Source organism: Haliotis asinina, chromosome 6 (genome assembly GCF_037392515.1).
Source record: "Haliotis asinina isolate JCU_RB_2024 chromosome 6, JCU_Hal_asi_v2, whole genome shotgun sequence".
NCBI lineage: Eukaryota > Metazoa > Mollusca > Gastropoda > Lepetellida > Haliotidae > Haliotis > Haliotis asinina.
The window spans coordinates 61,324,273-61,456,715 of record NC_090285.1 but is presented as its reverse complement, the minus strand read 5'-3'; the positions used below and the strand labels follow the sequence as shown (position 1 = coordinate 61,456,715).

Here is a 132,443-nt window from a genome sequence, read left to right as displayed (position 1 = left end):
TTAACTGTTTTTGTGTTGAATTTTCAAGCGAGCCTGAATCAGAACCAGCCCAAGGTAATCGTACTTCTCCCACATACAAAACACAATATTACACACACAAGGCTGAGAAAAGAGGTTTGTCATTTCAGTTCAAATGTTTAGGTGAATGTTTACGTGGTAGTAATTGCAAACATTCATATAAATTCTATTGGAATATGAATTCTTTAAAACAAAGAGGCATGTTACGTGGAGACATAAATACATGTAGTGTATACACTGGTTGATTTCAATTCGATGGCAAATGGAAACTGGATTTACAATATCAAGACCATATAAAAATCTGGGAGTTCGAGTACTGGATTGAAGAACTAGTATCTTAACCATTCACTTTTAGTGAATAAGACATTTAAAAAGACAGTGTGTTTCAAACGACAGTGTGTTTCATTTCCTCTGTTTGTGTCTCTCTATGTCTATGTACAAGTACCAAGCCAGTGATACTGCTAGAGGTGGTCATTTTGAGTTCAGTATAAACGTAGTTTGTTGTATTTCAGTACGATGTTTGGGTACTTTAATAGTGGTTACACACTTGATATCTAATAGCGATCTTTACACAATTACGAAACACATGTCTCAAAGGTCGGAGTGCAAATCTCCAAAACCCATGGGTTAACAAGCAATCTCCCATGTGCTACTTCTCAGCAGTTTAGGTGTAGGGCATTGTTTCGAGAACGTGCTTGTGAACAAAATCACCTACAATTACGTAAACGAGTATTATGACGTGTTTTTTAAAAATTTGTCAGGGGAGAAGGTTACAGTCTTCCTAAAATATGAAATCCTGACTGAAAGTTTTAACCAACTCACAGGGTTGTTTCTATGGAAACGCACCTCCGCTGGCCCCCTGGCTGATACACTGGGGAATTTAAATCTGGGTATGAAAAAGAGAAATATATTTTCAAAATGTATGTTTTGTTGGCTGTCTGCATACATACTTTTCACAGAGAACCTTCATAACATGCGTCTTTACACTATGGCTTAAGCATGGCTTATCATGAACCGTCAAGTCAATTTTGTGATACGCCATAGAATGTACTTGAATAAAGCATTGCTTTACGCCGAAGACCCGTGAAGGTCCGGGGTAGGATAGGCCTTTAGCAACCCATGCTTGCCATAAAAGGCGACTATGATTGTCGTAAGAGGCGACCAATGGAAATCGGGTGGTCAGACTCGCTGATTGGTTGACACATGTCATCGGTTCCCAAGTGCGCAGGTCGATGCTCACGTTGTTGATCACTGGATTGTCTGGTCCAGATTCGATTATTTACAGACCGCCGCCATCTAGCTGGATATTGCTGAGTGCGATGTAAAACTAAATCCACTCACTCACTCACTTAAGATCGAAAGACAAGGCAAGGGGGCCAGACCCCATCTATTTATAAGTTTGAATCCTGGCCTTAAAAGGTAGTGAACCAACATACATAAATAGTTTGAAGCATGCAGAGAAAGAGAGCTAGGACGATCCTTCACACATAATGGCTTTATACTCGTGAGATGAAGCATGCCACAGTCCGTTATGTCAGTGACCAGTGAACGAATGTCAACAGATATTTACGCATGAAGACACGTTAGACATCAGTATGTGTAACTCACATCACACAATGGGTACAATGTGTGAAGCCCATTTCTGGTGTCCCCCGCCTTGATTTTTGTTGGAATATTTGCAAAGAACGGCGTAAGCCCAAACTCACTCACCCACTCACAACGTAATCTGTACTTTTTGAAATATATAACTAAAGTGAAAGTACATGTTTTCTACAACGTGGATACTATTTAAGGCTCTTTCAACGAGTACCAGTGTGTTGATTAGATTACGGCTTCGTTGTTGTCTGACTCTTCTGAAGTGATGGGAATATTTACTGCGACAAGTGGAATTACACGTTCTAAGGCAGAGGCTTAGAAGAAACTATTCCCATTACTATGGGTTAATACATGCGTGAATATAGTGATTGAGTAAAACTGTAGATATTTCTATCATGCGGTGACATAGAAACAATAAATTGTAGCCCTTGTAGGGTGCAGTGGGAGCATTTTATGTTTGTTAGTTTTCGAGCTAGACGGTCCGCTTTTGAGCCAAAAGGACTATAGCAGGAGTACAAAGTCGACGCAGTGGCAGTTCGCTTGCAGTTCCTTTGAGCACATGCATCATACGTCATTGAGACGTCGAATTATTGTCCCCATGCGAGGGTTTGTGAGCAACATTTCAAACAACATATTTTATATCTACCGTCGACCTGAATAGATATTCTTTTAATGTGTAGATAATTAATAGTGAATAACCCGCAACACTTGAAGGATGGTGTAAATCTAGCTAGGGTCCTTGTAGGCTACACAAGTACTGTGAGTTCCCATGGTCTATCTTCAGTTGCTAGCCTGCTTTCATACTTTATGGTGTTCCGTATTGATTACAGTTTACTCGTACTCAGTTTAGATAGTCGCAGTATAATATGGCCACCATAGACAAGGAAAAATCTGTAAAAGTTTCCGCTCAGTTATTGACAACACCTACAAGTAAACTGACTGATTATCTGTGTATGCTCTCCAAATAGGGCATTTGAATAAACCAGGTATCAACAACAAAACGTCTGTAGGAGCAAGTGAACATTCCTGCAAGAGTAAACAGTTGAGAATTTTATTTCTATCAGTTAGTTACCGACTGCATATAACATGGTATTATGACGGGTTCTGTTTGTTTAGACAGTTAGACAGACACATGAGACGGGTTGCCTCTGAGTGTTATGCTTTCATGTTGCTACTAGAGACCAATTCGAACACGGTCTTCACGGCTGTATGCTCTTTGAAATCTGATAGATCAGTCGTCTTTTAAACACGCAAGCAGGTGAAATTCTAGTCTTGGTGTTCGTCCAATCATTGCTTCAAGGAAGTTCAGTGTGACGTGGACATCTAGGACATTATTATTAGATATTATTGTCCACACAAACGCTTCATGGTTGTCAAGAAAAACAAATCTGTTTCATGAAATTACTCTTCCTAGTGTAACGGTTGATAAATGACTGCTACAAAACGTATAAGAGTCCCATTTGAACCAGCCAAACACAACGCAGTCTAAAATATTCAACAATATATTGTTGTTTGTTAACAAATCGGGTCTGAAGCAGACAATCCAGTCAATGCCACCATACAATACAATGACAGAGCATGCGTTTATGAGTCACTATGGAATAGTGATGACACCCGGTGTTCGCGTAAAGTGGCACCCGTCATTAACATATGCTAAGTCTAGTCATTTGTTCACCTGAGATATTTCGGGAACACATACTATAAGTCAAAATATTTCCATCGGACATCATTTTGTCCCTAACTGTTGAGAAATTTAAGAATATGCCTGAGTGAGTTAATATTTAACGTCACATCGGCAATATTTCAGCCATATGGTGACGAGAACATTCAACAATGAAAACGACCATATGTACATTATAAAACCTGTCAATGAAGGACAGCAAAAGAACTAGAACATCAGATTATACATCAAGACTAGCGTCGAAAGCCAAAACCGATATCACTATCCGGACAAAACAACATAAAAACAGGCTACAGATCTCCAACAACCGAAGGTAGATCACCATACTAGGGACCATGGGGCCTTACAGTACCTTTGCTGCGTGCATGGACCCTAGTTGGATTTACATCATCCGTTCAGCTGCTGGAGAGTGTATGAAATGCTAGCCACAATCAAACCAACATGAATGCTGCGATTAAGAACCTGGTAGACTTAAATTTGACCCCCGGCTGACATTGTGTGCTGGCGATTAGGAGCCTGACTCTGAGGGTGTGGGTTCGAATCCGGATGGGACTCAACCAAAAAAAAGTACTAGAATTTTTACTTTACTAAGAAAGTGAAATCCCAAATATGACATGTGTTTCATTTGACCACTTTCTAAATGGCATTGTGTAATCATGCTTAGAAAACAACTGTCATCGTCTGTGTGGATTGGTATTTATTTTAGACATTAAAACAGCTAAACATCACATCTTTTGTTCACGAATTTGGAGCAAAATTGAAATTATTCTGTTACTTCAAAACGCAGAGCTTTCGGAGTTCTACCTACTGTACTGCAGGTAATGTTTCAGATGAAATTGTTTGACGTGTGTGCATATTTGTAAAAAAAATCATGTCATGTCACTCAGTGCTTGGCGTCATACAGCTTTTAGATATCGCACTAGTGCAACCTGAACTTCAAAATGTAACCTCATATTTATGGCCATACTTTTACCTACTTGCACACTGTCTATGTTAATATTTTACTGTTGAAACACACTTCGACTTGGAAACAGACTGATGATGAACTCTTGGAGCAATGATTACGCTGACAATGATTGAAAGAGAGACTCATTTTTTTCATATGATGAAATGTTATGAAGTAATATGAAATTATCATACCAGAAACAGAATAATTTTGTTGTAGTGATGATGATGTGAATATGGAATATCAGAACTACAAGTGACAGATAATTAATTCTTGAGTAGTCTGTGGCATCAAGGTAATCATGTAAAGTGGCACCAGGGACAAATAGATTTCTTTTTCCTAACACTGAGCTCTGCAGTGAGTGGCTTTTGTTGTCCAGTTTGGGGCTATTTCATTAAGATTTCAATTTGGAATTTTTCATTGCCATATGTATGTAGCAAAGACATAGATCAAATGCTTCCAGATCCTAAACGAAAGACTGCTCAGTCCTTGGCATTTTCTTATTCAGAGAAGACTGTTCTTGGCATTTCTTGTTTTATGATGGTTTAGGCTATTGAACACTAAATAACTGGAGTATATCATTATCAGACACTTCAGTAAACAGAAACAATCCTTGAAAGTTCAATAGATTCATTTCATATTGGATAGGATAATTGGTAGGATAATTTCTATTTACAGAATATGAGGTCTACTTTCACCAGAGACAATGTAACTTGTTACATGTATATAGTTTCTTTTTTTCATCAACTGATACCTTTTTGTGATAAATATACTGTTACTGCAACAACATAAATGACATTAGTCATGTGTGATTAAAAATAATTCACCAAACAAAAAGGTATTGTTGAAAACAAAAATAGTCCATCACCCATTTGTATTTTATGTACATTTTAGCAAGATAATATAAAGAAATAAAATACAGTAAATAATATAAAACGTCTATCCATATATTGTGTGGTATAAATGTAGTTTTGTTAAAGAATTGTGCAAAATTGTCACTTTTCCACATCACTGAAAGACATCAATTACAATATGGTTATTTACACTTTGCTAATTGACAGATTCTGAGTGTCTTTGTCCATGACTACTTGGGAGAGAAAAATACCTGTCATATTATTAATATCAATTAACATATGAAAATGTATGAAAAGATCTAAAGTTGTAACCAGCTATGAAACGTAAAGCATTGACAAATCTATCATAATTATTCAGCAAGAACTTTAATTTATTGTATAAAATTATGAATGTAATTCAACTTGTTCTGAAGTGAGACGTATATTTATTTGCATACATGTAATAAGAACGCAATATTTTAATAAATCATCCCCGATTTCATGAGAAACTATATCTGAAAATATATTTAGTTTATAAAACATGTATCGTGCAGTTACTACTACACTACATCGTCACAAAAAGAAAAACACGAATGTTATTTTGAAACACAAATGCCACGCCCATATCCGAGCACCTCTTGTTGAGGCTGATGTTTGAAACGTTTTTGTGTCTGGCCAAGTGAAAACATAAACCAAGCTAGGATCAACATGCATCACAATTATATCTTTGCTGTCTTTATATTCAGTGGACACTAAAGTAATATGCCTAATATGAAGAAACATTCAAATAAAAGATACTGAAAAACTTAATGTAGTGTTGATCGAGTACTGTTTCCGGGTCACGGGAGCATACCAAGTCAAACTAGTTCGGCTATGTGCGAATTATAGTAAAAAATACACCAAGAAATTGCTATGAGCTCTGATTAATCATTTTAAACAGTTACGTGTGCTAAATATGGGTTTGCCAGACGAAATACCCTTTGTGTTAATAATCAATGACGAATGATTTTTCTTCAGGCAATCCCTGCCTGTGACATCACATCAGGTGACCTTTGCACTTACAAGAAAACAAGTTATATTTCACGATCTTAATTTTCGTGTGTCTGTCGCCATACTAAACGGAAAATGGTAAATGAAACATTTGTAGAATTAGAAATTCTCCCTTTTTCGCCAGGTCTTCTGTAAACTTTCTTCGTGTAGCACGATCTAACACCGGCTTTTTGCGGGTTTGTGCAATAAGTGATGAGCCATAACACTTGACATTGGCACCCATGAATGTTTATAAATCATGTATTTTATGCTGCTATTTTCATGACATGACACGTTAAATAAACGTAATAGTGCCATTTCAGTAAGACCTGTGATGACATCAAAAATATGATTTGTTTACGACGAACGTTTTCGATTATTTATTTTTTTCAGAATTATTTTTTAATTTGTCGTCGCGCGGATATTTGCCGATACAAATATACGAAATTAAAGATAAATACTTATGAAATATCAGTAATAAGAATACTGAAATCAATTTGCGCTAATTGGACAATATATTCGGTTCCTAATATAAAACGCATCCGGCTGTCAATCTGACCACATCTGACACATCATATTGTATATAGCACAACACCCGGCATATCATGTAGTATATACAGTCACGTCCAACCAGCCGTGTTATACATAGTGTATTATCTGACAAATACTATATACAGGTGAAAACATTTGAAAATGTAAACGATTACAAATGTGCATGCCCCCATCGCATATTCACATTTCCAACCCTCGTTAACTCACAGAGGATTCGGGTTAAAATATTTCAGTTGAAGGGAATGAATCGGAAATACTCTGTGATCAAGCATTTCCTAAGGGTTCAGCTTTTTAGACCTGTGAAGATCTGTGGTAAAATAGGCAACCCATGCATAAAAGGCGACTGTTCTTCACGTACGAGGCGACTAATGGGATCGGGTGGTCAGACTCGCTGACTTGGTTGACACATGTCATCGGTTCCCAATTGCGCAGTTCGATCACTGGATTGTCTGGTCTAGTGAGTGAGTGAGTGAGTGAGTGAGTGAGTGAGTGAGTGAGTGAGTGAGTTAATATTTAACGTCACATCGGCAATATCTCAGCCATATCGTTACGAGAACATTTAATACTGAAATGAAATATATGTATAGTATAAAAACCTGTTAGCGAAGGACAGTAAAAGAACTAGAATATCACAAATGGGATTAAAACTAGCGTGGAAAGTTAAAACTAATATCACTATTCGGACAATACAATATAAAATCAGGCTATAGATTGCCAACAACTGAAGGTTGATCACCATACTAGGGACCATGGGGACTTACAGTGCCATTGCTACCTGCATGGACCCTAGTTGGATTTACATCATCCCCTCAGCGGTTAGCAATTGAGACATATCTAGCCAAAAATTAAAAAATACACATATACTACGACTAAGAACAGTGGAAAGTTTAAATTTACTGTGAATGTTTTTGGACTTACGTACCCTCTCAGGAGGACAATAATTGTACAATACTTCAACCCCCTTTGAGGGTACAGCCACCAACAATTCAAGTTACAATCCAATAATTAAAATACATCTATTTACGCAACATATTTTCAAAATTCATCCAAAAAGTCAATTTCTTTTAAAAAACTAATAATTAAATGAGAATTAACATTTGTTAAAAGATCCTTGACAGTTTTGACATTGAAATATTTATCCCTTGTGATGGAGAATTCAACACAGTCAAGCAGGATATGCTTGACTGTGACTCTCTCATCACGAGGGATACAAAATGGAGGATCCTCACCGTTTAAAAGGTATGAATGAGTATATCTAGTATGGCCAATACGACATCGTCTTAAAATAACCCCTTCAAATCTGGACTGACAGCCCAAGTAGGTGTAACCAATATACGGTTTTATTTCATGTAATTTATTTATACCTACTTGGGTGTCCCACTTCTTCTGCATCAGATCACGGATGTAAGTTCTAATGCTAGCTTTGTAATCAGTGTGTGGAATGAGAAGTGGTGTCACAGATTTGTTGAGTGCTGCCTTGGTAGCAAGATGCCTTCTCAAGATCACAAAAGATAGACACAGCAAGTTGTTTATTAATCAGCGCATTTTTCACAAATGATTCTAAACGCACTAAGTGATCGACTGTACTTCTGTTTTTACGGAAACCACATTGTATATCTGTGATAAGGTTATTAGTTTCCAAGTCGATTATTTATCATGCGTTTCATGGTCTTGCAAACACAGCTAGTTAGTGAAATAGGTCGATAATTGGAAGGATCCGTATGATCACGCCCAGGTTTAGGTATTGGTGGTTTAGGTATTTACCTTTAATTTTCTTGACCACGTTCCATACCTTGGACATGGGTGTCCGAGAATTTGTTTTAGATACATAATTTTGCCAAGATTGGCGTTTGTTCTGTTTAAAAGTACGCCGTGCTTTATCATTTAAAAATTTAAATTTATTTAAATTATGCACCATCAGTTGGCGACGGAAATAATGTTCTGCTTTTTTCCTTGCCTTCCTAGCGTTGAACCATGGTTTTCGAATGTGTGGAACTGCAGAATTTGGTATACTGAGATGATGATGATTTGTGGTCAGAAGAAGACTTTGATGTACTAGGAAGTGATTTTTCAGCCTGAGATGATATGGCAGGGTACAAAAGCTCAGGAGAATCGGAAGGTAGACTGGCAGCCTTTAGATGATTTTGTTATTTTAGAGGTAGACTCCGATGGTTTCCTACTGTAGCATACCTTTCTGGAAGATCAGATCTCTTTACCAGTTTTTTTGGCCTCAGAAAAGGAGATATTTTGAGTAAACTTTATTCTGTTTATCTCCATTTGCTCTTTCCAAATAGGACACTGTTTAGAAAATGAGGAATGGTTGCCTGAGCAGTTGGTGCATTTTTTGACATTACTGTCACAATCTTCTGTTGTGTGCGTCTTTTCACTGCAGTGAACACACACAACAGACAATGTGCAAGTATTGACACCGTGGCCCGAAGGGGATTCGGACTGTACTTTTCCACACTGATATTACAGTATCCAGCTTTAAGTGATGTTGGAGCAGTAGGTGATGAGAAAGAAAACAGATAGGTATTAGTTTGAATAGTTGTGTTGTTTTTTCGGGTTGTGAAACGTTTGACATATAATACACCTTGATCTTTCATTACGGAAGCGATATCAAGTTCAGATATGTCTGCCAGCAAGCGACCTCGATCACGTATGATTCCCTTAGTCGTGTTCAGTGTTTTGTGGGCCGTGACGGTAACCGGAGCGCCAACGAAAGTGTCAGTGTTCAAAAGGTTCGTTGACTGTTGCCTTTTGGCGCACTCGATCAACAGTCGACCAGAACGTATTTTTCTAATGTTCTTTACATCACCGGCAATGCCTTGGATACCTTTTGACACCGCAAAAGGGTTCAACGTTAAAGGTGCATTATCTTTGGTCTCGATGACGATAAAACGTGGCCAGTAGTCAATGTGTTTAGACGGTCTGAGGTCATCAACAGGGTCATTTTCAAGAGGACGTTTGCTCTTTTTAGTGGGGTTTTCGTAAGCCATGCTGAGTTATTTAGGTTTCATCATTCGAGCTCCCCACTCACCATGGAGTATCACGAGGACAACGCTAAAGCAAGCGGGCTTCCAGCCTGCAGCACCAAGGATACCCGGATGATATACTCCAGTAGAAGAATTATGAATAATTGATCCACCAGATTGGCCCATGAGCCATGGTCTTCTTCGGCATAAGACTCTAGGCAAAGTTCTAAACGTCATAATTCAAATCAAACATGTTTATAAAAATGAAGCCAAGACCAAAATTACATCAATTTCAAATTATACTTATGCAATGATAAATATATATAACACGTCACAATTTAATTCTGGACTCACAAAAGTCCAGAAACTCTCAGCACTGTGGCCACTCTCGCACAAGCGATTTCGCAAAATTAAACAGGCAGCTGTTATGTATGTGTGCTAAGGATGAAAAAATGAAAAAAAATTTTTTCGAAAACTCAAAATTTAAACTCGTTCGCCCATGGGCACGCCCATGGGCGAACAGTGGCCAATGGGTAGGCCCATGGGCAGGCCCATGGGCGAAAGTGTTTCATTTCATCCAGAATGAATGTTTTGGAGGTTGTAAATGAATGAAAAAATGTTAATAAGTATCATGACACAAATTTCAGCTTGTTGTGACTTGACTCTGCTAACTGACAGCGATTTTGAAAAATCTCGCCCATGGGTGAAAAACATATTGGCCCATGGACGAGAATAATTAATTTCATTGAAACTACATGTTGTTTTTTTTCCAGGCTGTGCAGTTTTTCAATAAATGAACGTGTATTTATTATTGTCTTGACACGAAATTAAGCTTATTTTGACTTAATTCGGCTAATTAAGAGTGATTTTTCAAAAAGACTCGCCCATGGGCGAAAACCATTTGGCCTATGGGTGAGAATATTTACTTTTACTCAAAATACACCTTTTCCCATGTTTTGGAGGTTGTGAATGGATGAAAGTATGTTCATAAGTATCATGTCACAAAATTCAACTCATTTTGAATTAATTCCGTTAATTTAGAGCTATTTAACAAAATCTCAGCCATGGGTGAAAAACATTTTGGCCCATGGGCGAAAAACATTTTGGCCCATGGGCGAGAATATTTCCTTTTACCCCAAACACATCTTTTCCAATATTTGGAGGATGTAAATGAATAAAAGTACATTTATGAGTATCATGACAGAAATTTCAACTCACTTTGACTTAATTCCTCTAAATGAGAGCAATTTTGAAAACTCTCGCCCATGGGAGAAAGACATTTTGGCCCATGGACGAGAATATTTGCCTTCACTCAAAATACATCGTTTCCTGTGGTTTGGAGGTGTAAATGAATGAGGATATATATATGAGTATCATGGCACAAAATCCAACTCATTATGACTTAATTCTGCTTATTGAGACCGATTTTCAAAAACATCTCGCCCATGGGCGAAAAACATTGGGCCCATGAGCGAAAATCTTTCCTTTTCACTCCAAATACATCTTTCCTAATGTTTTGGAGGATGTAAATGTATGAAAGTGCCATTATGAGTATCATGACACAAAATTCAACTGATTTTGACTTAATTTTGCGAATTCAGGAAGATTTTTAAAAATATGCCAGAATAATCACTTTTACTCAAAATACATCTTTTCCCGTGTTTTGGATTTTGTAAATGAATGAGGATATATTTATATGTATCATGGCACAAAATCCAACTCATTTTGACTTAATTCTGCTAATTTGTAACAAGTACAAGAATCTGGACTTCCACTTAAATTTTCATAGCTTTTTTTATTGTCTTGGAGGTTGTAAATATATGAATGAAAGTGTGTTTATAAGTATCACGACAAAAAAAAATGAAATCATTCCGGTCTTAATTCGACTAATCTCTCTCGTGGACGAAAATATATTCGTTTGCTCGTTTTCTTTATTTTGCAAACATATGGTTTAAAAATAGATGAAATTCTAATGACAATTCAGTTTAATTTCGTGAGTTTAGTTTTATGTTGCACTCAGTAATATCCCAGCAATATGGCGGCAGTTTGTAGATAATCGAGTTTGGATCAGACAATCCAGTGATCAACAGCATGAGCATCGACCTGCACAATTGGGAACTGATGACATGTGTCAACCAAGTCAGCGAGCCTGACCACCCGATCCCGTTAGTCACCTCTTACGACAAGCATAGTCGCCTTTTATGGCAAGCATGGGTTGTTGAGGCCCTCTTCTACTCCAGATCTTCACGGGTCCCGAACACAGAGCTTTACTTCCAGCAACATATACAATACACTTAGAATACTAAGCCTTGAGATTCTTTTGAATTTAGGTATTCTATAAATATACCAAAATTCAACCTATATCTATGAAGTTGAAGTTGTTTGTGAAAGCCCTAATCAAGAGTGACCAAACTCCAGTGACTATGCTGGGACACAATAATAAATGGTGCTGTGAGATCTTTAACCTGTATTGAAACATGTCTTGCCAATTCCGCTGACATTCACCAAATGTACCTACCTAGTAGTTTTAAGTGTACCTACCCAGTTTAGCATGTTTCGTTTTAATAGTGTGGTCTCCATTTTTAGTAATTCCCGTTTGCCCGTGCCGGTTTTTCCTCGTCCGAGGTTTTATGGGGTATTCTCCTATTTGTCAGACCAGAAATTATCTACAACAGGGGTAGGTCACTCGCTTGTTTCCTTTACCATTTGTACTAATTAGTATGCGCCTCCTCATGCTCCAATGCACACAGTGACCTGATTCGTCTCCATCGCAACTTAGGCTGCGTTTAACAGTACTTCAGCCAGTTTATTGTATCAGTCGAAATCTTACAATGAATGAATGAATGAATGAATAGCAAGAAGTATATCTGAATGAATGAAAGAAATGATAAAAGAAAGAAGTGCATATGTGAATGAATGAAAGAATAAATGATACATCACGGCCATCCCTTCCAAAACATGCTAAAGAACGCAAAACTATCGTTAGATCACATGTGTTAACATCAGCTTGTTATTGTCTCCCTGGTCAGGCGTAACAATTGTCAGACAGGTTAAAACAACAAACTATCTGGTTGACTGCACAGCTACCTGTTGACGTAGTATACCCACAACACCTACTTTTCCTGCGTAACCTTCATCTACATCACCACCCTTAATATATTGAGCAGAGAGCAAGGAAGGCCCTACAGCTGTAACCACTGAACCGTGGCGTCTCTCTGCTCCCAAGTTCCCAAGTGGGGGTGTCCTTCTCTACCTCTTCCATTAATCTTAAAACATCTAACACGCTCAACGCATGCATCTTTTTATTAAAATGTGATGTTATACATAATCATAAGAGTATTTTTATGTATTATTCAGTTGATAAATTATTATTCTATGATATATATATATATATATGTATGACACGCTGGACAGGTCTAGGGCATTTTGTGTTAATTTACCATTCCCATTTTCATAATGCTTAAAAAAGACACTCATTAATCTATCGCAGAGTTTTGTCATTCCTTCACTCCAACATGGTTGCTAAATCCCCTATGATCATAGTATATCGACTCTGCCATACCCAGTTCACCTAATCCTGAGAAATCAACCAGTCATGACATACCCACATCGCCTAATTAATTTTCCGTACCTATCGAGTAAAAAATACATAAAATGGGAGGACGCCTTGTTAACTAATGGGAGTGAGCCTTGCAGGGAGTACCCTCACTCTCACAAACCCACGTATTGAGGAGAAGCGGCCGTGTTTGTCGGGGATTTTTCTGGCTTTGCTAAATAAATCGTACATAAACATGTAAAATATTTTGCTTTGATTCTGTAACTACCCACATTATGACATTGAGACCATTTTGATTTATCTAGTAAAATACGATTGAAGAGTTTTGAGTTTGAATCTTGCCACTTTAGCGCTCTATCTTTTTTAATGGGGCGTGCATACTAATATTTAGGTTGTTTTTAGTAGTCCATCTATTTGTTTAAATTAACTGATTTACCTGTTTTTGCTTTGTTTGGGTTTTTTATTGCAAGTGGCCCAGCGAGTGAGTCTGCTTTGATACCTGTAAATTTATTCTGACGTTTGACGAGCGGGACGTAAACAAGAACATATATGGAGCCCCTGCATCAATACGTATTAAAGTGTTTGAAACATTATGCTAGACCATTATTTGTACACAAGTGATGAAATGTACCTGAAAGATCAAGGTTCATAAGAACGTACAAGGCACATTTCTCCTACCTCATTTAAGAATGTCCATTTCTGATTGGTTCACGTGGCCTTGCGAGGGAGAATAGATAATTTTTACCCCGCCACGTGGGAAAAGCCTGCATCCAGTCAGTGAACTGTAAAGCAGTGGTTCGAATCGACTATAGTTAGTACCATGTTAATATAATACATGAAGTCTTTGAATGTCATTTAGAAGTGAAAATACATAAGAATGAAGATTATTATGGATATCAACTTCTTTATGACAGAACACAACACCTGATGAAGGAGTAAGCATTAACTCCGAAACGTTGTGTTCTCTCATAAAGAAGTTGATATCCATAATAATCTTCATTCTTAAATATAATACATGGTTTCAGCTTGTTTTGATGCTCTTTTTACATAAAGTGATATTTAAACATTCGTTATGGTAAATACGGTGTAGCAATGTGATGAAGAGTATGCGGGTTTCTTCATCCCATTTCATCCACCGATGAGAATGGTGGTATCCTCTTTTGGTTCACACCCGGATTGTCGATTGTTTTATCAAATACACAACAGGACTGTCGAAAAGCAGTGGAGTGTGACAGTGCTCAACACTGTTCTAATGACACCCGGAGCGTCGACTACCTTGGAGAACTTGTGCCCGAGAATGCCCGTGAATAGCAGAAGACTCGTCTCTACGCTAATTAACGAGCTAAAACACATACACACAGACTTCGGTGAAAGAATGAGCTGCGGAACCAATTCCTGAATGATAGTCGTCGCACGAACAGTAGTCGAGAAAGTTGGCGTCATCGTGAATCGAGGGTCTGTGAGCAATGTAAACTGCATATTGTGAGACAGTGGCCACAATAAAGAATAAAGAAGAACTTGACAGAAGGCTTCAGCGTCTTAACGAGCAGCTCCAAAGACAAGAGATTTCCGTAATGAGCTGTGCTCATCAGACTGTCTGCCTCGCTCATAGTGACCACATTACTGTACTTTATAACGTATTTGGTTTTCCTTCATGTCCGGAGCGTCGAACGCCATAGTGTTGACACCTGATTACCTCCTTACGTATTACCCGAGACCTCGAATTTACAAAAATTTCAATTCAATTTTAGACAGCCCAGGCAAGTCGTTTGTTTAAGGAGTAAGAGGATTAGGAGGCATGGTCGACTAGATTTCTTTGTTTAACTAATCCCACACGGCCTTCACCAATAGAGGGAATGATTTCTGTTCAGTTATGACATTGCTGTTCTCCATATGTCTCTATTTTCTCCACACATCTCCATGTTGTATTTTTGTATGTTTTGTAACTCTGATAGGGACTGGTGAACAAGCTTTACAGTACCTCACCCATACAGCATTTAATACAAAATATAAATGAAGCATGTGTCGTCATCCATATGAACTATCATATAATAACATATGCATACATATCATTACATCAAATACATCTTTCATATAAGTAAACATGAAAAATAGAATTATGGTTTGTTGTGTCTGACTAGCTCTTTGTAGAAACACTGAACATTTGTGAGAAGGTTTTTGACAAGTTAATTAGTTTCCTGTTAAAAAATTTAAAAAATCAAGCTTTGTGTTTTATGATAAAATCGTGGACGGATCAACTATTTTCTGGTTTTCACAGTGAATAAGTTCTTTTCCGTTCACCGAAGTCATCATAGACCACAGTGAGAAAAGGTCGATCTTCAAGCAGTAAGGAAGACCATGATAGCGTATGGAGTACGTGTGTCTTGGTCATCTCCTCCGCTATCCCCTCCCCGAATCCACACCCCACCAGGGCGTGTAGGACTTGTCTCGGTGAATAAAAAGGGACTCCTATAACCCCATATACCCCTAATCACAATGCTATAATTTGTCGTTTTTGTGTATCCGGTTTTGTGTATTCTGTAATATTGTATAGTACTGGTGAAGTGTTAATCAAAGCAATATTTTGCTTGCTAAACGAACCACATTTTTTGAGAATCAAAATATGTTTTAAGCACATTTCCAAAATTGAAATGCAGCATGCACACAATAACTAAATTGGAAGGAATATCGTGCCGGACAAGGTTTTCCAGAGCACCTGCACATAAATGTCAATGTCTTTCAAAGACTAATATGTGCAGGTCTTGCAAAAGGACAAAGCAGGTATGCTTGACAAAGTTCTTGCAAAGGAGGTTTATACACAACACCAAAACCAACCGGTCAGCTCGACGCCTTATAGAACAATCAATTCGAGATTTCCTTTGAATGTGAGATATTTGGCTGCGCGTCTTGCGCAATCAGTCTTTTTCATCCATATACACTCACGAACACCTGTTCATTTCAAAGCTGGTGTCTCCTAATGACCTAATGTGATCCATGGATGAATTTTGTAAATGACAAGTAAAATACACATGAAAGCGGCAGCTGTTATTCTCCAATAAACAAGACCAGCGGACGAGACATGACTTTTTCGGTGCAAATTGTCGTAGGCGCTTTGCGGAAATTACGTAAGTGAACGCGGAAGAAACAGAAAGCGTCATCGTTCCGCTCAGTTTCCATTGTCTTTGCGAGTTATGCTGAGATACTCAACAAACTGAGATAAAAGTCAAAATGATGAAAAAGTGGAAATCAGTGTGTGGATTAGAACTTGAAAATCACTCATGAAGTCTCTGACAAAGTAATATCTGTTCAGGTCATGATCATTTGGAAAAAAATACGAAAGTTCTATGGATATACAACTTCTTATAAGGTAAGCAGCATTTCGGCGTAGCTGTTAAACTCGTTATCAAGAAAGGAATATCTTACAGGTAGTCCTGTAAGTTAAACCTTTGTTTTGGGTCGAGGTCAAAATCGTTTGGTGTAGTGACAACGGTGTTGATTTATGGGATTAGACACGGCTTTTCTATAAAAAAGTAAAATGTGTGTCCTCAGGAAACGAAATAAGACACGTGTACCAGAATGTAAGTGAATCGATGTTAGCGAGTTCAATCAGTGACTTCAGTTAAAATGGGCTTTCAGTTCACTCCTTCCAGTAGTAATGAGTTATTTAGTTTCTTGGTAAAATTGCTTGCAAGGTGAATGTTGAAAATGACAGTTTTCAGGATCATTTTAACAACTTCAGTTATGGCAAATGCGCTGCTATGCTTCACGTTTCTTCCTACTTATTTTACGGGAAGATACCTTTGTGTAAACAGCTATATGTTCATTCTGAGAACTGGTAAAAAGGGAGAATATATCTCGTGAAAATGAATTTTGAAAGACTGCAGATCAACTGTTCCAGTTGTCTCAACAACATAATTTCTAAAATACTTAGAGACAACAATCACGGAAGCCAAAGTAAATCTGTGTAGCAAAAATAGTGAAAATTTATTTAAAAAAATAGAAAAGTAAACGCAAAGTCAATCTTGATTACATTACGTATTCCTCATAGCCCGATATAATGATTACACATTAATAGTATGGATACGTTAATGTATAGTTTAAACTAATCTCCTCAAGTAATCGGGACTGGATTGTCAATGCCGCTCCATACCAATAATATAATTACATAACATACATGATAACAACACTTCATGTTCCGCTCGTCAAACGTCAGAATAAATTTACAGTTATCAAAGCAGACTAACAGGCCCACTAGCTGTAAAAAACAAAACAAAAACAAATAAATTAATAAATCCAAATGAATAGATGGAATACTAAAAACCACCAAAATATGCACGCCCCCTTTAAATAGGTAGAGTGCAAAAGTGGCAAACCGGTAAAATATGCCAAGATTCAAACTCAAAACTATACAATCGTATTTTACTAGATAAATCAGAATGGTCTCAATGTCATAATGTGGGTAGTTACAGAATCGAAGCAAAATATTGTACATATATGTATCATGAAATAATAATTTATCAACTGACTAACACATAAAAAATACTCTTATGATATGTATAACATCACATTTGAGTAAAAAAATGCATGCGTTGAGCGTGTTAGATGTTTTAAAGATCAATGGAATAGGTAGAAAAGGACACCCCCACTTGGGAACTTGGGAGCAGAGAGACGCCACGGTTCAGTGGTTACAGCTATAGGGCCTTCTGTGCTCTCTGCTCAATATATTAAGGGTGGTGATGTAGATGAAGGTTACGCAGGAAAAGTAGGTGTTGTGGGTATACTACGTCAACAGGTAGCTGTGCAGTCAACCAGATAGTTTGTTGTTTTAACCTGTCTGACAATTGTTACGCCTGACCAGGGAGACAATAACAAGCTGATGTTAACACATGTGATCTAACGATAGTTTTGCGTTCTGTAGCATGTTTTGGAAGGGATGGCCGTGATGTATCATTTATTCTTTCATTCATTCACATATGTACTTCTTTCTTTTATTATATCTTTCTCATTCATTCACATATACTTCTTGCTCTTCATTCATTCATTCATTCATTCATTCATTGTAAGATTTCGACTGATACAGTAAACTGGCTGAAGTACTGTTAAACGCAGCCTAAGTTGCGATGGAGACGAATCAGGTCACTGTGTGCATTGGAGCATGAGGAGGCGCATACTAATTAGTACAAATGGTAAAGAAAACAAGCGAGTGACCTACCAAGGTAGGTACACTTAAAACTACTAGGTAGATACATTTGGCGAATGTCAGTGGAATTGACAAGACATATTTCAATACAGTTTAAAGATCTCACAACACCGTTTATTAATGTGTCCCAGCATAGTCACTGGAGTTTGGTCACTCTTGATTAGGGCTTTCACAAATAACTTCAGCTTCATAGATATAGGTTGAATTTTGGTATATTTATAGAATACCTAAATTCAAAAGAATCTCAAGGCTTAGTATTCTAAGTGTATTGTATATGTTGCTGGAAGTAAAGCTCTGTGTTCGGGACCCGTGAAGATCTGGAGTAGAAGAGGGCCTCAACAACCCATGCTTGCCATAAAAGGCGACTATGCTTGTCGTAAGAGGTGACTAACGGGATCGGGTGGTCAGGCTCGCTGACTTTTGCTGACACATGTCATCAGTTCCCAATTGTGCAGGTAGATGCTCACACTGTTGATCACTGGATTGCCGCCGCCATATTGCTGGGATATTGCTGAGTGCGACATAAAACTAAACTCACGAAATTAAACTGAATTTTCATTAGAATTTCATCTATTTTTAAACCATATGTTTGCAAAATAAAGAAAACGAGCAAACGAAAATATTTTCGTCCACGAGAGAGATTAGTCGAATTAAGACCGGAATGATTTCATTTTTTTGTCGTGATACTTATAAACACACTTTCATTCATAAATTTACAACCCCCAAGACAATAAAAAAAAAACTATGAAAATTTAAGTGGAAATCCAGATCCTATACTTGTTACAAATTAGCAGAATTAAGTCAAAATGAGTTGAATTTTGTGCCATGATACTTACAAATATATCCTCATTCATTTACAAAATCCAAAACACGGGAAAAGATGTATTTTGAGTAAAAGTGATTATTCTGGCATGTTTTAAAAAAATCTTCCTAAAGTCGCAAAATTAAGTCAAAATCAGTTGAATTTTGTGTCATGATACTCACAACGGCACTTTCATACATTTACATCCTCCAAAACATTAGGAAAGATGTATTTTGAGTGAAGGCAAATATTCTCGCCCATGGGCCAAAATGTCTTTCTCCCATGGGCGAGAGTTTTCAAAATTGCTCTCATTTAGAGGAATTAAGTCAAAGTGAGTTGAAATTCCTGTCATGATACTCATAAATGTACTTTTATTCATTTACATCCTCCAAATATTGGAAAAGATGTGTTTGGGGTAAAAGGAAATATTCTCGCCCATGGGCCAAAATGTTTTTCACCCATGGCTGAGATTTTGTTAAATAGCTCTAAATTAACGGAATTAATTCAAAATGAGTTGAATTTTGTGACATGATACTTATGAACATACTTTCATCCATTCACAACCTCCAAAACATGGGAAAAGGTGTATTTTGAGTAAAAGTAAATATTCTCACCCATGGGCCAAATGGTTTTCGCCCATGGGCGAGTCTTTTTGAAAAATCACTCTTAATTAGCCGAATTAAGTCAAAATAAGCTTAATCTCGTGTCAAGACAATAATAAATACACGTTCATTTATTGAAAAACTGCACAGCCTGGAAAAAAAACATATAGATTCAATGAAATTAATTATTCTCGTCCATGGGCCAATATGTTTTTCACCCATGGGCGAGATTTTTCAAAATCGCTGTCAGTTAGCAGAGTCAAGTCACAACAAGCTGAAATTTGTGTCATGATACTTATTAACATTTTTTCATTCATTTACAACCTCCAAAACATTCATTCTGGATGAAATGAAACACTTTCGCCCATGGGCCTGCCCATGGGCCTACCCATTGGCCACTGTTCGCCCATGGGCGTGCCCATGGGCGAGCGAGTTTAAATTTTGAGTTTTCGAAAAATTTTTTTTTCATTTTTTCATCCTTAGCACACATACATAACAGCTGCCTGTTTAATTTTGCGAAATCCCTTGTGAGAGAGTGGCCACAGTGCTGAGAGTTTCTGGACTATTGTGAGTCCAGAATTAAATTGTGACGTGTTATATAGATTCCGTGCACAGGGCTTGGCATGACCAGCCAATTGGTTGAACCGGGCCCATTCAACCTCCCGTCTAGGTGAACTAGGGCTCGAAAGGGTGTTTTGAGCAAAGGGAACGCGTTCACAGGCCCCCAGTGCCCTAACCCCCAGACTCCCGTCCTCCACACAGGGCCGCAACTCACGGCAAACGGGTTGGTGGACCAAATATCCACCCGGGTCCACAACCGGGGTGTCGGCGAGCTCTTCGCGTTACCCAGCACCCACCACGAGGAGGTGGCTCGCCACGGGTGCCTTGTCTGGTCTAGACTCGATTATTTACAGACCGTCGCCATATAGCTGGAATATTGCTGAGTGCGGCGTAAAACCTCACTCAGTCACTCACTCAACTTTATAGTTCATACTTATAACTGTCTCAGTCTATATCATACAGGAAAACATGGCAGTCTGACAAGTGGTAGTCAAAGGATTTCTCCTGTGTACCCCTCTGCAAATTCCATGCCGGAAAGATAAGAATACATGTACATTATATATTTTTCTTCTAGGATTCTTGTATCGTTGCTTATCTGACTCCCCAACTCCTAAAAACTGCCACTCACACAGGTTACCATGTACATTGTTTGAAATGCAGTCTTACGCCATAATTGATGCGATGTCCAATTTCTATTTTGTTCAGCTTAAATGTGTTCATGCAGCAAACAGTTATACCCTATATAGCTGGTGCTCCAACCGTTGCGACAATCGGAACTACTCAATATGATAGCGGGTAACCTTCGCCATGGAGACGACACGGAACAACACATTACGCAGTGTTTTCGTTGTGTCACATTAGTGAATGCCGATGATTGGTTAATGCGTCTACCTCGTGCTCTGTTCCTTGCGTGGGGTACTGATCAATGTAATCGGGGATCAATACGCGGAGACAGTCTCAAGATCTTTGTGACGAATTCAACTGTGCTGGTCAGTACAGCGTTTTCAAGACGCCTAAATAGAAGAACCCCGTTACACTGTAATACGGGCAATCTATGCTCCACTCCATACTGGGTAAGTACATTTTTATACAATAGTTTCACTCCACATTAAACAAACTCTGAATGCGTTAGACGTCATTCTATAATCAAAAGTGTAGGACATGTGACCTTTAAATTAACCTGAGTGGGTCAATTTTGTTTTTAGATATATCCCAGCAATGTCATGGCCCGAACACCAGAAATTTGCTTCCCATGTGTGGAATCGAATCAGGGTCTTCGGCGTGAAAAGCGTGTAACGTCACACAAAGATGGCGCACGAATCAGGTTACGTAATCTCCACAACATATTTGAGGTTGCATCCTCCACTAGCAGATAATGTTTTAGAGGTAGAGTGTCAGCACAGACCATCACAGACCTGACCTGTCCTGACTCACTCTCATCGTGATCAACGTCCAGGAGGGCCACTGGAACTGAATTGGTCGTTGTTTGCACTGCACCTAGCCAATAGCCGATATAACCGGTGCTGATGTCATGGACTGACTTAACCGTTTCCCAGATTTGAACCAGTCGAGCACATTTAGGATGAGCTGGAAGACGAATGAAACCCAGACTTTCCGAGAACTTGGACAAGCACGACTTCCACTTAGAATATTTTGATAGGTTTTCCTGTTAACAAGGAGACATCGCGTTGATTTCACGGCCGCGATAGGAGGTCACGCTCGTTATCCTGTTCCACATGTTTGATCAGCGTGAAGTTTTGTGGGCATAGTATGCCATGTATTATGTTTTCTTATTATTTTATTTTCAAGGAAACCAAAGTCTTCCATAATGCCGATCATTACAAAATGACGTATACAAATACATGAATATAATCAGAAATCCAAGATACCATGAAGTATATAGCATCATAACAGACACAGCATATTGTATATTGGGTCATATCCGAAGTATGTTATATATATCGCAACATCCGACATAAGTTGTATACAGAGTCATATCTGACATATCTAACTGCATGTACCATAGCATGTAGTATGTAGCACAATATCTGACATATATATATTGTATATATGCCCACATCTTACCGTTCTTGCTGTATATTGCATGGCACTGCACATACCATATTGTATATTGTACCACATTCGACATATCATGCTGTATTTAGCATAACAACCACGTGCGCTGTTGTATATATCGGACTTATCATGTTGTATAAAATGGTACATGGTGTTGCATCCGACGTATGTTATACATAGTCACCACATCCATAATATCACGCTATATACAGTGTTATACCTGATATATCATAAAGTACACGTCTTAACATCATAGCATTAACATCGGATGAGTCATGTTGTATATAACATCGTGTACGACATACCATATTGTTTATATCACTGCATCTGACATACCATGCTGTATATTGCATCACATCCAAAATATCACATTGATTATTGCATTACATCTGATCTATCATATTCTATAACGCATCACATCCAACATATATTGCATATTACAAACACATCCGACATATTGCGTTGTGAATAGTGCCAGCTATAACATGTCATGTTGTATGTTGCAAAAACATTTGACATATCGCGTCGAATACTGCACAATATCCGACATACCATGTTTACATAGCACCACATCTGACATATCATGTTGTATACTGCACAACACCCGACATATCATATAGCATATACTGTCACGTACAACCATCCGTGTTATACATAGTGTGTTATCTGACATATACTGTATATAGGTCTTATCAAACATATGGTATATAGCATATGTTATATATGGTGCCAAATCTGATAAATCATGCACAGTCTAGTGTCACATTGAATGTGTATTGTATATTGCGCCCTATCCGACTTCTGTGTTATATATTGTATCATATAGCCCCTCCATGCAGTATCTTTCCTATAAACGTATGCTCCAATCCACTTTTCATTGTCTGTGTTGCTACCTGGTTGATAGCAATAACCATTTTCATAATGATGAACACTCTACTTCTAATGTGGGCTTCAAACTAGCAAGTTCTAAGTTGTGTTGAGTATGATATAGATAACCTTTCTTATATTGATCATTTCAGTCACAAACATTGTAAAGATGGAGAGAATGTATGTTAAGAGTAGACTTAACTAACACGTACATGATTTACATATGCACTCTCTAGTGGACAGCGCATCAGACATAACGTGTTCGTCTTTCATGATCCTAAAGAAGAAACAAAAGGCACGCAGCAGTAAATTTTGTTTGACGTGTAATCGTTTCTATGGTGTTTTATTTGGTATGCATGCAATTGCACACACTTGTAGCCAAACCTCGAGTTATTGTTTGTTAAACTCTTATGAGTGTGTGCGTGTGAGCCACTGATGGTACAAGTTAGTAAAGTTTACAATAGCTTCAAGTTGGTTGAACCGACAAGGTACGGGGTAGAATAGGCCTTCAGCACCCTATGCTTGCCATACAAAATCGACCATGCTTGTCGTAAGAGGCGACTAATTGGATTGGGTGGTCAGACTCGCTGACCTGCTTGACACATATCATAGGTTCCCAGTTGCACAGATCGATGCTCATGCTGTTGATGCTCATCACTGGATTGTCTGGTCCAGACATTAATATTTAGAGACTAAATTATATAGCTGGAATATTGCCGACTTCGGCGTAATACTAAACTCACTCACTCACTCACAATAGCTTGGTTCCTTACGCCTTAAGTATCGAGTACAAGATTGAACAAATGAAACAATACATCTGTGACAAAATCATATGTTGGAAATTCAGACCTTAATAAAATTGTCATACCCAGAATATACTATCATTCCATTACATAACCATACTATACAAGTATTTCACGTGTCTGTGCCATACCTGTACCGATTCCTGTGACAGTTACAGATTGTTCGTAGCCATAATGATAATGATCTAACTTTACTTCCTTAAATCTTTTTCAGATTTTTCAACTGTGACTGTGCAGGATACACGATGTGTTCTTTCAATAAAGGCTTCGAGGCTGTGTCTGGCTTTTTCCAGAGGATTTTCAGAAAGATCGGAGTTTTCATTGGTACCTACCCAGTAGTCCTGATAATTATGTCACTCGCCCTAACCATTGGTCTCAGCTGTGGTATGATAACACTGACCAGCGAGTCTGACACAGAAACGCTGTACACGCCCATTAACAGCCGAGCATCACAAGACAGAGTTCAGTACCAGGCCACGTTTCCCGATGCCACGGGAAGCAACTACCGCGGATATGCACTGTCAGATCTATCCATGTTTGGCCGACTCCTTGTGAGCAGTGCTACAGGTGGGAACATACTGTCCAATGCATCGTTAGAAGAAATACGGAACCACGTCAGAACAATAAAACATGTCAATATTACATATAATGGCGTGGTGGTCAAATATGACGATATTTGTGCTCGACAAAATGGAACTTGTTTTGCATCAGGAGAGTTCCTCACGACAGATGCTGTATATCAAGTCTATCTTTCTGGTGGAATCACCTACCCAAACTGGAATAACATAGACCTTTCAGCATTACTTGGCCAGGTTGACTCCACAGGAGGGAAACTGGTGTCTGCTAAGTACCTGAGCATTACGTTTAATTTACGAATGGATTCAGTTGATAACAAGGCAAAAGCAAGAGCATGGGAAGAGGAGTTCCTGAAGAGAGCAGCCGCGTTAGACACAACATCTACCAGGATAAATTATGCCGCCTCACATTCGTTGGACACAGAACTGAACAAAAACACAAACGGAGACATTGTCTTTTTCTCTATAACCTTTACGTTGATGATCACGTATGCCACTGTCGTTGTCGGCGGTGATGTGGTGTCATCGAGGACGTGGGCATCTTGGGCTGGCGTGATGGCGGCTGGATTTGGCATCATCTCATCGTTTGGACTTGTCAGTTTTTGTGGAGTGAAATTTGTAAATATCGTCGGCGTAACGCCATTTCTTATCATAGGTACGTTAGCTTTGTTTATAGCTACGGGTTACAAATCTTAGCCATGTAGTCAGATGTAGTATATATAGCTCACTTGAACAAACATGCTGTCTTCCGGTATGTAATTCATTTCATCCTCTTGTCGTTAAAGGTATCGGTGTGGACGACATGTTCTTGTTGATGTCGAGCTGGGCAGAAACTTACCCTCTCAAAGACGAGAGTGTACCAACCAGAATGGGGGTGACCTTTGCCTCAGCGGGTATCGGTATCACCATCACATCCCTCACGGATCTCCTGGCCTTCGTTATCGGCGTGTCATCTGTGTTTCTCAGTGTCAGGAATTTCTGCCTCTATACAGGTTTGTGGTTATAGTCGTATCTTTCTAAAACATTCTTAATATTGATTTGATCTGATTTGGTTTGATCTACATTGTTAACGCAGTCTCACCAAAAGCCAATCTTCTCGTCGGTCATGTCTATATAGTCCTTGCCTGTCCCCCTTATTTGTAAAATGGTGTTCATATCAGATATAGATTCTTTGGTTTGAAATTTATAAGATAACGTTACGTTCTGGCCTGTTGTCCTGGTTGGTAGTTCAAATGATAATATTATTACAATACATGCCTGTGTTGAGAGCAGAATGCCAGTTGTTTGACCCTCTTGCCAAACCATACAACAATGGTCAAAGTTGGTACTTGTTATCCTACCTGACGTCTTTGAGCCAACATTCTATATCTGCGTGTCATGTCCATGTTTAGCAGTGACATGAAATGAAACCCTGAACGTTACGTTTAAGCATTGCACCTCACCAAACGGTACATTTCGTGTTCCTCCCATAGCTGTCATTGTGTTTATATTCATTGTGCCTATATTGTACTTCTAAGCAGGTGTGGCCGTCATCTTCTGCTATTTATACCAGTGCTTCTTCTTCTCCCCTTGCCTTGCCCTCCATGGCCGTCGTGTTGACAGTAACAGACACTGCATGACCTGCCTCAAAACCAAATCCAGAGAGGAATTCAGGAACGATGGCGCCTCCACCTGTAAAGTGTTCTGCTGTGGGGGGTCACCACCAGCAAAGAGGGGAGAGGACGAACGACTCTTTGAGACCCTGCCAAGAAAGTACCTGCCACGAATGCTGCTGAGTATGTGGGGCAAGACTGTTGTTATTCTCATATATTGTGTATACCTTAGTGTGTCCATATGGGGAACAGTAAACTTCAAACAAGGTTTGATTCTAAAGAATCTCGTCTCCAAAGATTCATACTATCATACCTACAGCGAGACATATGACGCATACTTCTCCAGCTCTTTTCCTATCCCGTTTATATTTGGCCCAACCACAAATTACACAGATAAGAATACAGTATATCATATCGAGTCTCTGATCGATAGTGCAAAAGCAGACTCTGGTGTAGACGAGAATTCACTCATTTGTTGGTACGATTCCTACAAAGCAACAGCTGTTTATGATAACAGCAGCAATATCGCTTTTGTATCAGGGCTGAAAGCATTTCTTACAACAACCGCTGTATTTGATAATGATGTTGTGTTTGACTCATCCGATACTGCTATCAAAGCTTCCCGATGTTATATTCTATCAACAAATATTAAAGAATCCAATGCCCAGGCCGATGTGATGGTTCGAATGAGGGCTTTGACAGACAACTCACCTCTCTCTGTCTACACCTTTTACCCATCCTATATCTTCTTTGAGCAGTACGTTGCTATCCTACCCAGTACATTACAAACTGTGGGCGTGGCACTCGCCGTTATGACTGTCGTGACCTGCGTCTTCCTTCCTCATCCTCTCCTGGTTTTCCTTGTGGTCATTAACATTGTCTCTATCCTCGTTGGCATCTTCGGGTTCCTTCATGTCTGGGGACTGAGTCTCAGTTCCGTGACAATGATCCACCTCATCATGTCTGTCGGCTTCTCGGTAGACTTCAGTGTGCACGTGTGTTCTGCCTATATGATAGGGGAAGGAAGGAACAGGAGAGAGAAAGTCGAATCTGCCATTGCCCACGCAGCTGGTCCCATATTAAATGGTGGAATGTCATCCTTTCTGGGCATACTTGTCCTGGTGTTCTCAAAGTCCTACATCTTCAACTCGTTCTTCAAAATCATGTTTACTGTCATCCTGTTTGGTATGTTGCATGCTGTGTTTCTTCTCCCATTGATACTCTCGATTCTTGGACCAGTAACTAAATCTGCTGTAGGACCTCAGACTAAACCTGCTGATCATACCTCTTCTGCCAAGTCTACCTATGTAAAATGAAGACTGAGGAACGTTTCATTTGTCGATTTGATACATGCCAGTCTTATTGGAAATGGGCTGGGCAAGGAACATTTGTTTGGGCTTTCACTGTATATGTAGGGGATAACTGGACTGTTTTTGACGAATTTGGTATGTATACCGGTGGTTATATAGCCGGATATTTAGTTATATCGGAGACGCGCACCATTCACAGCTCTATTTGCAAGAGGTTCTTAGACATTCATCCTTAACAGGGGTTGTGCTGAGGATCTGTGTTGACCTCAAAATTCTGTAATGATTGACAGACCTCGTACTTCCCACGTATACCGTCATTCCATTCGGTATGCTGCATGTCATGTTTCTTCTCCATTTGACACATTCTTTTGAAGCATTCCTTGACTACCCTCTTTGTGAAACCCTTTAAGACTATGAGACGCAATTCAGTGACAGAGATCCACCTCATCATGTCTGTCCGCTGTCGACATATAGCATGTAATTATAATGAAACAGGTTCTGTGTAACAGAGGAACACAGAACAGAGGAAATTACAGAACACTGGTTATATAAAATACATATATGAACGTATATCTTAGGAAACAAGCACATATTGTCTTTTTAAGCTAGTGTCGTAAGAGGCGACTAAATTGGGCAACCTGTTTGCCGTGGGTTGCGGCCCGTGTCGGCAGGAGACGGGATCCTGGTGGTTGAGGGCAGTTGGGCTTTTAACTGCGTTCCATTTGCCCAACACACCACTTCGGCCCTTACTTCACCTAGACGGGTGGTTGAATTGGTCCGATTCAACCAATCGGCTGGTCATGCCAAGCCCTGTGCATGAACTATATATATATGTCATTGCACAATTTTGATTTGGATATTTAATTTCGGTCTTGGCCAAATTAATCATCGACTTTCCTGGTTTTGAAATGTATCTTTATGTTCTGAATTTTGCCCAGAGTCTTATGCCCAGAAGGCGGTGGCTCATGGGCCAATCTGGTGGATTAATTATTTATAATTCTTCTACTGGAGTATATCATCCGGGTATCCTTGCTGCTGTAAGCTGGAGGCCCGCTTGCTCTAGCATTGTCCTTGTGATACTCCGTGGTGGGTGGGGAGCTCGGATGATGAACCATATTATACTAACTATGGCGTATGAAACCCCAACCAAAAAACAAAACGTCCACTTGATATTGACCCTGTTGATACTGACCATAGACCGTCTGTATCGATTGAGTATTGGTCGCGTTTCGTTGTCATTGAGACTCCTGACAAGACACCGTTAAAGTTGAACCCCTTTGCAGTATCGAAGGGTATTCAAGGTATTGCTGGGGATGTGAAAAATATAAGACGTTTACGTTCGGGTGCTTTGCTAGTTGAGCGCGGGAAAAGCAACCAACTTGATGAACATGAAATCTTTCGTGGGCATGCCGGTCACGGTCTCTGCTCACAAGACCTTAAACACTAGTAAAGGTATCATCAGAGATCGAGATCGATTGTTGGCTGATATGTCCGAAATTGACATAGGATCGGAAATGAAAGATCAAGGTATGCTGTATGTCAAGCGCTTTTCAACTCGAAGAAACAATGAAACGTTCCAAACAAATACATATATGTTTACTTTCTCATGCCCAAATGCTCCAAAATCAGTGAAGGCAGGCTATTGTAACATACAAGGTGACACCTACATCCCCAACCCGCTCAGGTGTTTTAAATGCCAGAAATATGGACACGGTGTAAATACGTGCACATTGTCTGTTGTGTGTGCTCACTGTGGTGAGAAGACACACACAACGGAAGATTGTGACAGTGATTATAACAAATGCACCAATTGCTCAGGCGGCCATTCTTCATTTTCTAAACAGTGTCCAATTTGGAAAGAGCAAATGGACATCAATAAAATAAAATTTACACAAAATGTCCCCTTTTCTGAGGCCAAAAAACTGGTAAAAAGATCTGAACTTACAGAAAGTTATGCTACAGTAGCAAAAACATCATCGAGGTCTAGTTCTAAAACATCAACCACAGGCTGTCAAACTACCTTGACTTGGGTAAATTGCGACTCTCCACAGCATTTGTGCACTGCTGTATCATCACAGACTGAGGAATCACTTCCTAATACCTCAAAGTCTTCTTCTGATCACAAATCAGCATCTCGGTCACACTCAAAGTCTCAATCTACAGCTGATAGTCAACAAACAGTGAAAAGTAAACCGAAGCCAAAGTCTGATGCTTCAAAACAACAAAGTGGCAGAGCTCCTAAAGGGTCACAGAACAAAATTGTTCACAATTGTTCAATAAATATGGGTCTCTTGAAGACATGGACGTTTCTGAAAACGTCCATTCTAGGGCACATAGCTTGTCGCCCTCTAAAAGAGTGCGGGGTAGATCCCCAATAAATCCCCCCAAAAGATAGTTTATTCCAATAATATTGTACAGTGGAACTGCAGAGGATTGAGGACTAATTTACATGAATTACAGCTATTAGTCCAAGATTGTACACCTTCAGCGATATGTCTCCAAGAGACATATTTAAAACAAACAGATACATTTGACCTTCGTCATTTTAATGCATATCATTGTTTTGCACCTCCGGGTGATAGGGCCACTGGTGGCTCATCCATTCTAATCAGACAAAACGTTATTCAAAGCCCTGTTTCACTTAATACTAATATGCAGGCTGTTGCTGTGAGAATTACTTTACGTGTAGCGTTTACGCTATGCTCTCTTTATATTTCGCCGTCTTTGACGTATGCCAAAACTGATCTTCAAGCCCTGTATGACCAATTCCCGAAGCCCTGTATTATAATGGGAGATTTAAATGGCCACAACCCACTCTGGGGTAGTGTAACTACAAACACTAAAGGTAAATTGTTGGAGGACTTTTGTTCTGACAACGATTTATGTATTTATAATGATGGTTCCAGCACATATTTACACCCTGGTACAGGGACTTATTCTGCTCTCGACTTGTCATTGACAAATTCAGACCTACTTAATGAATTCGAATGGTCAGTCCACGATGACCTCCGTGGAAGTGACCATTTTCCTACTGTATTAAAAGCTGTAACGCCATCTGATGTTCCTCCATCATCAAGGCGGAATTTTAAAAAGGCTAACTGGGCTTTATATGAGACACTGTGTGCTGAAAAGCTTAAACCTGAACGTTTTATTGACGTTCCTGATGCTATTAAATGTTTTTCGGATGAATTGAACTCCATAGCTGATGAGTGTATACCAAAGTCCTCTGCAGTTCCACACATTCGAAAACCATGGTTCAACGATGAATGCAAACAAGCTAGGAAGGCAAGGAAAAAAGCAGAACATTATTTCCGTCGCCATCCTATGATGCATAATTTAAATAAAATTTAAAATTTTCAATGCTAAAGCGCGACGTACTTTTAAACAGAACAAACGCCAATCTTGGCAAAATTATGTATCCAAAATAAATTCTCGGACACCCAAGGTATGGAACATGGTCCAGAAAATCAAAGGTAAATACCTAAACCACCAAATCTAAATCTACTGTCCATCATCTTAAACATGGATATCAGTTACTTACGGATAAATCAGATATCGCAAATAAACTGGGCGCAACCCTCTCTAAACACTCTTCCTCTTCTAACTATGTACCTAAATTCCAGCAGTATCAAAAGCAACAAGAAAAGAAAACTATTAATTTCAATTCTGATACTGGGGAAGATTATAATGAAACGTTTTCTATTCATGAACTCCATACTGCTCTTGACCAAGCTCATGACACTGCTACAGGAGCTGATAACATACATTATCAACTCCTGAAGTGTTTACCAGAATCCTGTTTAGAGACGCTCTTATCAATATTTGATGATATTTGGACATCCGGGAAATTTCCTACTTCATGGCGTGATGCTATAGTGGTACCAATACCTAAACGTGGACGTGATCATACTGATCCATCCAATTATCGTCCGATTTCATTAACTAGCTGTGTTTGCAAGACCATGGAACGCATGATAAATAATCGACTTGTTTGGTACTTGGAAACAAATAACCTTATCACAGATATACAATGTGGTTTCCGTAAAAACAGAAGTACTGTCGATCACTTAGTGCGTATAGAATCATTTGTGAAAAACGCGCTGATTAATAAACAACATGGTGTGTCTATCTTTTTGATCTAGAAAAAGCATATGACACAACCTGGAAATATGGTATTTTAAGAGACTTACATGACTTCGGCTTGCTTCGGCTTGCTTTACCTCAATTTATAGCCAACTTTTTAAATGACAGACAGTTTCAAGTTCGAGTGGGTTCTACCCTCTCTGATCATTACAATCGTTATCAGGGTGTTCCACAAGGCAGTATTTTGTCTGTCACACTTTTTAGCATAAAGATAAATAGTTTATCAAAAGTTTTAAATGATTCAATTGATGGATCGTTATTTGTGGATGATTTTAATATTGCTTGTCGTGTGAAAAATATGCATACTATTGAACGACAATTGCAGTTGTGTTTAAACAAAATAAATAAATGGTGTCTTGAAAACGGCTTTAAATTTTCTAAATCGAAAACTAATTGCATACATTTTTGTCGTAAGTACAAACCACATAAAGACCCTGAACTATCTCTAGATGGCACTCCCATTAAAGTTGCCAAGGAAGCCAAATTCTTGGGACTTATTTTCGATTCACATTTTGACCTTTTTGCCCCATATTAAATCCCTAAAAGCCTAAATGCTTGAAGGCACTCGATTTATTAAAGGTTGTTTCTATTTCAAAGTGGGGAGGGGATCAGACTACCCTCCTTCACTTGTATAGATCACTCATCCGCTCAAAACTTGATTATGGCTCCATCGTATATGGTGGAGCCTGCAAAAGCAACCTTAAACTATTAGATTCTGTCCATCACCAAGGTCTAAGATTTTGTCTTGGTTCCTTCAGAACTTCACCTATAGACAGTCTCTACGTTGAGGCCGATGAACCATCTCTTACACAACGTCGTATTAAATTATCCTTACAATACATTACTAAATTACACGCTAATGAATCTAACCCTGCATATAACTGTGTTTTCAATCCCCTTTATGAGGATTTGTACGACAAGAAGTCTTCTCTTGTTCCACCTCTTGGGCACCGAATTAAACCCTTTCATTCTTCGGCCGGCATTGAGCTGGAAAACATAGCTCCCTCCCGTCTTCTTTCTTCTACATTTAAAAAATCAGAAACGAATGAATTACAATATAAACACGAATATAATCAACTAAAACATAAATATGGCAATTATAAATCCTTATTTACAGATGGGTCCAAGGACGGTGGCGCAGTGGCTTGTGTCATTGGATCCAGAACAATATGTTCTAGATTACCAGATAATAGCTCTATTTTTACAGCTGAAGCTAACGCCATATTAAGAGCTCTTAAATATACTCAAAGACACCCTAAATGTAAACAATATATAATCTATTCAGACTCTCTTTCTTGCCTTCAGGCTATTAAAAATGTATCATGGAAACATCCACTTTTAATTGACATTATTGAATTGTATAATAATCTTGCTACTGGCCAATACGACATCGTCTTCTGTTGGTTACCCAGCCATGTAGGCATTTCAGGTAACAAACTGGCCGATCTTGCTGCCAAGGCAGCACTCAACAAATCTGTGACACCACTTCTTATCCCATACTCTGATTATAAAGCTAACATTAGATCTTTTATCCGTGATCTGATGCAGAAGAAGTGGGACACCCAGGTAGGCATCAATACATTACGTGGAATAAAACCTTACATTGGTTATTCCTTCTTGGGTTGTCAGTCCAGATTTGAAGAGGTAATCATGCGGCGATGTCGCATTGGCCATACTAGATATACTCATTCATACCTACTGAAAGGTGAGGATCCTCCGTTTTGCATCCCTTGTGATGAGAGAACCACGGTCAAGCATATCCTGCTTGACTGTGTTGAATTCTCCATCACAAGGGATAAATATTTCAATGTCAAAACAATTAAGGACCCTTTTAACACCGTAAGTTTTCATTTAATTCTTGGATTTTTTAAAAGAAATTGATTTCATCATTGAATTTTGATTATTATGTTCTGTAGATAGCTGCATTTTAATTCATGGTAGTTTAGAATAGTAACTTGAACTGTTAGTGGCTGTACCCTCGAAGGGGGTTGAAGTACCGTAAAATTATTGTCCTCCTGAGAGGGTATGTAAGTCCCAAAACATTTCATGTACGTTATACTTCCACTGTTTTTAATCGTAGTATATGTGTATTTTTAATTTTTGACTAGATGTGACTAAATTGCTAACAGCTGATGATGTAAATCCAATTAGGGTCCATGCAGGTAGCAAAAGTAATGTAAGTCCCCATGGCCCCTAGTATGGTGATCTACCTTCAGTTGTTGGCAATCTATAGCCTGTTTTTATGTTGTATTGTTCGAACAGTGATATTAGTTTTAACTTTCCACACTAGTTTTAATCCCAATTGTGATATTCTAGTTGTTTTACTGTGCCTCGTTGACAGGTTTTAATAGTATCCATATATTTCATTTCAGTATTTAACGTTCTCGTCACAATATGGCTGAGATATTGCCGATGTGACGTTAAGTATTAACTCACTCACACACTCACTAACTCACTCTTTTTAAGCTAGAGGAGTCAATTTCATCAGGTTTCTTATAATTTCTTGATTTGCAGTGACGTGTCAAATTTAGGAATGTACACTATGCATCTTAGAAAAACAGTAACTGTATTGTTGACCGATTTTGTCACAGTCTGTCTGTATGCATATTTCTAATATGATTAACTCGTTTTATATTGTGCTATATCAACAGCTACAACATGCTCATGACGCAGGATTATTATTACCAAGGAAAACCTATACCGCCTGAGAGAGGCTAGAGGTTTAATAGTCACATGATTTATCCCACAGGTCACCTGCTTTCTGAACAGAGGCAATTTTGAACGAATTTTGACAACAATTTTGAGCATCCATCCATCCACACACACACACACACACACACACACACACACATACATACATACATACATACATGCACACATACATACATAGTTTAAACTTATGTGAAGACTTTCTGAATTCACACAAACATCAGCTACTTATGATGTTTCAAAAATAGATGAAGGCAGATGGTTGGAATGTTGATTATTGTCAACGATTACGTCCTCTTTGTGTCCTTTAGACGTGGAAAATTAGCATCATTTTCCACTCGTGAGTGAACATTGTAATGCCTTAAGAAAACTATATTTTCTATTGTATTTTTGTACTATATCTTTAAGTGTCTCACGGTGAGAGAGTAAAGTTTTATGCCGCACTCAGCAGTATTCCAACTGTATGGCGGAGATATGTAAAAAATCGAGTCTGGACTAGACTATCCAGTGGACGACAACATAAGCATCGATGTTCCCAATTGGGATACGATGACATGTGTCAACCAAGTCAGCGAGCTTGACCACCTGATCGCGTTAGTCGCTTCTTGCGACAAGCATGGGTTACTGAAGATCAGTTCTAGCACGGATCTTCACGGGTGGCTCATGATGAGAGACAATGGTACACCGACGCCCAAAGTATTTAAATATATGTTTCATAGCCTGTAAAGAAAGCAAACATCATTGAAAATGTAACTATTGGAGATATTATGCAGGAATGATGTATTGAAATATATATGGGCCAACGGCTTAAACACATGAATAAACAGTGAGTGAGTGAGTTAGTATTTAACGTCACATCGGCAGTATTGCAGCCATATCGTGACGAGAACGATTAATTATAAAAATACAAATGAATTACTAGCACGGACATTGTAAAACCCTGTCAACGAAGGACAGTAAAACTGACTAGAATATCACAGAATACAATATAAAACTAGTGAATAGATCTAAAACAATGTATCTATAGAGGACAGTACAATATAAAAATGAGCTATAGGTTGCCAACAACTGAAGGTAGATCACCATACTAAGGACCATGGGGACTTACAGTACATTTGCTTCCTTCATGCACCTTAGCTGGATTTACATCATCCCTTCAGCTGTTAGCAATTTAGACAAATCTAGCCATAAATTAAAAACACACTTATTCTACGATTAAAAAGCTGGAAAACTGAAATTTACGTCAAATGTTTTTGGACTTACGTACCCTCTCAGGAGGACAATTATTTTACGGTTCTTCAACCCCCTTTGAGGGTACAGCCACTAACGATTTGAGTTACTAATTTAATCTTCCAATTTTAAAATATTTATCCATTTACAGTTCGGTTAACAAATTTAATTCCTTTAAAAATGCAATAATTAAATGAGGACTAACACTGTTAAAAAGATCCTTCATAGTATGTGAATTAAAATACTGATCCCTTGTGATGGAATATTCAACACAGTCAAGCAAGATATGCCTGACTGTGATTCTTTCATCACAAGGGATGCAGAACGGAGGATCCTCACCTTTCAAAAGGTATTCATGTGTATATCTGGTGTGGCCAATACGACATCGCCGCATGATGACCTCTTCAAATCTGGACTGACAACCCAAGTAGGTGTAACCAATATAGGGTTTTATTGCATGTAATTTATTTATGCCCACTTGGGTGTCCCACTTCTTCTGCATCAGATCACGGATGTAAGTTCTAATGCTGGCTTTATAATCTGAGTATGGAATAAGAAGTGGTGTCACAGATTTGTTGAGTGCTGCCTTGGCAGCAAGATCGGCCATTGCGTTACCGGAAATACCTACGTGGCTGGGTAACCAACAAAAGACGATGTCGTATTGGCCAGTGGCAAGATTATTATACAATTCAATAATTTCTATTAAAAGTGGATGTTTACAAGAGATATTTTTAATAGCCTGAAGGCAAGAAAGAGAGTCGGAATAGATTATATATTGTTTACGTTTAGGGTGTCTTTGAATATATTTGAGAGATGTTAATATGGCGTTAGCTTCTGCTGTAAAAATAGAACTATTATCTGGTAATCGAGAAGATATTGTTCTGGATCCAATGACAGTGGCACAAGCAACTGCGCCACCGTCCTTGGACCCATCTGTAAATAAGGATTTATAATTCCTATATTTATGTTTTAATTGATGATATTCTTGTTTATACTGTAATTCATTAGTTTCTGACTTTTTAAAAGAAGTTAATGTGAGGTCGACTTGTGGCCTAACCAATTGCCAAGGAGGAGAAGAAATAAGACGGGAGGGAGCTATGTTTTCCAGTTCAATGCCCGCAGCAGAAAGAAAGGGTTTAATTCTGTGTCCTAGAGGCGGGACAAGAGAAGACTTTTTGTTGTATAAATCCTCATGAAGGGGATTGAAAACACAGTTATATGCAGGGTTAGATTGATTTGAGTATAACTTAGTAATGTACTGTAAAGCTAACTTTATACGTCGCTGCTCAAGAGATGGTTCATCAGCCTCGACGTACAGACTGTCAATAGGTGAAGTTCTGAAGGACCCAAGACAAAGTCTTAGGCCTTGGTGGTGGACAGAATCGAGAAGTTTAAGGTTGCTTTTGCAGGCTCCGCCATATACGATGGATCCATAATCAAGTTTTGAACGGACCAGTGATCGATATAGGTGTAAGAGGGTCGCTTGATCCCCTCCCCACTTTGAGTTGGAAACAACTTTCAACAAGTCAAGAGCCTTAAGACATTTAGTTTTAAGGAACTTAATATGAGGCAGAAATGTTAAGTGGGAATCAAAGATTAGGCCCAAGAACTTGGCCTCCTTAACAACTCTGATGGGAGTGCCATCTAGAGATAGTTCAGGGTCCTTATGTGGCTTATAATTTCTGCAAAAATGTATACAATTAGTTTTGGATTTAGAAAACTTAAAGCCGTTTTCAAGACACCATTTATTTATTTTGTTTAAACACAACTGCAGCTGCCGTTCAATAGTATGCATAGTTTTCCCACGACAAGAAATATTAAAATCATCCACAAATAGCGATCCATCAATTGAATCATTTAAAACTTTTGATAAACTATTTATCTTTATACTAAAAAGAGTGACAGACAAAATACTGCCTTGTGGAACACCCTGATCCTGATTGTAATGATCAGACAGGGTAGAACCCACTCGGACCTGGAATTGTCTGTCATTTAAAAACTTGGCAATAAATTCAGGCAAACGACCTCGCAAGCCGAAGTCATGTAAATCTCGTAAAATGCCATATTTCCAGGTAGTGTCATATGCCTTCTCAAGGTCAAAAAAGATAGAGACAGCGTGTTGTTTTTTGATTAGTGCGTTTTTAACAAATGATTCTAAACGCACTAAGTGATCGACAGTACTTCTATTTTTACGGAAACCACATTGTATATCTGTGATAAGGTTATTTGTTTCCAAGTACCAAACAAGTCGATTATTTATCATGCGTTCCATGGTTTTGCAAACACAGCTAGTTAGTGAAATTGGTCGATAATTGGACGGATCAGTATGATCACGTCCAGGTTTAGGTATTGGTACTACTATGGCGTCACGCCATGAGTGAGGAAACTTACCCGATGTCCAAATATCATCAAAAATATTGAGAAGAGTTTCTAGGCAGGATTCTGGTAAATGCTTTAGGAGTTGATAATGTATGTTATCAGCTCCTGCAGCAGTATCCACATGGGTGTCAAGATCACAGATGATTTCGTTTATATAATTAGTTTATGGTACTGTAAATAGATGTAGTATGGTATTGTTAGAGTGTGTTATATATTGTTGGGAGTTGTTGTTAGATTATGTTCGGTAATACTATGGGAACAGGGTTATGTTCAGGGAAGCGTGACCAGGTATGGCCAGAGAGCTGGGGTGTTAATTTGTAAACAATAGAGAGGTGTTGAGTAGCTTGGGTATGGGAGGTCAATATAAATAGTGAGGAAGGGTAGTAATCTGCACAGTCAGCCAGAATCACCCCTGTGTTCACCTGTATGGGTTCAACTTTTGTATGGGATTGCATCTCACGCTGGCTGGCGTAAGTTTTTATTATCATTATTACTTTTGTATTTATTGATTGAGTAGATGTAGCAAGAAATTGTTTTACTGATGTAGTATTTCTAGATATATGTGCATATTGTAACACTATATAGCCACAAAGCCATTCAAAATTTGAATGTTATCGTTCCCCAAAAACTGTTCCACTTTCAAATATGTAAATCGGAGTAAAGTACATGCATAAAGTATAAGACATTGACACATGTCTTACTGAGTAACTGTAGTTACTTATATTGTATTGTAGTGTCCCGGAACTGGCCGGTTATCCTTAAAGTAAGGAGAGGGGTATTATCTCCGCCTGTAAGGAGACAGACAAGAGTCTTCCCTGTTGTACAAGGAGCATGTATCTCCTAGTAATGTGAGATGTGGATGGCACAGCCATCAACCATTACACAGGCCCCTTAAACTCCGTGAGGGAAACCATCGCCTGGGTGTGAGGGATACCACACAAATACCATGACGTCACCAAGTGGAACCAAAGTGCACTGACATTCTGATTACATTGTAAAGAGAAAGTGTTCTCTCTGAGTGGCTAATTCCTTTATTGTTATTTAGTTCAATTGTTTAGTTTCTGATTGGGATTATATGTAATCATTATCTATATTAGTGAGGGTATTAGGATTTTAGTGTAGTTAGTAGTAGTAGTAGTATTATTAGAACTTTAGCAATATAAGTGGTAGACAGAACTGTATATGTAGCTAGGTTAGGTAATTAGATTAGTTAGTTGTATTTGCACCTGTAGAATTAGTTTAGTATAGGTATTGGGGTTACTTATATCTTAAGGGGAGGAATAAAGTTTTGCAAAACAAACTATTCTTCTGTTGTGGTTACTTTGGTATGTGACATTTTGGTGGCAGCGGTGGGATAATTAGATTATTTGTCACTATCAAAGGGAACCCTAATTGTGTTCTGTAGCGCATTTGATGTAGCGTTGTTGATTGTATATCGCTGCAGAATCTTTGTGTCCATAAAGAAGGGTTAGAACATACGGCACCACTTCTGCGTCCTTGAGTGTATGATTTGGAATTCAAGGGTGGAGGGTGTATTGTGGTTATTGGTCAGTTAAGGCCATTGGTTCGTCGTGAACATTTTGAACATTGGGATATATGGGAAATCACCTCCGGTTTTATTCTTGGTAGGATCCCTATTTATTCCAGACAGTTTGACTTTTTGTGTACCCTGCTTTGCCCTCATACAGACAATTATGGACATTGACAAACTTATCAAACTGGGTCAGAGTTTAGGGTATGAGAAAGATGATTTGAGAGTGTTTGTGAAAGAGCAAATGGAGTTGGAGAATGAGAAAGAAAAGGACAGGCTCGAACGGGAGGAAAGAGCTAGGGAGCGGGAGATTAAAAAGTTAGAACTGGAGGAAAGAAAGGAGAAAGAAAGGTTAGAATGGGAACGAGAGAGAGAACGATTAGAATTGGAGAAAGAAAAGTGTAAAATACAGTCAAATGAAAGAATAGAACTAGCCAAGTTAGAAAAGAGTGCGGCAGGAAATCAAGAAGGGCAGGTAGGAGAGAATAGATCGGCAGCCATTCCCAAGATGCCTAAAATGCCTCCATTTGACGACCACAATGACAATATTGATGCATATCTGCAAAGGTTTGAACGTGTAGCTACAGCGCAAGGCTGGGACCCGTCCCATTGGGCAGCTTACCTGTGTACTCTGCTGAAAGGTAAGGCTTTAGAAGTATACTCCCGGTTAAATGCCTTTGAGGCTGAAAATTACAATGCAGTTAAAACTGCATTACTTAAACGCTATGAAATGACTGAGGATGGATTCCATCAGAAATTTAGGACTGCTAAAACTGAAACAGGTGAGATTTTCACACAATTTGTAGTTAGAATTGAGAACTATTTCAACAGATGGATTGAACTAAGTGGTACACAAAAGACGTTCGAAGGTGTGAGAGATTTGCTGCTGCGTGAACAGATTTTGAATGTGACTGGAAGGGATCTGGGTATATTCTTGAGAGAGAGAAAGCCAAAAGACGCGATGGAAATGGCTAGACTAGCAGAGCAATTTATAGAAGCTAGAGGTACGAGTCATGGAAGATACAATAGACCAGTTATTCCAGGTCAAACTGACAAGCAGGTTTCCAAAGGGAAAATAGTCGAGGGTAGCGCATCAGGTAAACATGGTACTTGTTCCAAACAATTTGTTCCTATTAAGGAAAGGACATGTTACAACTGCAATCAAACTGGGCATTTGGCAGCACAGTGCAAGAAACCCAAGTTTAAAGTGGCAAGTATCCAGGTGAGTGAAGACAACACAAACATGTCTCTAATACATCCAGATAACACAAAAGTAGAGCCCTGCATACATGAAGTTCTAGATGGTGATGCAGCAACTTCAGAGGAGGTTACTAAAGCAGATGTAGCCTCAGGGAGTGTGCTTACCAAAGATCACCGCATGCCATTTTATCAGGGAAAGGTAAACGACACTCCAGTAGATGTGCTTAGAGACACGGGATGTAACGGTGTAATAGTGAGGAGGTCAATGGTAAAAGATGCATGTTTGACTTCAGAAACACAATCTTGTAAATTAGCAGATAGCAGGATCTTGACACTTCCGGTAGCATGGATTACTGTAAATACGCCCTTTTACACGGGTATGGTGAGAGCAGCATGTATGGACACACCAATCTGTGACTTAATATTAGGCAATATTCCCGGAGTTAGAGAGCCAGGAGATCCAGACTTGATGTGGGATAAGCAGGACATTAAAACAGTAGGTGCTGTAGAGACAAGGAGCCAGAGAAGAGTACGCCAAGTAGGCATGGAACCCTTGAAGACATTGGAACCTGTTGGGTTGACACTGAGTCGAGGTGAGTTCGTATCCCTACAACATCAGGATTCAAGTCTGAACAAAATAAGAAAATTAGTGGAAGAAGGTAAGATTAGGGAGACCCGACATAGTACTTCCTCTTACTTTGTGGAGAATGATATGCTGTATAGGAAGCATACTTCCAATAAAATGGACAATGGTAAACAAGTTGTACAGGCAGTAGTACCGGTTGGATTGCGCACACAGGTAATGAAGGTATGTCATGAAGCACTGATGGGTGGACATCTTGGAATCAAGAAGACTCTAGATAGGGTAATCTCACAGTTTTATTGTCCAGGAGTAATTGGTGATGTCAGAAGACATGTTCAGTCTTGTGATATTTGTCAACGTACCATGCCGAAGGGAAAGGTAAGGAAAATACCACTGGGACAAATGCCATTAATTGAAGTGCCATTTGAGAGGGTAGCTGTTGATTTGATTGGTCCATTGTATCCTGTCACAGACAAGGGTAATAGGTATATACTGACGGTGGTTGATTATGCAACACGATACCCAGAAGCAGTAGCTTTACCCAGAGTAGAGACGGAATATGTTGCCGAAGCTCTGTTCGAGATATTCAGTAGGGTTGGTATCCCCAAGGAGATATTAACAGACATGGGAGCCCAGTTCACGTCAGGCGTGATGAAGGAGGTAAGTAGACTATTGTCCATACATCAGCTTACTACTTCCCCTTATCATCCAATGTGCAATGGCCTAGTGGAGAAGTTCAATGGAACCTTGAAGACGATGCTGAAACGGATGTGTGCAGAACGACCAAATGACTGGGACAGGTATGTACCTGCTTTGTTATTTGCTTACCGAGAGGTACCTCAAGAGAGTTTGGGTTTTGCCCCATTTGAACTCTTATATGGACGCACTGTGAGAGGACCAGTACAGATTCTGAGGGAAATCTGGACAAGAGATATACCAAATCCAGAGGTAAGAACCACATATGAGTATGTGCTAGATCTTCAAAACCGTCTTGAGGAGACTATTCACGTAGCACAGCAAGAACTTCAAAAGAAAGCATGTAAATACAAAAAGTTCTTTGATGTGAAGTCCAAGCCAAGAAAAATGAAGGTTGGTGATAAAGTATTAATTCTGTTGCCCACTGATTCAAACAAACTGTTGCTGCAGTGGAAAGGGCCATATGAAATACTGGATACCTTTGGCATTGGCAATTACAGAATACAGGTTGGTAACAAGATTAAAACCTATCATGCCAATCTACTGAAAAGGTACATTGAGAGAGAGGAGGTCAAGGACACAGCTGCATGTGACGTCAGCATAGCTCAACTTGTGCATGTCAGTGCTGGTCTGGTGGATGTCAAGGCTGAAGAGGTGAGTATGTTAGACATAGCTTCACCTTCTTTAGTTTCTAAGGAAACGTATCAGGATGTAGACATTTCTGAAGATTTGACAGAGGAGCAACAAAATGAGGTGAAGGAGCTCATAAGTGAATTCAAAGATGTACTGAGTGATTTACCAGGGAAGGTAGATTGTATGGAATATAAGATCAAGCTGACATGTAATGAGCCTATACGATCCAAGCCCTATCCACTTCCTCATCATATGAGAGATGTTGTAGCTAAGGAGATACAGCTAATGTTAGACATGGGGGTGATAGAACCTTCTCAGTCACCATATGCATCCCCCATTGTACTTGTGAAGAAGCCTGACTCGACTTACAGATTTTGTACCGATTTTCGCAAACTGAATCAGGTGACCGTATTTGATGCCGAACCAATTCCATTAGCTGATTCCATCTTTGCAGGGTTACGGAACTGTAAATATCTTACCAAAATTGATGTAAGCAAAGCATATTGGCAGATTCCAATGGAAGAGAGTAGCAAAGAACTGACAGCATTTATAACTCCTGATGGATTATACCAATGGAAGGTGATGCCATTTGGAGTAGTTAATGCACCTGCAGTATTTTCCCGACTGATGAGACAAGTATTGCACAACATACCAAATACAGACAACTTCATAGACGACATCATAGAAGGAACTGAGAACTGGTCACACCACATGGTAAGTCTGAGAGCAATATTTACGAAGTTAAGACAATTCCATCTTACAGCTCGACCTTCAAAGGTAAAAGTGGGATATAAACATCTGGACTTTTTAGGGCACAAGGTGGGTAGTGGTCTAATTCGACCAGAAGGTAAGAATGTAGAAAAGATCCTAAATGTGGAGCGACCTCAAACCAAGAAACAAGTGAGAGCGTTGTTGGGACTGACCGGGTACTACCGGAAATTTATCCCAAACTATGCAGCCATAGCAGTTCCGCTAACTGATCTCACAAAGAAAGGAAAGCCAAACAAGGTAATATGGACAGAAAGCCAGGAATTAGCTTTCACTACGTTAAGAACCCATATGTCAAGTTTTCCTATCTTGAAACTACCCGACTTGAAGAAACCATTCTTGGTAAGAACAGACGCTTCTGACGTTGGAATCGGAGCTGTACTGCTACAAGAACAGGAAGGTGAGCGATTTCCAATATTGTTTGTGAGTCGGAAGTTAGTAGATCGTGAGAGAGCGTATTCTACAATAGAAAAAGAGTGTTTGGCTATTGTGTGGGCAATACAGAAGTTAGAAAGATATCTGTATGGGAGAGAATTTATTTTGGAGACTGACCATCAGCCCTTAATATGGATGACCAAGGCAAAAATGACCAATGGACGAGTGATGAGGTGGGCCCTGACTTTGCAACCCTACAGATTTCTAATTCGTGCAATCAAAGGAAGTGAGAATGTTGGGGCTGATCTCTTGAGCCGGTGTTCACCCTAGTCATACTATGTGTATGGCAGTGTGTAAATAATGTACTCTCTGCATATCCAGATTATTTGTCAGCAGTTATTTCTTATGTATTACTGTGCTATTGTACATTTAGACAATTGTGTTTTATGATATTTATGCATTAAAACAAACTTAAATGTGATCTTGAGTGTAATATATAATTGTACTTGTGTACAATTACTTGAAGAGGGGAGTGATGTCAAGATCACAGATGATTTCGTTTATATAATTAGTTTATGGTACTGTAAATAGATGTAGTATGGTATTGTTAGAGTGTGTTATATATTGTTGGGAGTTGTTGTTAGATTATGTTCGGTAATACTATGGGAACAGGGTTATGTTCAGGGAAGCGTGACCAGGTATGGCCAGAGAGCTGGGGTGTTAATTTGTAAACAATAGAGAGGTGTTGAGTAGCTTGGGTATGGGAGGTCAATATAAATAGTGAGGAAGGGTAGTAATCTGCACAGTCAGCCAGAATCACCACTGTGTTCACCTGTATGGGTTCAACTTTTGTATGGGATTGCATCTCACGCTGGCTGGCGTAAGTTTTTATTATCATTATTACTTTTGTATTTATTGATTGAGTAGATGTAGCAAGAAATTGTTTTACTGATGTAGTATTTCTAGATATATGTGCATATTGTAACACTATATAGCCACAAAGCCATTCAAAATTTGAATGTTATCGTTCCCCAAAAACTGTTCCACTTTCAAATATGTAAATCGGAGTAAAGTACATGCATAAAGTATAAGACATTGACACATGTCTTACTGAGTAACTGTAGTTACTTATATTGTATTGTAGTGTCCCGGAACTGGCCGGTTATCCTTAAAGTAAGGAGAGGGGTATTATCTCCGCCTGTAAGGAGACAGACAAGAGTCTTCCCTGTTGTACAAGGAGCATGTATCTCCTAGTAATGTGAGATGTGGATGGCACAGCCATCAACCATTACACAGGCCCCTTAAACTCCGTGAGGGAAACCATCGCCTGGGTGTGAGGGATACCACACAAATACCATGACGTCACCAAGTGGAACCAAAGTGCACTGACATTCTGATTACATTGTAAAGAGAAAGTGTTCTCTCTGAGTGGCTAATTCCTTTATTGTTATTTAGTTCAATTGTTTAGTTTCTGATTGGGATTATATGTAATCATTATCTATATTAGTGAGGGTATTAGGATTTTAGTGTAGTTAGTAGTAGTAGTATTATTATTAGAACTTTAGCAATATAAGTGGTAGACAGAACTGTATATGTAGCTAGGTTAGGTAATTAGATTAGTTAGTTGTATTTGCACCTGTAGAATTAGTTTAGTATAGGTATTGGGGTTACTTATATCTTAAGGGGAGGAATAAAGTTTTGCAAAACAAACTATTCTTCTGTTGTGGTTACTTTGGTATGTGACAATGGGCTTGATCAAGAGCAGTATGGAGTTCATGAAGAGAAAAAGCTTCATTATAATCCTCCCCATTATCTGAATGGAAGTTAATAGTTTTCTTTTCTTGTTGTTTTTTATACTGCTGGAATTTAGGTACATAATTAGAAGAGGAAGAATGTTTAGCAAGGGTTTCACCCAGTTTATTTGCAATATCTGATTTATCCGTTAGTAATCGATCTCCATGTTTAAGATGATGGACAGTAGATTTAGTACCTTTACCTTTAATTTTCTGGACCATGTTCCATACCTTGGACATGGGTGTCCGAGAATTTATTTTGGATACATAATTTTGCCAAGATTGGCGTTTGTTCTGTTTAAAAGTACGCCGTGCTTTAGCATTTAAAATTTTAAATTTATTTAAGTTATGCACCATAGGATGGCGACGGAAATAATGTTCTGCTTTTTTCCTTGCCTTCCTAGCTTGTTTGCAGTCATCGTTGAACCATGGTTTTCTTATATGTGGAACAGCAGAGGACTTTGGAATACACTCATCAGCAATGTTATTTAGTTCATCAGAAAAGCACTTGATAGCATCAGGAACGTCAATAAAATGTTCAGGTTTGAGTTTGTCAGCACATTGTATGGTATATAAGAGCCAGTTAGCCTTTTTAAAATTCCATCTGGATAATGGAAGAGTATCAGATGGGGTCACACGTTTAAGTATAGTAGGAAAATGGTCACTTCCACAAAGGTCATCGTGGACTGACCACTCAAATTCATTAAGTAAGCTGGAGTCAGTTATTGACAGGTCAAGGGCTGAATATGTTCCTGTTCCAGGATGTAAATATGTATCTGCACCATCATTGTAGATACATAAATTATTATTTGAAATAAAATCTTCAATAATTTTACCTTTAGTGTTTGTGGTCGCACTCCCCCAGAGCGGGTTGTGGCCATTCAGATCGCCCATGAGTACACATGGTTTGGGAAGTTCATCATAGAGAGACTGAAGATCAGCCAGAATAAGAGTTGATGATGGCGGAATGTACAATGAACACAGAGTAAGTGTAATGTTCAACGTAAGTCGTACTGCAACTGCCTGAAGGTTTGTTGTGAGTTTCACATGACTGTGGATAACGCCATTTCTGACAAGAATGGATGATCCTCCAGTGGCCCTATTTTCAGCAGGAGAATAATAATTATATGCGCTGAACTGACGAACGTTTAAAGAATCTGTCTGCTTCAGATGCGTTTCTTGTAAGCAGATTGCTGACGGTTGAAAGTCTTGGTCTAATAGATGTAGCTCATGCAAATTATTTTTAAGGCCTCTGCAGTTCCACTGTAAAATGTTCGAAGAAACTATTTCTTTGGGGGGTTTATTGGGGATCTACCCCTTGACTTTCGAGAGGGTGACAGACTATGTGCCCTGTGCTGGATGTTTTCGGACACGTCCATGGCTTCAAGGGATCCAAACCTATTGTATATCTGGATCTTATCTTCTGCACCTTTAGAGGCTCTGCCACTCTGATTTTTCTTACAAGTATCATTGTTTGGTTTCACTTTGGTTTTTGAAACCTGTTTTCCATAATTTCCAAGAGAGAGTGTTGGGGTAGACTGTGATGATGATTTATCCTTTGACACTGACCGAGATTGAACTTCAACTGTGACTGGTGTTTTTGATTGTGATTCAATCGTTTGTGTTGACTGGTGAGGTGAGTATACCTCAGGTGTATCAGTGTCAACCCATGTCAAATCAGTTTGGCATGATGTGGAAAAGGTGGACATAGGTGCAGTTGCTTTTTGACTCGTTCCAGCGGATACTCGAGTAACTGAGGCATATGACTGATTTGGTTCTGGGGTCTGAAGAGCAAGCTTTTTGGCATCAGCAAAACTAATATTTCTGGTGAATTTAATTTTGTTTATTTCCATCTGTTGTTTCCATAATGGACAGTCTTTAGAAAAAGATGAATGAGTGCCAGTGCAGTTTGTACATTTTTTAAAGTTACTATCACAATCTTCAGTCACGTGAGTTTTTTCACCGCAGTGAGCGCATGTTATGGAATTTGTGCAGCTATTGACACCATGTCCATACTTTTGACATTTAAAACACCTCAGAGGGTTTGGTATATAAATGTCAACGTTGATATTGCAATATCCTGCTTTAATTGATGATGGAGCAGTTGGCGAAGAAAAATGGAATAAGTAGGTATTTGTTGGTCTATTTTCAGAGTTTTTCCGGGTCATAAATCGTTTCACAAAAGTTACTCCTTGGTCCTTTATTTCCGAGGCAATGTCCAGTTCATTCATATCGGCAAACAGTTGGTCCCGGTCTCGCACAATGCCTTTACTTGAGTTCAAAGTTCTATGCGGAGTAACTGATACCGGTATTCCAACGAATAACTCAGTGGACATCAAATTTGTTGCCTGCTGTTTTCTACTACATTCTATGAGCAGAGAACCTGTACGTAACCTTTTTATGTTAGAAACTTCACCAGCAATACCATACACACCTTTTGATACCGCAAAAGGATTGAGTTTTAGAGGTGATTTGTCAAGTGTCTCGATCACGAGAAATCGTGGCCAATATTCATTTGAGTTTGAAGGTCGTCGATCATCATCATCACTGTCCAGTTGACGCTTGTTTCGTTTTAGGGGGGTTTTGTATTCCATAGTAAGTGTATAAGTTTCATCATCCGAGCTCCCCACCCACCACGGAGTATCACAAGGACAATGCTAAAAACAAGCGGGTCTCCAGCTTGCAGCACCAAGGATACCCGGATGATATACTCCAGTAGAAAAATTAAAAGATTAATGATTCCACCAGATTGGCCCATGAGCCACCGCCTTCTGGCATACAACTCTAGGCAAAAACAGACATTAACTTGGGTATTGAAATTCGGAGTCCAAAAGTTCGCCAAGACTTTAAAACATATCAAAGTATAATTTTCAAACTTTGGTGCAACAGTACAATATGTAGCACAGGGCTTGGCGTGACCAGCCGATTGATTGAATTGGGCCTATTCAACCACCCGTCTAGGTGAAGTTAGGGCCGAAGTGGCGTGTTGGGCAACAGGATCACCTAGTCCTTGTTCCAGTGCCCTCAACCACCAGGATCCCCTCCTCCACCGACACAGGGGCGCAACCCACGGCCAACAGGTTGCCCAATTTGGTCGCCTCTTACGACCAGCAATGGGGTGCTGTGGACACATTCTGTCCCGGGTCCACACGGGAGAAGAGCACTTAGCGTTACCCAGCACCCACCACGAGGAGGTGGCTGTTCACGGGTGCCTGAATAAACAGATTTGACTGACTGTATGGGTGCGTTATATACAGTTCACCATGAAGAGGAACTTTATTGACACTGCAATGTTGAAAAAATTTCGATTTCTGTATATCTGAATGTCAGTTTTGAAGTTTTCAGACACCAAATAACAATTACATTTTCCACTTTCATCCAGCGAGTTTAACATTCTACAAAATTGGCGGGACATATTCATAAGAACTCATTTTTAACAATTTAATCCAATTCGAAAAACTCTTACGACGACCAACTTAAACCCAAATAGCTCTGTGTAATACAAATTTGCCAGCACATAGAAAACGTTCGAAAAATGAAGCACTGACCATTTCAACAACATTGTAATGCGTAGTCCCCCAATATTCCAATACCACATAATACCATCGGAGTAAGTATGCAAGCAAATATGGTGAAAGCTGACTTGAGTGAACAAACTGTATAATTTTATTGAAAAATTGAAATATTGGAAAGAGAGTTTTTGCTAGCTTGATTTGCAAGTCCACCACAGGGTGTTGACCAAATTAGCACTGGTGGAAATAGTATGCCTAAATATTCATAATATGTAGCAGGTTTTAGTTCTGTACCGTCAGTTTTCCAGTATCTGCTATAGTTACCCGTTACACCGTAATATTACTTTCTTACTTACATGGAACTTGTATTAACCTAGCGCTGAGGAAGGTCTCTTTGATACATGTATTTGTTTTCAAAAATCGATTTTCCACGATTTAACTGAAACGGAGGTTGGTGTAGCTTCTAAAACTAAACAAAACTTTGCAGATATAACAAACAGATCCAGAAAGGATGCTTTTTGTTATTAGCGGGTTTGGGACATTTATGAATTTCTCAATATCGATGGAAACGATTTGACTTCAAAATGCGGTGGACAGGGTGGGGATAGATTTCTCTCACCAAAAAACCCCTCAAAACAATAACGGTTATAGGTATTAATCAAGGGCAAAGTGATACCTTTTGCTATTGAGGGATTTTGCTTCCTGTTTTTAGTCCAACAAGATGACTGTTCATAGTGGTGTGTTTCTCGACACCATAAAAACTAATTTCATGAAACTGTACACCGGTAAAGACCACGTTGTAAAATGTCGCTTTGCACTATTTGGAGTGTTAAGAACTTTTTAAGCCTGATAGTGTGTTTGTTTGGACCTTATCTTGAAAAAGTACTAAGTATTCTTTTTTGGAAGTGTGCACAAAAACAGCCTGGTTGTCAACTACTGCATTGTGTTACTATGGATTTATAAAATTTGTAATATTTCCTTTGACTTTGATATAGGTGAGTACCTGACATGGAAGTGATACTTCACAATGTTCTGTAGACAATCGAATCTTGGATAGATAATGAATGCAGTTACGATGTATGACGTGATATGATTGTGAAGGTTAAAAATGATTGTGAAGTTTAAAAAATGTTTAGACAAGTCTGTCCTTCCTGTACATCAACAGAATAGATTAGAAATCATAACCACAAGGAATGACACTTCGGCCTATTCCATGAGTCCATAATCTGCTGTTGTAACACCACAAATTCAGTGGCCTTTTCCTTTAGGTTGGCAGATTCCCATTAAGACAGTGTGTAATGAAGTGATGCAGTGTATACTGAAGTGGAATAAACAGGGAAACAGAATGGATCAGTATTAAAAGATTGACGTAAACGGTTGCAGGGAACATTTGTCCACTAACGTAACTGTAGTGGATTTTATTGTGTAACTATGGTTTTGAATGGGAAGTTAAAAATGCCTATATCACAAATGTTGGCGTTGAGAATGGACATATTGCACTGATTGTTCGTGTTAGGAGATGTGGCTGTCACCGCACTGTGGTTTCAGTAAATTTGAAATAATTCATTACACGCTTAAACACTTTACTGAAATACTATGTTCATATCAACGTCCATATATTTCATATATTTATAGATTTGCAACAGTGCTCATTTTGGGCGTATCCGGTGTTCGTGGATTTCACCGTCGTGGTCAACATGTGAACCACGTGCCTCATGAAACAGGCCATGGTAAAACTGATATTGTGAAAACAACTTCAAGCAAAATTTACAACTGGTGTATGTCATATGCCATTGAAGTTTCGACTTTTCTTCACCCTTGATCAATGACTTTAGCGTACGTAACGTTCCTATTTTTGTATACAGACAAGCGCTGTTGATGCAATTGAAGATGCAGTTACAATACGTCCATGACAGCAATATCTTTCTGAGATAAAGATTAATTCTCTTTCACAAACAAATGTGTGATGGATGACAAATTATCCTCATCTAAGCAACAAAAAAGTAATCAATGCTGAATCTCAAAAGATATGTGTACTTATTAAAACTGAAATAGAAAGGAAATGTTATTATGCTGTGAAAAAATGATAACACTGTAAATTACTCTGAACAAAGAGTGATTGGTTTATCAGCATTTCAGTGTGAAATCAGTTGCAAACAATGTTACGAGTATTGAAGCATCAATGGCACGACTGTCAACTCATTTCATATCTTTATCAATAAATACAACTGTACGTACCTAAAGCAATTTCCTAAGAATCGCAATCTCTATTGAAACTGTCATGAAATCGGAATTTTGATTGTTTAAATCAGATATTCATTAGGCTTTTCTGGACTGTTCCAGTATGGTTCATGCAAACACACATTCTGTATAAATATAAATTGGTTCACAAGTATTCACAGTATGTAAAATATTCTAGAAATTCCCTTTATTTGTATTCTTCAGTTATGCCTAAAGGGTAACTGATCTTTGGCATCCACCAATCGGTCAAACACTGGCATCCAGAGCCCCGTTTCACAATACTCTCGTAAGCCTAAGATGTCGTAACTTTTCTCGCAGCATTCCTACTTCCTGTGTTACAGTATAGGAGGTACGAATGCTACGAGAAAAGATACGAGGTCTTAGGCTTACGATAGTTTTGTAAAACGAGTTCATCAGCTGCCGTTTGACTACTTGCCAGCAGACACAACTGAGATTAAGGACAGAAGTTATAACCATTGGGACGTGTCAGTTATAGTTTTCTTCTAAATAAGGCAAATGGAGAGGTATATACCAATCTGTTGCCGTTATTTGCAAGTTCTTGATTTGGAAGCATTTTGAAGTTCCTCAGAGGATTAGGAGTTTCAGGCATCTAAACTGTATACATTAGAAAACTACTCCCTTTCTGCCAGTTATGTTTGTTTGTACAAACGTACATCTGTTTGTTACCGTAAACATCTGACAAAACTTGGCATCGTCTCTGAAGGAAAAGACAACAACAACAACAACAACAGCAAAAACTCCCACTAATTGTGTGTATTTCCCTCTGACATTTTGACCCTGAAATCTGAGATCCTGTATAACGCCAAAACTCCCGTCAGATCTGATGACGATACAGATATTTTTAGTATGCTGTTCCAGGAAACACAATGCCTGCCCGCCTTCTCAGAAACGTGGCTATGGTAATGTCATACTCTGGTTCTTCCTGGTGCGTGTTGATGCTATCAGATATTGCCTGAATACACTGTAAGAGTCCGTTCTATAAGGAGAAAAGAAAAACTATAAGCACAACCAAGTCTACTGTTCATGAATTCATGTGGGCAAAATCTGACACATGGTCTCAGCGAACATTGATTGTGCAGTCAAGTACACTTGGAACGTTTTAGTAGATTTAATATGGTAGTTACATTACAGAATGGCGAAAACGTTACTTCCAGTGTCAATATGTGAACTTACATAATTACTGGTCCCTGTTACTAGTTCAGCTGAGAGCCGTCTCCCTTGAATAGGAAACAGCTCATGTTGGAAAGGCTTTTAAAGAACCTCAAAATATACAATCATGACAGCGTAATAGTTATCTGAGTACAGTTGTTAAAACTTTATCTTGTTTTAAAATAAGAAATGCTCACTCACAAAACTCCTCTTCCATGGTAACTGTGAACTCCATGCTTGTGGGTGTCAAATAAAAGGACCAGTCACTGGATCACATTTCTCTTTTTCACAGATGCATAGACATTTACACAATAACTGACAACAGATTAAATTGTCAGATTTAAAGGAGGAATAATCAGTTCACTTAACAGTTTTGTGCCTCGAGGCAAGTAATTCAGCTTCATTCTATGAAAAATATGTTTTGTTATCTGTTTATATGTTTTCTTTAACCAAAATAATTTCTGCCAACTTTAATTTTGTCTTCTATTAAATTTAAATGCAGACATTGCTTCACATATAGGGTTAAACAAATTTGGCTGATGTCTGCAAATTGCAAAATACTTTAAAATATATTTTAATGGTAGTAAAGAATTAATAGCACAAAACCATACAAATTGATATTATAACAATCTGAATTTAGTGGCTTGCACGTTTCATCAAACAAATATTGTGTGAAATTTTAAATTCTATTTATATATGATTGATGACATTTGGAAACGCAATGAAAATTATGGCGGCCATCTTGAAACTAGCTGCCAAAGTGACCTTTAGCTGGACATGTGAGATGCCCATCACATGATTTCATATAGTAGAGACATTCGGCTATTTGAAAATCACAATGGAAAAAATCACAAACCTCTCAGTTTGGTAGTCAAACGTGAAATTCAGGGGTCTGGCTCATGAACTACTACATGCACGTGCTGTTTATAAGAAACAGAAATTATTTGGTAAATAACAGTCGGAAATGCAAAAATAAAAACTCCATAAGTATTCACACATTCACACCGCGTCCGCGGTTAAATAGGATTAAATAACTTGTCATTACGAGATCCACGGTCTTCCTTGAAACTATTACGAACAGCTGATAGAAGGGATGGAATGGGACAATCGGCTGAAAATGACGAAATTCTTAACACACCTAATGATAGGTGCGAGAGAGACAAAGCGATTTCCAGACTGAAAAAAACCCCGCAAAATACGTGGAATTGACAATGTATTACTGAATATTTCAAACATGCAACTGATGATGTCTTACACATGCTTGTTAGCCGTTTCAGTCTCATTTTAGATACAGTGTATTTCCCACGAATCGGGTTTGAAGGAATCATATTCCTTATTTGGAAGGGCAAAGAAAACCCGAACATCCTTATAACTACCGTGGTTTCACTTTACTCCATTTTTACTAAACTGTAAAAAGACATCGACGGGAAAAGATTGCCCTTAGTCATTATTTTAGCCTCCTCTAGCTTCATTCCCATAGGGGTTTAAAGTATTGTAAAATGATTGAAATACTGCCGGTGTGACATAAAACCAATCTTCAAACTTTGTGTCATTCAATCATTTTTAGATGTAACCGATAATGTGAATGTCGTTGTAATGGGAGTTGTTTTGCATCAGGAGAGTTCCTTGGAACAGATGCTGTATACCAAGTCTATCTTTCTGGTGGAAATACCTACCCAAACTGGAATAACATAGACCTTTCAGCATTACTTGGCCAGGTTGACTCCACAGGAGGGAAACTGGTGTCTGCTAAGTACCTGAGCATTACGTTTAATTTGACCCGTGAAGGTCCCGGTGTAGAATAGGCCTTCAGCAACCCATGCTTGCCATAAAAGGCGACTCAGCTTGTCGTAAGAGGCGACTAACGGGATCGGGTGGTCAGGCTCGCTGACTTGGTTGACGCATGTCATCGGTTCCCAATTGCGCAGATCGATGCTCATGTTGTTGATCACTGGATTGTCTGGTCCAGACTCGATTATTTACAGACCGCCGCCATATAGCTGTAATATTGCCGAGTGCGGCGTAAAACTAAACTCACTCACTCACGTTTAATTTGCGAATGGATTCAGCTAACATGAAGGCAAAAGCAAGGTCATGGGAAGAGGAGTTCCTGAAGAGAGCAGCCGCTTTAGACACAACGTCTACCAGGATAAACCATGCCGCCTCACAGTCGTTGGACAAAGAAGTGCACAAAAACACGAACGGAGATATTTTGTTCTTCTCTATAACCTTTACGTTAATGGTCAGGTATGCCACTGTCGTTCCCGGTGGTGATATGGTGTCATCGAGGACGTGGGCATCTTGGGCTGGCGTGATGGCGGCTGGATTTTGCAATCATCTCATCGTTTGGACTTGCCAGTATTTGTGGAGTGAACTTTGTCAACATCGTCCGTGTAACACCATTTCTTATTATAGGTACGTTAAATTTGTTTGGAGCTAAAAATATCCGATGTGTTGTCAGATGCATTATACATGTATCTACCTCACCACACCACACATGTTTCTTATCAAATAGAATTTGTTTAAATCAGGGTACTGAAGAGGACACAGGCTTATAATACAATACAGTTGTGTGCACGTACATATTATCCAAAACAGAGTTCCTGTTTTTAAACCCATGGTAGATGCATGTTGATAGATTTTCAACAATTTGTGGACTCTTTGCTTTCAACGTTAACTCTAATTCATATTCACATGGAAGGATACGGAGAGATAAATAAGATTCTTAAATTATGAAAATACGGACAAACTGAGATAAAATGATGCTTATCTTCTACCACATCCAAATCACATAACATACACAGTTTATTTTCTCATGGAACATTATGGTATCTACCTTTTTCCATATTTTTCCATATTTAATTCACGAGATGTACATCGTAATCGTGCAATTGCTATCCTACTATTTTAATGTTAACATCAAAGAGATAATGCTCTGCATTTAGGATCTGTTTTAACAGTGCTATATTTTGAGGTTGTGGGTGATAGAGTTAACGCGGCAGTCCAGAGTTGCAAGTACATATCTTTTAACCTTTGTGTTACAGATGTAATAAATACAACAACCGCTGTATTTGATAATGATGTTGTGTTTGACTCATCCGATACTGCTAATGTTATGTATCACGGTGTTATTTACTATCCACAAATATTAAAGACTCCAACGCTCACGCCGATGTGATGGTTCGAATGAGGGCTTTGGCACACAAGTAACCCCTCTCTGTCTACACCTTCTACCCATCCTATATCTTCTATGAGCAGTATGTTGCTATCCTACCCAGTACATTACAAACTGTGGGCGTGGCACTCGCCGTTATGACTGTCGTGACCTGCATCTTCCTTCCTCATCCTCTCCTGGTTTTCCTTGTGGTCATTAACATTGTCTCTATCCTCGTTGGCATCTTCGGGTTCCTCCATGTCTGGGGACTGAGTCTCAGTTCAATGACAATGATCCACCTCATCATGTCTGTCGGCTTCTCGGTAGACTTCAGTGTGCACGTGTGTTCTGCCTATATGATTGGGGAAGGAAGAAACAGGAGAGAGAAAGTCGAATCTGCCATTGTCCACGCAGCTGGTCCCATATTAAATGGTGGAATGTCATCCTTTCTGGGCATACTTGTCCTGGTGTTCTCAAGGTCCTACATCTTCAACTCGTTCTTCAAGATCATGTTTACTGTCATCCTGTTTGGTATGTTGCATGCTGTGTTTCTTCTCCCGTCGATACTCTCGCTTCTTGGACCAGTAACTAAATCTGTCGTAACACCAACATGTTCACGTTCTAACAGCCGTCACCTCCCACTGACTACCCTCTTGATGATTAGCATGCAACAACTCGTTAAAGCACACGATGATCAGTAAACGAATATCAAGAGATCTTTTTGCACGGTGATACCGAAAATATCAATGTGTGTAGTAACTCACATCACACTATGGGTACAATGTGTAAAGTACAAATCTGGGAACTGATTGTGAGTACTGTTCAACTTATCTTTTGGTTGGTTTGTCAGTTCATTATTAAAGACAGAACACAAAAATGGAGCATCAAATATTGACTATTTAAATATTTTTGTACAATGCAAACTAAATATGTCATCTATAGGTGTGTAATATTCCGTAAAAAACGGACTTTCGATTCTGATATCGTGTCGACGGTTTCCTTCCAGAAGATTATACTTTCACTTGTTATTAATGTAAATATCGTAATATAAATATGTAAAAATGTTATGTCTCTAAAACTGTTTCATGACCATAATTATGTGACACCAACTCACCACGAAGTGCCAATATTTGAGGATTAAACACATTTAACAAACAGTTCTAACTGAGGAGGTAAAATATCAGACAAATGTTTTATTCAGAGATAATATACTGTAATCCATGTGATTTGTTGACGTTTTTATCCCAAAAATTCTTGTTAAGATTTCTCACCGTGTTGTCGGGGTGTAAAGTGTATCAGTTGCATAGCATCGCTTTTGTCAGGGCTGTGTCTTTGGTGCACATGTTATCTAAAACACTGTCAGCATCAGTGAATAAATCTTTAAACTTAGAATACCACTCATCGATTTTATATTGTAGCTTTGAAATTATTTTCCATTTAACTGCTATTTCATAGACAAAGTTGCTAAGAGTCGTTAATGCTATTTGCAACATATTGTTTCATATATTACAATGCTCGTTTCGGGCTTGGCTGTTTCTTTCTCTTTTTTCGCTGTTGATTTTTTTGTTTGTGACTTCAAATTGTCAAATGTAATGTGTATGAGGTGACGATCCTACTGTAAAGTGATGCGTTGTTCCATTCCAGTTTCACGAAACTGTTACAAAAGTTTCCCGTCACTGTTTCAAAACTTCCTACATAGCCATGAATTCGGTTTTTAGATCTCACCCAACCAATCATGTATATCATGTGTTCTGGAACCTTTTTAACAATCAAGCGTGTGGGTTGACTGACAAAATATCCTTCTCTAGCAAACAACAAAACACCCACCAGAAAAGAGTTGCAATACAATGTGTACTTTCTAAAACTAAAATAGATAGAACATAGAGATTTATCTGGATTACATTTTCCTCTTATTCTGTAAAAATAACCTATGGATGTAACCCAGAAAAATCTCTATGTTCATCAAAGTGTCTGTCCACTAAATATTGGGCCACTCCAGTCGCCATCATACCAACGTGACGAAATCAATGTTTACAAATTGGTTGCAATTAACGTGTTTTCCACAACATTCCTATGTCCCCTAGAATGGTGATGTACCTTCTGTTGTTGGTGATCTATAGCCCGTTGCATTCGGTATTGTCTGAAGTGATATATTTTTACGATAGTGTACTAGTTTTAGTACATTGGCTGTGACTGTGGGGGTTCAAGTATCTAAACGTATTGTGCCCCTGAGATGGTAATGGTACATTTCATTGAACGCATTGTTACATCTGCCATCGTTTTAATAGTAGGTCATTGGTTTGTTTTCAATGTCCGGTTAAATTTGTCAGTAATCAGCAATACCTGAAGGATGGTTGTAAATCCATTTGTTCTGTCCTTCGACCACGGGACTTTATTTGGTACAGACTTATGGTATGGATTGTTCTCGTCAATATGGCTGATATATTACCGATGTGACGATAAATATTAACTCCCTCACTCGCGTATTTACAGTTGATGTTATTCAACCACAACTGGATGTTTCGGAGTGTGATTTGAAGCAAAATGAATTCATTAGATGGGCAAATGCTCACTATAGATAGTCGCAGTGTCATAAAAGGCCGCCAAAGACAAGGGAACATTCGTCATACTGTAAAAATTCAATTCAGTCACAGGTTCTCGGGCTTATGATCTTTGAAATATGATACATCCAATGTTTTGTAAACACAGAAGCAGGTGACATCCTGGTCTCTGCATTCGTCCAATCAAATCATCAAGAAAGGTCAACGTGACCTCAAAATATAGGTCAGTTCGCGTCGACAGCTTTTAGGGGTATTATTAGCCACACAAAGGTTTCCTGAACGGTAAGAACTGCAAATGCGTATTATGACGTAACTCTTCCGAGAAAGGCACAAAACACTCAGCCGGAGACATGAGATATATTTTCGTTAACCCGTAAAAATTACGAATTCAGCACAACAGGAGCTAATTTAGCAATAGCAGTGTAGGTTGCATGCAGGGTAATGGCATGTAATACATTCCAAGCAGCTGGGATAATAAATGGTTTAATTTGAACTTGTTCATTGTTGAATGACGTCAGTATTGTGCAGCGATTTGCGCTTATAGCTCTCCTTGAAGGAACACCCAGCACCCTCGTACTCTTTCCCTACATGTTCACGCAGGCACATCGTTCCTCACTCCTCAAATATACTCACATACATTCATGTCAACACTCACATCAACTCTCGCATTACCACAACACTACAAATACACAACAGGTCATATAACTATATTATTTACATTGAAGATGGAATAAACAATAAAAAATCATTGAAAGGACAAATCAGTAACTATTAGTGTACACTGTTCAAATCACAGTCGATGTTGTTGTCACCATATGTGGGGTTTCAGACAGTTCATTATTTCTGTGGTATATTAGGGGTCCTTCCTCTGCATGTAATTCTTCAAACACTTTGGAGGCATGTCACTGTGATCCCTGATGATGAGCTAGTACAGCCTTACTGGCGGGGCACGGCACGCTCCCCAGACACACAGGTCAGTTCAAATACACGGAGGGCATGTCAGGGTCGATCCCTTACGATTGGCGGGACAGCCTTTCGGGGTGTAACACCCATCCCGGACACTGAAAAAAACCAAAAAAACCCAAACAAACAAACAAAAACAAACACCCTGTACATACAATAGTCTTTTATACTGCACACCTCAGACACAAAAAGTAGCTCAACGCTTGCATCACTGCCGTTGCTCACAAGTCCTCACTCCAAACCTGTCACCCTGTAAATTTAACATTCAACATACATTATAATAATTGTGATCCACTTATACTGTCTTGTCCTAAGTTGAAATCGAATGTTAAAGAGAGATGCTAGTTTTCAGTATTGAATCTGCGTTCTTCTAGTTGCTTTTACTGCCCTTAACTAACAGGGTTTTATAATTTATGTTTATTTTTGGTGCATGTACAACTTGTTTTCATCACGATATGGGTGAAATATTGCCGATGGGACTGTAAATCTGAACTCTCTCACCAGCTATATCTCTCATTGTGATACTGGTTCTATAGTTTAGAGAGGAAAAATTACGATCGTTGTTCAGCTGTCTCTCAAACTATTCCCTTTAATGGTGAAATGTCACACAAATACATCCTACCCGTGTTTACTCATGGTTATATTTCTGTACTGTTTGTTCGGTAGCTGATCAACATGTTTATATGATATCGAATAAATGCTTTATTTTATGAAATGTTCTAAATAATCCTGGCAATTTTTTTGATATATTTCAGAAATATAATTTCAGAAAAATATATGCTTACGCCACAGTTGTATTCCCCTGATTAACGGGTGCACGTGTAAACACATCCGGGTATAAACTATTGAGTGGGCCATATTTTACACATCCGTGTTAATATCAGCGGGAGTCAACCGATAATTAATATAGGCAACGGAAATGGATGAGTGAGAGAATTCAATTTTGTGCTGATTTCAGCAATATTTTTCCAAAAACGGCGGGATATATAGTAAGGAATTGGTAAGGAATTGGTAAGGAATATAGTAATAATAGTAAGGAATTGAACCTGGATATTCAGCAAGACGAGATATGCTTCAAAGGGAAAAGTGAAGCATTAATAAATACTACATTAAGAATGCTGTGACTATGAAGACATGTTTCGTTTCCGACACATTCCGTTCACTACTTTTAGTTTACATTTACACATTGAAATAAACTCTTTAAAAAATTGTCATTGGAGAAAATAGAATTGTCGAAAAACATTTGACACGAACCAATCCATCCTGAATCCCAACATGTGGGGAGTGATTGCCGACAACAAAATGTTTGAATGTTTGAAAAAAGAATCATTGAACAAAAACGTAACTCACGTTTATAGTGAATTGCTAAAACGCGCCTTATATGAAATGCACGTGAACCATGAAATTGCGCATAACGCTGAACCGAAGCCTATGCCTGTAGATATGTAAAGGTGATGGTGGAATCTCTTACATTTTTACAGTACTGACATCTCATTGACTGGACGATTGTGCTCAAGAAATATCATGTTCAGAATGTCATTATTGAATATATTAAGGCGCGTGGAAGCTTTGAACCATTGACTGGATTGTTGTGCCCAAAATATATCACTCGCAATGATGTTTAGAATGTCAGATTTGAATATTATCAGAAAGTAATTATGTGAGTTTCAAATTTCAAGCAGATAAGAAGCTTAATCCACTTTCATTTCTTGACACTTTGATAATTACATACACCCGCCACAAGCAACTGCTCTCGTTTGCTCTTGCAATTATTTTATATAACCACGTGCTATCCGTGTTTTTCATAGCGTGAGAGCAAACTTTGCCAGTTGCCTTGATTAGCAAATGTTGCGGGAATGCCTGTGTTGAAGACTGAATGCCAGTAAACGTACAAGAACACTTGGTGACTTCGTTTTCTTTTCAAATATACTCTCCAAAAAGTAGGGGAACCTGAACTTTCAGTTTCGATAGGAAGTGTAAACGTTAACAAACGTTTCAAGGACAGACAACTTAAGAACACACCGCCTTTCCCCTCTATCGCCACCCCTAATCTCAACGCATGATATGGACGTGGACAACGCAGTAGCCCCATACCCGTGCATTGTGTCCCCATTCTTGATATTGACGTTTTTTCAAGAAGGTCGAGAAATCAACATTGACTGACTCCGATAAATGTCCTAAATATTTGTAATCGTAAATAATAATATGAAGTTCCACTACTTCTTAAAGCTTTACTACATTATAGCAAAACTGTATGATGTTCAAAGTATAAATGGGCCCTGCTGCCCGTGTGTGTGTGTGTGTGTGTGCGTGCGTGCGTGCGTGCGTGTGTGTGTGTGTGCATGTATCAAATGTTTTAAGTTTTAATGGTAGAATGTATGGTTTTTCAATGTCCGGTCAAATTTGCCAATAAACAGCAACACCTGAAGAATGGTTGTAAATCAAAATGTACAGTCCTTCGATGACAGGTTTTTGTTTGGTTTAGATTTATTCAAGTTGAAAGCATGGATTGATATCGTTATTGTGACTGAAATATTGCCGATATGACGACAAATATTAAGTCCGTCGCTCATGTATTTACAGTTGATGTAATTCAACCACAACTGGGTATTTCGGAATGTGATCTGAAGCAAAATGAATTCATCAGCTGTGCAAATGTTCAGTTTTTGATTGTCACAGTTTAATATATGTCCGCCAAAGAGAAGGGAACATTCATCATACTGTAAAAATTCCATTCAATCACAGGTTCTCGGGGTTATGAAATGTGATACATCCAACGTTTTGAAAAGACAGAAGCAGGTGACATCCTGGTCTCTGCATTCGTCCAATCAAATCATCAAGAAAGTTCAATCTCAAAATCTAGGTCAGTACGAGCAGACAGCGTTTAGGGGTATTATTAGCCACACAAAGGCCTCCTGAACTTCAAGAAATACGAGTTCGTTTTGAGAAAAATATTCTTCCATGAAAGGTACACAACAGAAAACCACTCAGACGGAGACAAGAGATATATGTTCGGTGACTGGTAGAGATTCCGGTCAGACGAGTTCTTCAGCAAACTGTGTTATCACTGGTTTATGATTCATTCTTGGTTAACAACATGCAGTCTTGCAGATATATTCCATGAACATACAGAACATTAGAGCTATTGTCACTATAATTATAGTCATAAGACACCAACATCATGTCAGGGTTTCATTGCCACCATCTTCAGCCAACAATGTAGCATAAGCAATGTTTATGATATTTTTTGGTGCACGGCATTCCAGGTACAAAATCCCTTTTCGATTGAGGCGAATCTGCACAGTCTAGCGAGCTCACGATCAATTTAGAAATTGTGATCACACCTCCAACCAAGACGTTTGTGGCAGTCCTTTCCATTACGGTTCAGTCTCACCATAGCAAACATCGCTCTAGATTTTATGCAGCAATCCTACGCTCGGGCAGTCTGTGAAAATAAATGAAAGCTGCGGTTGTTTCTTGGCTACAAAATATAAAACACGCATGAAAACGACTCATTGTTAAACACACTGACAACGTGGCAAATAATAAATGTACCTTGGCACCCTCAAGAAACAAGATCTTGATAAAGTAAAACAAATTCATACCAGTGCACCACGGTGAGTCTATATAATGGTTGCTCTTATAATGTTAGGCATCACTGTCAAATATAATTTGTGTTACGTTTGGCTAATTTCTAAACGGAATTGTGTATTCATTCACAAAGTCTTTAGACTACCAATTGTTCAACTTCCATTTCTGAGGAATTCCCTTACAAAACGCTTAGACTAAACCTACTCCTTGTCCACTAGCAATTAGATATCCATCAAAAGTGTAAGGGGCATTCTTTGTGAATTCGTTGACACAGCCCGCCGTTGAATGATAAGGTAAATGTCCTTATACTCCCCAAAATTGTCGCATTGTTTGTTAGAGCATTGACGTCTGCATATGATCATGAAAGGAAATCAAATTATACGCAATACATTGCATTGACTTGTATCAGTGAGTCTAAACCTGTACGATGCTCCGACTGCGGTCCCTTTCATATCAGCTGTAGTGTTTTGTACAGGTATACAAAGGTATTGAACTGCCCTCTACAACATCTCTCTGGTTCTTTGCAATTTTAGCCACGTCTACTTTTGAGAAACAGAACTGTCTGTCTCAAATGGATGTCAACATTTGATATACTCTTTTAATGAAAATAATGACGGATTTGACGGAAACGCGGTGACAAGTACACCATTAAGCTTAGGATCAGTCACGAACTTAATAATTATTGAAAATACAGTTCTGGTAAATGTAACACATTCGCCCGATTCCGACACTGATAACTGGGCCAATCCCTCTAACACGGTAGATTTAGTTCCCAATATATCGACAGCTGTGAGAGAGGGATGTCATCGATTGAATCATCCCAGGATTCAGCATCTTCAATATCGACAACAATTTGTGAGAGTGTAATGTATTCTATAGTCCCAATTAGTGAGTGAGTTAATATTTAACGTCATATTGGCAATATTTCAGCCATATAGTGGCGAGAAGAATTAACACTGAATAAATACTCTTCAAAAAAGTATTACCACCCCTAAACACAACGCATGATATGCACGTGCACAACGCAATAGCCCCGTACACGTGCATGGGGTCCCATTCTCGATGACGTTTTTTCAAGTGGTGCATTCTCAACAACAGAAGGTAGATCACCATGGGGACTTACGGTACCTTTGCTACCTGCATGGACCCTAGTTGGATTTACATCATCCCTTCAGCTGCTGGCGAGTGTACAAAATGCTAAACAACACGAATACTGCGATTAAAAACCTGGTAGATTTAAATTTACATCGAATATTGGACTTACGTACCCTCTCAGGAGGACAATAATTTTACAATACTTCAACCCCCTTTGAGGGTACAGCCACTAATTCTAGCTACTAATATAAACTACCAATCATTAAAATACATCTATTTACAACACATACTATTCACAATTCAACCAAGAAATCATTTTCCTTTAAAAAATCAATGATTAAATGAGAAATAACAGTGTTAAAAAGATCCTTGACAGTTTTGACATTGAAATATGTATCCCTTGTGATGGAGAATTCAACACAGTCAAGCAGGATATGCTTGACCGTGACTCACTCATCAGAAGGGATGCAAAACGGAGGATCCTCACGTTTTAACAAGTATACATGAGTATATCGTGTATGGCCAATACGACATCGTCGTAAGATAACCTCTTCAAATCTGGACTGACAGCCCAAGCAGGTGTAACCAATATACGGTTTTATTTCATGTAATTTATTTATACCTACCTGGGTGTCCCACTTCTTCTGCATCAGATCACGGATATAAGTTCTAATGCTAGCTTTATAATCTGAGTATGGAATAGGAAGTGGAGTCACAGATTTGTTGAGTGCTGCCTTGGCAGCAAGATCGGCCATTGTGTTACCAGAAATGCCAACGTGACTAGGTAACCAACAAAGGACGATGTCGCACTGTCCAGTAGCAAGATTATTGTACAATTCAATAATTTCAATTAAAAGTGGATGTTTACAAGAAATATTTTTAATCGACTGAATGCAAGAAAGAGAGTCTGAATAGATTATATACTGTTTATGTTTAGGGTGTCTTTGTATGTATTTAAGAGCCGTTAGTATGGCGTTAGCTTCTGCTGTAAAAATAGAACTATTATCTGGTAATTTAGAAGATATTGTTCTGGATCCAGTGACAGTGGCACAAGCCACTGCGCCTCCGTCCTTGGACCCATCTGTAAATATGGATTTATAATTGCTATATTTATGCTTCAATTGATTATATTCTTGTTTATACTGTAATTCATTCGTTTTCGATTTTTTAAATGTAGTTAATGTTAGGTCAACATGTGGACTAGCCAAGGAGGAGAAGAAAGAAGACGGGAGGGAGCTATGTTTTCCAGCTCAATACCGGCCGAAGAAAGAAAGGGTTTAATTTCATGTCCTAGAGGTGGGACAAGAGAAGACCTTTTGTTGTATAAATCCACATAAAGGGGATTGAAAACACAGTTATAGGCAGGGTTAGATTCATTAGAGTAAAATTTAGTAATGTACCGTAAAACTAACTTTTATCCGTATGATCACGTCCACGTTTAGGTATTGGTACTACTATAGCGTCACGCCATGAAGTGGGAAATTTCATGAAGTCCAAATATCATGAAATATATACAAGAGCGTCTCTAAACAGGATTCTGGTAAGTACTTCAGGAGTTGATAATGTATGTTATCAGCTCTTGTAGCAGTGTCATGAGCTTGATCAAGAGCAGTATGAAGTTCATGAATAGAAAACGTTTCATTATAATCTTCACCATTATCAGAATTGAAATTAATAGTTTTCTTTTCTTGTTGTTTTTGATATTGCTGAAATTTAGGTATATAATTAGGAGAGGAAGAATGTTTAGCTAGAGTTTCGCCCAGTTTATTCGCAATATCTGATTTATCAGTAAGTAATTGATCTCCATGTTTAAGATGATGGACTGTAGATTTACTACCCTTACCTTTAATTTTCTGGACCATGTTCCATACCTTGGACATGAGTGTCCGAGAATTTATTTTGGATACATAATTTTGCCAAATTGGCGTTTGATGTGTTTAAAAGTAGCATTTAAAATTTTAAATTTATTTGAATTATGCTCCATAGGAGAGCGACGGAAATAATGTTCTGCTTTTTTCCTTGCCTTCATAGCTTGTTTGCAGTCATGGCTGAACCATGGTTTTCGGTATACACTCATCAGCTATGGAATTCAGTTCATCAGAAAAACATTTAATAGCATCAGGAACGTTCGGGTTTAAGTTTTTCAGCACACAGTGTTTCATATAAAGCCCAGTTAGCCTTTTTAAAATTCAACAGATTTTAATATAGTAGGAAAATGGTCACTTCCACAGAGGTCATCGTGGACTGACCATTCGAATTCATTAAGTAGTTCTGAATTTGTCAGTGACAAGTCGAGAGCAGAATAAGTCCCTGTACCAGGGTGTAAATATGCGTTGGAACCATCATTATAAATACATAAATCATTGTCGAAACAAAATTCCTCCAACAATTTACCTTTAGCGTTTGCAGTTACACTACTCCTGAGTGGGTTGTGCCCATTTAAATCTCCCATTATAATACAGGGCTTCGGGAGTTGGTCATATAGAGCTTGTAGATCAGTTTTGGCAAACGTCAAAGACGGCGATAAATAATAAAAACATAGCGTAAACGCTACATGTAAAGTAATTCTACTGCATATTAGTATTAAGTGAAACAGGGCTTTGATTAGCGTTTTGTCTGACTAGAATGTATTATCCGCCAGTGGCTCTATCACCCGGAGGTGAAAAACAATGATAGGCATTAAAATGACGAAGGTCAAATGTATCTGTTTGTTTTAAATATGTCCCTTGGAGACATATCGCTGAATGTGTAAAATCTTGGACTAATAGCTGTAATTCATGTAAATTAGCCCTTAATCCCCTGCAGTTCCACTGTACAATATTATTGGAATAAACTATCTTTTGTTGGGATTTATTGGGGATCTACCCCGCACTCTTTTGTAGGGCTACAGGCTATGTGCCCTAGAATGGGCGTTTTCAGAAACGTCCATGTCTTCAAGAGACCCATATTTGTTATTTTGTGACCCTTTAAGAGCTCTGCCACTTTGTTGTTTTGAAGCATCAGGCTTAGGCTTCGGTTTACTTTTAACAGTTTGTTGACTACCAGCTGTCGATTGAGACTTTGAGTGTGACTGAGATGATGATGATTTGTGACCAGAAGAAGACTTTGATGTACTAGGAAGTGATTCCTCAGTCTGAGATGATATGGCAGGGTACAAAAGCTGTGGAGAATTGCAATTTACCCAAGTCAAGGTAGTCTGGCAGCCTGTGGATGATTTTGTTATTTTAGAGGTAGACTCCGGTGATGTTTTTGCTACTGTAGCATAACTTTCGGGAGGATCAGACCTCTTTACCATTTTTTGCCTCAGAAAAGGAGATATTTTGAGTAAACTTTATTCTGTTTATCTTGATTTGCTCTTTCCAAATATGACACTGTTTAGAAAACGAGGAATGGTCGCCTGAGCAGTTGGTGCATTTTTTGACATTACTGTCTTCTGTTACTGTTACATCTTCTGTTGTGTGTGTCGTTTCACTGAAGTGAGCACACACAACAGACAATGTGCAAGTATTGACACCGTGGCCGAACTTTTGGCATTTGAAACACCGAAGGGGATTCGGAATGTACTTTTCCACACTGATATTACAGTATCCAGCTTTAAGTGATGTTTGAGCAGTAGGTGATGAGAAAGATAGGTATTAGTTTGAATAGTTGTGTTGTTTTTACGGGTTGTGAAACGTTTGACATAATACACCCTGATCTTTCATTTCGGAAGCGATATCAAGTTCAGACATGTCTGCCAGCAAGCGATCTCGATCACGTACGATTCCCTTACTCGAGTGCCAACGAAAGTGTCAGTGTTTAAAAGGTTCGTTGACTGTTGCCTTTTGGCGCACTCGATCAACAGTGCGCCAGAACGTAATTTTCTAATGTTCTTTACATCACAGGCAATGCCTTGGACACCCTTAGACACCCTTAGACACCGCAAAAGGGTTTTACTTTAAAGGTGCATTATCTTTGGTCTCGATGACGATAAAACGTGGCCAGTAGTCAATGTGTTTAGACGGTCTGAGGTCATCAACAGGGTCATTTTCAAGAGGACGTTTGCTCTTTTTAGTGGGGGTTTCATTAGCCATGGTGAGTTATTTAGGTTTCATCATCCGAGCTCCCCACCCACCACGGAGTATCACAGGGACAATGCTAAAGCAAGCGGGCCTCCAGCTTGCAGCACCAAGGATACCCGGATGATAATATTCCAGTAGAAGAATTATAAATAATTAATCTACCAGATTGGCCAATGGGCCATCGCCTTCTGGCACAAGACGCTAGGCAAAGTTCATATGATCATAATTTGGATAATTCACAATCGGAAAAGTTACAGATCAACAGTAGTGCCAAGACCGAAATTCACAAGAATTCCAAATGATATTTGTGCAATGAGACATACATAGTCCATGCACAGGGCTTGGCATGACCAGCCGATTGGTTGAATCGGGCCAATTCAACCACCCGTCTACGTGAAGGAAGGGCCGAAGTGGTGTGTTGGGCAAATGGAACGCCGTTAAAAGCCCAACTGCCCTCAACCACCAGGATCCCGTCCTCCACCGACACGGAACGCAACCCACGGCAAACAGGTTGCCCAATTTAGTCGCCTCTTACGACAAGCAATGGGGTGCTGTGGACACACGGGAGAAGAGCATTTAGCGTTACCCAGTACCCACCACGAGGAGGTGGCTCTTCATGGGTGCCCACCATACTAGGGTCCATGGGGACTTTTGCTACCTGCATGGACCCTAGCTGGATTTACACCATCCCTTCAGCTGTTGGCGATTCTGCTCAATTTAAGTCAATGTTAAAATAACACATATACTACGATTAAAAGTATGGTAGAACTAAACTGATTTTGAATTGTAGGGACTTACGTACCCTCTCAGGAGGACAATAATTTTACAATACTTTAACCCACTTTGAGGATACAACCACTAACAATCTAAGTTAATGATCTAACCTACCACGCATTATATACATCAGTCTGCAGTACATAATATTCAGAATTCATTAATGAAATCAATTTCTTAAAAAAGACCAATAATTAAATAAGAATTAACAGTGGTAAAAAGATCTTTAAGTGTCTTAGCAGTGAAATATTTATCCCTTATGATGGAGAATTCGCCACAGTCAAGCAGGACATGTTTGACTGTGACTCTCGCATCACAAGGGATACAAAACGGAGGATCTTCATCTTTGATCAGATATTTGTAAGTGTAACGCGTATTGTCAGTATGACATCGGCGCATAATGACCTCCTCAGATCTGGACTGACTACACAAGTAGGTGTAACCAATATAAGGTTTTATTTCGTGTAGTTCATTGATACCTACTTGAGTGTACCACTTCGTCTGCATCAGATCACGAATATATGTTCTAATGCTAGCTTTATAATCAGTGTATGGAATACGAAGTGGTGTCACAGGTTTGTTGAGTGCTGCCTTAGCAGCAGAATCAGCCAATCAGCTCGAAGGTATGAAAGAGAATCGGAAAAGATTATGTATTGTTTATACTTTCGGTGTTTATGAATATAATTAAGAGCTGTCAATATGGCGTTAGCCTCTGCTGTAAAAATAGAGCTGTTGTTTGGCAATCGAGAAGATATTGTTTTGGATCCAGTGACAGTGGCACAAGTAACTGCACCACTATCCTTGGACCCATCTGTAAATGAGGATCTGTATTTACTATATTAACTTTTTCATTGATTATATTCTTGTTTATTCTGTAAGTCATGTGTTTCCGATTATTAAATTTTGTTAGTGTTATGTCCACTTCTGGTATAACTAACTGCCAAGGAGGAGAAGAAAGAAGTCGGGAAGGAGCCATATTTTCCAGCTCAATGCCGGCACCAGAAATAAGTGGTTAATTCTTACACCAAGAGGCGAAACAAGGGATTTCATATTGTATAAATCCTTATACAGGGGATTGACGACACAGTTATATGCAGGGTTAGATTTGTTTGAGTATAGTTTTGTGACGATAATCTAATACGGCGGTGTGTAAGAGATGACTCATCTGCCTCGACAAACAGGAGAAGTTCTAAAAGATCCAAGGCAAAGTCTTAGGCCTTGGTGGTGTACTGAATCTCATAGTTTGAGCTTGCTTTTGCTCCAACATATACAGTGGAGTCGTAATCTAGTTTTGATCGGATGAGTGATCTGTGCAGTTGGAGGAGTGTGTTCTGATCCACTCCTCCATTGCAATTTGAAACTACTTTTAACAAATGCTGTGCTTTCATACATTTAGTCTTTAACTGTCTAATGTGCTTAGAAAGGTCAAGTGTTGATAAAAACAATACTAAGAAACATTGGCTCTTTTACAACTTTGATAGGAGATCTGGATCCTTATGTGACTTATATTTCTTGCAAAATGAATGCAGTTGGTCTTGGCTTTTGAAAATTTCTAACCATTTATGTGTCTTGTTTAAACATAACTGCAACTGCCTTTCAAAGTATGCATGTTTTGACCGTGACAAGAAATGTTAAAATCATCCACAAAAAGTGATCCATCGATTGAATCATTTAAGACCTTTGATAAACTGTTGATTTTAACGCTAAACAAGGTAACAGACGACATACGTCCTCTCGGGACACTCCTGATTGTAATGTTCAGACATGCTTATTGTAATGTTGAGCCTCGAAACTCGGACTTGAAATTGTCCGTTTTCTAAAAACTGAGATATACATTGGGGTAAATGGCCCCTCAAACCAAAGTCATGGAGATTTCCACATGGAAATTCCACACTACCATGTCGTATCATATACCTTTTCAAGGTTCACCTTTCATATACCTTTTCATGCTGTTTATTCAAAATGGATTTTTAAATAAAAGATTCCAAACGTACCAAATGATCGATGGTGCCCCGATTTGTGCGAAAACCACATTGAATGTTAGTAATAAGGTACTTAGTTTCCAGGTACCAGACTAAACGATTGTTAACCATACATTCCATAGTATTACAAACACCGCTCGTAAGTGATATTGGTGGGTAGTTAGAAGGATCAGTATGAGCCCGGCCAGGTTAAGGGACAGGAATCACAATAACATTTCTACATGATGATGGGAAATGGCAAGAAGCCCATACATTGTCAATAGTAGTCAATAATGTTACTAAAGACGATTCAGGTAAATGTTCAAGTAGCTGATAATGTACATTATCGGGTTCTGAAGCAATTTCATGAGCCTGCCCAAGGGCAGTATGGAGCTCATGAATGGAACAAAATTGATTATAATCCTCCCCATTGTCTGAATAAAAATTAATTTTCTTCTTTTTAATCGGTGTTTAGATTTCTGGTAAATGCTGGTAAAAAAATTAGATCAGGAGAAATGTTTAACAAAGGTTTCACCAGTTTTGGCAATATCAGAAGTTTCAGTTAGAGGACTGTCACCCTCCTTAAGCCGGTGGACACTAAATTTAGATCCTTTGCCTTTAATTTATTTAATCACTTGGTTGTACAGTTGATAGAACAGCGGGAAAATGATTCCTTCCACAAAGGTCACCATGAACCTACCATTCAAATTCATTTAATAAGTTTGAGTCTGTAAGCAAAAGATCTATTGAAGAATAACTTCCAGTTCCAGGATAGAGGTAAGTAGGAGAATTATCTTTGAATTTTATTCCAGATGAAATCCTGAAGGATTTTTCCTTTTGTGTTTATAATTGTACCGCCCCAAAGTGGATTGTGTTGTTCAAGTCACCGGTGACAACACAAGGTAAAGGAAGTTGATCGTATAACTCTTAAACATATGATTACTGAACACAGGATGAGGATGGAATGTAAAGAGAACTTAAAGTGAAGACAACATGCAAAGTCAGCCCAACAGCAACGGCTTGAAGACGGGTATTAAATGGGACAGCGCTATGGATTTAACGCTGCCTTACAATAATTGAAGATCGTCCAGTAGCCTTACGACCTGAAGGGGAGAAACAATGGTACGATGTATACCACAGTAAGTCAAATGTATCAGTTGACTTGAGATATTTCTCCTGCAACTCCTTGAACGAAAAGCTGTAAATCACTCAAATTTTTCTTCATTCCTCTACAGTTCCACTGGATCATAATTTGAGCATTCATTTAGGGTGTGATGTTGAAGAAAGCTCCAGGCCTTCCTTCTTTGGAGAGTGGCACTTGGAGCAGGTGCTCATTTGGCATGACAATTCCATGTCGTCAAAAAGATCACACCACTTTAACAGTGACACAGGGTCTCTTTGTCCTTTTGGGACACGTTCACTTCTGTGGGTTTTGAATAATCAACGTTAGCATTTTTCTTCTACACAAGTGGTGCAGATGTTTGAGTTTCAGATGACGATTGAGTAATTGCACCAGAAGTAAGATAATTAACACACATAGGTGCCTGTGTATTCACCCAGGTTAAGTCAGTTTCACAATCAATGGAGTGAGTGGGGGTTTCCATCACTGCAACATATGTTGACTTACTCTGCAGTGCAGTGTTGCCTCTGTAAAACTAAAATTCATGTCTGTATTGATGTGTTGGGTGGCCATTTCAAATTTTCAAACCATACACTCCTTAGAGGGGGATGTGTGTGAATCAGAACACATTGACACATCTTGGTTCTGATGCACAATATTGATCTTTGTAACTGCAGCAAAAACGGGCAGCATTATTATTAATTAATTAACTTTTGATTATGGTCGAATTTCTGACAGTTAAAACATGATTATTCTAAGGGGATTAGGAATATTCATGTCAATTTTCACGGAGAAGCATCCGTCTTTAAGAGATTGGGGTAACTTTGGAACATCAAATGTAAGCAAATAAGTGTTTGAAGACGAATAGACTTCTTCAACGTGAAACGCTTTGCCTCAACTACACCCTGCATTCTTAATTGATTTACAATATCATCCGTCGAGAGATCAGCGAGACTTTTGTCTCGGTCTCGGATAATACTTTGCTGAAGTTGAGAGACTTGTGTGGATAACATTTTACAGGAACATTCGCAAAGGGTTTTGTTTCCATGAGATTTGTTGCCTGTTCTCCTGACACATTCCATCAAAAGTGAACCACATCTAATTTTGGTTACATTCTTAACAGTTCCAGCAATGCCTTGAATTGTATTTTCAAATAGAAAATGAGAACAAGAAGTTAATCTTTTCTCACTAGACACAATGAATCCATGACAGGTTTCACATTCTAAATAGCAGAGTCTGGTAAATGCATCTTCCTCATCATCAGTGTCATCTGCATGATAACATTTTTGTCTTTTGGGGGGATTTGTGAAGTCATGATTCTATAGTTTGTGGTTCACTCCACTGGCTTCCCACCCACCATGGAGTGTCAACAAAAAAAACCCAATGTCATATGCTTGCGGGCCTCTAACAGGCAGCATCAAGGATACCAAGAGAGTGTACTCCAGTGGTAACATTGAATAAAATGTACTACCAGATTGGCGCATGAACCATCGCTTTTCTGGACAAATAAAGACTCTAGGCAAGAGTATAATAACCATATTTCCAAACAAGAACACTTGATTACCAAACCGGACCAAGGCATAAAGTGAAGGAACAGAAATTAAGTAAACAGTAAGAAACAAAATGTGTGCAAATAAAAAATCATATGCACAGGTTTGGCATGACCAACCTTTTGAACTGAACCCATTCAACCACCCCGTCTAGGTGAACAAAGGGTTAAAGGGTGTTATGAGCAAAGGGAAAGCGGTTGCAGGTTCCCAGTGCCCTCAACCCCTAGACTCCCATCTTCCACCGACACAGGGCCGCAACTAACGGCAAACGGGTTGGTGTGCCAAATATGCACCCGTGTCCACACGGGCGAGCCAGATACACCAAGGCCTGATTGCTGGTGACTGGTTGGGTTACACCCTCGTCAATTCAAGCAACATGAAGCTAGAAACGGATTGGGGGGTGGGGATTTAAATCCCGAATCTGAATATTTTGTCATCATATCTGTCCATACCAAGGTACCTATTTCAGGTGCTGGGCACTTGGTATTTTGTACATATAGTCTCTGACTATATTCTGTTATTGAAGTCCTGTGACAACAGAGGAAACTTTCCAGTTTATTACTCATTGTGCTTTGCACTTGTATATGTGACATCCTCCTGGTGCTCCACACTGTGCTTTTCACTTGCTGGTTTCAATTGTCATTCTGTAGTACTCGCATTTGATCAACTGTAAGATAGTGGTTTGACTACATCGTGTTGGTGTTTGCGCCAGCTATTTTCTGATCATTGTGACCTTTTGTTTCCGACAAATAACAGAGGTGAGTTTTCTGCACTTTTGCATCATATACTTCAACCACTTCAATCTGTGAAAATAAGTAGTGATGCAAAGTGATCCAACTCAGAATGAAGTGTGGAGATTTAAACTACACCGATCTTAAATACAACCTCCATATAGCCTTCAATGCCTTTGATTATTCACCTTAGGCCACAACTAGTGCAATAGTAAATCAGGAAACATGTTCAGTTGGTCAGTCTCGACATCATGACGATAAAGATTGGAGGAACATGAGTTGGATATTCTCCAAGATGTCTACTCCTACTGAGGGTAAGAACCGCAGAAGCCACGACAGATATGATGGCGGCTCCAGTTGGGTGCCAGACGGACGTCAGCAGCGAGAGGATACTATCGTCAGGTCTCAGCACTCAGCCGGATCAAGGAGGAGAAGGGTACTCAAGCCTGCAAACCACCAGGGGCGATCCCCATGCCAGAGTTATTGATGTGGTGGTAGACAATCCCCAAGTCTAGAGAATCGACGCAGGCGGATACCCAGTCTGGACCATCACTACAAAAATATGCTGGTTTCCGGAACACTGAAACCGAGAAGAGACGTCATGGAAACGAACATTTCCAGTTGGTTTTCAGGGAGTTTCCAAATACGTTTGGAAGTTATTTTGAGTCGTGATAAACCCATTAGTAATAATATACTAGAGATATTTGTGATTTTTTTTTTTCTTGCAAAGAAAATTTTTCATTCATCAACACAATGAACCATTTTAACCGTGCGTGACCTGATCCAGATCACAGTAATATTGAGTTCTTGAGTTAACCGAGTGCTGAGTGAAGGAAGCCATCTCTCTTGCTAAGAATCCGACACGCTATTACCCACATTACGGATGGTTTCCAGGTTTCTGGAAACCGTCATTTTTGTAGTGCATGTATATTGTAGTAGAGGATCGCTGAGTCTGGATCATTACCTGAGACCCATAAGTCCAGATCATCACACAGAAGTCCAGATTGCAGACAAGCATGCCTGCTGCTGAAAACATTGAGTCACGAGTCATTGAGTCTGACTGGCAGCTGTTCTATCCAAAGTTTTGGTACTTTGAGGAGATAGAAGGGTGGGATGATAAGAGAAAGAAGGATGAGCTGTACCTTTGTGTCCGAGACAAAGTTGCTGCCTTCTTCAACAGGATAACTGAAGGGCGACCCAGTGTGTCCTTCGAAGAGATAATCAAAGATATGACGATACAGTTTACATTCAGAGAATCCCCAGAGACTGACGTTATGTGGTTTGTGGCTATGAAACAGGAGAAAGAAGAGGCATTACTCGATTGAGCTGACAGGGTTTAAGCACGGGTGTTTCATGCATTTGTGGGATGTTCGCAAATAAAGAGTCCGACCTAGTTGATCACCAAGATTTGGCACGGCTGTTATGATAAACAAGCAGGAGCGTTTGAATTTAACCTCTACTGGAAGACTGTGGACACAAACCTTCAAATCATCAGAAGACATCAGCATACATCAGAGGATATCTACGGATATATAAAGAAGGAGAGGCGCAGGTCATCAAGAGATAGGACGCCAGCAAATGTCGTATCGGATGATGAGAATATGCAAGTGAGAAAGCTTGACACTCAGGGAAGACATAACGAGATAACAAGTTATTGACACGTACACTCAGTTATCACAACAGAGCTTTGATAAACTCTCAGGACAGCTTTGAAAGACAAAATCATTTGACAGAAACGGACAGACTTACAGAGAGAAAGCAAAGCGCGAGCTGGCCCACAAGCCAGGAGCGAATCTGTTATAATTGTGGAAAAAACGGGACACATGTCAGGAGAGTGCCCAAAGAAGAAATCAAGTGAGAAATCAGTGTCGTTTCAGGATGAATCAAACTCCGTAGGGTCGAATGAAATGGCCTTGACTTCGACCCTTCGACACAGAATGTGGCCAACTGTTTTCTTCTGTAGACACAAGACACTCAATAACAGGCGATGTACATTATGTTACAGATTCAGATTGGAGTACAACTTTCACAATGGATCTAGGGACCAGTGACAGGCCTAGGGACTGTTACATTGATGATAGCATCCATGATGTAGTAAAGTGGAGCAAAGTCGACATGGGAGGTGTAGTAGAACACATGCCCACTGGAGATGATGTTGCTGATATCTCTCTCCCCTCAACCAACAATGTTTGGAAAGAGGCCCGCGTGAATAAACCAGGGCATATCTTATATGCGACAGATGCAATGTGAACGAGCTTCAAACTCTGGTGTCTAAGGTGACAGGGAGGTGACAGTTTCAGGAAAATGTGTATGTGGCACCTATCAACGACAAATATTGTTGGGCCTTGATTTCATGCGGGAACACAAGGCGTGTATTGAAATGGATAGGGATTTGGTTCGTCTTGATGATGAGATGTTCCCCCCACATGCTCGCTGAAGGAACCAGCAGTGTGTAGTATGCAGCTAGCTATAAAGTGTGAAACGATGTTGCCACGAAGAATGGTTTTGTTGTGTCAGTGCACAATCCCCAACCATCAAGAGAAAAACTTCTTGCCTGCTCACAACTTAGACACCATGATCCCAAGAATGCTAGATTAAGAATCAACACCTAGGTGTAATAAATCCCTCAGAGGTAGAAGTGACCATCGCCAAGGGATTTATCATTGGCATGGCCACTCGGGCAGTTGTAGAGGAGGAAGGATTCCCAAAAGGAATATATGGAAGTTGCAAAGCAGATATAAAAAGGACAAATAGTGAGGCTAGGATCATTCCTGAACACCCTTGTGATTTGTTGTTCAGGTCGTCAGAGAACCTTACAGAAGATCAGGTCAACATGCTGGAGGAACTCTTGATTGAGTACCAAGATGTGTTTGCAATGCACGACTTGGATCTGGGTAACTTTACAGCACCCAAGCACAGTATTGACACAGGGGGCACGAAACCCATTAGGATGAGAATGCAGAGAACCCCTCCTAATTTTGTGGATGAGGAGTTGACAACCTTAAAGCGGATGTTGAAGAGTGACGTCATTATTGACATCCAAATGGGCTGCAAGATTGGAAATTGAATGAAAGAACCAAGAAAACGTTCCCTAACTCTGACGTTGGTGGAGGAATGCCTGGAAATGCCAGGGAATGTGTTGATGCCAATCTGGCATAATCAAGGAATCTGATCAATACAAGACTGCATTCATCACGAAATATGGACTGTTTGAATGCAAAGCAAATGAGTCTTGGTCTATGTAATGCACCAGTTTCATTTGACATGGCCACCAGTCTCGTCCTCGCGGGATTAAATTGGAAGATCTTACTAGCGTTTCTAAACGATACCTGTATGCTGGACAACACCTTTCATGACCATCTCAGCAGCCTGAGGCAGGTACTGCAGCGTTTCTGAGACTATCAGCTGAAACTCAAGCCAGCAAACATGAGCTGTTTCAGCACAACGTCGAATTCCTTGGCCGCACTGTCAGCAAAGACCGTCTGGAGTCTGGCGTGAATACAGAAGCTGTACTGTCTTGGCCACGCCCGACATGCATAAAGGATGTGGAAAGGTTTATGGGTGTTGCAAAGGAAGGCATTCACATGGGGCGAGGATGAGGAGTCGGCATTGAAGGTTGCCCTAACATCAACACCGGTTCTGGCGATTGTCAACATCGAGGATGCTTTTGTGCTTGACACTGATGCAAGCAACACTGCTATCAGAGCCAAACTCATCCGGATTCAGAATGGATCAGAAAAGGTTTTAGAATATGGAAGCCTGGCACTTACCTCGGAGCAGTTGAAGTAATGCACTACCCGAATGGAACTCCTAGCAGTGGTACATTCACAAAAATGTACAGACATTACATTCTGGGTGAAGAATTCACTCTGAGGACAGACCACAGTAGCTTCCACTGGCTTTGGAACTTCAAGCAACCCACAGGACAGTTAGCTAGATGACTCAAAGAACTTAGCCAGTATCACATGAAGTTGGATCATAGACCAAGGAATCGTGGGAATCTGATGTTTTATCCAGGATGCCTGTACCTGTGGATCACCCCAATGTTGACATCAATGTCTGTCCGGAGGATTTACCTTGCCGGGTTTGCAGATACTGTGTTAATGCTCACCAACCTTGGTCGTACTTCAAGGACACAGTTTATGACATAGTTCCCCGAGCGAAAGCTAGGACATTGTGCTCAAGTGAAGGTTATGCCATGTCTGATGGTTTCCTTGGAGAGGGATGGGACCTATCTCTGCTTACTGAGGTGGCGGACATCAGTCCAGTGGACACTGGTTGTTCAGAAGACTCTCAACCACCTGAAGTAAACATCAGGGAAGTAAAGACATACCAGCTGGCCATGAGTGATACAGTTACAAACATGCCAACCCTTGCAGACATCAGGAATGCCCAGAGAGTCGATTCGGACCTAGATATCATCTTGGGATATATTTTAACTCATTAAGGCCGAGAGACGCATATGCGGGTGAAATTAATTAGCTTCTCACAGCGAGAGTCGCGTATTGGGGGTTATAAAAAGCACCTCCCATTCAGCGAGAGCCGCATATTGGGGGGTTTAAATTTTAAATTCGTATTGTACCTATTATTTCATTGAATTTAGCAGTAATGATCAAAGATTAGCTTTTCTTACGAGAGAGGTTACTTTCTGTGGTAATCAGAAGAACTATCAATGTGTTTTGATAACAATTGCTTGCAATATCGGGGGCTTATACAGGCAAATGAACACATCTGCAAGAAAGGGGATTATGAGATGTTGTTACAGGCGGTAAGTGTTTGTTACTCGTCATTGGCAGTGAATACAAAGATACTCTGCACATTGATTGAATTAACCGTGACAAGGTTACAAAACCTTCTTCTAAATTAAATCATTCATTCATTCATTTTGTGGAGTCCATTGTCAATCTTCTGAAATTCGTTTGCTTTCAAAACAAATATAAGTGTGCCCATCTTCATAAATATTTGGGGAGATTCAAGTGCAAGAGTATACATCACAATAAATCAGTATCGTGTAATTTATTTTAATTCTATAATACATCTACTTGAATTGTGATATTTATTCGTAACAATGTGCAGATTATATTGAAACGTTCAGCAAGCCATTATGTTTGATGTACAAGTAGTGTGCGCAAAATGTATATGCAAATAAATACTCTCTCTACTCAGTGGTTGGGTTGGGTTATCCGGGGTAAAAATAATCTGATTGTAAGGATTTGAGCGCTTTAAAGAAAAATAAACTCAAAGTGCTTGTTAGTCCTACATGTACATTTCAGGCATCCTCACGATTATGTATGTTCACGATACAACTTTTTCATGATAGCTAGTGTTGATAAAACCGAAATCCAGCATATCGATTGGTCAACGATCAAACCAATAGTCAGTCTGTATTCAAGCTGTCTAGTGACCGAATGTGCTATTCAGAAATTTAGCCGACGCCCCATCACCTGTCTTGTCCTCTGTGACAGGTATCTCATGATACGATTGGTCACAGATAAGAAATCATCCACTATATTGAACAGTTGAGATACAAAACGTCCTATTCGGGAACTTTGATGATGCCCATCCCATGACCCTTTGTCTTATGTACGTGCAAGGAATAGCATTATACAATATGCATACATGTATGTTCCTGTGATAACGTATATTTTCGGCGTTAAATCTAGATGAACCAAAGTGACAAACTGTGAATCTGTTCCATTTAAGTTACAGATTAGCTGATTGGTACTTACCTTAAAATATTCAGTATATACTACCAACGTATCAGCAAATACGTAAGTTTACCCTGTCTCAGTTTCGCTCGAGAGTATACGAGGTACAGCCGTCAGACTGTTTCCGATTAATGCCAACTCTACTCAGAACCACTCCTGTTTAAGGTTTCGCTCACTGGTGTATGCAATCCAGGCGAACCTGAGCCTGCAAAGCTAGACCTCGAGTCTCCCTCTAGTCAAGAGTCTGTGGCAGACGTATCCACCCCATCCAGGCACCCTCAGCGTACTCGCGCTCCACCAGTGTGGTGAGTGGTGAGTGGTGAGTGGGACTTGATGCAATGACTATGTTATTGTTTGTTCCTTCACATAATCCATTCTTACAGACAGTGTTGCCCAAGACATTACGTTTTGACAAACATTGATAGGTTATGTTCAAGTGACTTCTTTTCTCCGGAAGGCAGGAGGAAGGACGGTCACGCCCTCACGCACGATCCGCGTTCATTTCATCTCCTTTGTACGTAATGGTATAGTTCACCATTCCTAGTTTGACATCATCGTTGTAATGGTTGCCAAATAAACCGCATACTGTTGAGTGATCGGTGTTGAGTACTGGCGCTTTGTTTGCTGAATATGAAAATACTGAAAATTTCAAACCTCTCAGTGTTACATTTTGCCCGTTCTGAGCTGATTTCTTACACCTTTTGTCACGGCAAATTTATACGGTAACAAAATGTCTACCTGTCTGTCTGCTAATAACAATGTGCAATGCACAACGTAAATCATTGACCACAAGCAGTTTGAAATTAACACTTATCGGGCTTATAAGCCATAAACAAAGAGCCGGCTATGCGTATGGCCTAATGATCCAGTTGCCAATGAAAGGCTCCATTACACCTGAGTGCACACCCAAGGGCTCTAACTGAGTTCGGTATCGCGGCTGCTTCGTGTGGAGGGAGGTAAACCCAAGTACAAAATATTGCAATTTTGATTTGCGATTATACACTTATAATTTTGTTTATTTTTTTTCTTAATCAGCAATGCATTTCACAACTGTGTTTTGATGTTTGATGTTTTTGGTTGCATGTGAGCTTTAACCGTAACAAAATATATATCTAGCAGATTCACTAATCGATGATTACCAAGATTTTCACACATCCTGAGCATGAATAGATACACAAAAAATTCACATTTCCGATTTCTTGGCTTAGCCAAGCATAACCAAATCCATACTGAAATAGGGTGTATCTTATGATCTTAACTTTACATAACATTAATATGGGGGTCTATTTTGTGGCATATGTGAAAGTCTACACCAGAATTTAATGACTCTTTGACATGTACATGTGCTGTACTGGGAGTCTTCCAGACTTAACTAACCCATACAAATATGTTTTGAAACTTGGAACATCCACCTGTAATAGTATCTACAGTTTGTTAATACAACCAATGCAGTGCAGACTTCTTCTTTTGTCAGGATAGAACGAAATTTATGGGCAAACAGAATTAAAAATATTGTTTGAACAAGCCAGGAAATTGGAGATCACAAAATATTTATTGAATCATTTAGACAGAAATTACATGATAATTTATACCAGTCTTCGCAGTTATCTCTGGACAACAGCCATAAATGTTTCTTCTATATGCAGTTCAATTCTTTGTTGGATGTAGAGACCTAATTGATAAATAATGATATCCCTCAATATTTAAAGAATACATATGCCCGATGTTGTAATTTTAAACTAGCCGTTGAAACTGGTAGACATACTAATGCTGTATATGATGAAAGGCACTGTCTGTTTTGCAAATCAAATGGTATCTTCGCTGTTGAAGATGAATGGCATGTGTTGTATATCTGTCATGCATATTCCCATATCAGTTAAAAGTACCTATCAAAATATTTTAGTAAATGTCCTTCAATCACTTATTTTATATTAACATTACAACGTAAAAATGTTAATATCATCAATGATGTATGTCTGTTGTCATACTTTGTTGATACGAAACACAAATCTAAACCAAATACATTATATGTGCTCCGATTAATCATCAGTTTCCGTGTATGTATTCTGGATGGGAGGCCTGTTACTGACATAAAGTTCTGTCTATTCTGTTTGTCCATATAAATTGAAAACTTTAAGTAATCCCAGTCAGACCAGAGAGATAGTGAACCTGAGGAAATCTAGATTTCACTGACGGCTATAACATAGCAGAGTTCATGGGCTGTCAAACAGGTTTAACGTCTGCTATATTCAATCTGCAGGAAAATTCACTGCAGGGTTTGAGTTACAGGGTATACATGGTTGGTGGGACCAACATCTCCAGTAACATTAACATCTGCCAACGCTTAATTCGTAAGTGGGGAGACAAAAACGCTAATGAGGCTAAGGGTACCATGTTTGTGAAACATCTGTGATGCCTGTGAAGTCTACAATAAAAGGTGAATAAGGACGCCCTAACGCCCTACAGACGTTTTATTGAAGGAATGTGGAGGCATTCAGATTTGACAAAAATGATGTCTGGCGATTTAACTAATATGTAGCCATGTTTTTCTTTTTAAATTGAACGCAGAAGTTGACTGCACAACGAGAGCCAACGAGGAGCAACAATACACGTGTCTTTACAATGAATATCGTATCATCGTAAATCTATAGCGATTCTTAAGCACATGCTCATGACTTAGTCGTGTTTGTGAAAAGGTCGTTGACGGGATTTCCTAGTCACATAACTTCGTTCAGGGACTTATACTACCTTTTACATCAAACATGAACCAGATAGTACGAGCGTTTATGCTACATACAGTTTCTGCTCGGGCAAATGCAATGTTCCCTGCATACATATGACCGTCTACATTGGGCATTTCTTTACACTCAGTATCTCATGTGACTAATGCATGGTTCATTTATAACCGTCTCCGAACCGTTACGGCGAGACACGCCACAACTGTTCATCTTACTACAGCCGTCATATTTTCTTTGGCTACACGAAGTATGCAAATTGTAACCAATCGTTTCATACCTGGATGTTTCGTGGGGAATCGAGCAGACCACGTGCACCTCTTCTCTGCCTATATATAGCTACCCTTCAGTTGCAAGATAGGGACCTTCTCCTTGACAGGTAAGAGTTTTCTGAATCTTACACCAGCCACCAACCACCAGCCACCACCCACAGGTTGACCTACATGTATAATGAAATATCACTCTTATATACTTGACTATCCATATGTGCAGGATTGTTTCAGGGTTAGTTTTTATTTACATATAACGTTGTTTGTTCTCATATCTCGTACATAGCATTGTTACATGTACAGAAACGAATGGAATTGTTTTTAAATGAAAGAAATGTGGGCTTCATCCCAACGTCATTATATATTTACAGACATGCTGTGCAGAGTTACGTAACTTGGGTCCTCTGTAACCGTTGGCTAGACAAGTCTGGTTAGACAAGCGTAATGCACGTTTGATAAATAAAAGACATACGGCTTTTATGACATTAAACACATCTTGATAAAACTAAAATACTATTTAAAAACATTTATGCCAAACTAACAGTCTCATTCGTATGTGACCTACAGATGCTGGACAAATAGACAGACTGGGACGTTTGCCCATCTTAAAGAACGAATAAACTAAGTTTTTGTACTCTTTTTAACCATTACATATGAAAGACTTGTGGCTAGTCTTAAGCGGAACACAAAACTCATTCTTAAAAAAACTTGTGGTTAGTTCAAACCGAGCGAGTACAAGTTGCCAAAAAGTCATCTGCTTCACTCTCGCCCGCAGTGAAACAAGAAGCCCTAATAAAAAGAAACAATCTGGTAATACTTATAGCGAATGTATAACAGGAATGTAATATCTAGATATTTTATAGTTTGCCAACGTGTATTATATTTCCCACGCACGCCCTAGTGTATGTTGTCTGTATCATTACACTTCGCGATGAAAGCAATGATTCTGTTGAAAGCTACGACAACAAAATAGACTAAAATGCAAATATTAAAATTAAGACCAGTCAAAGTTATAGGAACAATGCCAGACTATTACCTTGTTTGAGGAATGTATCCACCAGTATCTACCAAAAAACGAGTGATATGCCAATCATCTGCAGATTTTGCAACTGATGTCTCTTTTAACAGTCTAACATACGAAAACGTGATGTATCGTTTCAGATTTTTTACATTGCCTAGTCTCATTGGCCACCCAAGATAGCACACCTGGCAACTAATTGCATAATGTTCGCCATTCTTTTAAAATTCTTTTCTTAAAAAGATAATTCAGTTAGCCAACAATGAGCAACCAATCAATGTATTGGCGGTTAATCTTTTGCAAGAAGGGTGTTGTTTTTACACAGACACGACAGAGTGTATTCAGTTTAGAATAGTAAATATACATACATAACACTACCTTTTGACAAATCCGCATACAAGTAATTAATCAATCAGCGTGTTATCGGTTAATCCTTTGATCGATACAGACACAGGAGATGCCAAATAGGGACCTTTGTCGGGTAATCTAAGTGGCGTTACCCCTAATTATACCTGTTATAAATTCATTAACTGAGCATCAAGTGAATGATGACAAATAACGTGTTGGTTTATAACACGGATTAAAACCTAGCGACACCAAATGATTTTGACAGATTCGTCTGTGGAAACAATTTGTAACTCGGAAACTAGGTAAAGCAGGAGACAAAACTACGTAAATGACAGCAGATTGTGAGAACATACAGCTTTCATTTTTCACAACAGCTGTTGCGATTTCAGATTTGTACAAACCTGTATACGAAATGCTTTACACCCTGAAATGTAGATGAATTCTGCATAGCTGTGATATCTTTACCTCAAATACGTCACGGAGACGCGCCGATCTGAAATTTCGTTGAGAATTGTTCACTGTTGGCCAAAAAGGTCGATTTAAGGTAATTAAAGATCGAAATGAGTAGTTTTAATGAGTTTCATTTATAACGAAACCAATTAGTGATTTATATATTTGCACCCCGACCGAAGCAATATGACTAGGATCCAAGGCAGATTCTAATGTTAAGATAAATTTATTGAAGGTACAACTATTGCAATATAATCATTGGTAGTACCCACATTAGTTCATATATTCACAGCCTTACCAAATCCATTCTAAAGAATTTGTGAAAACCTCAGTAAGACCCTGTTCAACTTTATATGGAACTGTAAGCAGGATAAAATAAAAGAACTATGTTAATAAAAAGACTATGTGGATGGAGGATTAAGGATGGTAGACATTAATAATTTTATCTAAGCACTAAATATATTTCTTCGACAATATATAAAAGTCAGGCAAGACGCCTGAACTTAGCGTTCTCAAATGTATTTTTAGTAGGTGAAAATCAAGAAAATTCGTCTGACACTACTCTTTAGAAAGATACTTTTTCAGCTTGGAAACACTAATACTTGCAAAATCATAGTGCCCCTTACGATATCAAAAAAGAAAAAAAATTAACGTCTATAGCAGAACCAGCAGAATAAAAACCCAAACGTTTTTATCTAACGCTGGTTGAAACAATAAATTACAGCTATAAAGGACTGGAGTGGTAATGAATGCTTTCTTTCATTTGATATCAATAAAAGCCTACATTAATGGCACGTTTCTTAACTTTGAACGTTTAGTAAATAGTATTCTTGCAGAATGGAGAGGAAAAAATAAAAAAATATACATACTGCTCTCTAACCTAAACTTATCTAAACCTTTAATAGACTTTCGGAATTCAAAGTATGCAGTGTATACTACGACAACCTTCACAAAAACATCGATCCACCTCCTTCTTGTCTAACATGGAACAATAGTTTATTACTCTTGTGAATTTGAAACTTATATATCTGTACCAAAGACAGTAAAGTGTGTGATTTTCAATATAGATGTTTTACAAAGAGTTATATACATAAGAAAAGAACTCCTCAAAATGAAATTGTCTGAAAAATATACATGCTGTTTTTGTGAAGTAGCAAATGAAGACTCATCATGTTCATTATGAATTTTAATAGTTTCTGGAAGCAGGTAGCAGAGCCATAGATGCACTAGCTGGTGTGAACTGTCAAAAGAAGTTGTCATTTTGCACTACCTAAATATTACAAAATTACTTGATGCCGATGGCAACAAAATTCACAACCCAAAAAGCTTTGCTCAGAGTCGTTTCCAAATACAGTTAAGGACATAATGGATATTTAAAAACATACACTGTAAATATTAAACTGAAAGCTAACACTTTCAGTAAAAAACGGCAACCTTTGATAAACATTTTCCATTAACTGAATGATAACTAATGATACATACTCATAGTAATTTCTTAACTAATATCATTATTATCTTTATTACTACAACTTGATGTTTACCATAATGTGATTTCTGTACCATATATTGGGTAACACTATTATTGCATATTGTCTTATGATATAATTAAAGCAAACATTATGCTCTGTCCATCAGTAGCTACCCGGTATGAATGTTATGGCTACTGTGCAAACATGTAACCATATACAATATATGCTTTATATACACTTGTATGGACATGTTCTTTGTTGAAGCAAACAGTACACTCAATGAGTAAAGAGAATCTGTTGATGAAACAACTTTCCATAAATACATATTCAGAGTCTTCATCAACATGGACTTAACAGAGACATTTCTTGGAAAGCAACATGGCATCCTCCACTATGACAACTTAGCACAAAAGTGCAAAAACCGTTCAACTACTTTTTAATCAAAGTCCTGTAGTAATTTTGAAGTTTCACATACTTTCCTATTAATACTGTTTCAGAATGACAATCCCACCACCCAAGCGATGAATGCCGCTATTTGGAACTGTAGTCGGTATTATTTAAAACGAGAGTCTGCGCATGTTTGTGGCAGACCTGAACCAATGGTCAGTCTGTGTTTTATCTCTAAGTGTGTGTCGTGAAAAGACTTTGTCATGATTGGTAATGTATCAAGTCGAACGAATAATAAGAATTGGTTAGAGGCAGCCATTAAAGTAAACACTTATGGGTTTTTTGTTCGGTAACTTAAACGCAAATGTACATATATGTACAACAATGAATAACGGTGCAGAAAAAACAAAGAAAACCATACAAACAACTGCAGTATTATATATTTCTTGAAATACACCATCATGGATTGCCCATTTATTATAGACTTCTGATAATTTCGCTTTTGTTGGTGTATTTTAATCGTTCTATCTGATAATAGTATTTGAACTATATTTAAAAATGACATATGTTATGCCACGAATGTGTTTAGAAATTTTCATTTATGAATGAAATCCGCATTAGAACTGGTTTTCAGCAACCCGACGATTACAATACTGACGTGTATAGACGCGTTTATTTGTTTATTACTTCATTAAAAGAGGTAGTTTTAACAAATATTTAACTGTTTTTCCCAACTAGGCCTTTTAATTGGGTCCTCTAACCATCATCACAAACAGCATTTTACAAGTAAAACTTAAAACAATTAACGTATTATTCGGCCGTGGAAGATACTGCAATGTAATATTTTACGACAATACAACACTCGTGTAGTACCGCTAGATGTATGACGTCATAAAAGTTTAGAGTTAAGAAGTCACAATGCTAATAAATCTGTCATAGTGGTATTAGACCTTGATTGATACACGGAAAGCTAGGTTATAGCCTGGGAAAGTCACACATAAGAAAAAGTTAAAAATTGTTTGGCTCAACCGCCAATGTGAGTGGTTGAGTGATCGTATGAATGTGGCTCGCCCGGCAGTGGGCTATCATCCATTTTACAGTAAATAATGAAATATCAAATATTAGAATATTCATTGTGTAAAACCTAGAAATCAAACACCTTTTACGAATTAATTATGATTATCAAACGATTAATTCTTGGAAGCATTTTAACTTATGGGAGGTTCAAAGACATTCAATGTGTTATCCCTTTCTGATAAACTGATAAGAGGTATTGCTGTCTTAGTTATTATTATTTATTCATGTTAAATACTCAACAACAAAAACATTGTTTTGGAAGAATCACCATTTAGTGCACAAACATACTTAGACACTTCTTAAGGAAAATTATTGTCCAAACTTTGCTGATGCAATTTACCAATCATACAAACCAAAGTAGTTTACGTGAAGATATGAAAAGATGAATAAAAATACAAATAAAATTTTCTTAAGAGCAAAAGCTGAAATTGCCCTTTTCCATAGAATGGTCCGTTAGTATGTATCATTTCATCTCAGTTTGTATTAGATCATGGTAACAACAGTGTGTAAGCTTAAGGTGTCTCAACAAGCAAGTGGTGCAGTGAAGAAGTAACATTTTGGGCGGTGTCCTGTTACAAGAGCTGCCGTTGACGGTCAACAAGGGGCGCGTTGTTCAGCAAATTTTGGGGGGCTTCGATGCGCATCGCTGCATGCTTTCCCGCGCTACGGACTGCTGTTTAAGCGCCTCATGCTACATTTCAACAACTTTTACCCCTTTGTTACCAGAAAGCGCCCCAAAGTCAAAGATCTACTGTAAACATAAAGACTTACATTGCCGATGTCGTTAAGATGTCGTTCAGATCACATTTCAGAATGGCTAGATCATCTGTAGAGGTATTAACAACCTACAATTCAGTAAATAAATAATTGATAGTAATAGTTGTAAATAATTAGTGCGATCCCGCTGTCTCGTCATACTGCTGCCGCTTAACATTGTGACATCATACGTTTCGGTTATAAACAGTTGTTTTGCGTCACTTACACTGCATATATACTGTACAGGCCCGTGCTAAATGTATTGGGACACTTGACGGTTTAACATAGACATACATGTTATTTTAGAGTAGCAGAAATATGTTTTATGAAGTGAGTTTAGGTTCGATCTTTGTAAAATATGACGCAAAAAATTGAAATCATCTCATCTCAAATTACGTATGGTTCCACAATCCAACCGGCCTCCATGCAAAGGGGTCACTGTAAATATGTTGATGAAATCATCCTTGTATAAATAACCCCCCCAAAAAACAAACAAAAAAAAACAACAAACCCCCCCCCCCCCAAAAAAAAAAAAATAATGCACATACTTATCTTCTAGCAGGCGTTTTGTCTGCTCTTCTACGAGCAAAAGAGATAAGTCTCCTTGGTCACCTTCAAGAATAACATGCTGTGACGCCATTTGGAATGTCGCTGGCTAAGGCGGGAAGCACCTCCCTCAGTCGTTGCGCGCCGAAGCGCAGTGATGCTTGTAGCGACGTGTTTTTCATCCAATAGAAGCGCAGTGATGCTCAGCGGATTGTCTACACAATGCGCCCACGGTGAAGGACGTGCGGACGGAGAATCTGGTCGATGTGTCGATTGGCCGTCAGATTGTCTGGGACAAGCACAAGTTCCGATCTGCGGGTGTATGAGATCCCCTCCCCACACCTTAACACTCCCCTACCGATTCTGTAACCTGTCTGATGCAGCTGGGAGCAAAAATTCATGACGTCGTCTGTAGAAACGGTCTCTATCATCACATCGCCTGAGGAGATAAAGGGATTCGTCGCTAAACCATATGCGCCTCCAGTTTGCCAGGTGCCAGTTTGATGGTTACACCATCTCGTGTTACATCGATGTGGTCGTGTCAAGGTGGGGACAACTTTTGGACGTTTGGCAGGTATTCCTACTTCTCGGAGACGGATCCTGATTGTCTGATCAGACACTCTTCGGGCTCCAAACTGTTCTGGTGCTATGTCCCAGGCGGTACGATGACGGTCACGTAGGTGGGTTACCCGGATGTACCGATCATGGGCAGGTGTGGTGACTCTAAGTCTTCCTGATCGTGGACGGCCATTTGTCGAATTTGACGACATCGATCCCACAATCGAGTTATTGAGCTGAGGTGAACGTTGAAGATTCTTGCCACCTCACTCTTTGATTCGCCAGCTTGTAATCGTCAAATTGCCTGATTTCGACCGGCAGCGTTCACACGTCCCAGTTTCGTATACAGTGCTAGCAAAGATCGTGGATGAAATTGTGAGATTCATTTGGGTCTTTTATAGTCACATGCTGTACTCATGTTTAGCATGTGAGAAACAATTATTGTGCCTGATATTCGTGCTGCATGACATCCACGCACATCATGATAATACTGATTGATAAAACCGTTCAAAATCGTTTTTTGGGTTGCGTTTGGTCAAGCATGATCTTCTAAAACATCCCAGAAACAATGTACAACCCTAAGAAAAATGTTTGGGTTTTTAACCCGTAAAAAATTGAAACTGTTTTTACCAACACTTATCAGTTCTCCTTTTCATCTCCGACAGCTCCAAAATCATTGAAGACTGGTTACTGCAACATCAATGTAGACGTGTACATTCACAATCCGCTCAGATTTTTTACATGCCAGAAGTACCGCCATGGTGTAAATACTTGTATATTGTCCGTTGTGTGTGCTCACTGTGGTGAGAAGACACACACAACGGAAGATTGTACAAGTACTTTTAAAACGTGCACCAACTGTTCAGGAAACCATTCATCCTTTTCGAAAGAGTGTCCGATTTGGAAAGAACATATGGAAATTAACAAGATCAAATTTACCCAAAACATCAGTTTTTCTGATGCCAAAAAACTTGTAAAGGGATCTGAGCTTAGAGACAGTTATGCTTCTATAATCACAACAACAACTGAATCATGCACAAGCTTAAGCTGTCAAACAAATTTGACCTGGGTCAAATGTGATTCTCGTCTCAAAGTACAGAGTCACTTCCTAGTCAGTCACAAAAGTAGTCGGAGTCATCTTCTGATCATAAGCCATCCTCTGAGTCGCGTTCGCAATCTCAATCGTCATATGATACTCAGTCAGCTGTTACAAGCAAAAGTAGACTGAAGAATGAGGCCTAGAAAAAAACAAAAGGAAAAAAAAAGTAAAAGTGGAAGAGCCCCGAAACGGTCGGAAAATAGAATTCTGCAACACAACAGATATGGATCTCTGGAGGACATGGACGTCTCTGAAAACGTCCATTCTACGGCACATAGCCTGTCGCCCTCCAAAAAGGTGCGGGGTAGATCCAAATAAATCCTCACAAAAAGTAGTTTCTTCTTATAATGTTATACAGTGGAACTGCAGAGGGCTAAAGAATAATTTCAGTGATTTACAGCTATTGTTCCAGGACTTTAATTCCATCAGCAGTCTGTCTGCAGGAGACATATTTCAAGCAGACGGATACTTTTGACCCCCGCCATTTCAATGCCTACCATTCTTTTTCACCCTCGGGCGAGAGGGCCACTGGAGGAGCTTCTATCCTTCTAAACCAGAATATTATTCAGAGTCCTATTATTATTAATACTGGTATCCAGGCTGCAGCCGTACGACTTACTTCACACGTTGCACTCACACTAAAGTTAATGGCTCCAAATCTAGCATAAACCACCTTAAAGATGCAAACCAGCTATCAACTAATGAAACCGATATTGCTAATAAACTTGGTGAAACTTTGGTAAAACATTCTTCTTCGTCAAATTATGAACGTAAGTTCCAAACATATCAAAATCAGCAAGAAAAGAAAACCATTAACTTTAATGGGTAAGACTATAATGAAACTTTTTCGATACATGGGCTTCATACTGCTCTTGATCAGGCTCATGATACTGCTTCAGGAGCTTATAACATACATTATCAACTCCAGAAGCAACTACCAGATACATGCTTAGAGACGCTCTTACCTATGTTTGATAATATTAGGACATCTGGACAATTTCCTTCGTCGTGGCGTGATGCTATCGTTGTTCCCTTTCCTAAACCTGGACGTGATCCGACTGATCCTTCCAATTATAGGCCAATTTCGCTTACTAGCTATGTTTGCAAGACCATGGAACGCATGATGAATAATCAAATTGTCTGGTATTGGGAAACGAATAACCTAATAACAGATATACAATGTGGTTTCCGCAAACACAGAAATAATTAATAAACAACATGCAGTGTCGATCTTTGTCGATCTGGGAAAAGCATATGACATCACTTGAAAACATGGGATTTTAAAAGATTTACATGACTTCGGATTGCGAGGGCGACTGCCTCAATTTATAGCCAGCTATTTAAAAAAATAGACAGTTTCATGTTCGTGTGGGTTCTTCCCTGTCTGATCATTACAGTCAGGATCGGGGTGTACCACAAGGCAGTATTTTGTCTGGTACAATTTTTAGCATCAAGATAAACAGTTTATCAAGGCTCTTAAATGATTCAATTGATGGATCACTTTTTGTGGATGATTGTAATATTTCATGTCGGGGTCGAAACATGCATAGTATTGAACGGCAAATGCAGTTGTGTCCAAACAAGATAAATAAATGGAGTTTGGAAAACGGCCTTAAATTTTCTGTCTAAACTAACTGTATACATTTCTGCCGTAAATACAAACCGCATAAAGACCCTGAACTATATCTAAACGGCACACCTATTAAAGTTGTAAAGGATGCCAAGTTTCTGGGTCTTATATTTGACTCCCACTTGACGTTCTTGCCGCATATTAAATCCCTTAAGGTTAAATGTCTGAAGGCACTCGACTTGATAAAAGTTGTTTCCAACTCAAGATGGGGAGGCGATCAAACCACCCACCCTACCACTTATACAGATCACTCCATCGCTCCAAACTTGACTACGGTTCCATTGTACATGGTGGAGCCTGTAAAAGCAGCCTGAAAATGTTAGATTCTATCCATCATCAAGGTCTAAGATTATGACTTGTATCTTTTCGAACTTCTCCCGTTGACAGTCTCTACGTCGAGACAGATGAGCCATCTCTCACTCAGCGACGTATAAAATTATCTTTACAATATGGTACAAAACTATACTCTAAAAAATCTAACCCTGCATTTAATTGTGCCTTTGATCCCCTTAAGGAGGATTTATACACTAAGAAACCTCCTCTTATTCCCCCTCTTGGGATCAGAATTAAACCTTTCATATCTGCTGCCGGCATTGAGTTAGACATTATATCTTCTTCCCGTCTTCTTTCTTCTCCTCCTTGGCAATTAGTTAGACCACCATACGACCTAACGCTAACCACATATAAAAAGTCAGAAACAAATGAATTACAGTACAAACAAGAATATTATCAATTAAAAAGTAAATATTGCAATTACGAATACTTATTCACAGATAGATCCAAGGACTGTGGTGCATTGGCTTGTGCCACTGTCATTGGATCTAGAACAATATCTTCTAGATTACCGGATAGCAGCTCTATTTTTACAGCTGAAGTTAACGCAATATTAACATCTCTTAAATATATTCAGAAACATGACAAACATAAACAATACATAATCTTTTCAATCTCTCTTTCTTGCCTTCAGGCAGTTAGAAACTTATCATTATTGAATTGTATAATTGTTGAATTGTATAATGATTTTGCTACTGGCCAATGTGACATGGTCCTTTGTTGGTTACCCAGCCACGTAGGCATTTCTGGAAATGCAATGGCCGACCTTGCTGCCAAGGCAGCACTCAACAAATCTGTTCTTATTCCATACTCTGATTGCAAAGCTGTCATTAGATCTTATATTCCTGATCTGATGCATAAGAGGTGGGACACTCAAGTAGGTATTAATAACTTACATGCTAGAAAACCCTGTATTGGTTACACCTACAAGGGTTGTCAGTCCAAATTTGAAGTGGTCATCACGCGACGATGTCGCTTTGGCTACACAAGATACACACATGAATATATGCTTAAAGGTGATGATCCTCCGTTTTATATCCCCTGTGATGAAAAAATCACAGTCAAGCATATCCTGCTTGACTGTGTTGAGTATTCCATCACAAGGGATCAGTATTTTAATTCACGAACTATGAAGGATCTTTTCAGCAATATTAGTCCTCGTTTAATTATTGCATTTTTAAAGGAGTTAGATTTGTTAAATGAATTGTAAATAGATAAATATTTTATAATTGGAAGATTAAATTAGCAACTCAAATTGTCTGTGGCTGTACCCTCAAAGGAGCTTGAAGTATTGTAAAATGATTATCTAGCCTCATGTAAGAATGTCGAGTTTTGATTGGTCCACGTGACTCTGATAAAACACCATGTACATCCATCACGATCCGCCAGCGGGAGTATAAAAGTCGTATACTCCCTTGCGAAAGTCACATCGCCCCGCTACGCCTCGGTGACGACGCGAAGTGAGAAAAGCGTGCATCGACAAGCCTTTAGTAACGTGCGGTGCATTGAGGTCAAACGATCAGTTGGTGTCAACATGGCAGCAAGTCGATTCGATGCGTGTTTTGTTTTGATCTAGTGAAAAAATTCAGCTAGATAAATGCGTTATCACATCGTGTCTCGGGAAATACGGGGTTTTATCGGGACTGATAAAACCCCGTATTTCCCTCGACTCGATGTGATAACTTATATTGTCCCTAAACATTTGATGTAAATTTAATTTTTCCAGGTTTTTAATCGTAGAATAAGTATTGTTTTAAAGTATGGCTAGATTAGTCTAAATTGCTAGCAGCTGAGGGGATGATGTAAACCCAGCTAGGGTCCATGCAGGAAGCAAATGTACTGTAAGTCCCCATGGTCTTTAGTATTGTGATCTACCTTCAGTTGCTGGCAACATATAGCTCATTTTTATATTGTATTATCCTCTATAGATGCATTGTTTTAGTTCTAATCACTAGTTTTATATTCTATTCTGTGATATTCTAGTTAGTTTTACTGTCCTACGTTGGCAGGTTTTTACAATGTATGTGCTCTTAATTCATTTGTATTTTTATCATTAATCGCGTTCTCGTCACGATATGGCTGCAATATTGCCGATGTGACGTTAAATATTAACTCACTATTACCCTGATTCACCAAATTATATTCTTCTTGTCAAATAGCAGGTCCGTTATCACCCAGTCATCACATATTAAAGAATAACACCTAGTGTTGCGTCTGATGTTTCTGTTACTTAGATTCCAAAAGTTATCCTCTTATATCCGAGCAACACATTGTTTGCCACAGGTTTCAACTTCGAACGTTTCCTCTTCTCTCTGTTATGCCTTTTTGGCTGAATAATGTCGTGGTATGTAGAAGTTTATCATTTTCTGTTGTTTGTATACACGTTTGCTAACTGATTGACAGGGCGTACATTTAGATGATGTTAATAATTACTCCTTGCAACATGATATTGAGCACAGATGAAAAGAATGTGATATTCGTGTTCAGTATTACTGTCACCCCTTCTGAATAATTGGTTGCAAGTAGCATGAATCCTGTTCGGTGTTTTTAAACAGACATCTAAACTGCAATTTTTATATTCTCAATTTCCTTCTCTTTACAGCTGTCAAATACATTTCACATACACATGTTTTAAGCATTAAATAGGAATATGGCCATTTTCCATTTTGAATAGTCCATTCTAACATTCTCTGTTTGCAGACAACGATCCTTACATCTTTGCACAAATGATAAAAGCAGTCCTATAATATCCCCAACTCCCTCCCCAACCTAAACATATCCACGACTCTTTTGAAACAACACTTTTTATTCATGTATGCCAGATTATTTCTTTTTGGAATAATTACATTTTAAATCACATTTTGTACGCTTTGTACTGAAAGCGGTGACTAGGAACTGAGATCCGTTTCAAATAGTAGAACGTTTCTATGCAAATATGCACACTGAGTATCTTCCATATTCACAATACCGATACAATGTCACTACTAATTAACCTTTTGATGCCTAAATATGTACACGTGTACATCAATTTCGTTGATACATTTATACTTTTGAAAATTCCCAAACCAATGGTAAAGTATTCTGCCCTAAGCCGGCTTAAATTTAGCCACAACATTCAGCCCCCAATGAGTATATTGTTCAGATATTATTCATAGAACTATAAAACTGGTCCATGTTACTGAGGCCAGGTGAGTAGGACGTCAGTTGTATTGAAAGTTGTATAGACAGTTGTATTCTTAGTTGTGTTACACTTACATATTCTGTCATATTTTCCGATATTTCAAAGACGTTCAGTTTTTACCGAATTAGGAGGTCGCGACGTGGTCCGAATATTTTTCATTGTTATTTTGGACATAAAAATCTATGGATACTTGAGAACTGGATTAGATAATTTACAAATTTTCATACGAGAAAAATGACTTTGTTATTCCTATTGATAGCTGCATTCAGTTACATCAAATTGCATAAAGCACACTTGAAATCTACTGAATGTAATGGTCAACGCACAAGTTGAATGATTGTAACTATATGTTTACTTGAATGTATTGTACTGATGTGTGTTAGAATTCAAACAGAAACATTATCCATTCATGTTTTGGCAGTTCCTGGTCATGCTGAGTGATGGCTGATGAATTAGCCGTTATTGGCATTGGGTGCAGGTTTCCAGGCGCCACCTGCTTGGAGGAATTCTGGGATGTCCTTAGAAATGGAGAGGACCACGTGGTGGACATTCCTTCTGAGAGATGGAACATGGATGCCTACTTTGACGCGGACATCAATGCTGTAGGGAAGAGCTATGCCTCAAAAGCAGGTCTAATAAAGGAGTGAGTCTCAAAGCTCTATTTCACATGCCAAGTTACAGCATAGAAATACTTAAACAGTATTTCTTGTTCAGAATTGTTCAGGTATAAATTCTAGTTTGTATTTCACTGTTATGAACATAGGTCACACGGACAAGGTGCTTATTTGTACGAAAATTGTGAACCATGCGTTCTCCCTTCAGCTTTGATCACTTCGACAACAAACTTTTTAAAATCAACGAAGTCGAGGCTGCCCAGATGGACCCCCAACAGCGTCAGGTGTTAGAGTGCACGTACATGGCTTTGGAGAACGCCGGCATCACCAGACAACAAATAGCAGGACAGAAAGTGGGAGTCTACGTAGGTTCGTTCTTACCATTATAGTTACTTTGCTGTTCCACAGCGCTCTCAGCAATATTCGAACAGTTTGTATGAATTTGAAGTTTATCATGTCTAAAACAATAATCACAGATAATTAAGAGTCAATGATTAATTATATTACTTTTAATGTATCTATCTAAACCGTCACCTTTGTTGTTATCGTGGTATTTTGCATTAATAAGATGTAACGTTATGAATGAGAGGATACTTAATAAATGATCGCTTTGATTGGTAGGTTCCATGACCACGGATTATGGAGATCTGGTTTGCTACAACTCACCAGACATTTCTAACCACACCGTCACTGGACAGGCGAGTTCCATACTGTCCAACAGGGTGTCCTACGTGTACAACCTAACAGGACCTTCCATGACCATAGACACAGCGTGTTCCTCATCCCTCGTGGCCCTACACCAGGCAGGACTGGCACTCCGGGCAGGTTAGTATTCTTGTAACTGCCTATTATTCACATTGTACCCGTGTCAAGCCACCTCCTCGTGGTTGTTGCCGGTATTGCTCAGAGATTATCAAACCAGCATATGCAAATATGAAACAGGTCAGTAAAAGTAACCTAAACCAAGGCTAGAGTCTTTTACAAAACATCACAGTTACAAAATATCAAAGGGATGAGCTCAAATTAACTAATCAGATCAAATATGGTTAGAGGATATGGAAGTGTCCATCCAAGGACTTATAGTTTGTCGCCGACAAAAAAGGGGCAGGGTAGAGACCCAATCATTCCCCCAGAAAGATAGGTTATTTCAATAAAATCATACAGTGGAACTGTAGAGGACTCACGACCAACTTTAATGAAATACATATATTAATACATGACTTTACACCGGCAGTATTCTGTCTGCAGGATACGTATCTACAACAGACAGACAAATGTGAATTACATCAGTTCAAAGGGTATCATGGTTTTTCTCCTGCAGGTTAGAGAGGCACTGGAGGATTATTAATCCTTCTTCGGCAGAATATTATCCATAGCCCTGTTACACTTCATACTACTTTCCAAACCGTTGCAGTGCGAGTTACGTCACATATTTACTTTTCCATTATGTATTCTATATATTCATCCGTCTTCGACACTTGTACAGATCTTCAATATCTTCGATCTTCAAAACCTCTACGAACAACTCCCTAAACCCTGCATTATCATGGGTTATTTGACTGGTCACAACCCACTCTGGGGCAGTACTTACACTAATACTGAAGGCAAAATACTTGAAGATTTCATTTAACTGTCCATAACTTAAATAAATCTAAAGTACTCAATGAAAACGTGCGGAGTACCTTGAAACAAAACAAACGGCAATCTTGGAGAAATTATGTCTCGAAAATTATTCGACGCACGTCAATGTCCAAGGTATGGAACATGGTCCAAAGAATTAAAGGCAAAGGTTCAAAACCTACTGTTCACCGTCTTATAATTGGTGATAATGTACTTACTCATAAAATTAAAATTGCAAATAAAATTAGCACAACTCTTCCCAAAAATTCATCATCGGCAAATTATGTCCCTGAGTTTCAGAGATGTCGGAAACAACAGGAAAAGAAAACAATGCTTTTGAATCGAATAATGGTGAGGGTTATAATGAACTTTTTTCGCTACATGAGCTATACACTGCTCTTGAGCAAGCTCATGACACTTCAACGGTTGATGATAAAATCCATTACCAGCTACTGAAACATTTGCCTGAACCATGTCAGTTGAGGTATCTTTGACCTAATATGGACATCTGGCGACATCTCCTCATTCATGGCGTAATGCCATTGTAATCACGATACCCAAACCTGGCAGGGATCATACAGTTCCATTGAATTACAGACCGATATCTCTAACCAGCTGTGTCTGTAAGATCATGGGAACGTATAGTGAATAATAGATTTACGCGGTTTCTTGAAAACGATAACCTTATAACAAATAATCAGTCTGGTTTAAGGGGAAAATCGTTGAACCATTGATCACTAGGTACATTTAGAGTCCCTCGTAAAAAAAGCTATAGTATGTTACAGTTAAGAATTAAGCCGTGACAAAAGGTGTAAGAAATCCACTTTTAACCAGCAAAACAGATCAAAGTCAAATCTAAAACATTCAGTTATTGCATTATTTAGCAAAGAGGGCAAGTTATACAAGTTCACAAGTCAATTTCACAATACCGATTTCAAATACAATACAAATGAGACAAGATCTAAGGCAATGGGTCACAAGATATGTAGCAAACTCACCAAAGTCTTAGTGCAAGAGAGAAACAGTTATGCAAAATGTAACAAAGCGAGCAGTCTGGCAGCGCTGACCAGGTGTTGACGGATGCAGAACGATATATACTCCAGTAATGTGTGTGTCTGTGTCCGTCCCAACACGGCAACTAGCATTATATATACATTCAGTCATTCCCTGAATGTTCGAGCACATACGACCTTTGCCACTAACGTGGAAATCTCCAGAACTCGTGTTTATATGTTTTTCAAAGAAAGGTAATTCTAAAGTACTGCCTTAGAGGCGTGCCGCTTTAATAATTCTTTCTAGGAAATGTGGCCCATAATAACTTACACTAAAACCTTAAATATTGTGACCCAATTACAACTACCTCAGTAATAATTAATAACAACCCAAATCGGAGAGCAAATGGTTAGGCCAGAAGTTAAACTAACGCTCAATTCATTTGAAAAATCAGAAGAAATGACCTACAACCACGAATATTAGCAATGTAGAATGTAAACATAGCACTTATATATCCTCATTTCAAGATGGGTTAAAGGCCGTTGGCGCAGTAGCTTGAGCCACTGTCACTGGATCCAGAACAATATCTTCCAGATTATTGGATAACCGCTATTTTACAGCAAAAGCAAACGCCATACAAACATCTCTTAAATATATTTAAAAAACCACCCTAACACAATCAATACATAATCTTGTCTGACTCTATTTCCGACTCTAAAATCTATGTTCCTAACATCCACTTTTAATTGAAAGTATCGAATTTTATAATGATCTTGCTCTAGGCAATACCACATCGTCCTATGTCGGTTGTTTCTGGGAATACAATGGCCGATCTTGCTGCCAAAGCAGCATTCACAAATTTGTGACGCCACTTCTTATTCCATACTCTGTTTACAAAACTAGCATTAGAACTTTCATCCATGATCTGATGCAGAAGAAAATGTCGCATTGGCCACACAAGATAAACACATGAATACCTATTGAAGGGTGAGGATCCCCCATTCTGCATCCCTTGTGATGAAAGAATCACAGTCAAGCATGTTAAATCACAAATCATGAAGGATCTTTAAAACTGTTAGTCCTCATTTAACTATTGCATTTTAAAAACAATTACATTTGTTAAATGATTTGTAAATTGATAAATATTTTATGATTGGAAGTTTGAACTCCGATTGGTAGTGGCTGGATCCTCGAGCAGGCTTAAAGTACTGTAAAATTTTTATCGTCACGAGAGGGCAGGGAAGTACCAAAACATTCATATTTTCTACTATTCTAATTGTAGCATATGTGTACTTTTAATGTTTGGTTAGATATGTCTAAATTGATAACGGTTGAAGGGATGATGTAAACCCAGCTAGGACCAATGCAGTAAGCAAATGTACTCTTAAGTCCCCGTGGTCCCTAGTATGGTGATCTACCTTCAGTTGTTCGAGATTTATAGCCCATTTTTATAATATCCTGTCCAGATTTGACATCACATTTTAGAGACAGATGCTAGTTTTACTTCCAAATTCATGTAATATTCTAGTTTGTTTTACTGTCCATTGATAGGTGTTATGGTTGAAAATGCGTCATGACAAAAGGTGTGAGAAATCCCCTCAGAACCAGCAAAATATAACACTGACAAGTTTCATATTTTCAGTGATACTTTATATTGAGCAAACAAAAATATCAAGATTCACAAGAGAGGTTTCATGTACAACACAACCGAGTCAGTTTTAAAGTAATGGGTCACAAATATAATGTCAACTCACCGAAGTCTTGATGTGAGAGTGAGAAACAGTTATGCAGAATGTAACACAGAGATCAGTCACACAGCGGTTATGTAGGTCAAGCATTTACGGAGAGGCTGGTAGATATGTACTCCAGTAATCTGTGTGTATCTGTATCGACAACACGGCAACTAACCTTTATATATATACAGTCAACATTTCCTGAAAGTTCGAGCACATACGACCATCGCCATCAACGTAGAATCTTCTCGGCCAGCTTCCCGGAAGTCAAAAGTTAATCAAAACACAAAGTCAAGGTGAGGAACTCTAAAGCACTTCCTTACAGGCCTGGGGCGGTGGGGTAGCCTAGTGGTTAAAGCGTTCGCTCGTCACGCCGGAGACCCGGGTTCGATTCCCCACATGGGTACAATGTGTGAAGCCCATTTTCTGGTGTCCCCCGCCGTGATATTGCTGGAATATTGCTAAAAAGCGGCGTAAAACTAAAACTCACTCACTCAGCCAAACTACTAAAATGCACTGAACATTTAGGATACGGAATGTGACCCATAATGATTATCACTCAAAACACTAAGTGTTGTGACCCAATAATAATTATTACTTAAATAATAATAGAAGTTACAGAAAATACACTCTCGTAACACAGGTTTTTAATCCATAACGCTTTGTCTGTCTGTCCGTCTATCCGTCTGTCATCATTTTGTTTCCGGAGCATAACTCAAAAACTAGTCAATATTTATAGACCGAAATTGGTAGATATATCAAACTGAACCTATGGTTGTGTGTTTTACTACTTACAGACTTTGACTTTTATTGTTTATTTTTACGTTTTGGTTTTCCGTGGAACGTTTTGGACTTAGTCTAATGGGATAGGTGGGCTTTGTTTCCGGAGCTTAACTGAAAAAAAAACCACTCAATATTTTATTGCTAAACGTGATAGCTATATCAATCAGAACATAAAGTGGTGTCTTTCGCTATTTATCATTTTCTGGGTTTACATGGAAACGATTCTGACTCAAAATGGACAGATTGGTCTCGTTTCCGGAGCACACCTCGAAAACTTCTAAATATCCTTCTGCAAAACTTGGCAAATTTGTGAGGCAGACCCCAAGTTGTACCTTTTGCTGTTTGCAGATTTTTATCATTCATATTTTTTTCGGTTTCGGACTTAGTCTTAAAAGGGAGGGATGGGCTTCATATCCAGAGCAGAACTCAAAACCTTCATAATATCTTTCAGCAAACCATAGCAGATATTAGAGGCATACCCCAAAGTGGTGCCTTTAGCTATTTGCAAATATTTGGCATTTTTAATTTTTGGGAGGGTTTGCATGGAAACGATTCAGTCTCAAAAGGGAAGGATGGGCTCCGTTTCCGGAGCACAACTTGAAAACTTCTGAATATCTTTCTGCAAAACTTAGCAGATATGTGCGGTCGACCTCAATGTGGTGCCCTTAGCTATTTACAATTTTTTGTTATTTTCATTTTTCCCGGTTTCCATGGAAACGATTCAGACTTAGTGTCAAAGGGAGGGATGGTCTTCGTTTCCGGATATTTTTCGATAGATCTTAACAGATATATGAGACAGATCTTGAAGTGATGCTTTTGCTGTTTACAGATACATGGCATATATATTTTTTTCACGATTTTCCCGAAAACGATTCAAACTAAAAAAATATCAAGTAACTGTCAGATGATTTGTCCTTTCAAATATGTGGGGGCCAGGGGGTATGTTATTTTCTGACTCCTGTTATAATTTATAAGTTAATGTGTATTTACTACTTGTTTTAGTCACAATATGACTGAAATATTGCCGATGTGACTTTAAATATTAACTCACTCACTCACGCATTAATCACGGAATATTATGTGGTAATCACAGAAGTGCATGAAATGCATTTTTCAGTACAGTGAGAAGAGACAGTTGCATGATATCATATTTTCAGTAATTCAAACACGACAGACACCACAGGAAGCAAAAGTTATTATAATTCCGCCAGAATCTATCTATATATTTCTATACATAATACACTTTCAGGTGACTGTTCTATGGCAATTTGTGGAGGTGTGAATTTGTTGATTCACCCAGCATATTTTATCAAGTTAAGCAAAGCTCAGATGTTGTCCCCCACTGGACGGTGCCGCGCTTTCTCAGCAAATGCTGATGGTTACACCAGAGGGGAGGGATGTGGAATTGTCATCGTGAAACTCTTTAGTCAAGTGAGTATACTGCTCCATTATCACCGATTAGATAAGCTTATGCAGTGACTCAGAACTTAGATATCAATTCTGGCAATATGGACCTCTATCCCATTACTTTCATTCAGGCTTTGCATGATGGTGACAACATTTGGGGGACTATTGTCACGGGGTTGAATCAAGATGGTCGCCAGGTTACGCCCATCACAGCACCATCAGGGAAACAACAGCAAGAACTGCTCAATGAAATATACACACGACACGGGATCGACCCGACTGAAGTAGACTATATTGAAGCTCATGGTAAGTTATGATGGAACGTTTTGTATATTTTGAGGCAAGTCAAAGTCAAAGAAAAATTGAAACCCATGGAGAATTCCACTCATTGTCTAAATGTTTACCACTAACTTCAATGTCAATATTTCTTTCATATTCGACAATTTGACCTGAACCTCAGAAGATATGTGGGTATATCTTTGGTTAACACTTGTATTTATAAATGGCTAATTACATAAAGGAATGAAGCATTTCCTTACGTTTGCAATATGTCAGATTGTTGTTCAATGTTGAAAAACCCAATGTTTTGACAGAACTGAACTCGATCTCGCAAAAGGATGACAAAATTCTGAGTAAACAACCCATTTTGGAGATCACATTTAGTTCATTCCTCAATCTGAATCTGAGCTTGCGAACAACATCTCTTCAGGTACCGGGACCAAAAGAGGAGACCCAGTAGAAGGCACAGCTCTGGGAACCTTCTTTGAGAAGTATCCTCATCAGCGTTATATGGGCTCTGTGAAGACCAACATCGGCCATCTAGAAGGAGCTGCAGGTGTTGCCGGACTCATCAAGGTCCTGCTGATGATGAAACACAACACCATCGTGCCATCCCTACACTTTGACAGGCCCAATGAAGCAATAGACTTTGGCAGGTTTCAGTTTGTTGTACCAACAGAAAATGTTGACTGGAATACTCATAGAAAGATTGCATGTGTCAACTCATTTGGATTTGGGGGTAGCAACAGCCATGCTGTGATAAAATCATTTACGATAGCGACACCAGTTATGAATGATATTGCCGTACCAGTTTGTTTTTCAGGCTCCAGTGAGAAAACGTTATACGAGTCAATAGCAAAATTCGCTGAAAATGGTACCGGTTCTTCTTTCAGTGCTGTTGCTTACACTTCATGTATAGCAAGAGAACATTTTTCATTCAGAAAAGCTTTCTTTGCAAACAATCATGTTGTTCTGAAATCTCAAATAGAAGAAGAGTTACAAAAGAGAAACCAGCCATCTTTTTCTGAAAAAGAAAACACTGTATTTGTTTTTTGTGGCATGGCGACAGCCTGGGAAGGAATGTGCAATGATCTCATCTCCAAGAATGACCAGTTTAAGGAAAGCATTTTGGAAATTGACAAATCCCTCTCCAGGTTTGTTCAGTGGTCCCTGATGAAGCGGCTCCTTGAATGTGATGATGTAAATGATCCTCTGTTTGGTCCAATAGCCATTTTTGCCTGTCAGGTGTCTCTCGCTCATCTGTGGGAAACCTGGGGGGTGAAGCCCGTAGCTGTTGTAGGTCAGTCAGTTGGGGAGGTGGCTGCAGCACATGTTGCAGGAATCCTGTCCTTGGATGAAGCTGTGAGGGTCATCTACCACAGGACTCGCATCCTGGCTGAAGCCACGGGAGGAAAGATGATGCTTGTCCGAAATGTTGAGACAGAACAAGTAAAGGCAGCCTGTAGGAAAGTTGAGAGTACGATAGATGTAGCTCTTTATTACAGCCCAATCTCGTGCACTATCAGTGGGGATGAGAGGTCCGTTCTTTTAGTCAAAGAGGATTTGAAGCATTTCACAGGTGGTAATGCACTGTTTCATGAGCTTCCTGTAACAAGTGCATTCCACAGTCATTTTATGGATTCAGCAAGAGTTCAGCTAGATGAAATCTTATCTGATATCAAGACATCTAAGATGAGAAGTAGATTTATCTCGACAGTTGATCCTGATATGGATGAAAGTACAGTTATGTCAAAGACCTATTGGGGCTTAAACGTAAGAAGTCCTGTTAGATTTTGTGATGCAATCAAAAGTGCTGCACAAACATCCAAAATGAACATTTTTGTTGAAATAGGCCCACGGACTGTACTGAAATCACATCTAGGGGACATTTTCAGAGATTCTAGCCTCTCCGTCACATCCATTCCTTCTCTTCATGTCAAAGCGACCTACGATGACATTCTCCAGTCACTCATCTTGTTGTATGACTATGGCGTTAACATCAAATGGGACACTTTCTTTCCTGATAAGATGCAAAGAACAAGCTATCCATCTTATGTCTTCAATTCCAAGCCCCTGTTAGTGGTGTCAGTAGATAAACAACAGGAGCTAAAGGGCAGGAAAGAAACTCAAGGAGACCATTTGTTCCTCAAAGGCAGCACCGAATCTGGTTCAGTTAGCTTAGTCATTGACCCTCAGAGATTCAAGAGTGTTTTTGAACACAAAGTGAAAGGAGTCATTATCCTACCGGGTGTTGTTTATGCAGAGGCAGCACTTGCATTAGCAAGAATGATTACCATCTACCACTTGTGTGTAATCAGTGTTTCTGTGACCTTCAAAACCCCATTCGTTATGAAATCAGGAACAGTGACAAATCTTGATATTGAACAGTGTAACACTATGGGTGACTCCAATACTTTGGGTACATTTCTTATAAGGAAAGGAAGGATAGTCCATGCAGAAGTAAAAATAAAACAGACACCTGTGGATGACACACCAGACAGAGTGGAACTTGGGCCAATCAAAGAACGATGTAGACACTACATAACTGGACAGGAAGTGTATCACCATTTAGAAAACAGTGGTTTCAGCTACGGGAAAATGATGTCGGTCATCTCAGGTAGTCAAATAGCTGAAAAGGAAAGTCTGACCTTACTTGAAGTTGGTTCACAGCTCCAGGCAGAGACACACAATACAATTCTTCACCCTGCAGTTCTAGATGCCATGCTCCAAGCTTCTGCAACTGTCACACCTGATATGAAAGATACGCTTCCATACTCTTTGGAACGCCTGACAGTCAAGAGAAAGATTGACAAAAGAATGTTTGTGTATTTGAAAGTGTTGCAAGAAAGTGATGTGTATGTGTGCTATAGACTCTCGCTGCTGACATCTGAAGGGTATGTCATTGCACACATTGGGAAATTTACAGTGAAAGCCATGGCCCAGGATACATTTGATGTCAGGAATGTAGCATACACAATTGGATCAGTAGTTATTGAACCTGATCATAAACTTGAATTTGACAAAAACGCAAACTTTGCCGTGTTTAGTGATCAGACATCTTTGTCAAGATCTATTATGCATCCATTGGTAGTTCGTGATATTTCAGTTTTACATAACAATGGGTATGGTCCCGACCTGGTAATGTCATCTGGAATAGTAGTCATGTTTCAAGCCAAGCCTCGCATCGTTGCCAATGGAATGGAAGTAGAGAGAGAATTGGAGGAGAAAATCATGCCTATAGTTTCTCTGATAAAAAACATGTCTCAGCATGCCATCAAGTCACCCTTGCTCATTGTCACTTTGGCATCTCCATTTGACAATGAACATCAAGATAGGAGGTCTCATGTTCGCGCCTGCATTCACGAAGGTATTCGGGCATTTATTAGATGTGTCCGAAGGGAATTCCCAAAACTGTTTGTAAAATCTCTGGATATGAATATTGGAAACTTGGACCAATATGATAAAACTAAGATAATGTCTGCAATATTGCAAGTTTTGAAAGTCAAAGATCATGCTGAATTTGAAAGCCTTTGTGGAAGTATATATGAACAGAAGTTTGAAAAGGAAAACATCTCTACACCTGCGTTTAGACTGGACGGAAAGAGCACCAGGCTGGATACTATTCTTGTCTCAACTTCTGCGGAAGAAATATCACAGCCTTTCTTCACAAGATCAAGAAACAAGCAAGAAAGGGGCAAAGATGACATTTTGCTCTGTGCACAGTGTGTAGCAGTTCACTCTAAATTCCTGTCGGAACAAGTTCTGTTTCCTCTTGACAATGGGGACTACATGGGAATCAACAAGGGAAATCCTGTAGTTACATTTGAATCAACTGGTTTTGCAGTAAAAAGTAGCAGAAGAAAGATGTACATAGCCTGCTATCCACAACAAGTGAGACATGAATTCTATGTCCCAATGAAATTTGTTCTGAATGTCAAACACTTAGGAGGTCATTTTGAGACAGGATTTATGCTGAAGTTGTACTGTCTGTGGCGAATGTGTGGTGAGTGCAGCATGAAAGATGTGGTGATACTTTATTCACACCAGACAAGGAAATATGCTGAAGTGATGGAAATGATATTGTTGTCAAAACAAACCAGGACAGTTTCTTTACTGACTCCAGAGGAAATACCAAGCCACAAAGGACATCATGTGCTCATATCAACTACTCAAATTACAACAGAACTAGCACAACAGATTGTCCTTGCATGGGGCTGTCTTGAACAGCTTATATTTTTAGAGAAACTGATGTCAGCCAAAGTGATACATCTCCTGAAGTCTGCAAAGCCAAGGCTAAAAGTAGCAACAGTCAGAACTCACGAACTACTTGCTTTAAATCAAATGGATGAACACATCCCAAAGTTGTACACATGGATAAAGAAACATAACCACAATATCATGAGGATAGGTGTTTCTTTCAAGGATAGCAAAGACATAGCATTGAAGCACCAAAGTGCGCCGGTCAATATTGCAGAAATCCTAGAAACATGGGAGTTCAGCTTGCAAGAGAACAACAACAGTGTCACCACAACACAGTTAAAGGTACCTGAGATTCTCTTGTTTGACAGAAGGGGAATGTACCTTGTTGTGGGTGGAATGACAGGACTAGGTTGGGAATGTGTCTTGTATCTGGCATCCAAAGGTGCTGGGTGCATTACTATTATCAGCAGACGTAAACCTGATCCAAGCAAACAAGATGAAATGAAGTATGTGTCCCAGATGCACGGATGCATTGTAACATCTCAGTCAGCTGATGTCCAAGAGATCAAGGAAATAGGATCAGCTTTGAAGAAGCTAGAAACCCGTTTCCCTGCATATTCTTTGAAAGGAGTTTTCTTTGGAGCTGCTGTTCTAAATGATGGAGTTCTTTTAGATATGACTCGGGACAAGTTCAAGGCAGCTTCTTCTCCCAAAGTTGCTGGATCCTGGAACCTGCATATCCTGACAGATCATCTCCCCCTGGACTATTTCGTGCTGTTTTCATCAGTAGCGTCTGTCTTTGGAAATGCTGGACAGACAAACTATGGTGCTGGGAATGGATTCATGGATGCCCTAGCTCATGTCAGGCGGCAAAATGGCAAGTGTGATCAGACTGTAAACTGGGGTCCTCTGAATATGGGCATGCTGCAAGAAAGACACATAAAACAAATGGAATCGTTTGGATATTTTCTGATACACAAGAGAAGTATACCAGACTGTCTCACACACATCCTCATGTTGAATAAGCCACAGATCATTATGTGTGGTCTCCATTTGATAACATTTGGACAGAAACTCCGCAGGGAATCCAATCTGGAACTGGAGTCTCGATTTAAATCAGTCCTGTCTCCATTTAAGACAGCAATATCCTCAGCTACACCAATTACTGAGGAAACATTCAACTTTGATGAACTGAGGAAGATGCCAAAGGAAAATGCTGTGGCCAAACTTGTGAAGTACGTGAAGGCTGTGGTGATTGATGTAGCTATGATTGATGAATCCTCACTAGATGTGGACCAGGGAACCAGAGATCAGGGAGTTGACTCAATGAATTTCATGCAAATTACTGGGAAAATCATGGATGATACACACGTTCAACTGTCATCAACAAAACTGAATGTTGAAAATGCTTCAGTAACAGAAATTTCACAGTACATTTATGATGGTATCATCAAAAGCAATTATGATAAGACAAATGAGCAGTCGCTTCATATCGAATATTCATCAGAGTCTGACCCAATCCTTACCCCAGGAGAACAGTTTGTTTTTGACAACTACATGAGAGACCCAAACCACATATCGCATTTACTGATTGTGGAATTGAAATTTCCTGATACTAGTATTCTAGAGCCAACGTCTGTCAAGAAAATACTCCAGGAAAACGTCAGACGACATCCAATCTGCAGGACAACTTTTCATGATGCGAATGGAGAAGCCCGAAAATCAACTCTGAGTCCCGAGGCAGATATTGACTATAGGATATGTGATTCGACAAATCGTTCAGATGTTACTCGCCTCACAGAAGAGCGGTTTTATCTTGATCGCCAAGGTCCAATACGATTTGTCTTTGTGAAAGGAAGTCCCCCTCGTCTCATCATTGTCTTTCACAGAATTGGCTTTGACCACCAGGGAATTACAATTTTAATTAACGACTTTATGAATATCGGGCTAGCATTCTCAAAGGGCCAATCTCTAAGCGATGTACAAACGGCTCCAGATGTGCCCATTGGTCCAGAAATAAGGACAATCCTTCAACCAAGATATGAAGACATTAAGAGATATTGGATGAAAACACTCGAAACAGTTCCATATATTTCTTTTGCTGACAAAACAAGATCATCAACACCGCAAATGGACAGTATAAGTGAAACAAGATTTGTGTCAGCTGATCTGTACCAAAAGCTTAACTCTTTCACTGACAAAGAAGGGTTGTCGAGGTTCAAGTGCCTTGTGGGACTCGCTCAACTTCTCTGGTCGACCAGAGCAAATGGTCAGAAATTTGCTCTGTCAACATATGTCGATCAAAGAATCTTTAGCCCGAAGTTAACAACATCTGTTGGAAGAGGTGTCAATTTTACACCACTGTCCTGTGAAGTAAGAGATGATGAAAAGTTGACGGTTATCACATTTCTCAGAGAAAACAGTACCGTGCTTGAGAAGTTTATAGAAAATGGCATATTTCCTTTTGGAGATCTAAAGCATTTCCTTCCAGAGGATCACTACAACAACATCATGACGTCCTTTGTCACATTTGGAAGTGATGAGATGAGGAATATGGGTAAGGGACATGATATGCATGGAGATGTCAGTGATACTGTTCGGGTGAAAGCATTATTTGGCCCTAACACAGAACTTTATTTTGACATCCTCAACAGGAAACTGTCCAAGAAAATAGGCATTGCTTTGTATGCCCGAAAAGATTGTTTCACAGAAAAACGCATTGATATGATCCTCAACGCATATTTCGGCTTACTTGAGGACACTGTAGCAAATCCACAGATGACAGTCCGGACGCTACAATCTAAACCATACATCACCCAACTTCAAGACAAGAAACCAGCCACTCATCAAAATGTGAAGTTGTAGCATATATGATAGGCATTGTCTACATTTTTAGTGCATTGATTTCCTGCACTAATGCCAGCATTGACGTGAAAGAATGGAACAGTGTAAGGAAAACAGATATAGGCACACTGCCATGTTATCCTCAGAATTTGCATATGCATTATGTACATAGGTTACGGATCCCTAACAATGGTTGCTTCTTTGAATTATCTTATGTCGTAGTGATTACTCAGTGAATTTGAAATGAGATGTGTATCTGTTGATCCATATCACGCTGAAACCCGTTCCATACCTTTCTGGCCGAAAGTATATTTATTTGGGGTTCGTTAATGTGAAAGAACTACTATCAAGAGAAGTAAATAAGTGATATATGTATTCCGTGTGAGCTGAATCATTGCAAACAATAGGGCAGTGAGAACTATGAACTGGTCACTCAGTATATTCGTATTGTAGCATGTAATACATGAATATTATAAGGACACTTAATGTTTATCGCAGCGTATTCTCATCTTCAAGGTGTATTGTTAGACACATATTGCCAGCATGTCCTACATCATGTATACTTCTATATATAAATCTAGTCATCACAGTGTATTGGCTGATTTGTAGGTTCCTGCATACAAAACCTTGTTTTATCCGTCTGTGACAATGACTTTCCTTTCATGTGTGCGCACGCGTGTCCGTGTGTATTTCCATTTTATGCTCAGAATGTATATATGCATTATGTACAAAGGTCACGGAGGATTCCTGACAATGGTTGTCTCTTTGTATTATTTTATTCCGCAGTGGTACTCCATGATTTTGAAATGAGACGTTTGTGTGTTCGTCTGTATTACGGGCAGTCTGTCTGAAAGTACGTATATTTCAGGTCCATTAATGACAAGGAACTAATATAAAGTGGAGTAAAAAAGTGACACATGTTTATACATTTCTATTATGTGTAAACTGAATTATATCAGACAGAGCACTATATGTTTTTTCGCATTGTCTTCTCATATTTAATATGTATTGTTTGACACAGATGTGCAGCATGTCCTACATCATGTGTATATATGAATTCAGATGTCACAGTGGATCTGTTGATGTAGGTTACTTTAAACACACGCATGTTAATATTTTATTATCATTTTCTACATACGTGTAGAAGGTGGTGCAATGCTCTAATATGCGTAGGGCATTTTTGTTCGTTGTGACACAAATTGCAAGCATGTCCTACATCATGTGTAGTTCTATGCATGAAGTCGGAGGTATCTAGTGGGTTTGATAGTGTAGGTGGCATGCATTTTTCATCATTATTTTCTACATTTATGTAGAAGGCCATATTCCAATGTGTGTAAGGCAGCTTATGTATACACCTCTATTTTTTTCATATCATTAATTACTTTACACACATTTTATCTGTCAATAGCAATGGCTTTCTCTTTATGTGTGCCTCAGTGCGCGCGCGCGCGCGTGCGCGTGCGTGCGTGTATGTGTCCGTGTCAGTGTGTTCATGAGTGCATATGTGTGACATTGTTCTGTTATAGTGACATTTTCTCTGTGCACCAAATTACGGAAGTGTTCATTACCGCTTATAACAAATAGACATTAACTGCATGGTCTCAATTCTTAATACATGCACACCATTCTCGTTAAGGTTATGTATCTGCAGTACAATGGAGTACAAATGTTAGCAATATATATAAAAAACAGGAAATAAAATGTCTCGGATCAGGCATATCGGATGTAAATCATTAGGTCACGCATTAATAATTATATAAATGACGTAGAAACTATTGCAGACTCATTGAGACATCTCAGTACCCCCTTTTCAACAATCTTTTCAGATTGTCCCATTTTCAGTTTTCGGCTCTGTATATACCTTTACCTTTTTTCCGTCCAGTTTAGAAGTTAGATTTGGAATTTATCAGTGGAACAAAATTATTAAGAATCAATGCTAAAATAAATCTACATCTGTAAACGGAATATGTTTCACAAACATATAATACAGTTAAACCTCTACATATAAATCCCTGGATATACTACCACCAAGTATCAGGACAAATTTGGGCGGTATATCAAGGGTGGACAGTACGATGTACACGCATCGGCATTATCAGTGACAAAGAACAATCACTTGGGGGTAGATAGGGCGTCTGATTGCTGGCTGTACAGGCAAGTAGCAAGTCAACTTGGTAATGAATACGCCAATTAACTTCATTTAACAAAATTGTTTTCATAGTAAGAACAATATTCTATCGTCAAAAGAAACCTATTAGCTCTTTCATTATATCCAACAGGCAATGGAGTTGGTGATCAAACGTGGCGTTATGTCGAGGGAATTGAAAGATTTGTTCTCAAAACGTTTTTTGCAAAGTCTATATCCAGGGAATTACATGTAGAGGATATCCCTCCGGGCAATTTATGGCTGTATAACCCGCTTGGCGGTATATCCAGGGGCGGTATATCCAGGTGTAACTGTACATTCCATTCATCATCAACTAGGAAAATACCCTTGGATTGGCATGAATGGTAATACCTCTCTTCAAAAACAGCATTTTTATATTTACCAGTTTCAACTTCTAACTTAAAATTACAACATCTAAATTTTGAAGAAAAAAGAAATTCTTATGATCTTAAAGAAGGCATTTAAGAGTTAGGTATTTTTCAGGATTAAGAATGAATTTGCTAGTAGTATAGAGCATAGAGTATACCCTAATAGTATAGAGATGAATTCAAGAATAAATATAAATTATCATACAAGTTTTGCTTGAAAACATTTTCAAAAGCTTTTGGGTCCCCAATTTCCTGACCAATCCCACCAAAGCCAAATCCATATTGAAACTTTGTGTAAAACCAGCTAGGGTCCCTGCAGGTAGCAAAAGTAATGCAAGTCCCCATGGTCCCTTGTAATAGTGATCTACCTTCAGTTGGCAATTTATAGTCAATTTTTATATTGTATTGCCCTCTTGTTAAACTGTTTTAGGTTTCATTACTAGTCTTAAATGAATATCTTGATATACTAGCGGTTATACTGTTCTCCGTCAACAGGGTTTTAGTTCCAAATTGTCTTGATCTACAATGTAATTATTCATTGTTCTCGTCACGATATGGCTGCAATATTGCTGATGTGACGATAAATATTAACTCACTCAGCGGCCTTAACACGTTTTGAATTCCAAATGCTGTTAGCTTACCAAATATTTTAAAACTAGCAATTTTGTTAATTTAGGTTATGACTAAAATATACTCACCAACGGCTTAGAGGATGATGTAAATCCGGCTTGGGTCCATGAAGGTAGCAAAAGTACTGTCAGTCCCTTTGGACCCTAGCATGGTAACATATATTCAGTTGTTGGTGATCTCCAACCCATTTTTATATTGTGTTGTCGAAACTATTTGTCTAGTGTAAAAGTTAGATGCTAGTTTCAATTCTCTAATAGTGATAAGATTTTACTGTCCTTTGTTGAGAGTTTCTTAATTTCACTACTTTAATTGTTAATTTATACATATTTAATTTACATGTATTTATAGTGCATTTACTTGTTTTAGTCACGATGTGACTGAAATATTGCCTCTGTGACTATGAATCTTATCTCGCTTACTCACACAAATGTCGCCATGCATGGATTCTAGTTAAAATAAGGTATGCGTGCATAGCACGCACACATACAGTTTTAATGATTATGAGTTTAAAATGTCAACAAATGAGGGGCTATTGCCTGCACTAATTTTTCTGTTAACTATTTGGTATAATAAAAAGATGAACCTAACATATGCCTTGGTTTTATATTGAAGTGATGGTACAGTTTGTGCATATAGTTGTGCATTTGGTGGCGGGTGGCCCTGTGCGAAGAGGACAGGTCACCATCAGGTGAAGTTGAGCACTGTCGAGCTCGGACAGTCCTTGGAAGGGTGAACGTGTTTGGCAGTTTGACTCCTGAGAGTTTCTAGGACGCACATGGAAAACATGAAGCACATGGGAAACATGTGGTCTCACCTTAGGCATGTGAGTTGGTTCAAATTTGCCTCTGTTCACTCAGCAGAAAATGGGTACCCGGTGAGATAAAGTCATGTAACTATAATCTTGTAGCGCCTAAGAGGCAGATATCCGGGGTAATGATAATCAGATTCTGATTATAGTGTCCAGTGGGTGTCCATCAGATGGATACTAGCCGCTGTATAAGTGAATTATTGTATATTATATAGTTGATGCATAATGAACATTACCGTGCAGTATCAGCTATGGAGGTTTGCTTATCATTCATTTACCTTCAAGAAAGTACCGTGGAATTTGTTTCTAAAGGGCGACAATCTAGACGAATTCTGAGGCATGGACGTTTACTTTTCAGTTACAGATACGCCATAACCCTGCCAGTTTCCGGTTCAATGGAGTGAAGGAACAAGAATGAGCAGAAATCAAAAAGAAATACCACATTGCCTAATATTATCATGAATTGTTAGAGTTTACGTTCTGAAGTGTCGTCGTTATTGTTATATTTTTTGTAACACTTATTCTACAATAAAAACACTTCTGGCGTAGTGGACGTGTGAAGCAGGGGAGATAACTCTGCATGTATTCTATACGGAATAATAACCTGTTTCTTCACTGCGTTGAAGCGGAAGCTGGCAGGAGTAATGGAGGCGAAGATCGTTCTGATGTACCACGAGTTGCGCTTAAAATGTTGAAGAAAACATACTTCACGTGAGTAATTATTAAATATGGCGTTGGAAGTCTGAGAGCACAACTTAGTGAGGAAATGGGAGCGTACCTTTATGGTGGCGATATTTTATTTTGACATGAAAAATATTTTTTGAACCGAAGCGAGGGAAGTTCGTTGCCAACCTTTGGTCGCTTCGCTCGCATATAAAGACCCGTGAAGGTCCCGGGGTAGAATAGGCCTTCAGCAACCCATGCTTGCCATAAAAGGCGACTATGCTTGTCGTAAGAGGCGACTAACGGGATCGGGTGGTCAGGCTCGCTGACTTGGTTGACACATGTCATCGGTTCCCAATTGCGCAGATCGATGCTCGTGCTGTTGATCACTGGATTGTCTGGTCCAGACTCGATTATTTACAGACCGCCGCCATATGGCTGGAATATTGCTGAGTGCGGCGTAAAACTAAACTCACTCACTCACGCATATATGAAGACTGGTCATTTTCTCTACGCTGCGCAATCCCATTTGCGCTATAGCTAGTATGTAGCTATTATGCCTGTAGTATGATGCAACTGCACCCCGCGCACCTCAGCAAATTGTATGGCACGTTTAAAGTTAGCATCCAACTATCCAGAAAGGAGGTCACGTTAGCCTTCTTTTAATCGTTCTGGTGAAATTACGCGGGAAAGACGAGAAAACAGGAAAACGCGGCATACAGTCTTTTGGGTATGACGGGTCCATAGGCGTAGATGATGCAGAAGCTGCAAAATCAAAGTTCAGGTCTATTACAATCAACGATTGGATAAAGAGTTAAATCTACCCACAGAAACCTGATATCGCACTGTGGGTTAAACATAGACCATTGATCTACGCTCACGTCATATATATTAATATAGTAAAAGAGCAACAGCTGCCATACTGGATTGTCGTGCAGACATCAACTCGTTCCAATTTCAAGCTGAAATGTACGCTAAGAATTCGGTGACATTCAAAACTATGCACACGTACCTCTCAATTATACATGTCCCCACACATCCTGCCCGATTTCCGCGACATAACACCCATTTTATTAACTTTAATACGTCCTAAAACTCGAAAATCAAACCAAAACACCTCTGAAGTGAACGTTATCCCGCATTCGCAGCCTCTCGCTTGATCGCTGAACCGAAGTATTTATAGTGTCGGTAAACAAGACGGCATGGCTTGAGAGCGAAAAGTTTTGGATGAGCTATGAACTTGACACCCGATCTGGTTTCAACAAAATAAAACAAAAAAACAAAACAAAACAAAACAAAACTAAACAAAAACACAAAAAACAACAACAACAAAAAAACGATTATTAAATTTCGCGCTAATGTAATGAATTTGTTCTGGAAAAATTACTTACGTTCAGCGGACCAATGAGATTGCTCGAAAGGCTGCGAGTGCGGGATAACGGTTTAACCTACAGTGCGATATCGGGTTCCTTTGACTCTACCTGCACTTCGTATTCATTTCTATTATTGTTTCTCGGCAGACGTGAAACACCCGAAACTCGGTCGTGTTTCTGGAAACACTCGGCTGTCTTCCAGATTCCACTGCGCTATATATACTAGAATCACATGCTCCCCGAGCGGGCACCGTATGAAATAACCGAAAGGTCAGAGACTTTTGACAGGTGTGATTGGATGAAATAGTGTAAGATATGTATGGTTTTGAAAAGCACTAACATCCAATAATTAAAACTGACCTCAATTGTAAGTATTTAGAGCTGTCTTTTGGATCACCATGACTTGTACTTAAATGTGTAAGGATATTTTCAAGTAGGTTAGATTTGGTGCGAAACTGGGGTTGACTGTCCCGCTTGTGTTTTATTGTAGTTTAAAGGCTAAACTGTACCCATGTGTACATGGAATGGCTGTTGAAAGCATGGATGAGTTTTGATACAATATAAGGTGACTATTGGAAAACATTCGGTGTTGTGTAACCTCCACTGTTCTTCTACAGACAAAGGGAGAGAACTCTTTTTGCACTGTTTCTCATCCGAGGTTCCACACTTGCCCGTGTCACATTAGCACTAAATACAGAAAGCTACGAAGGCCACCTAAACTGCGAAAAGGCTTCATGCCCAATAGCAGGCAAGTATGTTCTGAATGTCTAGGTGGGCGGGGCGCAGTTGTTGAATATAACAATTAGCAAGTGAAATTACTATTGTTTCTTTAAGTCCGATACTTACAAGAATAAATGTTCTCAAATTCATACATCTTCAAAAACAAATATACTGGTACGTGTGAAGTTAGCATTTTAGTAATATTTCATGCCTCATTTCTGTATTACAGAGTTTGAATAAAAATTTACACATAACGTACCTGTTTTGAAACGTGAAACTGAATTTAACGAAATGGGAAACCAGGTGTTTTCACAAGACAGTGGTAATGTCGACAGACGTCGGGAATTATTGGTCGTATGTGGTATTAAGGGTTGAATAATTATTGTCCGTTCCAATACAAAGTGCCTACCATAAGAGAGCTAACGTCAACTACACGTTTATGTTGGTCATAAGCACACGACCCGTGAATGTCCGTCTTCAGTAAACCGTCTTGTCGTTAGAGGCGACCAATGAGATCTGGAGGTCAGGCACGCTGACTTGGTTGACAGCCTAACCCAAAGGTGTAGGTCAATGCTCATGCTGTTGATCACAAGATTGGCATGTTCAGACTCGAGGTTTTTACAGACCACCTCAAAATAGTTGGAATATTGCTGAGATTGCGCTAAACAACAATCGACCTATGACAGGGACGCATTATTTTCATCTCTTGACTGAAGTTACATTCCATCACAAGGGATAACTGTTTCAGGGCCTTCAACCTTCAAGGATCTTTTTAATATCAGTTTACATTCAGTTATTGGGATTTTAAAAGATACTGCATTAGTTAAGAAATTTTGATTATACTAAAAATAAAAGTTGGAGGAATAGACAGACAGACAGACAGACAGACAGATAGATAGATAGATAGATAGATAGATGGTGGTCTACCTTCAGTTGTTTGTGAAATACAGCCCGTTGTCTTTGTTGTCTGTAGTGATGCATTGTTATGATAACAAGCTAGCCTTAATTTCAAATATGTAACACTCTATTAGATAGTATAACTTTTCAATAACATATTAAACTTATCTTAAGTGTCATTTGGGTTCTGTAATAGTCATGTCATTTCATTGTCTGGTCTTGTATATGTTTACTAATATTGGTCACCATCTTGGTTCTTCTAATTTTCACTTTTTTCTGAATTATATATATATATTAAAATCATGAAATCGTAATTGAATCTTATAGTCACAGCGACAGTATTTCTGCCATATAAAATAATTGCTTTTATGACACTTCAAGTCAGAAATGGCGTAAACTTTCGCCGTGATATTGCAGGAATATTGCTAAAAGCGGCGTAAAACCGAACTCATTGACTTTGGGTGAAAATCTAAATACAACAAGATGTGTTACTCGCTGGGGTAGAACCGTTGTCAGCAAACCATACTTGTCGCTAACGGGTGTGGCCACTATTGTAATGTCTACTTATATACATCAATCTTTGTTGACTGTATATCTACCTTCACGTGGGCGTGTGCATGTCATAAGAGACGACTATGAGGATCAGTTGGTCAGACGCGCTGACTTTGTTGACACGTCATCGTATCCCAACTGCGTTTATCCATTTCCATGCTGTTGATCACTAGATTGTCTGGTGCAAGCGGGATTATCGCGGCTTAAAAAAACAAACAAAACACTGTTTCTTAATGCGTGAACTGTGTATCTACATACAGCACTGTGTGCTCACTGTTTAGGTTTATAGCCTTAGTTTTCAGACAGTTTACCTATCAATACAAATGTACAAAAGCATGATACATATTTGAGCAGATTTAAACTCACACAGTATTTACAATCATATATACATATCCAACACAGCACTAGGAGTAAATGATGATGTTACAGATTACATTCAGGAAACTGAATTCAGACCGATCATTTCTGTCACAGAACATATGTCAGATCCATAATCATATACGATCCAACATCCAGGCACGCACTTGACGTCGGACAGAGTAGGCGCATATCGACTTCCCATCGAGCTTCTACCACTTTATTTCTGTTCACCTGAGGATTTTGGACGGCTTCTGGTGGTCAGGTCAAGATTATCACACGAGTGTTTCGTGGGTGACATGTCTGATACAATGGGTGGACATGGTAAAGTATGGACCTTGGTCGTGGCCATAAACCGTTGCGCTACAATAGGTGCATGAGATAATTGCATTGTCCAGCTGAACAAGATCCTGTGTATGCGCCGCAGGAACGGCTACACGATTGGACGGAGAATGAAGTCAGTGTAACCCTCTGTCTGGAACACATTCAAACAGGATAGTCTCCTGAATAGGAACAAACCAGCAAACACAGTTTAGGTCACACGATTGGACGGAGAATGAAGTCAGTGTAACCCTCTGTCTGGAACATATTCAAACAGGACAGTCTCCTGAATAGTAACAAACCTGCAAACACAGTTTAGGTCACACGATTGGACGGAGCATGAAGTCAGTGTAACCCTCTGTATGGAACATATTGAAGCAGGACAGTCTCCTGAATAGGAACAAACCAGCAAACACAGTTTAGGACCAAGCTGCTCTATCATTATTTCAGTCACATCGCTCACAATCCGTCGGTCTTTGTAAACTGACGCAAAGTGTAGAATAATAACTGTATTTCGTACCCACGAAAACAAGTTCTTGCATTGACCAGTACCCTATAAATCCTGGAAATATTAACCAGTAAAATTTCAAGACGAATCATCTTTACCTTCACTTATGTTAGCTGATGATCGACGGAAGGTGTGGCTGGTCGAGTACGTTGAGGGGACTCTCCGACTTTTGATTTGACTACTGGCCCAAGGATGACCAGGATCACCGGGAAAAGGAAGACGGCATGCAACATGCCGAACAGGATGACTGTAAACATGATCTTGAAGAACGAGTTGAAGATGTAGGACTTTGAGAACACCAATACAAGTATGCCCAGAAAGGATGACATTCCACCGTTCAGTATGGGACCAGCTGCGTGGACAATGGCAGATTCTACTTTCTCTCTCCTGTTTCTTCCTTCCCCAATCATATAGGCAGAACACACGTGCACACTGAAGTCTACCGAGAACCCGACAGACATGATGAGGTGGATCATTGTCACTGAACTGAGACTCAGTCCCCAGACATGAAGGAACCCGAAGATGCCAACGAGGATAGAGACAATGTTAATGACCACAAGGAAAACCAGGAGAGGATGAGGAAGGAAGACGCAGGTCACGACAGTCATAACGGCGAGTGCCACGCCCACAGTTTGTAATGTACTGGGTAGGATAGCAACATACTGTTCAAAGAAGATATAGGATGGGTAGAAGGTGTACACAGAGAGCGGTGAGTTGTCTGCCAAAGCCCTCATTCGAACCATCACATCAGCTTGGACATTGGAATCTTTGATATCGGTTGAGAATAGGTAACACCTTGATGCGATGATGGAACTGTTACTAGAATCGAAGGCAACATCGTTCTCATACACTGTATTTGCTGTTAGGAATGTTTTCAACCCCGACACAAAGGCCGCTGAACTGCTACCATCATAACTGGAATCGTTCCTGTAGGTATGTAACCAACAGATGAGAGAGTCTGCATTGACACTACTGTCGGACTTTGCATTCTGTATCAGCAAGTCAATAATATTGACAGTCTGCGTTTTGGTATAGTCTGTTGTTGACCCAAAAACAAAGGGGATTGGGAATGTAGCAGGGAAGTGCATATCATACGTTTCCCTGTATGTATAATAGTAAGAGGTTGAGGATACAAGATTCTTCAGAGTCAACCCTTCCTTGAAGTTCACTGTTCCCCATATCGACACACCAAGGTATACAAAATATATAAGAATAACAACAATCTTTCCCCACATATTCAGCAACATTCGTGGCAGGTACTTTCGAGGCAGGGTCTCAAAGAATCGTTCGTCCTGTCCCCTCAGTGTTGGTGGTGACCCTCCACAGCAGAACACTTTACAGGTAGACGCGCCATCTTTCCTGAGGTCCTCTCTTGATTTGGTTTTGAGGCAGGTCATGCAGTGTCTGTTACCGTCAACACGACGGCCATGGATGGCAAGGCAAGGGGAGAAGAAGAAGCACTGGTACAGGTAGCAGAAGATGACTGCCACACCTGTGAAAGAAAAGTATTAAGGCACAATCAATATATACATCATACACGTATTGGAACGAAATGTACCAACTAGTGAGGTACAATGCGATTGCATTAAGGTCGAGATTTCATTTCATTGACACTCATTTAATCGTTTCCATAAGAACATGCATGCACGTGTATGCATGGTTGCTTGTACTAGGTCGGATCTATGTTTCACAGGGATTCCAGGACGCTGCTGAACATGGATAACCCGTCAGATATGGAATACTAATCATGCAGGGTAACAAGACGTACCAACTTTAAACATTTTCAGGATTTGACCAGAAGATCGAATACCGACACTCTGTTCTCCGCGCAGTTGCGTATGTCAATATACTGAACAGCAAAAGAAAAGTTTCGAAAACAATGAAATCCAACGAAAGTTTGCTTTCGTGTTTATATCTTCTATTTAAAAAATAACTTGACAAAAGACCAGAGTTGCTGTCCAGTATACAATTATCTAAAGAGCACAACAGTGCTAAAAGCAAGAAAAATCATAATTGACCCATGTTCCCAAGTATCCTGCAAGCCTAAGGACTGGTTTCTCCGCTTCCACAAATCCTTGCATAAGACCCAAAATAATATGAGAGAGAAAAAGAATTATAGTGGTGAAAACACCACATTGATTAAACTGGGCATGAAGGCAAAGAAAAAAGCTGGCAAATTTGAACTGGTGGTAATTATCTTTGAGACAATCTTTTATGTAACTGTTTTCGGGACAAACTGTACTTGCCTGTATATACACAGAAGTTCCGAACACTGAGAAACACGGAGGATATACCAGTTAAGAAGGCCAGGAGGTCTGTGAGGGACGTGATGGTGATACCGATACCCGCTGAGGCAAATGTTATTCCCATCCTGGTGGGTACGCTCTGCTCTTTTAGAGGGTAGGTCTCCGCCCAGCTGGACATCAGCAGGAACATGTCGTCCACACCGATACCTTCAACAAAAGAATGGGATGAATTACATAACGTGAGAGAAGTGTAGTAACATGTCGCCCACGCGGGACGATTGGGAGTCTTCGTGTCGGTATGTCTGAAAGAATGCATTATTTTAACCCAAATTGCTTATTTAGCACTGCCTTTAGTCCAGTGTATCATTTAATAGTCAGAACTATAATATCTACTCATGTGCAATAACAATTCATGATGGAAGTACTTTCAATATGACTCATTTAACCTATTCGTAAGTCACCCATGAAAAAAACCCTATGGTTCCTCAATGAGATATCTGTGTTTTCTAGCGAAGTGAATATGGTGTCTCCATATTCAGGAACATTATATATCAATTTCTTCTTAAACTGATTTCAAGGATTACTTAACGTCCCGGTTTGTATCAAGTACGATATCTTTGAAATGTCTGGAAGGTCCAAAACGTACCTATGATTAAGAACGGTGTCACGCCAACGATGTTGACGAATTTGACACCACAAAGACTGACAAGTCCAAAGGAGGACAAAATTCCAAATCCAGCAGCAAGAACGCCGGCCCAAGATGCCCACGTCCTCGATGACACCACATCACCACCGACAACGACAGTGGCATACGTGATCATCAACGTAAACGTTATAGAGAAAAACACAATGTCTCCGTTTGTGTTTTTGTTCAGTTCTGAGTCCAACGAATGTGAGGCGGCATAGTTTATCCTGGTAGATGTTGTGTCTAAAGCTGCTGCTCTCTTGAGGAACTCCTCTTCCCATGCTCTTGCTTTTGCCTTGTTATCAGCTGAATCCATTCGTAAATTAAACGTAATGCTCAGGTACGTTGCAGACACCAGTTTTCCACCTGTGGAGTCAACCTGACCAAGGAATGCTGATAAGTCTATATTATTCCAGTTTGGGTAGGTGATTCCTCCAGACAGATAGGTTTGGGATACAGCATCTGTCGTGAGAAACTCTCCTGACACATAGCAGCTACCCCCCTGCCGAGCACATATATCGCTGTAAGTAAACACTACATTGCCAAAAGTTGCATTAATACTTTTGATTTCACTGATTACTTTTCGTATTTCCTCTACAGAACCATTAGTGAACACGTTGCCGCCTGTAGTGCTGCTTATCAAAAGTTGTCCGTTCATGTCTAGTGCTGTTAGTGCATATCCGCGGTAGTTGCTTCCCGTGGCATCGGGAAAGGTGGCCTGGTACTGAACTCTGTCTTGTGATGCTCGGCTGTTAATGGGCGTGTACAGTGTCTCCGTGTCAGTCTCGCTGGACAGTGTTACCATACCACAACTGAGACCAAGCGCCACAATGACAGAACCGATAATCAAGACCTCGGGATACGTTCCAATGAAAATACCAATCTTCTTGAAAATCCTCTGGAAGAATTCAGACACCGCCAGAAAGCAGCCATTCACAGAACAAGGCATGCTGGGAGTTATCTCTCAGTGGTATCTGAAACAAAGAACAACGTGATTACAGTTTGTAAAGTGAAGCATAACCTGTAAATGTTCTTGTCGATTTTTTTCTTTCCGACTGAGTTAATATGCTTCTGAAAAGGAACAGACACACGGGTCCAGTTTAGCTTACCAATGGTACATCGTGTAGAAAATCGCATAGTATATCAATGCACTCTAAGAGGCATATTAAAGGTAATCACAAGTCATTCCTCTGCCTGTTGGATGTTTGTTTGTTTGTTGTTTAACGTTGCATTCGGCAACGTAAAGCTAAACAGTGGCGATTTGTAAATACTCGAATTTGGAACAAACAATTGGAGCGACCAGCATCATGAGTTTCGATCTACGCAGCGGGGATACGAGGACAAGTGCCGTATCTATTGGATGCTGAATTGTTCCAGTCGAAACGAGTATGTCGTGGGGACACCGCCCGCTTGTCATGTCAAAACAAATATGCTGTCATGGTAAGTGATGGGCTTTGTTTCTCACAATCAGTTTTCAGGGTATAGATATCGCTTGGGACACATGTGTAGGTCGGTGATGATAGTGCCACTAATTCAGGAGGCCTCGTCGTCATGTGGAGTGTTGCGAAAAAAGGTTTCATTCGACTCCTCGATGTTTTGACTGATATCTTATTCATTGACGTATGTGGTCTTTATATATCTGAGTGCAGATTGTGTCCGAGATAAATTCAGATTGCAGTATCTACAATGAAATGTTTTGTACATTGATGTCGCTGGCAAAGATACCAAACCTGATCGTCTAAATGCATAAAGTTTGGTTTATAACATTCAAACGGAGATTCCCAATAATGCAATAATAGATGAATTCTAAAATACAAAGGGAGCTATCTATACAAAGTGGCTTTGGAGACAGGGCGAATTGAACAGTACATCCTCTGCACATGAGAAGGCGACCTATTGCTGGATGTACAAACGTCATGTCTTAACAAGAGGCGCCGAGGCGAACAGCGCACGGGTTTTCAGCTTGACGAAACAGCAGTGTACAAATACATGGCTATTCAAATGAGAACCCCATGTGATTTCCCGACTTCTCCCCAGCAACGGTCAGGCTTCGTGGCTTCATTGACAACGTGTAATCTTATCCGACAGCATGGATTGTTGGTTAAAATATCAACAGTTCTCTTCTCCGTTCCCAGGTCCAGAATCGATTATTTTACGGGAATAATAGTGAGTGTCACGTCAAACAAAAGCAACACAATGTTGTAGGTGAAGTTTTCACGCAACAGCTATTCTCGCTAAAAGAGGTGTTAATTTCACGAATGATGTAACGTGTCGTTTATAGCGCGATCTCACACAAAGTTAAACCAGCAGTTCAATATAAATAGCTAGTTTTGCAGTACAGTTGTTCACAAATTCACATGCAAAGCGGGGAAATTTCGCGATAGATTTCTTCCAGATATGGAAGCAATCCTCCAAAATTACAGCAAGCATTACTGAAGGGTGACAATAAGCAGTACATGAAAACCTGACCACCCACCTCAGTAATAAATGAAGTGTCTCTCATTCTTCCCTATATGCCCTGAACACGCAACGCGTATTTGTTAATGGGAAGACTGTTATAATATTACGGCAAGCTACATGAATCAATATCCTTGTGATCATGGAAGGAATCATTCACTATGTAATGACTTCATACATGGCAGTGTGCGAAGAAGTTTCCAAATCAATAATGATAATGCGTATTTATAAAGCGCTGAATCCACCCACAAGGTGCATGCTCAAACCGCATAAAATAATGGTATGAAACAAAAACTACATATGATAGCTTGACATAAAGTCTGTCAAAAATAGCAGGAGGAAATGTGTATGAATTATAGTTCATGAATAATAGGGTCAAAAAGAGTCCATGAATAATATCCTGAAAATAGTTGCGTCTTGAGCTTTGAATACAAAATAATAATGATGAAAGTTTGATGTCCAGAGGACGTTAGTCCCATAGTCGAGGAGCTATGTGACTGAAGGTTCTGTCCATAGCTGGTATGATTATACTTTGGTGTGTTCTGAAGATTCAGATTTTGAGTCTTTATAAGGATGAAGTCCTCTAGCATATTAGAAATATACGGTGCCATATTATTTTGACATTTCTACACCATGTACAGAATTTTCAAGTTGATTTTCTTTTCACTGGGAAGCCAAATCTTTAAGAACTGGCGTTATGTGCGATGGATGGCGTTTCCGTCGCTGTCCTAGCAGCAGTGTTCTGGACTTCCTTGGTTTTGTTCAGCTGACGTTTACTGATTCCTATCAGCAAGGTGTTTCTATAGTCAAGTCTAGAATGAACAAGCATTTGCACAAGCATTATTTTGCATTAGTCTTTCAGCGGCATCCCGTGTTATAAAACGACGTATTTGACTGATACGACGGAGATGGTAGTACGTTTAAGTAAGTATATCTCTAGTACATGTAGTTGTAGATATTCTAGTTCAATATTTATGCTGACAATCAAAGATGACGTCAATGTTTCTTACATGGTCAGCGAAAAGGATTGAAGCATTTGCAACTGAAACAGAGGTAACAGGAATGTCACACAAATCATGTCCAGTACCTATCAATAACGTTTTCTCGTCATATAGCTTCAACATATTCAGGATTTGATCAGTTGACCAATCAGTAGTACGTTGTTAGGCCTCATGAACATTCTCGAATTTGAAGCTATCAATCAGTTGAGTTTTATAAGCATAAGATTGATGGCCCATTTTATTATTTTCTATCACTCAACCAAGGCTAGTTGTATAAAGCACAAACAACACAGGACCCAGCACAGATCCGAACACGATAGTGACAGACATTTTGACTCTTTTTGATTGAAGAAGACGGTTTGTGATCTATTACTCAGGTATACCGCAATCCAGGCAAGGGCAACATCTGTAATTCCCATCTCCAGCTGATGTCTTGGGAGAAGTAGCTCAGGGTCTACCGTGTCAAACGCCGCGGAAAGATCTAAGAATGTTAATAAAGCAGTATTCCCATCATTAACTCGATTTCTGAGCTCATTCGTTACTCGCAAAAAAGCAGTCTCTGTACTATGGTTATCACGGTAGGCAGAATGAATCTCATCCGTAAGTCGATTTTGTGTTAGATGATGTTTACGAGGGGACGTCAAAAAGTAGTGAGCTCCACTACGAATATGATGTAAATGAAGCTTTTTTATGTCTTTGCTGCGTACCAGTCCCACGACTCCGAATTTGTTTGACAAATGAAAGATTTCACACCAGCCTACAGTTTCTCAGACAGTGAGGGTTTCACAATAGCAGATTTGAGAGAGTCATGAATAGCTCCTGTGGATATACTCAGATTCACCAGATTAGGAAAGGGAGAAGTACATCCATCCAAATAAACCACCAACATCGATGTGGGAATAGGATCCAAGGAACAACTTGCTCTCTTTGATGAAAGTATGATCTCAGCTTCTTCAAAAAGTAGAAAATGTATTACACATTCGTACATCAACAGTTTCTGGAGGCACTGAGCTAATCGAGAGATCTGTAGATCTTGTTGAATGATTTGATTTTGGTATGAAAATATTCGCAAACTCGTTAGCAAGCGCCCCATTACCATCATGCTCTGGAAGCTTGACACTATCATTCTGTCGATACGGCTTATTCAAGAATTTGTAAAAATAATATGTCGAATTCATTATCTTTTATAAATTCTGACATCTCAAGGGCCTTATTTTTCATTGGTTTGGAATTCCACAAACCAACTTTCGGACATGTAGAAACTGATTTAGATTAGAATCGAATATGATTAGACAGTGACTTAGCTGCACGGTCATTGTACATTCGTGACAAGATCAAAAAGGCCGAACATAAGGACATGCTGGTCTTTGGACTGGGAAGCCACCGAATGGATAAGTGAAACAAGGCAGAGGGACTTGAGGCTGCTTTGGTTCATCTATGTACTAGGCACTGTGAATGTTGATGCTGAAATGTGATCCCTGAGATGATTGAATCAACGGTTCATGAGAATGCACTGCCGCAGTGGAGACATGTACATGTAGGTGTGCTCGTCACACTGCCGATCAGCACACGACACAGAATCCACTATTCGTCTGCTCATCTGCTCGTCACCACGAGATAAATGAATTCCGTCGGTAATGAACACATCACGAGGCTTCACTGACATCATCAATGTGATAAGCCTGTTTAGCACAAGACCTTTCTCCAATAACTTGGTTGCGTTGTCTGGTCTTATTGTTATACCAATAGCACATGTGCACATACGCATTGGTGATATTTAGTAGTGAGTTACATTCCCTGACAATTTCTTCTATGCGTTGCTCACTAACATTGTTATCTCCTATAACAAAGACTATGGTGATCAGTGTAGAGTTACGTTTCAAAGGAAGTGGCAATCTGTCACGGAGTTAACCAATTGTCGCTCCCTTGTTTGTGTCCACAACACACTTGTGGCCGAGACGAGATGTTAGAATTTTTCAACATGGGCAAATCAATGTTTGGGCAGTCTCAGTTCCTCGCGGAGGGGGGCTTCATGCGATTTTTGTCAGAGTAAACAGCAACGACATACGACTTTGTTTGATCGTGGAATGTAAACTTCCTTTGGCATCTCACTTTCTTTTGAATGCAAGACTCATTACTTGGTCTATTCTGCACCTGGGTCGATTGTACAGGTTAGAGACAAGTACGTCTCGCCGATAAAGGTTGAGGCCAGGCAAGTCGATGGCAACATCGGTAAAAATGCTTGAGGACACTCATCAGAATCAATTTGAGTTTCGACTGACATACTAATTTAGGAATATTTCCCACATGGCTTTGCAATTGTTCTTGGCAGTCAGCCAATTCATTCTCAAATTAGAAATTTCGAGCATAAGATTCTTTATATTAAACTTTACTGCTCTCTCCATATCACTGAGTTTTCCATTTATGATCTCAGGAATAACCTTGACAGACTCAGCTGTACTGATGGAGAAATAGTCCTCAGATTTGTTACACCGTAATGTAGAGTTAATGCAGTTATTTAAGATGGTGAGAGTTTCTCACACTTGTAATTGACCCAGTGTTTTCCTCTACTGCATATCAAATCTAGGGACTTACATTTCGGATAACAGTTAGAACATTGCTCATCAACTTTCATGCCCACTTTCAGGTTCTGAACAATTTCATTCCCGTTAACAGTGAAAATGGGCTGCTTATCAAGCAGCGATTTCAAAATAGACAGATTTACAAAAGCCATTAGTTGAATGTCGTTTATAAGCGCTTTACTCGTTGTCTTGAAGAGGTTTATGGTGAATGCGGGTCGGGAGTGGCTGTTTACATCTATCCTGGTAATTTTGGATTCAATAAGGCAATTTTTATCTTGCTTTGGATGCGATGACAGGACGTTTCTGTTGTCGGCATCATTATAATATGAATGAATTAAGATTATAATTTCAAAACTTACAGATGAAAGTCATTTCCTTTTATTTCCTTTCGCAAATGACATTACGTCTCCCAGCACATTATTTTGTTCTGGAAAGTAAATCTTGTTTGTCGAGAGAATAACTGGATTTGACAGCTTTCAACATAGTGTGAGACGCCAACAACAATGACGATCCAGTGACGTCACAATCTGTTGCCATGACGTCAGATGACAGTTGACGGTCAGATTCCCAGCGAAACTCAGGCGAAAGTGTTTACACATTACAGTGTCCAAGGGCCCATTTTCATCGGAAAAGAGACATTTGTAACGACCATTTCACGTACCTAACAGTGTGCAGCGAAATTCCACTTTTCTTTTGGGAGCCGTGCGGGGCCCGCCGTACGTCAGTCCTCAAGGCCTACCTTTAGAATATGTAGCACCACAAACTTTAAAGACACGTCATAATACTATTTTACGTAATTGCAGGTGATTTGGTTCAAAAGCACGTTCTTGAGACAAAGCCCTATGACGCCGGCATACCAACAAGGTCGTCAAGCTCAGCGAGTGGCGTATAAGCTCCGGTCACTGATGTTTCATCTCTACCAACCAAGCCATTGCAGAAACCCAACGATGTTGCGAGTTTCCAGAAGTAGTTCACCGACGCATGCGCAATTTTCCGCAAGCACCAGTTTTAAACACTTTTCCTTTTTTTTGACTAATATGCTCATATTTCTTTGTATTAGGAGGTGCTGAAGTGTTATATTTTGTGTATTTTTAGATTTTGTATTTTTAAAGATTTAGTACGAATGCCTTACACTTGTAACATTTTGCCTTATTCTATTATTCGCAGTTTTGTTCAACTTTAATGATCTAAATCAAAGACGTATATTCACATACGTCTTTGTCTAAATATATTTTATATTTCGGTTTCAAAAGTAACTATTTGGATCAAATGAATTATAAATGTAAACTAATATACATATATATCTTTTTCATTCAGTAATTTAACTGAAATGGAGTTTATTCGTATTCATTTTTTCGAAGCGGTAAGAATGCATAACACTGGACACATCAGCCATTTTCGTGCCGGTTCGGTCAACGTATTCTATTTATTAGAATTATTTCAAGGGGTTAGGGTTTAGGGTAAGGGTAAGGGTAAGGGACCTAATCCAATATAGTAGGTAGATGCATTTGTTTTCCTTTTGTTGTGTTAATACTTTGTACACACATAAACGGGAGACCAAAAACGTCTAAAGTTCAATAAACAATGAAATGTTTTAATGTAGAAATTTTGGGCTAGTGGAAATCGACCTCGAACTTGCACTCCAGCCACTTTCACCTCTAGATCTACATATTTTCTGTACTCTAACTCACCCTCGTGTCGTCACTAGACTATAGTATAGGAATAGTACGATTGCGCCAAGTGATATCGGGGCCATTCGGCAACCGTCAGTAGACTGAAAGTACGAGACATCAAGTCTACCCGTAACCCTCGTAATTGTCGGTAACCTATTCGACTCTTTCCGTTCATGTCCGTGACGTAAAAATGACTAGCTAAATTTGCACAATGGCTTCGTAGCTTAGTCGGTTAGCTGTCGGATTAACAATGCGAAGGTCGCGGGTTCGCGTCCGACGGGTTCTCACAAACTGGTTGCCTGGCTCAGTGACACGTGAACTACGGCTGCGAACGTCCACACGAGAAATTGTGGTGCTGAATTCTAGAGGTGCTCCAAAGAATTACAAAAAAGGTAACAGGCCATCAAAAATATTCACTTTCCAGTCCCTCCAGTGACTTTGGAGATTTACTAGCCCGACTGGATTTTTAATAGCCAGAGACCAGCAGACCAATGGCTATTTCGCACACTGATCCATGGTCACTCGTGAATGGAGATCAGTTGCAGACAGACATGCTATTGTTGTTCATTCTGAATAGCAACATTCTGACGCGGATGTGTAAGAGACAATACTTTAAAGGGTACAATATATTCTCTAGAAAATATATCGTTCTTGATATAACCAGGAAAAGTCACGGACTTCCTCACAAGGCTCGAATCACCGGTTGAACAATAATACTTAATAATAAAAGTGCAAACTTTGGCAATCATAAATTGTACTTTATGTAATTGAGCGTAACGGTAGAATTTTCGAAAATATTTATTTCTTCACCGATTGCGTTGAAATTTCATTTGTACGCTAATCATATTATTTGAAAACAATGTATCACTGTAAAAATCTAGATTTTTGTTCTTGAAATTATTGACCAAACAATTATTCGAATCCCTATGGGCTTCCTCGGTGAGCCTAATGACTACAATTACAACGTTAATCAATTTAATACATAGAACAAAACACCAGTCAATCTGTGGAGTTGAAGTTATACGATGAACTAGTCATTCTATTCATTCTTACCACTCGTGTCGTCCAGTTCAACCAAATCGATCTTTGTCTCTACACACGTAACCTAGCACCAGGGTGTTTATCAAAGTGAGATTCCAAACTTCCATCATAGGTCAGCTCTTGACTACAGACTACCTGTCTATACACTATCCGCGAAAAAATAGAAGTCGAAACAAGACCGATCATTCTTCCTGCCAGACTAACTACGCTATATTTAACTGTCAACGTCACGTGCTGATAATATATACCAGGAAATGCCACGTGCTTCCACAAGGAGTGGGATAACTATAAACACTGAGTTACAGTATTTGATATATGGAGCAAAACATCAGTTAACCAGTCCTGTTTGACAAATACAGTGGACTAGTCATTCCCTTTATTAAATTCTTACCATGCGTGTCCACCAGTTCAGTCCAATCGATCTTCGGGTCGAGAATCGTAACCTTGCACCAGCATGTCTGTCAAACTGGAACTCCGTCTTAGGACCGATCTGGACGATGTACCCGTGACTATTCCCGATTGTAACACTGTTCACATCAGTCCCTGCATAGAACAGTATATCGCATGGCACGAGTAAACGTACCAGAAGATAAAGCCGCCACCATCAGGTGGCCTGCGCGGGAGATGCGTAGTACATCGACACTGGTAAACAGTTCGATCGATAATGCTTTATTATGTGTTTAAACCGGTCGCGTAGCTGGAAGCTTGTCTGTACAGTAGAGATCCAGATATTGTACATAATTCCAGCCCAAGGGTGTTTAGTTCCGTTGCTTGTTGATATATTCTATAGGACAATCAGCTTGCCAATGATCCTATTTGTCTGCATTGTTATATTACTTATTCATCAGCCTCGTCGGTCCTTCATTTGGCGATGATAACTAGCCAATGAGCATTAACAATAATTATGCACCTTCAAATCAAGGGATTTATCAACACAAATCACTACATGCAAATACCCATAACACGGCATGAAGTCTCCCAGCATAACCCCAAAGTACTATTTAGTTATATATGTATTGATATTGTAATAACCTCACATATGCCCATATCAACTAGAACACGTGTATAAGTGTAAATGAAGCATTTAAAATAATTGCCGAATTTCATTTAGTCCATTAACAGATCCATATAATACTCTGTGTCTCTCTCCACATTTTGCAAAGTCACACTATTTATTTTGAAGAACAACAGGAACTGCCACAGCTTATATGTGTTTGACATATGTGAGATGTGGTGACCATATGCATTGCATTGGTGAG

The 132,443-nt window shown here is 39.2% G+C and overlaps 3 protein-coding genes across 7 annotated transcripts; 2 read left to right on the top strand and 1 right to left on the bottom strand.

Annotated features, from left to right (window-relative positions):
* The first annotated feature begins 21,304 nt into the window (after window positions 1–21,304).
* On the top strand, window positions 21,305–27,580 carry LOC137287992 (patched domain-containing protein 3-like). The gene is made up of 4 exons (XM_067820353.1): window positions 21,305–21,424; window positions 24,312–25,327; window positions 25,458–25,664; window positions 26,193–27,580. The coding sequence occupies exons 2-4, from the start codon at window positions 24,343–24,345 to the stop codon at window positions 27,578–27,580; spliced, it is 2,580 nt and encodes an 859-aa protein (XP_067676454.1). The 5' UTR covers window positions 21,305–21,424; window positions 24,312–24,342.
* Window positions 27,581–82,905: 55,325 nt separating this feature from the next.
* Window positions 82,906–113,887, top strand: LOC137288234 (mycolipanoate synthase-like). Of its 5 annotated transcripts, XM_067820678.1 has the most exons (8): window positions 82,906–82,920; window positions 94,765–94,825; window positions 96,084–96,305; window positions 96,485–96,645; window positions 96,898–97,101; window positions 102,655–102,836; window positions 102,944–103,118; window positions 103,522–113,887. In XM_067820678.1, the coding sequence occupies exons 3-8, from the start codon at window positions 96,103–96,105 to the stop codon at window positions 110,154–110,156; spliced, it is 7,560 nt and encodes a 2,519-aa protein (XP_067676779.1). In that variant the 5' UTR covers window positions 82,906–82,920; window positions 94,765–94,825; window positions 96,084–96,102; the 3' UTR covers window positions 110,157–113,887. The 5 variants fall into 5 exon arrangements, with proteins under 5 accessions (XP_067676779.1, XP_067676783.1, XP_067676781.1 ...); XM_067820682.1 differs by lacking the exon at window positions 94,765–94,825; XM_067820680.1 differs by lacking the exons at window positions 82,906–82,920; window positions 94,765–94,825 and adding an exon at window positions 82,977–86,697.
* A 4,652-nt stretch (window positions 113,888–118,539) lies between these two features.
* Window positions 118,540–131,834, bottom strand: LOC137286537 (patched domain-containing protein 3-like). The gene is made up of 4 exons (XM_067818457.1): window positions 131,576–131,834; window positions 122,392–123,404; window positions 121,746–121,952; window positions 118,540–120,991 (listed from the first exon to the last, which is right to left on the bottom strand). The coding sequence occupies exons 2-4, from the start codon at window positions 123,377–123,379 to the stop codon at window positions 119,604–119,606; spliced, it is 2,583 nt and encodes an 860-aa protein (XP_067674558.1). The 5' UTR covers window positions 123,380–123,404; window positions 131,576–131,834; the 3' UTR covers window positions 118,540–119,603.
* Window positions 131,835–132,443: the final 609 nt, after the last annotated feature.

Excerpts from the sequence above, each read along its gene's own strand:
- LOC137287992 (XM_067820353.1), top strand. The coding sequence starts at position 24,343 with ATGTGTTCTTTCAATAAAGGCTTCGAGGCTGTGTCTGGCTTTTTCCAG. Across the intron at positions 25,328-25,457 it reads AACGCCATTTCTTATCATAG|GTATCGGTGTGGACGACATG; the intron begins GTACGTTAGCTT and ends TTGTCGTTAAAG. Across the intron at positions 25,665-26,192 it reads GAATTTCTGCCTCTATACAG|GTGTGGCCGTCATCTTCTGC; the intron begins GTTTGTGGTTAT and ends ACTTCTAAGCAG.
- LOC137288234 (XM_067820682.1), top strand. The coding sequence starts at position 96,103 with ATGGCTGATGAATTAGCCGTTATTGGCATTGGGTGCAGGTTTCCAGGC. Across the intron at positions 96,306-96,484 it reads AAAGCAGGTCTAATAAAGGA|CTTTGATCACTTCGACAACA; the intron begins GTGAGTCTCAAA and ends TTCTCCCTTCAG. Across the intron at positions 102,837-102,943 it reads TCGTGAAACTCTTTAGTCAA|GCTTTGCATGATGGTGACAA; the intron begins GTGAGTATACTG and ends ACTTTCATTCAG.
- LOC137286537 (XM_067818457.1), bottom strand. The coding sequence starts at position 123,379 with ATGCCTTGTTCTGTGAATGGCTGCTTTCTGGCGGTGTCTGAATTCTTC. Across the intron at positions 121,953-122,391 it reads GACACCGTTCTTAATCATAG|GTATCGGTGTGGACGACATG; the intron begins GTACGTTTTGGA and ends CTTTTGTTGAAG. Across the intron at positions 120,992-121,745 it reads GAACTTCTGTGTATATACAG|GTGTGGCAGTCATCTTCTGC; the intron begins GCAAGTACAGTT and ends TTTCTTTCACAG.